The sequence below is a fragment of the Mugil cephalus genome, chromosome 18 (genome assembly GCF_022458985.1).
Source record: "Mugil cephalus isolate CIBA_MC_2020 chromosome 18, CIBA_Mcephalus_1.1, whole genome shotgun sequence".
Lineage (NCBI taxonomy): Eukaryota > Metazoa > Chordata > Actinopteri > Mugiliformes > Mugilidae > Mugil > Mugil cephalus.
Genome location: NC_061787.1, coordinates 8,583,279 through 8,695,838, shown reverse-complemented (window position 1 = coordinate 8,695,838; position 112,560 = coordinate 8,583,279). Strand labels below are relative to the sequence as shown.

General features: G+C 41.3%; 5 protein-coding genes and 1 long non-coding RNA gene across 6 annotated transcripts in view; 3 read left to right on the top strand and 3 right to left on the bottom strand.

Annotated features, from left to right (window-relative positions):
• Nucleotides 1-1,494: 1,494 nt before the first annotated feature.
• Nucleotides 1,495-29,005, bottom strand: ube3c (ubiquitin protein ligase E3C). The gene is made up of 24 exons (XM_047568600.1): nt 28,875-29,005; nt 28,160-28,270; nt 27,982-28,035; nt 27,799-27,873; nt 26,743-26,889; nt 26,523-26,638; nt 26,271-26,428; nt 25,515-25,668; nt 24,226-24,446; nt 23,962-24,113; nt 22,199-22,386; nt 19,448-19,534; nt 19,187-19,344; nt 18,804-19,030; nt 15,956-16,060; nt 15,736-15,823; nt 13,035-13,132; nt 12,673-12,805; nt 10,257-10,504; nt 7,676-7,888; nt 5,374-5,562; nt 5,214-5,280; nt 4,966-5,096; nt 1,495-2,636 (listed from the first exon to the last, which is right to left on the bottom strand). The coding sequence occupies exons 2-24, from the start codon at nt 28,223-28,225 to the stop codon at nt 2,466-2,468; spliced, it is 3,246 nt and encodes a 1,081-aa protein (XP_047424556.1). The 5' UTR covers nt 28,226-28,270; nt 28,875-29,005; the 3' UTR covers nt 1,495-2,465.
• Nucleotides 29,006-33,431: 4,426 nt separating this feature from the next.
• On the top strand, nt 33,432-38,181 carry mnx1 (motor neuron and pancreas homeobox 1). Its single transcript, XM_047568089.1, has 3 exons — nt 33,432-34,044; nt 34,779-34,939; nt 35,521-38,181. Exons 1-3 carry the CDS (start codon nt 33,549-33,551, stop codon nt 35,806-35,808), a joined length of 945 nt encoding a protein of 314 aa, XP_047424045.1. The 5' UTR covers nt 33,432-33,548; the 3' UTR covers nt 35,809-38,181.
• On the bottom strand, nt 37,699-45,798 carry nom1 (nucleolar protein with MIF4G domain 1). The gene is made up of 11 exons (XM_047568086.1): nt 44,470-45,798; nt 44,267-44,379; nt 43,505-43,700; nt 42,529-42,852; nt 42,336-42,446; nt 41,856-42,026; nt 41,265-41,386; nt 41,026-41,158; nt 40,420-40,551; nt 40,211-40,320; nt 37,699-38,463 (listed from the first exon to the last, which is right to left on the bottom strand). Exons 1-11 carry the CDS (start codon nt 45,406-45,408, stop codon nt 38,286-38,288), a joined length of 2,529 nt encoding a protein of 842 aa, XP_047424042.1. The 5' UTR covers nt 45,409-45,798; the 3' UTR covers nt 37,699-38,285.
• A 302-nt stretch (nt 45,799-46,100) lies between these two features.
• On the top strand, nt 46,101-81,498 carry lmbr1 (limb development membrane protein 1). Its single transcript, XM_047568087.1, has 17 exons — nt 46,101-46,344; nt 50,249-50,321; nt 53,985-54,024; nt 54,807-54,946; nt 56,380-56,483; nt 63,236-63,362; nt 63,590-63,658; nt 63,755-63,819; nt 64,136-64,208; nt 68,128-68,217; nt 69,294-69,370; nt 69,851-69,928; nt 73,436-73,509; nt 73,753-73,843; nt 74,513-74,579; nt 77,510-77,671; nt 78,766-81,498. Exons 1-17 carry the CDS (start codon nt 46,282-46,284, stop codon nt 78,849-78,851), a joined length of 1,479 nt encoding a protein of 492 aa, XP_047424043.1. The 5' UTR covers nt 46,101-46,281; the 3' UTR covers nt 78,852-81,498.
• A 300-nt stretch (nt 81,499-81,798) lies between these two features.
• Nucleotides 81,799-89,122, bottom strand: rnf32 (ring finger protein 32). The gene is made up of 7 exons (XM_047568088.1): nt 89,089-89,122; nt 88,298-88,538; nt 88,078-88,220; nt 86,616-86,773; nt 86,151-86,259; nt 83,019-83,186; nt 81,799-82,258 (listed from the first exon to the last, which is right to left on the bottom strand). The coding sequence occupies exons 1-7, from the start codon at nt 89,101-89,103 to the stop codon at nt 82,019-82,021; spliced, it is 1,074 nt and encodes a 357-aa protein (XP_047424044.1). The 5' UTR covers nt 89,104-89,122; the 3' UTR covers nt 81,799-82,018.
• An 18,634-nt stretch (nt 89,123-107,756) lies between these two features.
• LOC124995951 overlaps nt 107,757-112,560 on the top strand; it is a 16,137-nt gene continuing 11,333 nt past the window's right edge. Inside the window, exons 1-2 of the long non-coding RNA XR_007110780.1 lie at nt 107,757-107,868; nt 108,631-108,682. This is a non-coding gene — a long non-coding RNA (uncharacterized LOC124995951). The remainder of the gene's footprint in view (nt 107,869-108,630; nt 108,683-112,560) is intronic.

The window sequence follows — 112,560 nt, the reverse complement described above, 5'->3', positions numbered from 1 at the left end:
AGTGAAAATATTTTTCATTTATGCTCTTGATTAGTGTCCTCGCAAGGACGCTCTACCCTATTTCATTTATTAAGAATTTGCACTGGCAGATATACACCGATCAGCCACAACATTATGACCGGTCACTGATTAACTTGTTGTCATGGCTAACGTCAGTTTGTGAGGTATATCAGGCAGCAAGGCAACATCTTGTCCTGACAGCTGATGTGTCAGACAAATGGACAAGTGGAAGGACTTGAGTGACTTTGAAAAGGACTTTGATGGTGAGAGTGTCTCCAAAACTACAGCTTCCTGGTCCATATTGATCTGCACTGGTTAATAAAACTAGTGAATGGATGGAAAAGTTGTGACCTGTGAACATGCGGAGCCTGTGTGTCCATTTGTTCCTCGTTTGGGGGACACATAATGCTAGGACGCAAGGAATAATGCAATACTGTTCAAGATGTGGTAGTCATCAGGAAAAATGGCTGGACAGAGATTTCCCCACAAGAGCATTAGATTGTAATGAGATTATCTATGTTATTCACGTCACCGTTAAAGAAATGCTCATAATGATCCTCATGCAGAGTCACCTTTTAGGCACCAGATGGCAGTGTAGCACAACAAAAAGTGAGCCGAGATCGGTAACGTTTGATTCCTCCCGTGCATTGAATCCATCTTCTGATTCATTAAACTTCATTAAAGATATGATTAGTTCGGGAGATATGTTGATGAACCTCTTTGTCAGTCGCTGGGTTTAATGCTAACCTCGCAAGCCTGCTCACTTAGTAATGTAATCTTTTGGAAAGTGGGCCACAACCGCCAATCACCCTCGAGTGGTTTTTGATGTTTCCTTGCTCTGCAGAGAGATAAAAAAGCCTAAAAGCCTCAGCTAGCCCTTAAAAAATCGTTTGAGCAAGTATTTTATGCACTGGAGATGATTCACAACATCCTGCATTAACTTTGTCAGTTATAATCCATCACGAGGTAATAGTCTTAAATAAATCTCGTAGTAATTGAGATGAATCCCTCATTTCAATGACAAGTCTGGTTTTTAAGACCCAATTACCACTCTGGGTTCTCTGGCCCAGCGGATGCGCAGGGTTGTGGGCTGGAGATGAAAAGAGGGGGCAGCAAGTTGGCTGTTTTATCGGTCAAGAGAGGATGGAGAGATGGACTCGGTCCAAGGAGGGATGGATATCTTCCTGGGCCGCGAATGCATCACGGGGGCAGGTAGATTTATGACCAACGCACACAATCTTAATTTGCGCTCGGACCGATAATGCATCTCAAGGCCAGAATAGTTCTGCTCAGTGTTTCTTAACTGGATGTTTCTTTAATTATATGTCAGAGGCCGTAAAACCCCCCGGAGGAGATTTTCCCACAAAGCACTGTTTTATGTCTCGCTCATTACTGTAAATTACAAGCAACCAGAAAATGAGAAGACTTATGGAAGGAAAATGCAAAAAGAAAAGTGTGTTTATTCATTTCCAGACACTTTCCCCCCCCCCCCCCCCCCCACCCACCCTGTTGGTATACTGATGATCTGCGAGCCTTATCAACGTGACAAATGCCGTTGCTCCCAAAGAGCAAACTTTCAAGGTGGCGACCAGGGAAGAAGAGATTGTTCATGGAAACAGAGAGCCTCCAGTCATCACACAAAAAGGAAAGAAAAACAAACCTGTACAAATACAGAATAAATGAATAATAGAAGAGTAGTTGTAAACATATACATATTCACAAAACCATAATCATAGAATCCTTTCCCCCAATTTAAACCAGCAATAGAACTCACTCCTACACTTCAGATGGCGCTTGTGCACATTTAAGTCACCGGGTCATGACAGTTAATACCAGTCATAATACTAATTTGAGAAACGGAAAAAAAAAAAAAAAAAACTGGAGTTTCAATGACCTCTACATGAAAATACACAATGGCTGTACACAAAAGCTCCTCCGCCTCCGCAGCCCTTGGCACACCACAAGGTGGCTTTAGAGTTCTACAGTCTATCCCCCATGTTGTTATATTGCCTTTTTTCTTTACATGATGCCACGTAATCTTTGGTGAAAAAATAACCGTTCCGTTCATGCCAGATTACACAACAGAGCAGGTGCTAATCTCGTTTTTATTTCAGCACATGGTACTTCAAAATTCATTTGTACTTCTGAAGAGTTCTCACAAGTGATTAAACATTTAAATTATTTAAAAGCAACGAGGATTTAAAAAAAAAAAAAAAAAAAAAAAAAAAAAAGGCGTCCTACCCCCCCACTTCACCCTTTCACCCTCTTTTTCAGTCTGAAGGGTGAGTGTTTCCTCACCCTCGGCTTGGCACTCACACACACACATACACACACACACACACACGTACACAAAGAAGCACACGATAAACCAGGCAGCCCAGTGCATCATTTGCTTTCCCTCCTCTATTTTTAAGTCCTTTACTGCGAAGTCCGTGGATGCAGAGGCAGAGGAGCCGTCGCCCTGCTCAACTCAGCTCGAAGCCGGCGGACGACTCGATGGCGTACAGCAGCTTGTTCCTCATCAGGTGCTGGTCGCAGAACTCGGGGAGCTTGAGCAGGTTCATGCAGGTGCTGGCGGTCGGCAGGCGCTCCAGGTCGGTGCCTCCGTTGTGAATGCAGAAGGCCGGGTAAAGCTCCTGTTCCCACATACGAGTTGATGATTAGCACCTGACACGTCAGCAATTTCAAAATTCCACACTTTTTCCAGGCCCTAATTTGCAGACTTCTTGATAAAAAAAATCTAATTTATTATCATTTAGATAAATTGGGGAATTAATTGTTAAATAGTTTTAAAATTTTCTGAATTTACATGCGTTCGTGTCATCAAATAATTTCAAGAAGATCATAGCTAGGTACTGTAGCTCACACAAATAAGTTAAAGATAAACTCAAGTTGCACATGAACATCTGAAGTACCAGATTTTACAAAAAGATACTTTTTAACAAGTAATTAAAGTAAGTCAAATACAAAACTAAATGAATAAATCAGAAATTAAACAAATTATAACTTGAGTGAGCCAAGAATTTGTCTGAGAATTCACATTTCCCTATAGACCTCTTCGCTGTTTGTAAACAGTGTGATGTATTTTGAGGGGCGGAGCTTAGCTGGAGGCAAAACATCTCAAAACACTACAGCCTGTAAACGCCGGTTAGCATATTTCAACAAACTGTTTTGGAAAGAATGGATGAGGAAAACGCATATTTTAGAGAATGTAGTAATATACTCACTCCCTGAGAGTGTGAGTGTTACTTTAAAAAGTTGATGGACATCACGCCAATCTCCCCAAAAAGATTATTTTTTTGCCTACTGTGTGTTTTCACATAAACATTTTAGCTGTGCTACTAAGCGTCTTAAAAAAAACAACATTTTTTAGATTTTGAACAGTGGCAACAGTCTTGGAAACTTTTACTTTTCCATACTTTTCCAGACCTGGAATTCATAAAATCAAATTACAAACTTTCCATACTTGTGTAGATGCCCTGTCACAGAGAGAAACTTGAACCATCTTGAAGACGGATGAATAACGACAGGTGACTCAACACGTGGCACTAATGATCACAATTCCCAAAACCAATTCAGATTAAGCAATAAATGTCAATTTCCACCAGGGGATAAATGTTAAAAGAGAGACATTAAGCGCAAAGCTAATATAGTGGAAGGATAAATTTAGGAAATCAGCTTAGTGCTTGAAAGGTACTGAGCGGGGAAAAAGGCCCACGGTTTGACCTTTGGATGAGACGCGGGAGGAATGGTCATTTCATGTTGTCTATGTGGCATTTTTTTAAATCTAGCCCGGTGCTGATGAGGCCACCTCATCTACAGACCGTGACACCGAGCGTTTCCATCACGCGCCAGGCCGACGCACAGGCTGCTCCGCCCTCATTTCATCCCGCTATCTAAAGTTAGCGCACACGGCGCAGCGGCCCGGCCACACTCGCCCGATTAAATGGCTCTTCGGGGGCTTAGCCATAATGACCCCATTTTTCTGACAATTACCGTATTAAACTATCGTTGCTTATTGAGAAAGTGTCATTACCGCGGCTATCATTTCAGAAAAAAAGAGCGTTTCCATCATCTTTTTTAAATGGTTTCTCCTGACAGAGCTATTTCTCCTCTAATGAATCCTGGGCCGTTTCGAGACAGCTAATTAAGGCTTAGCTGGCTTGAGCGGAGGGCCGGGTCAGGGGCCGATCCCCCGCGAATTACCTCCCTTTACAGCCCGGGGAGAGGACGAGGTGGGAGGGGCAGAGTGTCCACCCACTAGCCAAAGTCAAATTTAGAGAGAAGGTACTTTGACACATTTAAGGTGAGTTCTGTTCCTTTGCTTTTACTGCAGAATATCAATAAAGGTTTCTTAACCAACGACAGTAACAAGGAGTACAATAACCAATCCGATCACCATTACAGCTTCTGGTTAGATGAAGTATGGGGATCTTTTCAGAAATTGGTTAGCCATAATAATTCAGCCCTTGTTGAAACAGTGTTCAGAAGTAGATGGGTATCATTTCTGTGTATATCCACCTAACATCCTTCTGCCATGTCTCACAAAAGGACAAAGTTGAAAAGTTCAACCTGCTACCAAGTTCAGAATGACAATATTTGTCCAGCCAAGGTCTGCAGCCAAGCCCACAAACACGGAGCTGCAGACAGAGTTCTTCAACAGAGGAAGGTCATGAACTATGAAACAACAGTTGACGCGGAGATAACAGTCCGCCCCGCCGCGCTGCCCTCGTCTTATCGCCCGCATAATTTGAAAATGATCATTTTGAGCGCCGTTATCAGTCTGGGTATTTTCATTACAAGCCCATTAAGAGGGGACACTCCCCTCTGTTGAGCTTAGAAAACCTCGCTGATAATGGCGAATGGCCGGTAGTATGCAAAGTCTGCGAAGTAAGTGCGGGGGAGAGTGGAGGAGAAAAGCTGGATCGAGTTGGAGGGGAGTTCACGTCCGGTTTGAACCCTCACCTTGAATCCAAGCAGCGGAGGTCTGGAACAGCTGGTGACGAACCTCAGCAGCTTGCGCTTTTCCTCATCTGTGAATCCTTCCACCACCTCCCAAAAGATCTGGATCACAGGGTGGGTAGCCGAGTACCCACCTGAGAGAGAGACGGTAATTTATTAACCCCCATACTGAAAAATACCCTCATTACAGCTACATGAACCGAGGAACCTCCGGAACTAGAGATGCCGATTAATGATGCAGCAGCACCTACCTGAATAGTTAGTGAAGTTTTTGAGATCATCGAGACAAATTGGCACATGAGCCCCGGATATCAGCACCTATCAACATGTAAACAGCAGATTGTAGTTTCTGTGTGTTATAGTAAATGCTTGCAGGGTTTTCGTTTTTTTGGCTCGCCACGTGCAGAATACCTGGATCTCCTGCTGGTCAAACATGCGCAACCACTCGAGGTTGACCACGTTGGCCAGGCCCTGTCTGAAGGCCAGACAGTGAGGCCGGATCTGCTTGTTCAGCCTGTAGTCGGCCACCAGATGGATGTAGGCTATCCGGTTTGCGGTGGTCACGGGGATGTCTTTGCCTCCCGTCTTCAGCTCAACCACCTGGATCAAAGAGGGCACGAGGCTTTTAAACGGTCCTATTTTAATATTCAATTATATTCGTTTAAATCTGATGCATTGCGTGGTTTCGGTCGCCATATTCATTATGCATATCGCTCCTGGCTTCAGGTGCCAGATGACAAACCAACAATGTGATTGGTTTAATTGTGCCAGGCGGATTTAATTCAATCACAGAAAGTTATTTAAAATGTTTTCCAATCACGCTCTGATTAAAGGTGAGGCTCTCTGCCCAGTTAAGTGCACTTCAGTGTTTCTAAATATAGCATGTCCACCGAACATCTGGTCCAATACAATTTGGCCCAGGGCTCTCTTTTCATTAGCTTTAGAGCAGTTAGCACTTGATAAGATGTGCTCATCTCTGTTCATAAAGCTGGATGTATGATGATACCATGGCTCCGAGGAGGAGGACAAAATAAAATGATCGTCTTTCTCCGATGCGGTTTTTCATATATGTGGGATGTTGTGTTTCAACTTATGATCCTGGAGTTTTATCTCAACCTTAAGGAGAAACTTCACAAATATTCATCAGGCTAATCTCCAACTTGCACATAAGATTTGAAAATGAAAACCACACACACTGGTGAATAATATTAGATATTGTGCCAGATCAGGGTTAAAAGAATGCACCACCACACATGATTCATACTAAACAAACGTTGAATCAAACCAAAAGGTGACAAAGAGACTGAAGAAGAAGAACTTGCTGTAACGTTTTGTGCCGATCATGGGAGCTGTGAACGTGGGGATAAATCGGTTGTAGCATTATTTGTAGAAATATTATTTTACTCACTTTTATTTTCCATTTATTTTGGAAACTCCTTATAAATCCCAGTGAAAAAAAAACATTTTTCTACATTTTTCTCTTTTTTTTAAGCATCTAGCAAATGTAAAAATTAAAAAAACAGTTACTGTCGAACTTAAACTACAAATATTTTAACACATTTAAGCATAATGTGGAAATAAATCAGGACGATCCGCACTAAAACTAGGCCTAATAAAAACTAAGAACTAGTATTTCATGAACTACTGTTCTCAATATTTTTTTATCGAGTATGTTGTCAGCCAAGTTCCTACAAACCTTTCTGTGCAATTATAGGAAAAGAAAGGTTTTCCCAAAAATCCCCTCGGAAACATGCGACTGCACCAACAATGAGTCACACGAGTGTCACAAAAACTGACTTAACAGGATATTTGTTTAGGAGCAAAACAAACTATGTCAAAAACTGCAACAGACATGAATCAGCACCCGTCTGACGCAGTCTCGACAAAAACTCATCGATAAGCTCCACGCAGGTATTCAGCGCAGTGATACTGAATTAGATTGTGCTATAATGTGAGGAGTTTCTGTTATTTCGCCCCGTGCTGCATGTGGCCTCGCTGACAGGTAATCATTTTCTGCCTTTTTCTGGCTCACAGCGGATTCTGATTATGTGCTAATGTAAGAGAATTACTGTTGTTATCTTGCTTGCTTTGGCTATCTCACGAGGGCAAATGCAGGGCAGACTGCTCCCGGGTGTGTGCCTAATCTTTCACAAATTGTTTTCCCTATCGTGTTTGCAATGCCCTATTTGCGACCAGGAGGGCTACATTGTAACTCAGCCATTTCAGGTGTTGTTTGAGAAGAGCTAATAAGACGCGTTAAGGCCTTGAGCAAACAGGGGGCTCCGTGTAGAGTGCAGGTCTGGGCCCAGGTTACTCGGAGTGGCGGCGGCGGCGGCGGGCGGCGGTGGCTCGTCTCCGCAGCCTTGAGCTTTGGAGGGGGGGCGTGCTTAAGAGCAGCTAGCTGCTTCTGTCAGGCGTGTTCTGAGATAATTTCTGGGGAAAAGGCAGGTGGAACGGTCAACAGAGCCGCTGTGTTCCCTGCGCCGCAGCAGGGGCTTAGTGCGACAGTGGCGACGTGCTTTATCTCTCCCAGAGCTGAAAAGTGGTACCATCATGAAGGAAATGAATTATTAACGGGACAAAGAGAAACCAAACAGGAGGAAGGAAGGACGGCTAATCGTGAGGTATTGACCGGGATTGAAACAAAGATGGAAAATAAGCACATGTGAATCATTTATCCTCTCCCCCCCCCCTGTCCCCGGCCCCCAGTCACCTGAGCTTCTCCCAGGTCGTTGTTGACCACGGTGAAGTTGAGGCCCAGCTCCTCCACGTCGCCTTCGTAGCTCTTGAGGAAGAGGAGGTTGCGATACATCTCTGGGTCCAGCGAGGCCAAATGGTGGATGTCCACGTCTGCGGTGGTTCCCAGGAGTTTTGACAGGAAGAAGCTGGCGAAGGGCAACTCCACTAGCATGTTCTCATACAAAGCCTGTGAAGAAATGTCAGTATTAACTACTATCAATAATAATTCAATGCACAAACACAAAACATTACAGTTGCCGTAGTCGATAAGGTCTGATCGCACCACACGCCTCCTGTTTCACTGGACTCAAACTTTATAAATGCCAATTCTCACCTTGACCTTAAACGCCATTAAGAACCACAGCCGGGCAGGTGACTCATAAAACCCAAAGCTAATGTACTGGAATAGTCAGAAAAAGAGCCCATTGAAGGCATTAAAATATACAGGTCTTTATAAATGATAGCGCTAAAAACCCTGACCGCATCAGCTAAATGGATTATAAATCTAGAGGATTTCCATAATGCATGCATCTTAAACACACACGCGCGCATAAATCACGGCTATTTTCTAAACACAGGTTAATTGCGCAACTTCAAACATTGTCTATTTTTTATGCAAAATAATCCACTTAGTATTTCTCCCGTGGCCGCCGCTCGTTTCAGACCATATGCGCCGCGTGGCCCCTTGAAACCTATCAATAACACTTGTGCCGGGAAGAGGCAGCAATAAGTATATGGAAAAAACCTGTAGCCTTATTTTTTCAGTGCCGCGTACTTTATTTATGGGCGTTTATTGCCAGAAATTGTGCCAAAATGACTTGGGCTGGAAAGAATTAATTATTATGGCCCGGGCCTTTTAATATAAGTGAGTGCAGTGGCAACGCAATTAAAGCAGATCGCGGCACCATCAGGTGGAATAAATGCCAACAACATTGCAGGTGCATTCTGTTAGCTGCCAAATAAATTCCTTAATTTACAACATTAAGAATCAATAAAATTATAATGCCTTTCAAACGCATCTCTATCAATCAGGGGTGCAGACTTCACACGCCTCCAAAGGAGGGGGGGGTTATCATCTGCAGAGGTTCTTGGTAGAAGTCTGGATTTAGAAACTGAGGAGGATCAATGAGTCCTCACCTTTTGCGGTTTATGAAGTGAAAAGGCCGCTGCTGATGAAGCTAATGAGAGACAAATGAAGCACAAAGAGCATCTCTCACAGGTTCCCGCCGCCTAACGAGAAATGTTATTTTCGCGGCTTCGACCGCGATTAAATTCGCTTTTTAATCCTTGACTCGAACGATCGGGACCACAGAAGCGAAGTAACCTGTTTTCATGTTTCCCTGTTTGTGGCTTAAATCTTTCAGCCTGTCAGCGCGGTGGACAAGTGAGGAAGAAGGATGATGACCGGCCTCTATTCTGATGTTCAATCCCATTTCAGTGAGTACCCTAGACAAGCCACTCCTGCCTGTAATACATCACCTCCACAACAATGGCACGCCTCGGACATTAATTAACAATATTAATCTCCCGTGTCCTTTGAGCCGCAATGTGCACTGTGCACACTGCGGCAGCGGTGATGCAATCCCAATCTATATAAACGGTTGCCTTTTATCCAGGCAATAACGGCACTAAACAAATATCAATACGCCTCTTAAATGGCCACTCAAACGTCCATTTTTATGGAGAAAGAAGAACTTAAGGTAGGGTTAATTGAAAGTCAAATTCAAATTAATTTCCCCCCCCCCCACCTAATTGCCTGAACCATTAGCTATGGAGAGCACAATACTGTAGGGGTGAGGCAAGGCATGAGGTGGGGGGGGGGAGGCTTGTAGCTGCTGATTGATCATTTCCTACTCGCATGGAATACAGAAGGAGAAGAGGAACAGGAGGAGGAGGAACAGGAGGAGGAGGAGGAGGAGGAGGAGCTGCGATGCTCTGATAAGTGGACCGGACCATCCAGGGCCGAGCAAGAGAGAAGAGACCTGGATGTTCCTGACTGTAAAACAGATCAAAATGCTATTACCACATGCTTTGAACGCTTATTTATGTCCTGTCTCTGAGGGCCTGCTGATTTAGTGCCAGCCAAATGCAATCACTACACAAACAAGAGGTAGGAATCATCGGCTAATGGAAGCCCTAATTGAGAGGCGACCGCTTGTCATGAGGTAATTCTTCTCCAGGTTGAGATGATAGCCCCCCCCACCCCACCCTCCCCTGCAACCCCCCCCCCAACAAGGAGGGCATCTTGACAAACAATCACTACCACGTGCATTAAGGATGATTTAGAAACATTAGGCTCTAATAAATAGTGCCATCGCAGGAAGGAAAGGTCAGAAAAACAACGGCGTCAACAAATTGCGCACGGGGGGGCTAATTAACAAAACTAGAGATTTGCATGGGTGCCAGGTTCAAGTTACGACCCCAACCCTGAAATCTTTTTAAGAAAGAAACGACGGCGCCAGCCGCCGCGGCGAACGCCAAAACAAGCCTCATATTTTCATTCAAAGAGAGACACGCGCTTCGGGTTTACACGAGGACGACTGTGAAGGGCTCACCTTTCCGAGGATCCTGCCCAGGAAGTAGTAGTGTCTCGTGAAGGAGTCGCCCACCAGCATCTCAGCAGTGGGGCTGGGATACAGCAGGCCCTCGTTGGTCGTCTTGAAGAAGCCCTGGTTGGGGTTGAAGCCCGACTTGAGGAGCTCGTTGAGGAACTCGCGGAAGATGCCGCCGCCGTCGATGCCCGCCTCATCCAGGCCGTGAGCGTTCAGCAGGTGGACTCTAATCCTTTTCTTCAGGTCCGGTTCTGATGTGAAAGAAGCGGGACATTAGGAAGAACTCATAAAAATATAAAATAAATGGTCAAGACGTTGTCCAATAATGGTCAGCATAAACACAATTTATCTCCACTCCATAAATGTCACCAAGACCCTCAGTGATTTTTCTTCGTTTTACGGTCATTACAGTCAACAGGAAAATCATTTCAGACTAACAGGATCTTCTGTTGAGAGTTGATGGTTATGTTCCCACTTAATAATGGTTATAAACCTATTTTCTTCTTAATAGGATTCAAAATTTTAACAAAACAGCTGCTTTTGACTCATTACATCATTGACTTATTATATACTTACGTTAAATAAATTTGAGCTGTTTTCATTAAAAGGGCATTTTTACCTTCGTCCAATGAGCCTCCTGTACATCTTTGGGTGATCAAGTGGATCAGTTTATTTACTGGCCTTTTTATGTCCATCTTACATTCTACCTCTTAATAGCCGGCCATAATATCCAGTATCGTATAAAATTATTTATAAATTCTTTACTTAAAAAGGATCAATAATCAGCTTTGACCTAACAAACATACTTTGGCTGGAGAATTAGTGGAGAGAGACGGGAATTAATGGGGTGAAAGGAAGAGGACAACACGATCGAAGCAGCACAGCAAAGAGCTACGTCTAATATTGTTTAGTTTTTTTTAAATAATGTTTTTTTTTTTCATCTAAGCAGGAAATCTACTCAATTTTGATCATTTTGTAAGTTTCGCAAATGGCATAAAACACAATTAAAATTTAAATTAATTAACTGTGCTGCCACACTTATCACAGAACTAAAAAGTTTGGACCATTGTCACAGACTGACAAAGCTTGAGGATTAATTGCATCTGTTATAACACAACTTCCCCTCATATATGTGAAGGTTCTCAGTCATCAAAGTCACGGTTTATCTAAAAACAAAAAAGCTAAAACAAAGGCAAGTGGACATTTCACCACTCAGCCAAAGTGTCTTCTTAGCTTCTAATTACTCAAAGTTTTTACTATTCTTTATTCATTATTCTTTATTTGGATCCCCATCAGCTTCCACCAAGCAATCGCTAGTCGTCCTGGTGTCCACACAATAAATTCAGCAATTAAAACAAACAAAAGTTGAAATTAAAACTATACAACTAAAACAGAGAACAATAACCAATATAGGCTCAAAAATACAGTGTATGAATTATAAATCCACACAGTTATTATCCATGTAATTGTCTATATAGGACTATAGTAATTTATGTTTAAGTAACTTTATAAAATAAAACCTACTACTGATGTGTCTGACATTACATGGGAGCATATTTCAAGTCAAAGAAGCTCTATAATGTACGGTCCTGTATACAGAGACATCAAAAAACAATACTTTAATGTATCCTCTACATTTAGCCGTTTTGTTTGTAAAACTGTCACGGGTTAAATTTCTAAGTAACTCTGCAGAGTGATCGTTTATTGTAATTTGTAAATGTATGTTCTCCAGCTTTCTTTTTACAAACACTGCTTCAGAGTTATTTATTTGTCTAATTCTACAAATAATAGCATGTTTTTACTTATTATCATTATTGTTAGTGTCCACCGTATTAACTTGTGCACTAAATAAATCACAAAACTCTCAGAAAAATAAAAAAAATTCCCAGGTCACGTTGTGCTGCGTTTTTTCCCGACAAACGTGTTTTGCAAGAAAGCACTTTCTTGACCTGCTGAATATTTCAAAACAAATTCTCAAAGAGGTCATCTTTCAGAATAATTAATGTACAGTGATAAATCAAGGCAGCTATAACTTATAGACACATAAATGACATAGATCATGTCTTCAGCTCAGGTCTCCTACTACTCTTTTTAATCAGATTGCCCCCACTGAAGTACCCTTTCAAATTCAAACACAAAAGAGGTGACTTAAAATAATTGATTCCGCTTTTATGTGATCCATTATAATAATCGGAACCACAATTATTCTTTGCTGAAATTCAATACTCTGCAAGCAGGAGAGGGCTAACCTTCATCTTTCATGCTAACCAGAAGCTTGAACCTCGATACTGAGATTTTATAGAGCATGACCAGAGTCTCAGGAGCCGTGTTTACCGCGGCCTGTGTCCTGAAATAAATGCAGTTTATACAGCGCTGCTGAATTTTCTCGCAAATAATGCACACATGAAGTGAAATGTACCGTTTTCTGGAGAGAGTTTATCGTAGGCGTCTTCATAGATGTAGTTGCGTCTGATGGTGACGTTGATGCCATCGGGGAACGGCCCGTCTCCCTGCACGTCCCGTTTGTCAGCGTAGATTAACCTCTGGAAGATCTACAGGACAGATGGAAGTAAAGCAGCAGGGTCAGAGACGGAGCCTTATGCATGCACGGTGTATGTCAATCATGATTATCTTTATTGCATAATACGTTAAACTATTTACGAATGCATGCAACACACACAGAAAACATATTGAAATTACACCGTCATGCCAGGAAGATCCTTAGACAGAATATACAAAATGCATCACGTTGGAGTCGAGCGTGAGGGAGCAGTGTGATACCTTCACTCGCTCCTCGAAGGGAACTACAAAGGGGAGCTCTGTGAGGATGGCCAGGTGTCTCTCTTCGGACACAGACAGCTGCGGAGGCTCTGAACCAACTGCACAAAGACACGAGACGTAGAACATTTTAGATTGTTCGGCACAATCACATACGTTTTCATCCAGAAACACATGAAGTTATTCTGAAAAGTCTGATTGCAGCAGAATAAACAACATAAACAATCATATAAATACATAACTTTAAAAGGCTGATCGTACTAGCATCTCATGGGACAAGGCAGCTGTAGTCTAGTCTGTGATTACTAGTTGACCTTCTCTCAGCCTTTTTCTAACAGTTCCTCAGTGAGTTTAATCTTTGATCTATTATAGTCTGAACAAATACTATAAATACTCACATCTACACATCTAACACTGTAGCCTATTCTTAGAAAAGTGAACAAACTGCAGTCACAGAAAAGCAAGAGGATCGTAACAACACACTGTAAAAGGTATTACTGTTGAGGATATATAAGTTTGTGCTGTAACCTGAGAGTAAAGTAAATAATATAGAGGAAATCAGCTGCTATAGATATATTTTACTCAAGGTAACTTAAAATGTAGCTGCTTGTAGTTCATGGTGAGAAAAAATAAAGGAAAGACCTACATGGATAAACTAAAAGTATATTTACTAACTAGCAGGTAAATGGGCAGCAATGACTTCATGATACGATACGTAACTCGATACTTGAGTCACGATACATTATTGCGATATATTACAATATTCTACATAGTTCACTGAGAAATTTTAAATTCAGCTTAAAATACAGATTGTATGTGCGTACATCAGATTACAGTAATAATTTATTGGACAAATTGAGTCAAAAAACAATATGAATCCAAATGATCCATTTCCAGTTTATCGTGGTCAAACCAAAGCACGACTTTTTCTTTTAAAATCGATATTTAATCAGAAGAAGAAATATTGCGATATATTGCCATATCGATATTTTGTTTCCCACCTCTACAAATGGGGGTTGTAGGTCAGGTTCAAGTATATTTTTTGCAGACTGGTTGGTATGGATTGAGTCTCAGAATGGATTGGGTGGATGCAGATATTAAAATAGCTGAAGCCGCGTATGCAGCAGTGCACACTGAACCTGTAAACATCTCAATCTGATCAAAACCGCCATAAGGACTTTAAAATGTCGACATTTGATTTAATTTACATTGTTAATATAAATTAAAATAAGACTCAGAAATGGTTGAAGATAGTTAATTATGTGATGACGTGTTTGGAGTCAGTGTTAGCTACAGGCGAATAGAGCCAACTCTGGTACCATTTCACAGCCCAGTGAGTTTACCCCGAGCCTCCGTGTGTAACATTATCATTCCTCACCGTGATTAAGACTCCGTCCACTGTTTACAGGGCAGCCATTACAGACGTTTCCATCCTACAGCCTTTTAATTACACACTTTTAATTAACCCAACTGTTAGCTGCTGGGCTTGATCCATCAAGCCGACGTTTGTTTTGTATTAAACTCGGGGTTTAGACTACATGGCAAACACAAAAACGCCACAATAGCTAAACCGCTCTCCCACCGCAGCTCAATTATTCTGCTCAATTAGTCAATCTGATCTGCATTTTCCCATCAGGTTTCCATCTTTGGGGAGAAATATGGCCTCGGAGTGGTCAATACGTTGCTCATTCATCAGCCACGGGCCCGTCCATTTAAGGAAATGAGAAAAGGCCAGACAAACACATGGACCAGATGTGGCCGAGTTCATCAGGTACTTTCACACTAATTGAATTTATCCCATACAGCCTCCGAGTGGCATTAGGTAGATCATACACACATTGTTATCAGCTTGTTTTCACACCATACTTCACAGAAACCGCGGACGCCTCAAAGTGAGCCTGATGAATCCCTGCCTGCGTCAGTGCATTTCCCTCTGAGTGCTTAATTGAGCCGATGAAGAGAAAACGTGGTTAAGTTGGAAACAGGGCAGGTTAATTACTTCGCGGAGGTTTTCAGCGCTCCCAGTGAAGTGAAGAGATCAGTGTAATTTTATCTCTTCTTGTGCCACAGAAGGAGGAGATAAGTGAAACAACTCCTAGTTTTTCTTACAGGACAAAATATAAATGCACATCTCTATAGAATATGAATAGCAAACACAGAGAAGGTGACTTTGGACAGCAATTACCATGATTTCTTGGGCCATGTATCACGCTGACACAAGCATTATACGATTCTAAATTTTCTTCCATTGCCAAATGCCACGGCACAGCTCTGTGTTGTACGTTTAATACAGCACTGTGGATAATAGGCTTGCATTCTAGTTGTTCTAGTTGATGACAAATTGTGACAACGCGATGCTGCACCGCCTGCACCACCACTGGCCTCGCAGCAGCAGCAGCGTTAAGTATCGAGTATTGGCTCGTGCACAGGTATAATAATTACCTGTGCACAAGATGTGGATGAAAGGCCTTAGAGACGCCCTTCTTCAGCCGCAGAAGGTCCTCAGGCCCCTTTTTTGTCACCTTACTGTGGTTTTAATTTGTATTTCTACAAATTAAGTCACGTTAGTTGTGATTATTATTATTATATTAGTTCTATTTTGTAGAACCATGCATTTTTAAATGAAGGAATTTAATGTTTGTTAAGCATTGGGACCATTTTGGCAAGCAGGTGGTCATCAATAAAAAAAAAAACAGATTCGTACCATCAAGTGTTGACTGAAGTGGACCGATACGACCCATCCTTCGAGTTCTCCACACGTGTCTTGCTGATGGGACATACAGCTGGGTGACCTGGAGAGAAAAGAGGCAGGTGATAAAAAAAACTAAAAGCTACACTTATCAGGAAAACAGCTCCAAATATCTTTTAAAAAAAAATGGTGCTTTATAAACTGCGCCGCTTCCACTTTTCTTGGTATTAAATACCTTATCAGCTCGGATGTTGACCTCCTCAGAGAGCCAGTGACCTGCTGGACAGAAGGGTCGCCTGATGTCCCGAGCTTTGACCATCTTCACCAAGTTAGTGATGACCTGGGTCGTAGTTCAAGCACAAACATCACATAAGCATCGTTTAAGTCTGGAAACTGTCTCCCCACAAACAAAATAAATTTCATGTAGAGGGGGGAAAAAAGGCAGATAAAGGACTGTACAACAGGATGCGATGTCTTCTGAAAAAAAAAAAGCAATTTGAGAATTTAGCCATTAGTGCGCCATTTACTAGGAGTATAAAAGAAAAACGACCCACGCCTTCCCTCAATGTCCAGCCCCGTTAATTACTGGTGAGGTCTGCTGACATCAGCCGTCGGACAGAGAATGCAACCGGCGAAGCAGCTTTGGTTCACAGAGCTGCAAGTAACAGCGCGGCTGTAGCCCAGGCTGCAGAAGGTTCACGGTTACAGAGATGTTTCTCCTTTAAAATGCTGCTGAAACTATCGGTTAAAACGCCGCTTTCCAGACAGAGAAAAGCTTTTGTATTCATACTGAAGCTGAAGATGAAAATCTAAATGAAATGAATAAGTTAAGGATTGGTGCTACTATTCTTTGCGCAAAAAGTTAAAATGGAAATCATATGAGCAACCTTCAATTTAATAGGCTCCTCTGTTGCTATGGCAAGTTACCTCCCCCGAGCAACCTCATGCATGTCATTGCACGCAGATGTCATAACTCTACCATAATAGCTCCAGTCAGTCAATTTTCATATAATGCGCGAGCTAGATTATTTCCATCGAAGAGTTCTTTTCTTAAGCACGTCATTTTCATAGAGCGACCATCAATCTCGGCCAATCACCGGTGGGCAACCAGAGTCCGCAATAATGGCAAGTGCAAAATGCTGTAAAAGGCACGTGGCGATGGGTTTGGAGCGGACCTACCCCCTGACTCTGGGAATGAATAAGCATTCCTTAATTAGCCCATCGGGTTAAGTGCAAACCTTAATGGGCCTTTCCCAAACTCCGGCGTGACATCGTTCTCCAAACATGGCCAAGAAGAAAGTTCCATTAGCAATATTAATACAAGCTTAGATGATCATTTTCATTCAATTAACTTCTTTCAATTAAATAGATAGCTCGACAATGGAGGTGATAAAAGATGGGGAGGGACGGCTGATGACACGAACCAAACATTAGCGTGTTAGGGGTCAGCGGCGTTAAACCGACTGTAAATCCCACTGTTCAATTTGGAAAATGCATTTTCCGTGCTCCCCACTTCTTTAATGGGTCGTTTTAGCTGACAAGAAGCCTTTGAGCAGATCTTTTATGAAAATTCCCAACGTGCTATTGGTGTATATTTGCCACCTTTCACAGAACGCCAGCGTTCACTTTTCAATCCTTCTAACAGCCAAGAGCAAAGTCTCTTAAGCGTCGTTTCCTTGACAGAGAAACGGGGGAAGAAGGGGCAGAAATCAACAGAGGATGTGGAATGAGAGGTGAATTCAGTTAATGCTGTTTTCTGCCTCATTTACTCTGGGTAAATAAGCAATGGGTGACCTCCAAGGTGCTCCATCTCGTCTTGGCCCGCTCATGCATAACATGCTCGACTTCCACTAACGCAGATGAGCATTAATCTGCCTCAACGCACAAGGAGACTACACAACAATTACACCTGACGCTAATGTGTTACGTATAACTGTTTACAACCTTAGTTATGGGTGTAAAAGGAAAACAGCATCTTAGCATTATTGTAGGACGGTAATTCAGTTGCTTAAATGACTTATTAGATGATTTAATGTGTCTGCTCTGCCTCGACTCGGTTGTTTTGTTTCCATTCTGTCCCAATTTGTTCCACCACCGATTCTACAACCTGCTGAATTGGCTGAAAATCCCGCAAGTGCAGTCCAAGTTTCTGACTACCCACATTACTCCCCGGCCGTGTATTGAACGATGGTGCGTTGCATTCACCGGTTAATAAGTTAATTTAAGTCGGCAACGGGAATGTCACACCGGAGTTATCGGCGTCTGCGAAAACTCTTGTCATGTCTGAATGTAACTTGGTGGAAACTGTTCAATATTTACAATTTTTGAGCCCAGAGTGAAATTAAAGTTTAAAAAAAAATAAAAAATCTTGATCTTAAAGACTATTATTGCTATAATGTTAAATTTAGGCTATTTAAGTTACAAAACTGTAATTTTTTTTACTAGAATTATTTGCAATCAAGACCACGTGAGGGAAATTTTTATAGAAATACTCAAAAGTTTTAAAAAATACACCATTAATCACAGTTTGTCACAATGGTGTTTTGCACCGTTTTGGTTTTACCAGGTTATTGTTTTAAACCGTTGTTAGTCGACTTTGGCTTGTAGTTCCCAAATAACACATGAAAAGCTTAAATTACACTGTAACAGCATTTCAACATGTGTATGTCGAGAAATCCTGCCTGTACGACCGATTCAATGCAACAAAAACTAATCAGAAGTGATAATAAGTGATAATACAGGATTCTACTGTTTACACACGGCTCAGACTACAAATTCCAACTTGTGAGTACAAATGGAACCAAGAAACCAAGAAACACAGCCCAACCCAGAGGAACAGTAAAGATTTTAAAGTTAAACTTTTTGTTGACTCCTCTAACTATCAAGGGAGTTTATCTCAGTTGCAACTTAAACATTCAGGCTTGATTAATTTAAATGTGGTTAAATGTGTTTTAAAAGAAAAATGAAGAAGAATGAAAAAATGGAAGAAAATAAATCCACGTGTAATGACAGTGCAGACATCAGTAGAGAAACAAACTGATGCAGACCCAGCAGTGATGCGTAGGCAGCACCGTGCACGTTACCTTGAAGAGCTGCACCCAGCGCTTCTGCTCGGCCTGGATGCGCTGCTGAACCTCGGTGTTCGTTTTGACACCAACGCTACGGAAGGCAGCCATGTACTCCTCTCTGTGCTCCGTCTTGGTCTCGGGATAGGCCAGCTTGATGATACCCAGGCAAGCGTCTCTCAGACAGCGAGACAGAGTCACCAGCTCTGACAGCGTGAAGGGCATCATGGAGGACTGTGCCTGACCTGTTTTAGAGGGAGAACGTATTCACCGCCTTTCACAGATATTGATCTTCACATTTTTTATTATTTTTATTTTGCAATGCTTAAGGGACGTAGGAGAAAATAAATACATGTGAAAATCAACTCTGATGTGTGTCTTGTCACACATATGATCACTACCTTCCATTTCATGTCCGAAAAACTCGCTGTCGTGCACGGAGATAAGAGAGTGGCTGAAGAGGGAGCTGAAGAGATAGAAGAGGGGAATGATGCGGTTGGAGTCCTCAAACGACATGGGAGACCCCCGTGAGATCAGCTGGAGCAGCGGCACCATGGAGCTGAGGGAGCGGACGCAGACAAGTTAGTATAAGGTATAAGGCTCAAACGAGAACAAGTTTGTGTAAACACAAATGCAGTGCGCTGATAATTAAAGTAGCTCACCCAGTGATCATTTTAGTCGTCATTGAAGTTATCAGGTGCCAGATGTGCCTCAGGAAACGTGCATTGAAAGCTAAACTGTACAGAAGTCTGCGGACAGAGACACATAAAAGTGAACCATTTGTTTTGATTAAGCGTACAGCTCTCGTCGACAAGACGACCCGAGTTAAAGCGGCATTTTCGATCAAATGACACAATCCGCGCGAGGGACAATAAAATAACTCTCCGCCGATCTGTCTGCTACGTCGGGATTGTTAACTTCGACTGTTAACCGAAAGGACGCGAGCAAGAAAAGAGAGGAGAAAAAAAATAAATGACGCTGTTAACCAACATTTCCCTCGCAGACATTTCTTGGCCTTTCTCTCCTTTTATACCTCGCGGGGGCCAAAAGGAGATTAAATGAGCCATTAAGCTTTATTTAGGCGAGGCACCTTCCATTAGTAAACTAGTTGCTGGTGAGGGTGCCCAGCTCGGGGTCATAAACAGCCCTCTGGCTTCCTGCTGGAGCCCCATTTAACTTAATGGCCAGGGGAGCAAGACAATGGAGGACGGAGGACGGAGGAGGAGGAGGGGACGCCTGGTCCTCGCTGTGACCCCGCAGCACCAGCATGCTTCCACACTCACGGGGAATTACATGATAACAGCGAGGAGGGCCCCGCATACCTCGCCCGAGTCGCTCCGCACTCAAGGGGGCTGTGGCACCAAGGTGTGAAGGTGCTCTTTGTTCAAGTGTGTGTGTGTGTACGCTCCTAAATTGTGTGGCTCTTCACACAGAGGGCGACAATAATGTGGTAAGTAAGCTAAAAGGCAAAATAAAGTGCCCCTGCATATAATAGGCCCCTGTCTAAGAGAAGAGTGACAGTAGTGACACCAATAGCGCTGCATCGCGTATTCACAGGACAGGAGAGGAATAAAGTTCAACACATCTAGGAGGGGGAACAAAAGAAATAGGTGCAAATGAAAAAGGGGAATGTTATGTTGGTCCATCATCCAATCTACCGAAAACCATTCAAAAATCCCCAAAATGGAAATGAACATCGTGAGCAGACTGTCAGACAGACCCTCGGTACGGCTTGAAAAATGGTTTCGTGCCGAGCGCAGACCATCTGTCAGCGCAACAAGGCTCAGGAGAGAAGCGAGTAGCGGTGCTGTGGGCTCATAACAAGAGATGCGGGTGTTTGATTGAAATGGGAAACAAAGCACTAAATGCCAGCTGACATGCTGATTTACAGCCTGAGAGAACCCAAACCCCCATTTCAATCATGGAATGAACCACTAATAAACAAAGTCAAGACATCAAAAGGGGTAACGTGTACATGTGTGTGTGTGTGTGTGTGTGTGTGTGTGTGAGAAAAGCAGCTGGATGAATAATGTCTGGATCATTTCATTTTGCGGTAATGAAAGAATCTCCGTTGAACAGCAAAAAATAAAAAATAACAATAATAATAATGATAATAAAAAAAAAGTAATACCGCAAGGCTTTAAAAGATTTGCCACCTCAATACAAATTTGTTTTGCAGTCTTGTGTATTAAGGCGATAATTATTTAGGGACAACACAAAAATCACAGCAACCATTCAAAAGTAAATGAAGGTCACTTTCATCAGAGCGACTCCCGTTAGCAACAGGGCGCTACACCCACGGGGGGGAAACCAAACCATCAAAGTGCGATTACACCAAATATCCAACACAAACAATTAGGAGAGAAATTAGAGGATACTCTCTAAAACCGAATCGGATCGATCAAATAATAATTTTGGTCTCAGCTATGTCACGCTTTTCGCATTTTACATATTTTATCAAAAAGGCAGCGTGCTGGACGAGTGGCCGGCATCTCTCCCTCTTTTCTTTTTTTGCTGTAAGAGCAGTAAATCAAGGCCGGGATGCAATTTGCTCCCCTTAGCCTCTTGTAAAGCTATCCCATCCACTCCTGCAGTGATTAATCTTTCTCGGTGAGCTAATTATTTTGTACAGATATCCAATAATGATGGAAGACGAAGGACAGGATTTATGGTAAAAGCGGGGAGAAGGAGGAAGCCGTAAAAATATAAGAGGAACGCAAAGTTATACGCTGAAAAAAAATCTCTGAGATTCTGGTCGAGCGCATGTGTGTAAGCAACCGTGTGAAATCACTAGTTGACAACTGGACTGCAGCTACACAGACCTCGTTTCTGTTATCGGAGACCGTGTGGTAGGGTTTCAAAAGTAATGACCACAAACTAGAGAGTAACAGTACAGTTGCTAACGCGATAAAAACACTTACACACGAACTCCTCCACCCTCACAATAAAATGACAGCAACCGGCTCCACTAATAATTAACCGGAGCAGGTTGATCGTCCATGAAGCTCAGTCTGGATCACCTCCTGCCAGTCAATGCACCATCCACCACCCACCACCCCTCCCCACACTACCTCTGACATCCCAGCCCTAATGTAATCAACCTGAGAAGGGGTAATTGCCCTCATCCAGAGCTGACAGCTTCCCTGACATCCCTGCTTCCTCTGCCGGTTGTAAATGCCAGTGGGCGCGGGCCACTGATAACCGCCCGCCTGCCTCGCTTCACCGTTACTTACATTACTGCTTACAGCGCGGAAACACATAAAGACACGATTTTCCTCTCAATCAGTCGGGTGTGTAAACAAGGTCTTTGGACGCAAAGCTGATATCGACAAGCCGTGTAAAATATTATGATACGAGATTGAAAAAAATAAATAAATAAATGTTGTACGTTAATGCGGACGGCGTCTTCGTACCTGACTTTGGGCACCATGAGGCGATGCTGCACCATGAGAGTGTGACAGATGGATGCCATCATGGTGAAAACCTCCTCGCTGGCTGAGTCCCGCCACACCAGGTTGAGCAGGGCATTGGTCTGCTGCTTGGTGTCCAGCTTGTGCACACACTCCTCTGTTATCAGCTGCACAGAAATCCGGCTGTCGTCCTGACCGAGAAGGAAATACGCGTTCGTAAGAAGGCTGGCCTTATTTATAAACCATAAAGTCTACTTCATCCCGTGCTATGTCTCTGTCTTCTATTCCAAGACGGACAGAGGACATAAGAGGGCTGACAGGAAATGAGAGGATGAAGGATTCAATAAACCTGAATTAATTCAAGTTCAGTGTCTTAAATTCAGGATGCACCACCAGATAAAGGTCAGTGAAATGATTTGTGCTTGTACTTATTTTGAACAAGTACACAATTTTATTTGCACGTTATCTGAATGGGGACAATATCAATATGGCAGACCGACTTATTCGGCATATTCTTATTTCACAATGAAGCCACAGACGAGTATTTCCCACTTTATTTACATAATGAAAAGGCTGTACCGTCTGCTCTGTATTTTGGTGAATGATAACATGTATGGTACATAAACCACAGGCCAAAAGTCTGGAAGAAACTTCCAAGTTTCTGTTCACAGCACCTTTCTTAAATCAGTTACATGCATTTTGGGATGTATTTACTGCATGATCAGACTTTGCTTTTATTGATGTGAACCACAGTTTACCTTTAAGTGTACGCTGATTTTACCAGAACATTGCTGAATAAATGTTAGCAAAAGAAAAGAAGGGCTTAGTTTTAGGGTCGAGAAGATTTGCAAGAGTCACAACTTCAGTTTAAAAGTTAAAGAAACAAAAAAACAAATCACAGTTTGCATTATTCACTTCAACGCTTTGGCTTTTCAGAGTCTGCATATAAATATCTATTGTGTGTGTCATGCTGTTGTTAAAGCCAGAGGAGCTTACTTTGAAGAAAGTAAAACTCTGATACTCTTTATATAATAATCATGTGTATTTTGATGCCACGTAGTGAAACTACGATCTATTATGTACAAATTTGATGTCGCTTCCAAACTTTTGGCCTGTAGTGTATTTGGGTCATTTAGAGGAAATTGTTGTGCCCATTATATTTGCTAATCCAGTTTCAAAAGGGATAAAAGGCAACTCTGTCTTCTTCTGGTATATTTTCAGCATATTTGCCCCCCTGAATGATTTGGTGCATGCATTACATTATGTTATCAGATCAAATCAAACCATATTTGTTCTCAGAACCTTTAAGTCATCCACACCAATCACACTGTGAGCACTGGGCAGCCACACATCCAGCACCCGGGGATCAGTCTTAAGGGTTGAGGACTGCATGGATGTAGAGAGAACCAGTCCGAGGTGCACTTCTTTAACCATACCACCGGGCTCTTTTCATTTAGTATCCACACACACATTTAAGATGGAATCTCTAATCTGAGTAACGTAATCTGCATGGGATTGTGTTTTGTAACACGGGTCCCACGCCTGAAGTTGCATTTATTTGGATATTGACGGAGAACAAAATCATAAAACTTGCATAACTCCAACTGTGACATTCACAATGTTAGAAGTGGCCTTTAACTACCGTGAGCGACACTGGAGATACCAATTCTGCTACGATTCTACTAACTTTACTTCAATTTTCTTTAATCCCATGACCCATTTTTTTGTGCATATATTTTAAGTCTTCGTGCACATGATCAGTTTACCTGCATGGGCAACGGGTGAATGCCACCATCATCGTCGTCCTCCGAGTCGCTGTTCACTTCTGGCCTGCTGCTGCTTTCCGACACCGGCAGCAGAGGCAGCAGAGTCCGAAGAGCACGAAGGTAGAGCAGGAGACCCTCCTCTGATAATGAGCCTGCCAACACATCATGACCGCACACGTTACCCCATCTTCCTCTCTATAAATCAGTCTCCTTTAACACACAAAGCAATATGCAGTACAAACAGCTCGAGGTCGTGCCACCCACCTAAGCAGTTCTCCCCTACAGAGAGGACAAAGTAAAACAGCCACGGCGCCTGACTCTGTGCTGCTGAGGAAGAGTCAATCGTGGCCTGGAGGGAGCTCAGGAAGGCCTCGAACGGGAATGAGAGACGAGAGTCGGACAGCGCCGGGATAAAGAAGTGAAAGATCTGGTCGGTAAATGGCGCAGAGATGAACTCCTCGGTAAAAGCCGCAAATACAAACTGCCTATAGGACAACAGACAAATCAGACGTTAACCCGCTGCAATGAAATGGTTAACATGATTTGAAAATAAAGATTAAAAAAAATAACTCAAAGTACAAGGCTGGTTTATTTTAACATCACTCTGGCCTTTCTGCTGTGTGAGTTCTCCAATATTGTCTCTCCAAACAGAGCTGCTTTGTGTGGCCCAGTCACACACATCTGGTGGGCCAAGTCAGATAATTAGCTGTTAGAATCTGTGTGTACACAAGTTTCTCTCACTCCCGCCTTGCTTTTCTTCAAAGAAGAAAAGAAGCCTTCTTGTCGTTTGTTATTAAGAATGTCCCAAACTGAGGGCAAACAGCCTAATATTCTGCACTCGAGTGAGCGAGCGAGTCTGGGAGACTTTTATGGCTCGTTGTAAATTGGTCTCCGAAGCAATTACTGCTTCAGCGCTGACTAGAAGGGACAAAAACTGCTGTAGTTTGTCTGATCACTTTAATGGATGATTTTAACAGAATTCCCTGCAGACAAAGGCCTTCCGCTCCTGCTATTTGGAAAGTTATCTTCTCGACTGTTGTTTTGTACGGAACAAGGAGTCTACAGACATGTGAAAGTGTTCCTTCTGTGACTGCTCATCTTATAAAGTTAGTTACCGTGCAGGTTTTGTATTTTTTCCACATACAATAGAAGAGATTCTCTTTACAATCAGCTGCTTCAAAGGAAGGCTCAGGACTTTGGCCAATAGTTCTGGTTACTTACACTTCTACAAAGCTGTATTTGCTTAAATTTTATAAAATAAAACTCTGAAAGGCTATTCTACGTATTTTTTTGTGTGTTGTGGAGAATTTGTTTTCTGCAGATTTCCTGTGAAATTATCTGCAAATTGGGGGAAATTATCTCACATTTGGTCTCGGGTGCCTGCAGACAAAAAGTTTGTCTAACAGCATGAAAAGCTCATTTTTATTTATTCACTAAATACTGAATTTGTAGGCTGAAAGGATTAATATAGGCAGGTAATCTTGGGGAGAACATTTAAAAGCAGCCAGCTCGATCTAAAATGGTTAATAATGATCATTTTTCATTTGCTGTACCTTGCGCCTATTGTGCAGGAGGAGTAGGTAAAGTGCAGAGGTTTGAGGATGTGCTCCAACAGTGTGCTTGCCAGAGGGATAGAGGGAGCATCGCTGTACTCCAGACTGGAAGGAAGTCTGTGATTCACTAGAATATACAGCGACCTGTAGTATCCTGGCAAGTGAATACAGAGAGGAATTAAGAATCAAAAACTCATTTTATAAAACATCTAATGCAATTAGACAAACATAAAAAGCAGTTTAAGTCCTACTTGCTGTGATTTTTGCCAGAAAATTAAAGGAAGTCAACACGCAGCAACACAATTCCTAGTAAAATAAGTTTCAAAACATTCAAAATACCAAAGACCAAACAAGACGTTTTGTTAACATGTATGTTATTGAAATGAGTCATATGTCTGGGAAACTACAAATGGTTTGAGATGTACTTGACCTGCACACAAGACTGTATGCACTCAGGTACTAGTCACAGCAAGAACTGACCATGTGCACATAAAAGTACTCAACACTTGAGACAAATTTATACTGACACACATTCAACATGCATGTACAACACTTACTGCTTTACAATGAGACCTGAGAAGGTTTTTATTTGCATCAGTGCTACAGTAAACTGTGGAACAAGATCAGTATTTGAGATACTGAAACTAAAAAAAAAATAAATCATGCACGCCCTTAATCATTGCAGGGACAGCAACATCAACGCTACTTCATCCAACATTTGAACAAATGTACAATAAGACAACGACACAAACTTACCTTTCTGTACCATATAGTGCAAAATCTGCTCGAGTAACGAAGCTACATAGTTAGCATCTGGAATAACAGGAAGATAGGTTCTCTCTGAAGAAAAGATTTCTAGCATGCGCATGGGAACTGCAACATTTAAAATGTCATCCGTGCAGTTCTGCAGGAGTCTGTGTGGAGGAGACAGACACATGAGATAATGGAAACTTTAGGTTCTTAAAATATCCAGCCAGCTTGCTCTCTATTTATGTGTTAGTACTGTACCTGCAGCAGAAGCCTAAGATCCTCTTGATCTGAAACATACATGTCTGCTTCTGTGGGCCCACCAACAGCTTCACAAACTGGCCGTTGTGTTTCACCAAGTTCTGGCACAACCAAATCTTGAAAACAAACACGGAACGTTTTCACACACCAGGCTTTGACTCATACATTTGTAAAATTACACTTTCAAGTTAAAAGGATCGAAAACATTTTGCATTCTTACCAATCTATGTGCATCCACACTTTGTCTGTAGAAAAATATGAGTTGTCTTGATAAGAGGCAGAGAGCGGCACCATCCAAGGCATGTTGACCTGCCCCTGGCTGTGTCTGGCTGACACCCTCATCAAATTTAGCCCTCTGAATGGCATACTGGAGGGGAAAGTTCAGGTCGCATTTTGTAAATATTTTTTGACTAGTGTCATAACAAAATATACAGTAAAATTAAATGTGCATACAATTATTCAGCATTCAGAATTTCATCAGATGTCTTGTTTGGGTGATGTCATGAACAAAAGGTGATATGTTCAATAAGCCAACCTGTCTAAAAACAGTATAATGACTTAACTGGATGCTGCTACCATTTAGCAGAATGCATGGGCTATAACTGTGATTCTGAAACATGACAATGTGTGTCTCCCACTTTTCTTTCCAACTAGTCAAGACAATACTTGGAGGTTCTGTAACTTATTTATTTTGCCAACAAACATGTGAACTGAATGTGTATCTGTATAAATGAGTCAACAATGACTGATGAATCCTTCCTGTAAATGTATTTAAAGGTAGGAAAGCAAAATAAAAATCATCTACAAAGGACATGAACGCTTATCAGCAGCCTTCCAGAAATAATGGTGGTTCAATCACAAATTTGCATCAGACAAATGCTCATTGGTTATTTCAGAGGCTAAATACCGGCCATCCTGTTGAAGTGATGGCAAAGTCTTCAAAAACACAATATTTACTGGACCAGCAAACACATCAGACAGGAAGCCCCATTCACAAACCACCAATGGTTATATAATGATACAACTCACATATTTGACCTTAAATTAGTCTCACAATACTCAGTGTCCAAATTTTCATAAGGTTCAGGTTCACTTGTCCCCAAAATAAACTCTGCATATAGACTGAGTTATTCTTTGTCCCTACTTTTATTTTATGTCTCTCATTTGAAAGATTTACTCAAAAACAGACCAAAGACACTGCAGGCAAACATCTATAACTTTGAAGGTAATAAAAAAAGTATAAAACTTACATGCGTTAGAAAATAAGCCAACATACCTGTTGTTTCAAATCCTGGTAGCCGCGTATGTAGGACTGGATGATAATGGCATTCTTCAGGCGTTTCCTTTCATCCTAAGTAATAAAAGAACAAATCTTAGACACAATAAAGTTGTGAAACCTAATTTGAACTGTATTTTGTTTTAGTGCTGCACCTTTGTCCTTTCACATTAAGCAACATACCTCTCTCTTTCGTCTTTCTTCTTGAGTGCGGTGCAACAGAGATGCTTTCTCCTCCTAAAAGTAATAAAAGTAACAGAAAAATGTGTATGCTTTAGGACTTTTGGAAGCATAAATATGTTTTATTTTCATGAACAACACAAGCATTATTTCCACTGATTTCATGTCAGATGACACTTACCTTCTTACTTGCTCCTCCAAGTGATACCTTGGGTCTCGTCTTGAAATCTCCCTCAAAGCTAAACATTGTTACACTTTTCCCATTGACTGATTTACGCGTTGCCACCAATTTCTGAAAGAGAAAATGAAACAAAATAAGTTCGCATGTCCAAAAAAGTCCCCAATGCTAGCAATACAGAAATTAAACTTGACGTTTGACTTATAAACAACTAGCTTCGGCTAACAGATTGCCCAGTCATTATGGTCCGTTGCTACGCATACCGTTTTCAATTTTTGCACCGAAATAAAACAGACATGACCGTCTTTGTGGATAACTGTTCAACATTTAGACCTAAGGTTAACTTCAGTTAGGTAACCGGCTGATACCTTCAGTTTTGTTGCAACAATAGTTAGCTAGCCGGTTACCTTCGCTAGCTAATGACTCAGCAGCTGTCAGGGGCTTCACAAGGATATTTACGGTTTTTTTACCCGATTTAGCAGACGAGACACGAAAATGCAACGCATTTATTGATGACATGTCCAAAAACACATTCACGTATGTACACTTCTAATGATTTTGTTGAAGTTAGCATTGCGGCTAACTAGCTGGGCTAGTCAGACAGGCTAACTTCACGGGGGGGAGTCTTCCCAACCATCAGCATGGCCCTTTTTGACATCGTCTCTTTTACAGGACACAGCTCCGAGAAGAACAAACCAACAACCTATTAATCGTTTACCTTTGACGTTTAAAGCAGACACAATAACACTGAGAATGCTGCTTAGGTTAATCCAAACGTCAAGTCTTCTTTTCCTTCTCTCTGGAAATCAACACAACACAGGGAACTTAACTTACTTCCGGTTACTGCCGATCCCGGCTTGTGATTGGCTGAAATTCCCGTCAGTAACGGCGGATGGGATCCGCCCACCAGCTAGATCCACTGAGAAGCTTCTGGGACCAGATAGATAGATAGATAGATAGATAGATAGATAGATAGATAGATAGATAGATAGATAGATAGATAGATAGATAGATAGATAGATAGATAGATAGATAGATAGATAGATAGATAGATAGATAGTGTCCCAGTGTTAATGACATTAAAGAGGAGCTGTGGAGTAGTGGTTAGAGGTGATTAGAGGTGGTTAGAGGTACAGCTTGCATCCATGGCTTCTTGTATGGAAAATGACTTGCTTACTAGTAATATATTTACATTTAAAGCTTTCTGTACTCTTCAATTACATTTTCTTCCTCTTTAACATCAATGCCAACAAGACGTGTAGCTCATTTTTGACCCTTTAACCAATTCTGACCATATGTAAGTATTATTAGTATTATTATAAATGAATTTAAACTACCAACATACACAGCAATGATCCACAGAGGATGCTAAATCCAAATCCCTGATAGGTTATTATATGTTAGATTTAATTTCAGGGGTCAACAGGCTTCTGGTGATCTAAGCACTGTTGGTATTGTTATGTTGTTCATCTAAGTTTTAGCATAACGTTGTGCATGCTGTGTTAGTGTGCTCTTCCCCTGAATGTCAGTGGAACAAGAATGTTATTAATGTCTCTTCATAGTCGATGCTTCGACAGCAAACAATTTAAATTATGGAAGTCCCAGTGAACCTCTCACTGTGCACAATGAAGGATGTAGATCCACTGAGCCACTATTAATAATTATATGTATGATTTTACTTGTTTGGAACAAGCGAACAATGTCTTATATGAAAGAAAAACGCAAATTAAATGTGGTGTACCTCAAGGCTCATTCTTTGAACAATTTATATTCACAATGTTGACAAAAACCTTACCTATATGTTTGTATCTTATATCTTGGACACATATTGTATAATCAATATATCTGTCTTGATTTTGTTGTTTTTGTCCCAAAATTATACAAAGGTTTGTTGGAGTTTCAGCAGAAGAGTTATTTGGTTTCCTACGGCTGTTTAAGCTGTTTCAGTGCCTGTTTAATCACTCACACTGTGTTTGAGATGAATATTTTTTAGATCAAAACTATCAATAGAATCAAAAGCTGCTTAAGTTTATTATCAGTCTATCAGAAAGACCACCATGATAATAATCGTTTTTGTTTTTTTTTTAATATAGTATCATTTTTGTACTTATAATTTTGTATATTATCATTTTTGGCTTGGAAATTTTTCAATAAACCCTTGAGTAATCTCACTCTAGGTACCTTGAAGTTACCTTCAAGGTGCCTATGAGGACATCAGAAAGAGCACAACAGAAAATGATGAGATTCAATGCACTCCAGCTTTACTGGCCAGTAAAGCTGGATGCTTTTTGATTGAACACCACAAAAAAAAAAAAAAAAAAGAAAGAAAAAAGAAGCACTTAGTGTCAAAAGCAGGCAAGGAATGCCTTGACTCATTTAGAGGATTAATTAATTTAATGATTAATTAACAAAACGAAAAACCTGCAGGAGTCCAGATCCAGTAAATAACAATGGTAAACCAGGAGTTTACAGATAGAAGAGGTAAGATAAATTACATTAATTTAAATATTACACAAAAAGTATAAAATATTCAAAAACAATAAAATTTTTGATTTGTAAAATCATTAATTTTCTCTATCTTGTTTGTATTTTAAATTTCCATTATACATTATTATTATTATTATTATTATTATTATTATTATTATTATTATTATTATTAGCTAAATTGGCTGTAAATACATAATTCTTAATTTTATCGATTGGGACTATATACTGTCGACTTATGTGTTCATTCATACTGCACTGAGAACACGTTTAAGACAAATTAACCATTGATATCGAACTTCATAAAGACTTGGAGATCTTTTCAGCAGTTCTCCAGCTGTAATTATGTCCCACTGATATTGACAATCATATTAAGGCTTTTCTTCTGACAGAGATTGGGCAGCCCCAGGGATGCCACATTGAAAAATCAAACCGAAAGAACGATTTGGAGCCGTAAATGTTTTTAAAAGCAGTTTTGCACATTTCGCTAGAGCAGCCATTTGTGCCAGCCGATGCGAAATGTGGGCTATTTATTGCATTAAAAGAGACAGAAGGTCCCTTTAAATTGCCTTCTCACAATGAACACATTTACAGAAGGTAATTAATATATAAACTATCCCGATTTGTCAATTTGATTTGTATTTCAGTTAATTGTGAAAGTAATTACGGAGCAAATTAACAGCTTTCAGGAAAGAAGAGAGGTTTAGGGTCCGGTTCCATCTTGGGCGCCTTATTAATTTTCTCTCTCCTAGATGTGATGAAAAGGAGCGATAAATCCTGGTGATCGGCGAAGGCCAATAGTAAATGGCGCCATATTTCACCGCAGCTTTAATAGAAATATTCATGTGGGTCCCTTAATGAAATTAAACCCTCGATGGGGACAAGGCGCAGCTCGGGTGTGGCGATCAAGAGTCCGGCTGTTAGAATAATCGTGAAAGAGGCTGAAAAAAAAACGTACCTTTAATTGATAGTGGAAATGCGAAAAAAGAGAAGTCTGTTTTCATTTCTGCTTAACGTCCAGGGTTGACTGTATTTATTTTGCAATATAATAATCATTTTTCTATGTCGCGGTCGCGCTCGCTTCCCTCATGGTTTGGGCCAAAACCTGTCCAAACTGGAAATGAGAGTTTTAACCACGTAATTTAAGAGAAATTACTAAAAAAAAATGAATGAATGAACAAAACTGAAATACTGAGGATAAATCATGAAGCGCTGGAGACCCTTGATCTTGAATTCAACCCCTATAAATCTTCTCATTATCGATATATTTGCACATTAAAAATAAGATTTCGTGCACATTTTTCTTTTTAAAAAGGCAATTCAGTGAGTTCACGCTTCCCCTCTTATTCTGCTTTTTTTCCTTTCACCCCAGTTTCCCTGCAGGCCCACACCCCCCACCCACATCAATCTCCCCGTTATCATTCTGTAATTGGTCATGATCATCAAGGTCCACAATTAAATGGCGATCCTTTACTTGAAAACTACCCGGTGACTTGTTGATTTCCCCCGAGCAAATAAACGTCCCAGGAGCGCGGTTAGCTGATGAATTGACAAAAACTAATCAGCTTTATTGGTAGACAGGTTAAGGGCAACGGGGTGTCAATAATTCTCATTTTGACCTCCTCTTCCATTAACTTTAAGTGGCTTATTAGACCGAAGTCACCCGGAGCAGCGGGCCTGTTACATCTCTCTCCCGTCATCACACTTTCAGGCTTTCATTTACAAATTTTTACTCACAGATTGCTCGGAAATTTGACGTATTTTGACAGCTGCGTGTAATTGTTCAGGGACATATTAGACTTTCTTTTAATTTAAGATAGGAACCCATCAATAATATTTCTCAGATATGGATGAAAATTTAGTTTGAGTGAAAATCGATAAAAGTGTTTGAGCCTGGTTTACAGGTAAGGTTGCGCAAGTGAGGGTGTAACCTAATTAATTTGGGCACACAGCTCAGTTATAGCAGGTCAGATGTGCGTGTGTCACCTTCTGGTCTGGGGAGCGACAGAAGGAGGGCTTTTACTTAAATTTCCCTGTTGGCCTCTTTGCGCATGCTGTCTTTTTTTCCCCCTGCATTCAATAAGGGAAGAAGACTCACGTTACGTCTGGAAACTGAGTTTTACATTAAGATTATTAAACGTGTCTTTTATGTCATTAAAGAAATATTTGTTTCAATTCTTTACGGCTTTTTCTTTTGTTCCTAAACCACCTCTTGTCCCGAGATGAACCGTGAAGCATGCAGGCCCAAGGCAGCAACTGAACTTGCTGTGGAAATTATTTCATTTTCATTTTTAAAAATATGAGTACAAACTGAAATATAAACTTTTACAGAAATGCCCTATTAATAATGTGGAGCTTCAAAGTTCACAAAAAATATTATCAGACCTGTGACCTTGTACAAACCGGTGATGTAAACAGTTAATCAGTCCCACAAACAGCATATTGCTGTAGTCATGAAACGAAAAAGGTCCTCTTTGATAATTAGTCACATAGAGAGCTGTCCTTAACCTCCTGCAAATGGTTGCTATTAAGGCAAAGTAATAATAAAAATAAAAATAATAATAACATCCAGTTATACCTGGCCCCCCCAAAAAAGAAGTTCTATTTCAAACGTTTGCGTCATTTTCCTGTAATAGCCATATTTTTTTATGAAAGCAATAACGCAGCCAACACCGTGCTTTACAGTGATTAGAGCAGAGAGGCGTTGTTGGGTCCGTTGTAACGCTTGGGACAGCCCACTACCAGACGCATGCACCAATCGCCTCCACCCGACGGGGATTAAGTGTCACACAGAGCTCCTCTCTCACACTCCGGATCACATCATAACTTTGAGAGGTGGGAAAACGGCGCCGATTTCTCCTCCAGTTTAACGACAACAGAGGCGACAAGGACGCGCACCGGGAGACCAATGGAGAAATCCAAAAACTTTCGCATTGACGCGCTCCTAGCAGTCGATACACCCAAGGTGCAGACCTCGCCGCTCTCGCTTGTAACTTCCCTGTCCTCCTCCTCCTCCATCCCGTCGTCTGGAAGCGTTGCGGCCCCGGACCTGACCACCAGCGCCGAGTCTTTACGCAATGAAACCCCGTCTCCGCCGAGGATTTCCACCTGCGGTCTGATACCTAAACCGGGCTTCCTCAACAGCCCGCACAGCATGGTTGGATTACATCCGCAGAGTACCGCAGGGATCCCGGCACAGGCTCTCTACGGTCACCCTATGTACACTTACTCCGCTGCTGCCCTCACAGGCCAACACCCTGCCCTGTCCTACTCCTATCCACACGGCTCCCATCACCACCACGCCAGCGATCCCATAAAACTGACAGCGAGCACCTTCCAGCTGGACCACTGGCTCCGGGTCTCCACGGCCGGGATGATGCTCCCCAAAATGTCTGACTTTAATTGTGAGTAGCAGTTTCATTTCAAAATATTCTGGCACTATCTCCTTTACACTCCAAACTCCAAAAATATTATGTAGCCCATTGGTTATATGTAGTACATTAAATAGTCTACTTTTATCACTAAAACATATGAAATAGTCTTAGAAATCACATAGACCCGCATGATGCAGCATGTCTCGCTACGTTAATGGCAAACACCGAATTCTTGTTTTTCTTAAAATAAAGTTAGTTGTGTGAGATTTCCTGTGCACATTCCCCTCCAGATATTTTCATCTCAATGAAGAGGCTGTGACAGACTGGTGTTTTTTCTGAAAGGAACTAAAATGGACAGATAATGGACAGTGGGAAAGTGGCGGAGGAGTGTGAAACCCACAGTCGACATGCTATTTGCTGACCAGATACTGCCTTTTTGTCTCTGCTCGTTTTAACAGATTTGTTCAAAACGAAGTGGCAAATAGCTTGTCTATGGACATATTCATATGAAGGGCTGTCTGAGCAGAAAACAGACACCTACGAAATGTATATTCTATTGTACCATGAGAAAGATGGCACATTGGTGAAGTTTTTAAGGATTGCTTCCATTACAACACAAATGTTCTCTGAATATTGTCATTATTTGTATCGTTTATTTTATTTTCCCCCTATAAAATTGCACTTTTTGTATTTTATTGCTGTAAAAAAAAAAAAAAAAAAAAAAAAAAAGCAATAAGGCTAAAATGCCTGGTTTATTCTTGCAGCCCAGGCGCAGTCCAACTTGCTTGGAAAATGCAGAAGACCAAGAACTGCATTCACAAGTCAGCAGCTGCTGGAACTGGAGCATCAGTTCAAACTGAATAAGTATCTGTCACGACCGAAGCGCTTTGAAGTGGCCACGTCCCTCATGCTGACAGAAACCCAAGTAAGTCATGTCTGCACCCATCACACTTATGTCATAACTCGAGCATTCAATTCATATTTTCTGATGAATTACAATACATAAGGCCCTTAGTTTTCAGTTTATAATGTAATTTGTATCGCATAGAAAACAGTCCAGGAATTACGCAGCATATTCCAGAGATCATTTTGCTTTCAAGGAAAAAATGCATCTTATTAATATTGTCTTCCTACTTGAGTTGACCTTGAAGCTCAGTGCTAGTTCAAATAATTTATTATTATTATTATTATTTTTTTTTTCACATGTTTGATTGAAAAGGTCAGCGACAGGTGGACTGGTGACCTTTACGCATATTTTACGCACAGTGATCCTCTTTCTTAGCTGCTGTTTTAAACATTTTAAATGGCATTTTATGACTTCAAATGAAAGTGCAAAGACGGAATAAGCTGAAGGGCTAAAGGAGGAAAAAATAATTTACACAAAAACAAAAAAGTTTTCCGGCCTAAACAAAACGGTGGAGACTGCCGCAGTGCTGCGCGTCTTAGCCGCCACCTGGCAAATTGGACGCGTCATTAATGAAAGCAAATCATTGTTTCATTTTCCAGGTGAAAATCTGGTTTCAGAACAGACGCATGAAGTGGAAGAGAAGTAAGAAGGCCAAAGAGCAGGCCGCCCAGGAGGCCGAGAAGCAGAAAGGTACCAAGAGCGGCCAGGAGAAAGGAGACGGACTCGAACAGTCGGATTATCACAGCAAGACAGACTCAAAAAATGGCAGGATAAGAGATTTCAGAGACAGTGACGACGACGAGGGCGACAATTTCCTGTACAACTCCTCAGACTGCTCTTCGGACGACGAGAGGAACCACAACAGCGACATAAGCCCACAACCTTGAAATCGAAACAAAGGCTTAAAGGTGGCGATCTCAGTTTCTAACGACTCTAGGGGGGATTTACGCTGTATTAAAATGCAGTTGCATGTAATCCGACCTCTAATCACCTACATGAAATTATTGAGATTTTTTTTAATGTTATGAAAAATATAAGACTTTAGGTCAAGAATAGACCCCGGTGTCGTAAACAAGCAATAAAGCAGGAGATTTAAATCAGCACTCGGCTATAGGTAAACTGTGACATATTGCATGATTATATGCAAACGCTGTAAACTGGCTCAGGATTTTGCAACCTTTACCTGTCACGTGGTTAGTTTATCAGCAATAATCTTTCAATAACATCCTATAGCCCACATACTAGTTAGATATTTTGTTCTTTGTGATGTTACTTCCGTGGTGTGTCATATCACGCTGAAAAAAAAATGTTCTGTTTATTTTTCTATACTGTATTTATAAAAGGGTCATAAAAGTGCATGCTAAATTATTGTTTAGCGTCTCTCTTGCTGCAATACACCGTGAAATAAAATGTTTTATATTAAAAAAAAAGAAGAAAGAAAAGTGTTTATATCGACCCCTTTTCCTTAAGAAATAGTCCCTTGATTTATGACTTGCTTGCAGTGCGTGGCCCTGGAAGCGGACAGAGGCGTGAGTTTTTCCTCCTTGCTCTGACAGCTCGGGTCATGGGAATTACTGTTAATAGCGCTGTCGGATCTGTGCAAACGTGCAGTGAGCGCAAACAGCAAGTAGGCAGTCAGACGCAGGAAACATTTCGCACCACACTAGCAATGGGCTCGCATTAATAAAGCATTTAAAAGGCGCGCTGAGCGACAACCTGGCTGCTCAGGCACTATTTTCAGGAGTGGGATCATTTTACAACTGAGCCTAACGAACAAAGAATGAAATATATTAGGTTGAAGTATATGGTTTATGTACTGTGACACAAATTTAAAGATTTTACAAAATGAATAAACCCCACGGAGCTTTTGTTAATACTGGCTGTTCTCGTGCGTATTTGGTGACGTTGGACACCAGGAGAATTTCCTCTTATCTGACGCTCATCAAAAACTATTTAAATTAAAACAATATAATTTGGTCACTTTAATCCGATTTCAAAAAACAACTATTAGTGACAAGTATATTTAATGATTTAGGTGGGTTGCTTTCTAATTTACTGATATCCAACATTTCATTTTACTTCATTATGACAAACATGGGTGACATCTACCAGTCAGACTGAGCTTAATTACTCACCTGTGATTGTATCATTTTTCCCATGAGTGGAGCCATGGCAGGGTCTGACAGATTATGTGTCATTAGTGACAGGATTACTGAAGGGTCTGTTGGTTATCTTCGCCTGTTTGCATTAGCTTTGGCAGCCTAAATCAAAGTTCAGCTGAGGGTCAGTCCCAACTAGAGTATACACCAGGTAAAGGTGTAAAGACTCATGGCTGCAGACTAGTGCATGGACTAAACAGTGAGCCCATTGATCCCATTGTCTTCCACCATCTACCGAGCCGTGTCTCATTTTCTCAGTGGATTTGTATCTTCGCGTAGATGATGCTCTCACCTCTGAATCCCCTTTGACGGGAGCCTACTGCGTAGTTTGAGCGCTAGTCACAGTCATTTCCTCTGGCTGACCTTGGTGGCCGATTCCCGACCTCAGGCCAGGCTCCAGCTTTAGATTGATACGGGCCATTGTTGCTAATTAACAGGAGCAAGTATCAAATGTAACAGAATGACTCTGCTATGCTAACCACGCGGAGAAGACACTGGTGTCAGCGAGCAAACAGAAATTCAAGGCACCGGGTCACTTCATCTGGGCGTGTAAACACTGAATGAACATGTTTACGTCAGTGGAAACACCAACAGGGGTTCAAGACTGAACAAAAGGGCTCGGGTGAAACGCGCTTTATTCTGCCTGAGGTGTAAATAGGTTCAGTTAAGCCCAGAAGAATGGTTCCAGGTGTCTGAACTGATCACCTCTTGTTGAACACTGCCTCCAAGAGGGCGGTCTCAGAAAAAAAAAAGAAAAAAACGTAACGGCATACTGAAAGAAATAAGAGAAAATGGTCTGAATTTAACTCTGTAATCTTAACATGGTATAGTACAAAATTTGTTAATGTTTTATTAACAAACATACAAATACCAGTATAGAAAATGTGTGTAGTAGATGAAAATGTGCAATATTTATGGTATTGCGAGGAAATCACTATGAAACTAAAGAAAACCTGCACTGAAATATAACACACCAGTCTGAGACAGGTGTGTTTTTGAAGGGATTAATATTGTCCACAGTTAAAAATCTCAATGTTAATAATTATGTACAAGCACATCCTATATCGCAAATGTTCATTAAATATCAAAAAAAAAAAAAAATGTAATTTCTTCTTTAAGCACGCTGTGTTTGGAGGCAGTCTTTCATCTGTCCCATCTTTTTTCTTCACAGTACTGGGTTTCTGGTGTTGCAGTGTGAGTGTGTTTTACAGTTTGAGCTTGGCCTCTTTGGCCTCCATGGCTTTGGTTGCGACCTGGGCGCGCTCTGACAGCAGTGCTGCTTGCTCAGCTGGTCCCTGTGACTGGACATTCTTCAGGAGGAAGTGGCTGATGAAAAGCTTCAAGCCTTCCCGCAGCATTCCTAGCTTGGGAACTCCTGAAATCCTGGAGGACGGGGAAACAATGAGGGACATTGATTTTCAGGTTTTCATGTAGCGTGAAGCATTAAAGAGGAGTGGTTTCAAAAAATAAGACTAACAGACGTTACAATTGCAATAGCCATTTTTTTGTTTTTTTAAATTTTGGTCAATCAACCACTTCCAGACTGAAATATATTAAGGTATGAACACACCCAGCCTCCAACAGGACATCACCACTAGTGGCAACAAAAGCTGACTATGATGTCTCTTCATGTTGTATGAGTGAAAAAGCTGCAGCTGAACACAAGGGGTTGACAATAGTAACTTTATAAATCAGCATATAGAATAGAATAGAATAGAATAGAATAGAATAGAACAGAATGCCCTTTATTTTCATTATATATGGTATAACAAGATTGGAGAGCTTCTCCTTTTCAGTGTAAAAACACAAGTGTAGTTTTTGTGTGTGTGGCAGGTTATCAGAGAAGACTGAAAGCTTTAGTCACTGCTCTTTCTTTTATCGTGCACTAAGCTGATCAGCAAAACTAGCTCGCCATCAGAAAAAAACATTGGCAAATGGTCTCAGATAGCTACGCAATTCTGCACACTCACTGTACAAATGTCCATAGTCCACCTCTAATCAGCCTGCTCTAAATCACTTCTATCAGTGCATGTACATGCACAGCTTAATGGAGCTATGCTCGGAATTTGACTTTCTGACTGCCAGTTTACATGCAACGGAGAAAATGGAATAACTGACAGGAACATGTCCTCCTCCTCCACACTAAGTGGCGATATGTGTCTTTTCAGCAGGTTAATGCCATGTTAATACTGCCCCCTTACTGACCTATTACGTCATATAATAAACAAGAGTTGTTCATGCGGCAGACCGGCATTTCAAACAACAACCAGATGGATAATAGTGCAGCTTTTTAAATCTTGTACATAATGTGTGCACTACTTATGATGCAGATAAGATGGCGCTATCCCTCAGGTGGTTCTTCTATCGGCTCTGTTAACCTTCTTCTTCTTGGATGTTTTTGTTCTCGGGTCATATGCCAGTGCAGCAGTTGTGGCGCATGCACTCGTGCGTTGTCCAGTTAAAGTCCAATTAAGTGTATACATGATGGAGGAAAAATGATTTCCATTATCTGGGTGTCTTAATCAGAACAAGGCGACCTCCCATTTTAACTGGAGTAACATTACATGTGCTTAAGTTGTCCAGTTAAGTTGGATTAAGGCAATAATTCATTTTTTGCACATGCACGTAAACGTACCGTTTGTTATTTAGAGAAGCAGCTGGATTCTCATGACAGCCCATCTTTGCCAGGATCCAAACTACGTACTTTTAGCTAATCCACCGAGTTGCAGATCAATCATGGTTTTTAGTGCACAAATTTTCTTTAAAAATGTGGCAAGATGTGTCACTGTGTAGCGAGCTAAACTTCCTTCTTGCTTTCAAAGCTTCTCAGACAGAGGATCATTGCCTCTTCCGTGCTCTCTGGTGATAAACAATTCATTCAATCATCCGCCAACCATTTGTTCATAAACTGCTTGTCCTTTTTCTAAATGGTTTCCATTTGGCACATAAGGTACAGCCTCGCTGGGCAGCTATCAAGGCTGTAGACTCTAAGACTGTCAGTCATATTTCATACACATTTAAATCTTAGATAGACTTTATTGATCATAAATGATAGGGCGCAATAACTTGGATAGAGGAGCATTAAAGCTCTAAACCTCTATCAACCAAGTGTATGAACAATGCAGCTCACCTTGCAAATATGCTGGCTAGCTCCTCGGGTTCAGTTTCTTTTAAAAGTCTGGTTAGCACCTGACGCAAGAATCGCACCGTGGGTTTATCCAGCTCCCCAAACTCTATCACCTACAAAGACAAACGCAGAGATAACCGTTTTCAGACTTGACTCATTTATAACATCAAATAAACATATACAGCATCATGAAAACCCTACACATGACTTACTTTAAGTATAGAGAGCGAGAGGCACTTCTTCTGAAGGAAGCGTGTGACCAGCAGGACCAGATTGTTAAACGTGGCGCTGGGAAGGTTGGACAGCTCCTTGAACTTGTCCCATAGACTGAACTGGAAAGTCATCTGAGAGAACAAAGAGAAGGTTTGATTCAAGATTTACATCATAAAACAGAGGGAGTATTAAGAAAAACGTTGAATAACAATGAGCATTCTCAAAAACCAGAAGCAGAGTTGACTTCTCCAGACAGGTAACCGTCTCTTCTAGAGAAAGCTTACATGTGAAACGCAAACATTCCCACCAGCTCTAGCTTCAAGCTCTTTGATGAGGACAATGGTCATCAGTTTCTGATATGAGCTGGTGATCTACACGGCAGCAAAGTAGGAAGTGTGGTCTCACCCCCTTTGTTTGCAGTCACAGTTAGAGACTAATCAGAAGTGAGAGGTGTTAGAGGCTCCCACACTGGAGAGGTGAACTGCAGGCCACACAGAGGTCGTACACAGTTTAAGAGACTGGGTGGCCACACACACACATTATCCAGGTAAGTGATTCCTACATTTAACCTTTTCCTGTGTTAACATTTCTATTTGAAAGAGCACCTGGAAGCGTCGGTCATGGGAGCAGAACTTCTCTCCCAGCACAGCGTAAAAGGCGTTGAAGGTTTTCTCCTGCAGACAGCAGTCCATCAGGACATGAACAATCTCCCTCTCCTGCTTGTCCTTTAGACCCATCCTTCACACGGGGCAAATAAAAATAAAAATCAACATTACAAGCGCTCCACTCCATCTTTGCTTAAGTAAATTATTGAAAATTGACGCGGATGTGGGCCAAAACAAACCTCAGCAGCTTCTCAAACGCGTCCAGATAATCTTCACTGGTCATGAGCACACAGAAGATGTTTCTCCTGACGTCAGTGTTCATCCTCTGTTTCTTCGCCAGCTCCAAGACTTTGCCACTAAACTGAAAGAAATAAAACAACGACGACAATTAAGGTAGACTGCATTTTCACATGTTAAACCCCTTACTTTCAGATATATAAAAGTGTTTTTCAATAAATGCCTTTTTTATGTTAGACATAGTGTTAACCCATTAGGGCTGAATGCTAGTTCTTGAGAAAATGCTCAAGTTTTACGAGGTTTCCAAACAATGTTTAAGTCTTAGTTTGCTCTTTGGTTTTTGTCCTCTGGCAAATTTTGGTTGGTCACCAAAAAATGTTTGAGGTTCAATATCCAGCCCTAATACCATGTTTATTTTTAAAGCATATGCTGCAGAGTAAGGATATTACACCGAAAAATGTCATTCAGTAATTACTGTCAATAATGTTTAAGCCTTTTACAACAGAAGCAGCTGCAGTTGCACAAACATTACCACAGTAAACACATGGTCTGCCGTCACAACATCTGCATCGTCTGTGTTCCCGGTAACGTACCTGTCCTTCAGCTGAACTCTCCTTTTTGTTCGCGTCGTCTTGCTTGCTGATCATGGGCGCTCCGCTCCACGAAGAGCCGACGATCCACCAGCGACCCACTTGATCCGCAGCCAGGAGATTCTCTAGAGAGACCCTCAGTTTCATGTCGCTGCCCCCTGCAGTCTGGTGGATCTGAGGATCACACATTCACCAAGAATTAGTCTAGATTACATTCAGGAGTCTAATGCCGGGTTCAAAACAGTAAAGAACTCCATATTAGAAATCCTGAAGCTGAAAACTGTGAGAAAAGCCATCTATAGAAGTGTAAAGGATGGACTCTGGGGCCACCTAGTGGTGCACATAAAGACTACTAATGAAGTAACATTATCTTGAAAGGCAATGGTACCCTTGTTAAGTATGATCAATAAAATCATTGCCATCTAGTCAAATTCAAAGCTATAATTTACTATTTTAGGCAAAGTAGTTCAAGCCATCACTCACCAGACTCCTCTGAAGCTTCCTCAGTTTCTCCACAGGCTCAGGATCATAGCCAGGGATCTTCCTCATGTCATTATTTTTTAAAGCCAGCATGGTTTCCAGCATGAACCTTACCTGAGGACAAGTTTACACATCTTAGATAAAGCAGACACATCAGCAGATGATGAAAGTAAAAAAGCAGTTCTGTTTGCCCTACCCTGGTCTGATCCTGGAACTTGGAGCCCAGGTCGCTGGCCTTGCGCTGGGCATCAGAGATGAGCTCCTTAAGAGCCAGAGCGTCGTCCTTCCTCAGGGCGAAGCCGACGTTCCTCAGCACAAACAGAACCAGCTCGATGTCCTTCTCCGTAAACGTTCCGACCAGCAATTTCAGGATGTCGAAGATGAGGACAGAATGCACCACTTGGAAGTTGTAGAGGTGAGCGACAATGGCGATCAGGTTGTCGCACTCTTTGCTTTCCCTTTGTTCCTTGTACACCTCGTCGAACTTGCGCACAACTGTTTCCAGGAAATGGGCTCCCACCTTGAAAAAGAGTGACAGATTATAGATGCTGCTGCTGGTTTGTATGATGTTGTATGATGTTGTTATTGTAAACAGCTGTTGTCAAAGCCCACTTTTAATGTATTTGGCTCAAACATCTGCTGCAAACCAAGTAGTTAACAATGGACTGAGAAGTAAAGTAAAATAACATTAGAAATCTAACTGATATAATTAAAATCTAAGTGGTTAAATTTTCTTTCAAACATCCTTCACACTGTGACTTGGAAGCTGCTGACAGAGAGTAATTTAACTGGTAATCCTGTTTTATGTTATTTACAGAATGGCTGCAGAGATAAACCTATTACACTTCAAAGGAAATCAAAGAGTTACGTATCACTGTTTAATTAACCTAAAGGGCATTAGCTCACAATTGAGACGTAAGGAAGAAGATAAGCCCTTTGAAGAAAAGCCTCCAATGAATAATGGAAGAGCCGTTGCCAATTTTCAGGTCAGGAATCGCACAAGTAAAAACATGCACGGCTCCTCTTTTCAGTGTATAATGCCTACGGAAACTAAAACATAAAAGCTCAATTTATACACATAGAGGGAAGAAAATAATCTCCTAACCAGTACTTACCTAACCAATGTTTTTGAACATTATAAACCTTGATATTAAACATAAAGGTTCTCTTACTTCCAGCCCCACAGCATGATGGAGGACGCTGACTAGCAGGACGTGCTCCATGAGTAGTCTGTCTGGCATCAGGGTCGGTGTCACACAGGCCGCCAGTAGCAACTCAGTCAGCGTGTCGTTCATGTCCTTCCTGCTGCTGCTCATGTACAGCTCCTCCAGCTGACCACTGATGGATGCCATGTTGGCCTCGCTCAGCCTGAAGATGGTGCATTAAGACGTGAGGGATTTGAACAGAACAAACACAGATCATTTAAAGAAGACACTGTCCTCAGATTCTGTGTCTATTCAACAGAAAGTATACGTTCTTTTATGACAACACACTTTGTTTCAGGACAATCTCTTTAAAATGCATTGTTTAAATCGTGCTATTCATGTTCTCAGTCCTTCATAGGTTGTTAATTTTGCTGGGTTTTGATAACACATATTTCTATTACCAATAAGAACCAAATAGTTTTAGGATTAGAACAAACAAACCTAATGTTTGTGTATATATTTGCTGAAAAGTGTAGCATTAAGATTTGGAGAGTGATGAGGAAATTAATTTACATGCAGGTAACTTGTTTGCGTTCTGACCTGAGTGATGACTACAGAAATGTGTGTATACCTTATAGGCAAGAAATGATAGGTTTGTGATATTAACATTAGCAATTGTATTGAACATATATTCCACAATATGCCCAATGAATCATGGTAATAATAAAAAAAACCTGATTTCTGAGGACTGTTACTGTTTTACTCATTGTATCGTAATGGGTCGGTTACCTGTTCATCAGGCCTTTCACATTCCTCTTCAGTTTTTCCAGCTCAGCTTTGCGTTTATCATCGCCAATGTTACGCAGGTGAGGTGGCACATACTTCCCGCTTGTAGAGCTGACCTTGAAATCAGAAGAAAAAAATTAATGATCAGATCCAAGATGCCGCTGCAATTGTTGTCTTAATTGTTTATCACATGTGCCTGAATTTACCTTGTCTAACTTTGTGTCTGGATTTTCTGCTTCCTCCTCTGCTTCTTCTTCATCGTCTGAGTCAGCTGCATCGCTCTCAACCTGTTCATCGTATTCATTGTCCATGTCATCGTCATCGTCGTCCTCCTCCTCCACGTCCTCTTCATCAGCCATTTCTTCATCATCCTCATCCTCATCCATTTCCTCTTCATTAACCTCATCGTCATTATCACTGCCTTCACTCACCATCTCATCTTCTTCCTCCCCGTCCTCATCTGATAGTTCGCTCTCGTCCAGCTTTTTAAAGTTGTCTTTGGCCATGTCCATGTCGTCATCATCGTCGTCATACATCGCTCCAGCAGTCGAGCCAGAGTCAAGCACGCCAAGGATGTAATCAAGCCCATCAACCGCGAAGGACTGTGGGAGACTTTGTTTGTTTTTCCTTTTATTTAATCCAAGACATTTCTCTAGTTTCTTTATTTCTTTGTCCTCTTGTTCATTGGCTTCCAAAAGTGCCAGTTTTCTTGACTCCTGAAGCTTATTTATTTTCTTGCCTTTTTTAGCTGATGCTTTTTTAGAGTTGTCAGATTTCTCAGCAGGGGCTTGTGCAGACTTGGTTGAGTTTGTTTTTGACACCTCCTTTTTTGTTTTGTCAGTTTTTGTCTTCTGCGTCTGTGGCTGTTTGCCAGCCTTTAGTCCTGAGGTTTTAGCATCAGCATTTGGTAAAGTGACTGCCTTTTTGCCCTCATAATGACTTTTCATTTTGGCTTTTTTCAATTTTCGCTTTTCCTTGCGTAATTCCTTTCTGCTTTTCTTTTTTACAAATTTCAACCCATGGTCGCTCTCTGCTTCCTCTGTGCCACCTTTGCTTTTGACGAACTCGCCCACTGCCACCATGTACTTCTGTAAAACTTCATTGCCCTTCTTCTTCTTGCTGTTCTGCTTCCATTTACCTTTCATTTCTACAAACTGAACCAGACAACGCGAGCTAGCGCTAGCTTTAACCAGCTAACCGGCTTTCAAAACGCACCACAAAATAAATTCGAAAAGTTTTTAAACGACCCAACGGGGTAGATGCAGGGGTTTAAAATAATTAAATATTTTAATCACGCAAATACCTTGAACTGCACATGTATCTCCATGAGGACAGTTTTGTTGCTATGACCCACGAACACGTGACCATTAGCTTCCGGGTTGCGTCGTGACGTCACCAATTGGATTCTAGAGGCGGAGCCCGCGGTCGCCATGTTGGAAGTGTTTTATGCATTACTCCTCCCATACGCGGATACCAAAGCAGACTGGACGTTGAGACCCGCCCACCAACTCTCCGCTACCTTTTATCTTAGACTACCGCCTGTCACTCAAAGCGGAAACGCCCTTAATTATGCAGAAATTTAAACCTTATTAAAAAAATAAACGAATGAGTTAGAAAAAAAATACCCCTCGGCTTTTCGAGACCAAAATCGTTTAATGTATCACGCTGTAAACGTGTTTAATATCGCTGTAAAGTTCTGCTTCTAACCATGTGGGTCTATGGGGATTTATATGTCTGTGGGATTTGCCGCCTGGATACGTCACAGGAATAGACGCAGAGTGATGACGTAGTTTATTTTGAGTTTTTTTTCTTTTCTTTTCTTTTTTTTTTTTTTTTTTTTTTTTTAGCACGGAGCGGTTTGTCGTCGATGTAAACTGTCTTTTAACCAGTCAGAGCAGTTTTGATGCAAACGAGGGTGGAGGCTGGAGTAGTTGCCGTTGTCGCCGCCGCCGCCGTCAGCTGCACGAACTAGGATGTAGAGAGTCTGTAGCTTTTTTTTGTATTTTGCAATATGAAGAATGGAAGAAGACGATGTTACTATAAGAGAGCAGAATTTCCACAGCCAAGTTCGAGAGTACATCGTAAGTAGCGGCTAGTCGAGGCTAGCTGGCTAACAACGTCCTCTAATGCACGGTAGCCAGCGTTAGCTTCGCCTGCCAGTCTGACTCGGCGGAATTTATCAAACATAATTTTAGTGATGCACTGAAACATGTCAGCGTCCATACGTAATTGCGCTACAGGAAATTGTATTAAAATTTAAAAAAACAGCGAATTAACGCGCCAATTAACACGGTCTCCGCTAACGTTAGCTGTCAGGTTAGTTGATCACAATAGTATAAGTTCGCTAAGGTAGGAGATGTTTGAGCAGACTTTTAAACACGCCTGCTGCTAATAGCAAATATCTGGGACATCTAACATACTGTCTTAGCCCTCATACAATCAAGGAGACCTTATTATATGTCCACATTTTTAAAATATGTTATTGCTTCTTAGTGCAAGTGGTCAGTGCAAATCAGATATTAGTTTCAACTTTATTGTCATTAAGCAGGTACAAAGCAATGAAATGCAGTTTAGCATCTAACCAGACGTGCAATAAGTAGCAAGTGCATAAATAGTGTGGTATATAAGTGGTATGGTACATATTGTTTTTATGACATATGGACGATATTTACAGACGAAAACCTATATACAGATGAGACTTTACATACACGTGAGTGAGCAGAATATACACAGTGACTGACTAAGGTGCTATGAACATATACAGATGGATTTATGCGTTAAATGTAAGTATACTATAAGTAGAAACTATAACATAATTCACACTAGAGGAAATGGCAGATGATAAATTAGACAATACCACATAGAGATAAAGTGAGCAGTAAACAGTGCACAAATAATAAGCAGTAGCTACCTAATGTTACTAAATTAGTGCAATATTAAGTACATAGTGCTGTGCCTTTTGGTTATTTTCCACAAAGCCCTACGAGAAAATAAATCCAATGCTTTTTTTATTAGGTTATTCTGAATTGCAAATTATATGACGATTTAAGGGCTATTTTAAAAGGATGTTCTCCATTTGATATATGCAGGGGATCTAGTTGGTATCAGTAGTTGTTGTAATATTACACACTTGTAGGTTTATTAGCTACACCAGTGAAAACAAATGGATTCTAATATAAAAGTTCTGTACTAAATCTAAGCTTCATGATAGCTGATTCAGCATTTTGTTTAAAATAAACAAATATATTCAGTTGTGTTTTGGAGGCTGTGGCTTGAGGCACTGCTGAATTGGGTTGTATCTTAATTTGTGGGCAAGACTGAATAACAGAAAAACTTTTTAGTCCAATACACTTTAACTCAAGCTACATCCTCCAAAATGATCACGCAGTTGAATTACCACCATTCTCTGAAGGGGAATGAGCCCCAGACTCCCGCTGCTAGGATGCCAGTGTACCTAATGAACTGGCACGTTGTGGATTTAAGGAGCATTGCTCTTGTTTCGCAATTGTTTCCAGAGTTGCAACTTTATTTTTAGTGTCTTAAAATGTTCCATGGCCAGGCCTCCTGAAAACACACACACACAATATATAATATGAAGTTGTACCTTGAAAATTGAAATTGGTTGTGACTTTCCTTTTCCAGAAACAGTATTATCTGTGGCCTCTTGATGTCACCATAGCTACAGGGTAAAAGAAACAACTTAAGTGATAGGAGATTATGTGGAGTAGGTCTTGTTTATTATTCCTGACACACACATTTGAAATATAGAAACTATCAAATGTCTTCACAAGCTCAACACCCCAGCTTTTGCTTGCGCAGTGTGTCCCAGGCGGATCCCTCTGCGTGATGCTGTATCAGAGTATCGTTTCATGTTTATGCCGAGGCTTATGGATGGATTTCTACAGGGATATTATCTGTTGTTGTGTGTACTTGAAGTCACTCTGGGTCAAGTTTAAAGTTAGTGTGCATGACTCCGTGATAAAACGGTGTGATCTCTTTAGACCTGAAGTGTGGGAAATAGTTTCTTCCACTGTAAACAGTGACTGAGGGAAGAACAGAGAAAATCAGGTTAGTGTGAGTAATCAAGTTACAGTATAATGTGTCACGAATTACATTTACCCACAGCAAATCTGAACAAGGCTCTAACATCATTATCATGCTTTCACGTTTTTTTGTTTTTTTTTTTTGTTAACAAAAGATATATTGAGTTTCTATTGTCATTTATGTCACTATGTCTGCAACTGTTGCGCAGTAGAAATCATTTTTACATAATGAAATTATTATTCTTACCCTTAGGTGAAAGTGCTTTTCCGCTGTTTTATAGGCGTTCAAACACTACACTCAGTTCCTTCTATGCAAATGATGCAGTTAAAATCCCCAGATAATAATATACACTTTACGCTCTTCCCATGCATGAATGGTTGTCAGGCTGTTTTCTTAAACTTGCAGAGGGGAACTCATGTGTCTGATTCTCGATTAAGCACTAAAGTGCATGGAAACGGACTGATTATCTGTTTGCAGGAATATGCAAAAAAAAAAAATGTTCTTGTCCCACAACACCAGCTTGAGTTCATACATCACAAGAGTGTGATGGTGTTGTTAACTGTTGGAACTGTTGGAAACTAGTCATCAACCTGCTGTGTATTATTGAGGGAACCAGGCCAGTAGTGGCGGCGTCAAGTGCCTTAAACTATCCGCTATCTCCCCTAAGACTCTTTCCTAGTTTATCAGCTCTGTGCACATGATTCTGTGTTCTGGGTTTTGTCCGCCTTGAGCAATGGTCACCGCCAAGGTTGTATCCTGAAATATAATAGGCAAGCTTTCATTTGGAATGGGAACGACATGTTTTAATAAAACAGCATTTATCATATTACGGCGTATATTATTGGGAGAGGCGGCTCAGTTTGTCCGTCTGCTGTCTGGCTGTGTCATCTTATAATCCCAGCTCAGCCACTATCAGTCGAGCAGCGTTGACAGAAAGTGCTGAAGTGTCAGCTTCTAACATTAGTTACGTCCTAATCGCTGTCACAGTAGAAGAGCGGAATGTGGAATGTGATCTTTCTGTGAGGCCGTCCTGCATATTTTGAGGCTGTGGTTACCTAATTTCATACCTAATTGCTGTGACAACTTTGCATTGGCCTAATTAATGTCATCGGAAAAAGAACCGCGATGATGCATTTTCTCATTTTCCTCCCTGTAATCACGTAAACTGGTCATATTCAACAGATTCGCGGCCTTTAACTGTGCAGTAAAAACTGGGTTGACATCTATTTATTTTTCTTATCCTGCGTGATCTTTATAACCGACATAAACCACATTCATTATTTAAGGGCGACACTGTCAAACATTTACAGGCGCACATTGTACACAGCGTTATTACCAGAGCAAATTGACACGGCCCCAGTTTTCAGAGAGACCAGACATCCAAACGCTCAGATAATTAGAATTTAAACTTTTAGAGCTCAACTATTATTTGTTGAGACTATTTGACTAACGAAATAATTGTTTTACCCCAATTTGCAGTTTTTCTACTTTTAATATTGGTGTTGGGCTGAATATAAAGAGCAATTTAAGCTAATTGCCGTCATTATGTAGACGTCACAATCGAGGAATGAATTTCACAAATATTTGGTAGATAAATGCTTCAACTTCTGTACTTTTACTTGTGTAATGTACATAGGCCACCACTCAAACCTGTGACTGTTGGTCATGTGCGGAGACTGAGGTGTTAATATTCACACGTGTGTAATGTCCACAAGTGTAGTGTAAGTGTGTGTGTAATATTTAAGTATTTTAAAGCATTTTGCAGTATATTCTGATTGCACATCACATTTCCAGAAATATCTTTATTGATAGTAACATCCGATCTGTAAAAAAGTCATTATATCAAACCCGTTCCACAGTTTCCACAGTCTGATGTGGAGAATAAGGGAACCACACAAGTTTAAAATGCGGTCGTTCTTATTACTTCTGTTGTTGTTTCAGATTTGCTTCCTCCTGTTTGCGGTCCTCTACATCGTGTCCTACTGCATCATTACCAGATACAAGAGGAAGAGTGGTAAGTTATCAGTAATATGTGAACTCTCCCTACGTGGGAACAGAAGTCGAACAGACTGTTCATCGGTGTTAAAGCATCTGCAACACTGAGGCAGCAGCAGCAACGTGTCTATGGTGGAACCAATTTCACAGCAAACACTGTTGGTTATCTCTTTGTTTACGCCGAGTTTGCTCATGGCATCAGAGGCGTTTCACCGTGTTTAGACTGAAAGGAGGTCACGGCCAAGAAGGCTTTAGCTGTAGACTTAAGAGACCACACCCGAACAATATGCTACAGTCACCTCTTTATCAGTATGAGCTGTATCCACCCCAAATTGTTTTTAGGGATGTGGCAACAAGAATACAATCGGTCATTGTAAGACTATTAGGTTAACGCTGACATGACCTGTCTTGTAGAATGATAACAAAACAATTACATCTCAATCCGTCTGAGCTTTCTGTTTTCTGATAGAGCATCACAGCTGCAGCATGTAAACGTTGATACTATTAAAAACCCACCTGGAGTAAGGGAGCAAAACAAAGACACGTTATGTACTGCATCCCAAATATAGTTTGTCCAGGTCACACAGAGGTTTTCTATGTCTCATTTTAAAAGTAGACCTCTGGAAATCCCCTCTGTAGATTTACTGTGTTAAGTGAGGATGGGTATCGTTTAGGTTTATCTGATACTGGTGCCAAACCGATACTTTTAAAACGGTGCCGGTGCTTAAAGAATGGAAAACATTGTCAAACTTTGTCCAGAAATGGTGCATTTTGTGACATGCAAGTTGAATAGAGTATTAATTTAAATAACATAAATACAACTAAGAAATAGATTAACCAATATAAGATAAAATTCACAACAAACTGCCATAATTATGATAATAAAAACAGTGGTGTGGGGTCTGGCAGGTTAGCAAAAACAGGTTAAAAAAAAAAAAACACTATGCGTCGTCAGATGTTTAATCAAATATGAGGTGTTCCCTCCCTTGCACAATATCGCCTTCAAACACTTGTTGCAGGTTGCCACGTCTGCATCATTTGAGGTGAAGTGCAATCAAACTTTCGACAGTTTTTAGTTATTTTGAAGGTTCATTTCCATCCATGCAGGTGAAAAACTGACGTGACGTCACGTTAAAGCGTCAACACAGCAATAGAGCTCAGGGGATTTTAATTAAAATTCAGTGGGACCGAAGTGAAGCCCCAAAATCAGCCTGGTTACTCCCGTCAGAATCAGCACCGGTGCCATGATGGTACCGTGTATCAGTACCTATCCCAAGTGATGAGTCTAGATTATTCAAATCATGTCTCCACTTTTTTTTTTTTTAAGATTTTTATCCACGACACTCAAACATATTTTTGTTTGCAGTAGGAGAATTAGAGAGGAATATTGTTCATCATTGTCCGTCATTAGTTCAAAATGAATTATAGTGAGAATAGTGTTTGACGTATTGTAAAAGTTGACACTACATTACATGCATTCTTAATACTGGACATAGGTGCTGCGTGTGATTTAGACCCAGGGTGGTGTCTGTCTCAAGAGGTGGACTTCAGCACACACTTGCCCACTCAGAACGCCTCTGTTCATGCTACCTGCCCTGTTCATACAGTGGGGGAAATAAGTATTTGATCCCCTGCTGAATTTGTAAGTTTGCCCACTTCCATAGAAATGATCAGACTCTGGTTTTTATGGTTGTTTACTGGTTATGGGTATAGACAGAATATCAGTCGAAAATGCATAAAAAACACACAATCTAAAAGTTATAAATTGTTATGTATTTTATTAAGGGAAATAAGTATTTGATCCCCAAGCACAACACAAGTCAGTACTTTGTAGAGAAACCTTTGTTGGCAAGCACAGCGATGAGACGTTTCTTGTAGTTGGTCACCAGGTTTGCACACAGCGCAGGAGGGATTTTGGCCCATTCATCTTTACAGACAGTCTCTAAATCCTTCAAGTTTCTTGGCTGCCTCTTGGAAACTCGGAGCTTCAGCTCCCTCCACAGGTTTTCGATCGGGTTAAGGTCTGGAGACTGACTAGGCCACTCCATGACCTTAATATGCTTCTTCTTGAGCCACTCCTTTGTTGTCCTGGCAGTATGTTTTGGGTCATTGTCATGTTGGAAAACCCACCCACGAGGCATCTTCAGTGTTCTTGCTGAGGAAAGAAGGTTTTTGTCCAAGATGTTACAGTACATGGCTGCATTCATTGGCCCCATAATGCGGTGAAGTTGCCCTGTACCCTTTGCTGAAAAACAGCCCCAAAACATGATGTTTCCACCTCCATGCTTAACCGTGGGTATGGTGTTCTTTGGGTCATACTCACGTTTTTTCATCCTCCAAACACGGCGGGTCGAGTTAATGCCAAATAGCTCAACTTTGGTTTCGTCAGACCACAGCACTTTCTCCCAAGCCTTCTCTGAGTCATTTAGATGTTCACTGGCAAACTTAAGGCGGGCCTGTACATGTGCCTTCTTGAGCAGGGGACCTTGCGGGCACTGCAAGAGTTCAATCCATAACGGCGCAGTGTGTTGCCAACTGTTTTCTTGGTGACGGAGGTCCCAACTGCTTCCAGATCATTAACAAGCTCCTGCCGTGTTGTTTTAGGCTGCTCCCTCACCTTTCTCATCATCATCCTCACTCCATGAGGCGAGATTTTGCGGGGAGCTCCAGACCGAGGACAGTTGATGGTCCTTTTATGGGTCTTCCACTTGCGAATAATGGCACCAATAGTTGTCACCTTCTCACCAAGCCTTTTGCTGATGGTTTTGTAACCTATACAGCCTTGTGCAGGTCTACAATCTTGTCCCTGACATCTTTTGACAGCTCTTTGGTCTTGCCCATGGTGCTGTAGAAGTTGGAATGTAAGAAACTGATTCTTAGAGCAGGTGTGCTTTATATACATGACGAGTTAAGATCAGGAGTATTGGTAATTAGTTGACTGAGCACAGCTGTGTGCCACATGCGCACCAGCCAATCTGTAGGAGCCTGAATTCTAAGTGAATTGTTGGGGATCAAATACTTATTTCCCTTAATAAAATACATAACAATTTATAACTTTTAGATTGTTTGTTTTTTATGCATTTTCGACTGATATTCTGTCTATACCCATAACCAGTAAACAACCATAAAAACCAGAGTCTGATCATTTCTATGGAAGTGGGCAAACTTACAAATTCAGCAGGGGATCAAATACTTATTTCCCCCACTGTATGTGGCTCAGTTGGTCATTACATGGACTTTATACTTGGGAAGAGTCAGGGTGAAGTCCAGCTGACTGTGACTCTTACGTTCATACAGGGTACATGTACGCACGGCTCTCTGGGTATCGTCAAGGAAAGTCCAGATTCAAGGATTTTTATTTGTCATTCACAACCATACAGAAGCATGAGATGGAACGAAATTATGCACTCGGGTCTCGGACTGTTACCCATAGCAACTAAAATATATAGATACTAAGTAACTGTAATATAGACACTAGTAAACAGTACATAGATACTAGTAACAGTGACTAAACAAGATAAATAAAATGAAAATGTTACTAATCTTAACACGCTCCGCTCTGTATTTGCACAACACTCAATAATGCGTTTTGATATCGGCTCATGTGGATGGATGGTTGCATGGATTAGCATTAGCATTAGCATTGCACCTTGTAGCTGAAATGATCTTGTTTCCTTTGTAGACGACCATGAGGATGAAGATGCCGTCGTCAACAGAATATCGTGAGTGATGCTGATTTCATACCTTTTCATTCAATGTATTGTTCTAAATAAAAATTAGACTCAGAAAAAACACATAAACAGCAAAAAATACTCCTAGTTAGTTGAGAGGAAGTGGTCAAATGTAATGCAGAAAAAAGCCGTAAAAAATAGCATTGATGAGCTTTTTGCACTCACAGTCTCTAATCAGTTCATTGGTTAATGAAGAAAATAATCAGTAGTTAGAGCTCTGTTAGAACCAGTTACATGATCCACTAATTTACACTCTGAGCGTGTTACAGATAGTGTCATTAGCCGGAGCATTGACAGCAGGTATCACATGTCAGTCCATCTAGGATTACTTCACGTCACTCTCAGAGGATGACCGCTGCAGCCACGTTCATCCCGCCTGTGTACTTCCAGCACTCAAGGGTCCTGCACAATGAAAGAAAGCCTTTCAGATTAACAAGCTTCTTTAGTGACTTGACTTTGTGCCGACCCACTGAGCAGATGGCCGTTCCCCTGGGCCCAGTCTGGCCAGCCAGTGTCTCTGAGTCTCTACGAATCAGAGGCTGCAGAAAACAAAGCCGGGCTACGTCTTTTGTTCTAGGACGCAGGCAGAGATGGATAAAGTGCAGAGTAGAATGGACTGGAAGTAAATATTGTCAATGAACCTGCTGCTGTCAGTTTAATGCCTTTTAAGAGATCGCCGACTTGTCCTAACACTTGTGTGTGTGTGTGTGTGTGTGTGTGTTTGTCTGTCTCCTGTTTTGTGTACGTGTTTGTGTGTGTGATTCCATTTGCAGATTGTACTTGTGCACCTTCACCCTGGCAGTGTCGGGTGGTGCCGTCTTCCTGCTGCCTTTCTCAATCATTAGTAATGAGATCCTCCTCTCCTTCCCCAAAAACTATTACATTCAGTGGCTCAATGGCTCCCTCATTCACGGTCAGTAGTTCACACCGTTCACGCGTCTGTTTCTTTCAAAAACTAATTCTCTCTCCATTTCTTATCTTTGACTTTTGAGTAAGAAATATATCTGCTTTTCCAAGAAAGCAGACGTCTTCTAACATGTAGTGCTTTAATGACATTGATTAGAATTAAATCAATGGATGTTCCTATTGTTAACGTTCTGTGCAAATTGACTTGTTTGTTTACAAGTGCATTTATAGTATTTTCCTGTTTTGGTGCAGAGATTCACTAAAGGACATTATACAGTTACATGGCATCATGATATTAAAGTCATTATATGGTGTTAGTATGATTTTTAAAAGATATTTTGAGTATTGAAATAACACATGTGGTGTTGCAACTTTAATACGCATCAACTGATGCACCAAAACAACAACAGAAAACATCTGTGAGATGAGCTGTCATGTTTCAAGCATCCCCACATTTGTTTTTTGTATTACAGTCACGCACTGGCTGTCACCTCTGCTGACCTCACTAAAAAAATCTCAACAGTGCCACCTAGAGGACTGATAGAGCAATTGATTTGATTCTAGTATCCTAAATTTTTATAACACTGTATTTGCAACTTAAATAAATATATAAAAGACCTTATATAAAAGGTTTAGTACTCTGTATCCATGTAACCCTTCCATGTACCAATGCAAAGTGTCGACATACTAGTATCAATTGTTTTTCTTCCCCAGCCTACAATGGGGAATAACTACTTAATTTAACTATCACAGATTAATATCATTCAACCAGGACATGTCTGTGGATAAAACCCTTTGTCACACTTTATATAATATTGGTGTATATTGTTGACATTGATAAATAGTGATCACACTGATGGTTATTTTGGAAAAGCAGCTGAAATTAGGTTAATAAATATAACTAGATGGATTTGTATATTTTATCTAACAAATCAAGTAATCCTGTTATGATTATGCAAAAATCATACTTGGAGCAGAGATAAAGAAAAACTAAATATTTACTTTCTAGAAAGTAAATATAACTAATCTAGAAGCCAGTTTTTCGTTACTTTGACATTTTGTATTAAAATATTCTTTTTCTTCTTTAACCATTAAAGCATTTTACCAGTAAATCACCAGCTGCAACTGCAGTAAAATAGTTTGTTTTCACGAATAAAACCTCACTCATGTTAGATTTAAAAGTCAGTCTGGGTCATTTTTAGTGTCACCACGAATTAGATCCTGTTGAGTTTTTCCAACAGCCACCAGGTGGCAGTACAGTCCATGACTTGGATAACACAGTTAAAACCCTGTGTTGGTACCTCACCTCACAACCACTTTATATCATGTCTGATATATAAGATGAAGCCTATTTGTGGACCATACACCTGAACAGAGGGTCATATTTTTGCTGTGTAATATATTTGTTTGTACTTAAGTCCATGTGTTTGGTTTCTGCAGGTCTGTGGAACCTGGTGTCGCTGTTCTCCAACCTCTGCCTCTTTGTCCTGATGCCCTTTGCCTATTTCTTCCTGGAGTCGGAGGGATTTGCAGGGTCGAAAAAGGTACAGATCGTCAGCACATTTATTCCTTGTGTCGTTAAGAGGATTTATATGAATGATGGTGAAATGGTAACATGACCAATTACTACTGAATAACATTAAAAATTTGGAAGACAGCTTTTAACTAGAATTACCGAAATGAGGTCACTAACATATATTTTTTGCAATAATCTGCTTTGACATTTTATTACATTAGTATGAGGGGGAAACACACAATCTTTAATCTCGCTACCATGCAAGATGTTTCTTCTGAACAACCAAAGCAGCAGCAGGTGCCTTCTCCTTGCCCTCTGCCTGACTCACGCCACCGACCGTAACTGCCACCGCGGAAAGCTCATTAACCATGTCTGAATCTGGTCTTCGCCCAGTGCCACATCCTGACAAACCCTTTCAATAAGGCCATGGGCTGCAAACGCTTCAACACTGCTGCATCGGCCCCTCTGATTTAAAGCCTGATTCCTTGTCACCCCCTCCCCAGCCCCCTAAAATAAAACTTCAAAAGGACAGGCTAATAATCGAGTTGTAAGGCTCAGCGAACTTCCTTGTTTAATTGATTACCCCCCCCCCCCCCCTCAAAAAAAAAAAGAGGCTGGGGGCTCGTGTTCCAAAAGTCCATAAAGTCGCAGCGACATGACAGCACAATAGAGCCTTGCAAAATGGAGGGGGAAAGATTTACTTTTAATACACCTCTATCCTGTGTCACAGTTTGAAACCTCTCTGGTTTATGTCCCTCCTGGCAAAGGCACATAAAAATTAGTCTGTACTGTAGTGTATAGCCAGTTCTTTTCTTCCCCGGGCCCACTAATTTGTTTCGGTTGGATTTCTTCTGCAGAGGGCAGGCCCTGATGTGTAGGAAGCAGGACGCGGGCCTCTTTCACATTTCTCCTTTTTGTTCTTTTTCATTTCGAGACTGTTTCTTGCTACGTAGCTTCAATAAATTTGCTCAGAGGAAGCACTGTTCAGTGTTGAGCTGCACTTCCACGTATATATACTGTGTGTTCGTGTGCGTGTGTGTGTGTGTGTGCACGCTAAGGAAGGAAAGGGGTGGAGGTGACACTCCTGCTGCACCCAAGAAAAGCTGGGCCGCCTGCGGAGTGAATCACACACCCCAACACAAGAAAGAATGTAAAACACAGATCCAAGTTTTTATAATGTGATATTATCCCTTTATCCAATAACAGCATTAGACCGCGATGTCATAAGGTTTTATGTGGCGTTTTAACCTCCCGGACTAATGTTATGGCACCGCGAGGTTCCTTCTGCGGAAATGAAGTGAATGATGAATTTCACTACTAACGCCGTAAGTCAGCCTTTTCATGTGGCCGTGTTTACTTTTGACGATGTACTAAAAGACGCCAACGGAATAAAGATGAAAATGTGGATGTTGTTTTTAAATGTTTTTTTTTTTCCTTTTTTTGTAGAGGCACTGCCACCCGAGTGATTAATAGTCTAACTAATTGTCCAAATTGTGGATGAATCCGTGTGACTTAGGGTCTTGATGTCAGATGTTATGATGTGGCTTTATTTGCTGCTGTAAAATGTCTCCCGCTTTACTGCCGTTTGCTCAAATCTTCACAGAAAAGCCACATCGCTGAGGCCTCTAACGGTTGTTGTGTAGTTGGTTTTTAGGTTCTGATCATATTTTATAGATCTCCGTACGGAGGTGCATGTATTTGTGCCATGTATTAGCGCTGCTCCTGCCAAATTCTGCTTGTAATTGTTGGTGTATAACACATACATGTCCTCTCTCGTGGGTTTTAAAGCCTAACGTAGCATTAATGCCACTGACTGGATTATAATTGTCTCCACACCACCAGTAGATGGCATTATAATGATGTCATCATTGAGATGATCGGCATGTCCTAACAGAGACGAGACATAAGCCTTTGTTCGGTCTGCTATTTATATCATAAATAGTGTTAATAATTAAGAACATCTTCTAAAAATGGTCAGATCAAAGTAAAAAAAACAAAAAAAACTTGACAGTGACAACTTTCTGGTCTATTTCTAGTGGAGTGCAGGAGCATTACCTTCAGATGTTTGTTTCCTTTTTAAATCTAAAAATGGCCGAGTTGAGTTTAGCACAACGTGCACGATTTCTAGGAAGCTTTGAAAAAAAAATGTTTCGGAGTATGCCTCGCAGTGAATAGTTCTTTCGCTCTTAGCAGCAGTATTGAAATGTGTTTGATCCCGAAACGAGTTGGAACGAGTCTGACCCCCCGACTGACCCAGCGAAGGGCCAACAGGTTTCATCTGGTAGTTAAAGAAACTCCTCATCAATCTCATCCTAAGCCCTAACCCGCCGATGATGAGAAGTGTGTTTATTGTGGAGGAGGAGGAGGAGGAGGAGGAGGAGAAGGGAAGAGAAAACGTCTCGCCGTGCAAAAACCCGTGTGGTGTTACTAAGATACTCCTCTTTGTTGGAGCTCCACAATAGGGGCCTGGATATTTATTTCAAATCTCCTGCACATGCAGACATTTTTCCCAGGCCTTCTTTCGGGGCAGGGCCAGCCGGGGAATATAAAGTGGTGTTTACATACCTTCCTTTAAGGTCACAATGTCTCCCTAAAGCTGCCTGTTACAACGCCCGTTACCATGGTGACATATTAGTTTGAGCTGGGAATTTTAAAAAGAACAAGTGAGATTTTCCCCTCCTCTCATGACTCAGTTTTTTTTTTTTTTTTAAACAAAGTGGAAAGTTGTGGAGCTGTTGTTGTTTTTTGTGGACTCGGTCACACCATTTAATTAGGTTTTTGCTTGTTAAAATCCAGAGTTTTGTCACTTATCATGTGAAGACTCATCAGTCTGTGATCGCTACAAGCTGTTGTCACTGTAGGACGGCAAATAAGACTTGGCAAAAGCGCCGAAGCTGCTTCCTTCATTTAAACTGGAATCTGATCGATAATGGAAACGCAATGGTCGCTCTCGGAGAGTCGACCTCGCTACAGCGATGCTACTTGATACCAATGATTTTCCATCCTCCGGTGTCATTTGGGGCTTTATTAAGGAGCCTTCAGAGTCTTTAGAAGTTCATTGTGCAGCTTTACAGGGGAGTGTCCCTCTCTTCTGCTTTCTGTCTTTGACACGGTCACTAGACTGCGGCTGACTGGATGAAGGATACGCTAATAAGGTCCCTGAGCATCTGGCATGTCTTTAGCAGAGAGGGCAGGCTTTTTTTTTTTTTTTTTCTGCTGGGGAGTGAAAAGGACCCTGCCCCCTTCCCTCGCCTATTACACTCTTGGCCCTGGTCGCACACGTCTCTGACAGTGAGCAGAAAGATCGTCTGTGGGATGATCTCTGCCACCACCTGCTGACCTGCTAAGGATTGATGACACCAGCTAGGAAGCTCTTGCGCCACCTCCTCTTTTCCCTTTTTTTTTTTTTACTTTTTTAATACAGCCACACAGACAAACACCGTCTCTAACACTCGTCCACCATTGCGTTCGGGCTTCCAGAGGTGATCTCTTTGCTGGATCCACCAGTCAAATCACTACATCAAAGACGGTGGCAGATTGTGCAGTAGTTTGTCTGCAGCAGTCGAAAAAGCTTGTGAACTGTTTCCAGGCGCTCTGTGGCTTCTTTGTGTAATTGGGTGGATTTGGAGGTTGATTTACTCGCCTGATGTGTGTGTGTGTGTGTGTGTGCACATGAGTTTGTGCATGTTTGTTTGCTGCTGCACATGAACCGGTTACTTCTCTCTCCGGCCACTCCAGGCGTTTCTTGGAAATCTCTCCAGCCTTGTACGAGCAAAAGCTCGAGTTAAGCAGCCCGTCGCTGGATGTCGGTGTGAGGATCGGGGGGATGCTGAATATTTCAGAGCTGCTATATTTAGAGGTAGTTACACATTTAGAATAGCAAGAATAGAAACTTTCAGCGGGCACTCTGGATGCCAAGGCACAGGTCTTTTTCTTTTTTCTTCTCTTCCTTCACCAGTTGACAGTCGTTGACCTGCAATGACGACTTTTCCTGCACTTGCACAACATTTTTTTGTTTTGCAATCAAGAACAAAGGTTTCGGTTTATCCCTTGTAGGAAGATGTAAAGACAACTTTCGAATGTCGTGCATTTAAATGGATCAATGAAACCAGTCGGGCCTTTCAGTGCAGCGTCCCTTGTTCAGTCGTATCACGTCTGACACAGTGGATCGGCCTTTCAGCGAGGCAGGAACCAAGGATGATAGTAAGGGAGGTGACAAGCATTGCCTTTGCCCTAAATGATCTGAATGGGTAATGATTTGAGCCTTATAAATGATTGAGAGGCCTATCTAAAGGGAATACACCTTCAGTATGGCATGGGCAGCTTGTTAAGGTGGACTGGTGCACTTGAGCGGACGCGTGTCCTGCCTGCGGGTCCTGCTCGTTCCGATTCGTCCTTAAGAGAGCGCGTGTGGGACAGGGCTGAAGTCCCTGAAAGCATTCCTCTCTCACCTCTCTTACCTCTGGGGAATGAGATGCGCTCAGACGTCGACTCCTCTCCTGCACCAGTCTTTCTCTGTTTTCCCTTCCCTTTATTTCTCTCACATCCTCGCCGCTCTCCTCCGTTCTCCCTCCCGCTGCGTAGACGACGCGAGATGGCAGATGCTTGATCGCAGCGTCCATCTAATGCACTCAAAAGTGTGTACAAAAGAGCACAAGGCAGTCAGCAGAATTCATTCCCCTTTAAGATATGTGGCAATATTTGTAGTGCGTAGAGTTTTGAATTTGTTGTTTGGGCATGGTATAATTTCTCTGACATTTAATGGGTTTACTCCATGCTGACTAAAGGTTATACACCATCTAATGCTACCTGTCAAGTGGCTGCAGTGTCCATCTCGGCCACACTGGGGCACTCCAGACCCTGCCCTCTTCCCTTCCTGTTATGCTAGAAAATTCTGTACTGAGGCATTTCCAGAATAAAGCTTTAAGAAGAGGGGAGAAGCGTTTGATTGCTCGGTAATAGCTAAAGGATGCTACGGGGGAGTTTTCATCAAGAACCATGAATGAAATCTGAGAATAAACTTTGACTGAGCAGGATAGTGATAATGTGTGGACAATAAACACATACAAATACTTACCTACAGCAGCACTGCAAAATATCTTAAAGGTGAGATGAAAGGTGTGAGAGATTTCGGCTTTAACGTTAACCCAGGTGGAAACGCAGAACCTGAAGGACAGGTGGTTTTCAAACAGCGTCGAGAAAACTCTGCTTCGGTTAATTTAATCCCAAAAATTAAACCCACTCCATAAAGTGCCTCCATGATTAACAGGGGTAACTTTCAAAGGGAGACCCCTTCATGTACCTGTTGGCGAATGCTGAACAGCAACCGCACGGCCATTATGTTAGCTGGTAACAAATTGCTCATGTGCACCCAATTTAAGCGGCGCTCCAAAAAAGCAGAGAGCCCTTGTTATCCCGTGCCTGGTAGCCGACCTACACGTGTACCAAAGCGCCTATCTATCTTACGGTGCTAGACAGCTCGGCTCTGACGGCGGAGGAGGGAGGTTGTGGAAAACTGTGTGAACAGGTAGGGGAGGACTTTATTAACCACTCAGAAGTTTGTGACCCGGAAAACCCAAATTACCCCAAAACCCTCTTGTCTGCACGGCCCGGGACGCGGCCGCGGTGCTAAGGGAGCTGCTAATCGGCCCCAGATGGGAGGTCTGCTCTTGATCGCAGACAGTAGCTGACCCAGCCAGGCTTCATGCTCCTTACAGCGCCCCCTCCTCCTCCTCCTCCACCTCCTCCTTTTTAATTTCACCTCTGCCACCATCAACCCCTGTTAGACCCGTTTTATAGACCGCAATATGTGTATGAGAGAGCTGTTTTACACAAGCATCTATGGGAGTGTTTATTTCACTTTCGTGTGCCGTGAGTGGAAATGATGGCCTTCACTACGAGAAAGGCCGGAGGTTTCTTGTAAAAAATCAATCTTGTCCTGCGTTTAAACGTTTGCTAAAAAATGTCGGGTGGATCACGTCGTAACCTCCTTATTATATTTAACTCTTTTTATTCTGTTTGATTTGAAATAATGAATGAGCGCTACATTGAAGTGCCGAGGCAATTTTAAGTTAAGTTTTTAAGTCAAACAACCATCACATTTAATATTCTATAAAAAAATAAATAAATTGCAGTCAATAACTGCCAGGAGTCTTGGACCCACAGACATCATCAGTTCCTCCTCGTCTTCCCTGGTGATGTTCTCTCAAGTCACCGCCGCAGCCATTCTTCATCTCTCCATGTTGTGGGACCTGTCCCACATTAGTCTCGTCTTCAGCGAATACATTTCATTAGGGTTGAGATCATGTAATTGCTTCTAGATGTCAAAGATATTCATCCCTCTCCACACTTAGAAGCTCTTTGGTTGTTTTGGCCTTACGTTTAGCATCATTAGGCTGCCAAACGACGAGATGCCGGCCAATGAGTTTTTATGCATTTGGCTGAAAACGAGCGCGCGGGGCTGCTACCGTGTCTACGCTTTCTGCATCATCATCATCGTCAGCAGGGAAATCATCAAGAAAAACTAGCGCTGGTGAAACCAACTACCTTTGGCATTTCTCTGACACATTTTATCATCCGGAGCATGTCTGACCTTTTTGTGCATGAGCTAACATTGCACCCACACTTGGCGATTGTCCACTTACTTTTGGACCCTTTCAGTTTTTGCACAGTGTTGATGTAAATCTATTCAAATTCAGCTTGGACTTTAAATAGAAATCCCTGTGCTTGTTGGGTTTATATATATTTTTTTGTGTGTGTGTGTGTTCTTTTGTTCATCAGGGCATTAGGGCTCGCATTTTGGAGACCTTTGTGATGCTCTTCTTGCTGGCATTACTTATTCTGGGTATTGTGTGGGTGGCGTCGGCCCTCATCGACAATGATGCAGCCAGTATGGAGTCGCTCTATGGTATGTTTTTTATTATTATATCCATCATTTGTGATTGTTCTTTGGTAAATACATCTACTTTTGTTTGAGTGTTGTGTTGGGGTATTAACCAGCTAGTTTGGCGTTTAAAATCATATGACATACTTAGTTTATTTAAACGTATTTGCAGTCAAAATGTAGCAAATTAATATTGTGTTTTGAGTAAAAAATGCTGAACCATACGTAAATGAGTGCATCTTTTTCTGTAGATCTGTGGGAGTTCTACCTACCGTACCTCTATTCCTGCATATCTCTGATGGGTGGACTGCTTTTACTCAGTAAGCAATTTAAATTCATCCCATATACAATGTGGCAGACATACAGTAGCTGTTGCCTTGGTTTGACACAAGCTCATCGTGCTGTTTTCTGTGTAGTGTGTACTCCTGTAGGACTGTCCAGGATGTTCACTGTCATGGGCCAGTTACTAGTGAAGCCAACCGTAAGTAATCAATCAATTAAGTATTTACATGGTTTGCAAACAACTTAGTCACTGGAAAAAAAATAAAAATGTTATTGAATAACCGTAATTCACATTTTATCAAACATCTCCTGAAGACCACACGCTTGAACTTTAACAGCGTCAGACTCGAAGCCACTTCTGCTCATGAAAGACGCCTCAGTCGGCCATTTAAATGCACGGCACAGGACTACAAATACATCACCAACTCATCCTCCCATCTGCCATCGCTCCAGTCCCACTTTGGGCCTAATTATAACCCATTTCATCTCTTCCTACTCTGCTCCCTCCCCTTCAGATCCTAGAGGACCTGGATGAGCAGATTTACTGCATCCATTTGCAGGAGGAAGCCCTTCAGAGGAGATTAAACGGTATGTCTGTGGGAGACGTGTTGGCACATTATAGGAGAGGGGAGGGGTTGACTGCCCTATTGGGTGTGATGGAGCAGGCCACACTGGAATCAATTAGCATTGAAAATTCAGTTAGGCGCACACACACACACACACACACACACACATACATATATATAGAGGCATTCACAAAAATCCACACATGCTCGACACAGGCTTTTCCCTAACCTCGTCTTAGTCTCATAACTTTCTGCTGAAGGACAAAGAAGCCAGGACGGCAAGAACCATATTTTATGTTTAGGAAGTTTTTTCCTAAGGATCTATTTAAGGCCGTCCAGTGCCACTGTCACTGCTGGTGAAGCGATTGCCTCATTTAACGTCAGGCTCAGAATGGTAGCCCGGTTAATAAGATGGAAATTAAATCTTTCACGAGAACTTTCGACTCGCCCGCCGCGGACGTTTGAGAGCGGCAACTTTTCAGCGGCTTCTGAATGCGAGGCCACGTTTCATTTATTTGGTCTGCGGCACAAAGCGAAAGTTTAAAGAGTTTAAGGATGTCGAAGGTGTTATTTTTTTGGCCTGCATTTCCTTTTCACGTCCAGTCTTCTGTGTTCCCAAATTCCTTGTTTGACGTTAAGTAATCTCAAAAAGCAGGAAGTATTTGGGCCGGATTCCAAAACCTACTTTAATATTAACTCAAGCACGCAACCAAGTGTACAGATGTGAGTAAATGAAGAGGATGAGCGTCCTTTCAAACCAGGGTGGTAAGCGAGATCGCTGCCTGATAACGCATGTTTTCGAATACTATGCCTGCCACCTCTATAGACTGCCACCAATGCGTACGGTTTCTTAGGACTCATTCCACACTGCCCTGCTTTGAACTAGCTGATAGAATAATTGTAATCTGTTCCTTATCATCTCCGGGGCCGTTTGATCTTTACAAGACGCTGTGAGGCAAAAAAATAACAGTGGTCAACATCTCGTGTTCTGAGACCAAGCTGCAGTTCATTGTGCTTGTTAAAGAGGTGGGAAAGGATGGGGAGGGAAGGATGTTGTTCGGTGGAAGTTAAACCTCGGGCTTATCGGACGCGAATGTTTTTACGCACATACTGTAGGCACATGCAAATACTCTCCGTTCTCGCTCGTACGTAGGCGAAACTGAAGGCTCGAGTGGCGTTCCTTTGATCTGCTGAGAGCATTAAGTAGAAAGCAGTTCAGGAACAGTTCACAGGACACACTCCAGAGACGAGCAATGCTGCCTTCTTGCTTCACCTGTGTCCGCTCTGCATCAGGCCTCTCTAATAGATTATCCTCTTGTGCAGTTTGTGTTTGTAGATGTGGACTGTTGAGCCTCATCAGTTGATGCATTCATGTTTATTTACATGTCTGGCCCTTTGTTGTTCCTCCCTCCACATGCAATTGCCCATTTGTAATGACATGCTGGTAATTTGAAATCTTGCAGATAAGGAGATTGTGCTTTAAGCCGGCTTGTTAGCCGTGTTTGTCTGCTTTCCCTCGTCAGGAGCATGATGATCCTAATGAGTGAAATATTTACAGGCACAGAATGGAAGAATGTTCAGATGCAACAACGTACAGTAAAGTGTTTATTTACACAGTGCTGCACCCGTTCTGTGCGGCTTTAAACGCATTTTCAAAGAAACGACTACATTTTTAAGTGCAGCAGACATTGTTTTTATCAACTGAATGAGATGAATTATCTTATAAAAAAAGTAATCCACAGATTTAACATTACGTCATCGTCTCATAAAATGATTATTGATGCAGCAGAAACAGCAATATTCGCTTCTTCCCATACAACCTCCTTTTTCTTCCTTCCTGTTTGTACAGATTTGTTTGATATTGAAATAGATTTATTACGTTTAACACATTAATAAATCGTAAGTGTACATTATAACTATAAGCTTGTTGATAGGCAGGAAAAAGTCACAAAAAAAGGACCTTTTTGGCCTTTCATTGCACAAACACAAATCCTAGCGGATCACTTTACAAATATTATGCATACTTTGTGTTTTTTAATTTTTACAATGCAAAACCTCGAGCCTAAACCTGGTGGGTCTCTGATCTGTAACCCGTTTCCAATCAGGTGCATCTATTTGTTGCCACTGCGTTGTTTCAGGAGAATAATGCAGAACATGGTTTTTAGTTCTGTCTCCTGTTTTACAGACAAATGAATCTCAGTCTGTGTTTGGTATCGACAGAGGTTAGTTATCAAAAAATAATTTAAAAAATCATGGCGCGAAAATCTTAGGCTTGTTTTATATGCTCTTATCTTAAACACTCCAAGTAGCAGGAGTACCTGTATATGCTGCGGTCCAGGCCAGTCCAGACCGCCCCTTCAAGACCCTGATCCGCTTGTCCAGATGCTATGCGGCACGATGACCTTGCCAGTGCCTCTGTTGTCTCAGCATGGTATTTAGCATATTTGCGGATGACGTAATTTTTTGACTGTGGAGAGGGTTGGAGAGGATATGTTGAATTACTCCAGGCTTTCCTGGCTGCCAGAAGCCTCACTCAGCATCTCTGCCTCACTGTAACTCAGTCTTTGACTTGACGCTGCCAGCAGAAAGAGAAGGAGGATATATTTAACTTCAGTTTGGAGTGATGTCATTGAAGATACTGCAGTTGAAATTCTCACAGTTTTCCCCTCAGCTTTTGAACAAGTGGTGATATTGTCCTTTGTTTTCAGTTTGATCTACTACTTTTTTGTGGCTGTTGACAACCTCGCTTTCATTCCAGCCGTGATTTATCTGTCCTGATGATGCGTGAGGCCATGTTTGGATATGCTATGCACATACAGTAGGTGATAGATTAGTTCATTTGCGGCTGAACATATTCGGCTCGCCCGGGGCAACGTGTTCAGTTCGTCTTCGGAGGAGAGACGCTATTGAACTATCCGTGACATTTCCTGTTGTGTTGTCACTGCATTTGCTCGGAGGGTTCAAAACTTTCCCCTGCTCAGATCCCGGGACAGGTACCTGCGAGGGCACAGACGCTTAACTCTTTCTCCCTCCGCTTATCTCGCCTCCTTCACCCACTAAAATCCATCCAGACAGGGCGTGTCATAATAACAGAGGGAAGAAAAGTGTCTGATCAAAGTGATTGGTCCTTCACTACCTGTAACAAAGATGAAAGATGGTATTTTTATTGCACGCTAGTAACGGTGTAACACTGAACTAATTGGTCTTGATCTGCCAGTCACCTCAGGGGATGCAAATGGATACTCTTCCACTTTGGCTCGGAGGGGCCTCTATGCTAGTGTGTCAAGCTGGAAGGAAAACAGAGTAAAATAGATAAATTAGCCTTAAATGAGCTGGCCTTGTGGTTTTCCTGGAGAATCCCTTGCTGTCTTATCCAGCCCACTCAACCAGTTGTGGCATGTGCTAGACAGCTCCTGACACAAGAGATTATTTTTTTACGTGTTTGAGATCACATTGTTATGTTCTGAGCAAGATTACCTGTTTTGATGGGATGTTTAATAAAGTCAAATACCACATGCTGAGGTAAGATGATTACGGTGGGAGGTTATCGCCCCCTTAATATATTTAGTCTTTGAGAAATGCCTGAAAAATGTTGTTTTTTTCCAAAGTTAATTAAAAGTTTCCCATGTGTTCTGGCAGATACGGGATTTCATATAAGGTGGCTAAAAGCTGAAATGTTTTCAGCAAAAGTATAGCTAATAAATTTAATTACTCATCCTTTTTATATATTCGTTATTTATGTTGTTTATTCAAGAAAAAAAAAAAAACAATTATATTCTGGTTCAAGCTTTTCACATGCCACAGTTCTCAGTGTTTTATAACCCTTTAATTTCGACCATTTAAAACTGAACTATTAGCGGATTATTAAATTTCTTTCTTTTCTTTTTTTTTACATAAATCAATTATCATACAGCACATTTATTTGACTTCTGTTTTCCCAGGATCCTCCTCATACACTTATACCCGAGGAAGTGTTTCTCACCAGCTCAAGAAAGAATTGGACAATATTAGAAATCAGAGGAATAAACTGGGTAAGTATTTGTATTAAGAGACAGGCCTGATGTATTTTGTCTTAAGACCTTGAATTGCCATGGAAATATATGCCAAAGGCATTAGCTTTTTACATATTGCTGACAGGCAGCCGCTTTCTCTTCATCTCCTTTAATTTCTTAATTTGGACTTGGACCAGAACTGCCTGATAATTTTCCATCCATTTTAGGATATTATAAATGAGGCCTGAGTCTTTTGGGGAGCAGGGTGGGGGAAGGAGAGCACAAAGGCACTTAGGATATTGGACAAGATGCAAACTTTATATTGTAGCAAGCCTTTTAGTGATGTCATTAATTTAGAAGGATGGTGCATATAAAGTGCACTTGGCAAACTTCTCGGGCAGGCAGGGTGGGTGCACTTTGAGAATAAGGAGGCCTAACAAGGTTGGAAATGGAGAAAGAAAGTCAATATGGCAAAAACTAAAGGGCAGTTACATACACATCGTAAGAGGACAGTGGATGTCTAGAAGACATAGTGCATGCGGTCCACGAGCTGTCAGCAGTGTCTACAGACATGACTGATGAGCTGTTGAAATACGAGGCAGGTATAAAATTGAAATGTTTCATCTGGCTCCGACGAATGAGACGCGTTAGCGGCACACACACACACACACACACACAAGCGCACACAAACACACAGAATTAATTTTGTTGCGCTTCTTTTTATCCAGGATTTATTATTGTTTCCACTAATTAAAGCCATGATGAGTGTGACTAATTAAAGAGGAAGAGCATCATTTTTAAAGGTTATGAAATGTATATTACCTGGAGGTGGTGGTGGTGTGGGGGGGTGGTTGTGATGAGAGGTGCGATTGTGTTTGATGTACACACACGATATGTTGTACCAAACCAAGAACTACAAACCCATCGAGTAAAGCCAGAGGGCGTGCGGTTCGTGTCGTTCACTTTGATGAACACATTAATTAACCAGTGGTGGAAAGTGGTTTGTAATGGAAGAGATTAGTTCATCACTGGATCTCGTTTCTAAAGACTCGGTTATACATATTCCTCTCAAAGCAAATAACCTCCCGCTTTGTCGGGCTCTTGTTTACCCTCAGAACGACGAAAGAAAGCATCGGGATGGGAGAAGAACTTGTTGTATCCCATAGTGATGCTGATCCTGCTCGCAGGAACGGTGAGTGCTGAGACTGACCTATCATTAAGCCCAAACTGTTTACTCGCGCGGCGCATGCAGCCTGGCTGGTGGCCACAGGGACTAACTCTGCACCTCAGAACTCATCTTTTTCCCACAGTCTGGGTGGGGAAACTACTTTTGTTTTAATGGCTGTTTAAGACAATGCTGAATAGCCACCTGCAAAAACGGTGATTTTCAATAAATTATAGTGTGGGAATACTATTTAGGTCGTCTGATACTGTGAGATAAGGCAGAAAGGCCATGTGAGAGGCACGGCACGTGCGTCAAACAGCCTCACATTGTTCGGGTTTTAAGAAGCTTGATGTTGGAACGGTTAACAATCACAAGATAGTTATTATGCATTACCATACTTGCAGATCAGCCCCTGCAATTCAGTTTGCATCACGGAGCTAGGTACTCTTTACTTTTTTATAATTATACCGTATGTAAACAAATCTTTGCCTTCCTCTGTGTCTGCAGACGATCTCAGTTCTCATGGTGGTGCTGAATATCCTGTACCTTCTAGTGGATGAGACCGCCATGCCCAAGGGATCCACAGTAAGCCTTCTGTCTAACTAAAGTGCATTTTTAGCTTGCACACACACACACACACACACGCACACACACAAACACACCCAGCCAGCCCGCCGCTCGCCTATCAGACCTGCCATGTCCCTGGCGGGGACATAAATCAAATTCCGGATATGCTCAGGTGCATGCTGGAAGAAAAGGCCCGACCAGATGTTAATCAGGCTCCAACCTTGTGCCTCTGGTTTTGTTTTGGAAGCTCATTCAAAGTCATTTCACAGCAGTGTGCAGATTCAATGAGCTTGCTACCTGTCTCATGTCCGCAGCGAGTGAATAAGCCGCTTTTCCTCCCCTCTGCAAAAAAAGCGAGGCAGGGCCAGGTGAAGGGCTCCGGCTGAGGAGCAGACTAACCGAGTGTGGAATGGATTCAGATTCTCATCTCCGCCTAACATGCGATGTGTTTTAAGCTCTGTGTATCTCATCTCATCTGCTTTTGACAGAGGTGTGTGTGTGCACGCACGCACGCACGCGGGCGCGTGTGTGTACTTTTGTGGTTGCATTCTTGTGTGAAAAGGGGCAACATAATGTATCCTATTTCTCCCTCATTTCATTTTGCGTCTCGCGGGCAACTGACAGAGCTGCCCTCGACATTCCAATTATTTTATTGAGCAGAGATGTTTTCTTTGGCTAGACGCGTCGCAGAAAATCCCCCAAATTACACTTGTCATGTTGCTTGAAGCTGTCCTCCCTGACAGTAAGGCCCCACTAAATGGTTTATGCGTTTGTTGAGCTGGATGGGTGCCACACCTCTGATCTCACAGAACTACGAGGCGGGGGTTTTGTCCTCTAAAACAATCAATACTGATATGATACCCATTTGTCCAATTCTTTATCCTTACAGTCTAGCTCGCAGCCTCTCTGCCCCTCTGGCAGAGAAATTCCCTGTGTCCGCTGTCTGGAAGCAGACAAGGAGAGTGGAGAAAATGTGATATAAGGACTAAGAGCGAGCGTGTGGTTTGATGTCTGGACAAGGTACTGCCAGAACAGAGAGACTCAGACTGTGGGAAAGTCAAATGAGGCCCTGATGCGCTGATTGTTATGGGAGGAGAGCACAATGGAAGTGCCGTGTCAATGTTTGTCTTCCCTTCCAGCTAAGCATCCTGCTGTAGTCTTTAGCATATTGAGCAGCGTCCCGCTCGGCTTTGCAGAGCGGAGGGCGAAAGATGTTAAGGAGGGAAGAGGAGGAAGAGTAGGTGAATGGAGATGAGGGGAAGATTTTACAGCTTTATGAACAAGCACTAAGGCAGACCAATAAAAGCGTTACTGCAGGCCCTTCTCTGGGTAGCCGGCACACTCGACGCTGTATTTTGTAAAATGGACAGTTATCAGTTAGATACTCGACTAATGTTGCCATTCTACAAACATACACACACGCTTATACGGCGCAGCTTAAAAGTATTTGCATGAAAATGACTCAAAGCTTCAGCGGATTTTCCTGCGGAAGTTCAACTGAAGTCCTGACAGTCGACCCAATCAAACAAATGAAAGAGAAATGTTATACTATGGTATGAGCAAATATTGCATATCTATCTGAGAGGTGCAAAAGTAAGTGCCCCTCTAGGATTACAAGTTCATTTCAAGGCCAAATTAAGACTCTTATATGTTCAGAAGTGTTTCCAGTTAATGTAAAGAGACTCTGAGAGACGTCGACCTTAAGGTTCAGTTCATAGGTCTGGTTCTACGGTTCAGTTCGGTTTGGGTCCCTTTGGGGACGGGGTCTCACCAATGCAAAGGTTAAAGTTTAATAATAAAAATGATAACAACAGCAGATTTGATTGACTTTGTAAGATTAATTTAATTTACCATAGCTAAACAAATAAATAAAAGTTCTTGATTCTGTCTGAATTTTGCCCTTTTTCCTTCATTCATTGCCAACAGATTTTCTTAGGCCTTATTCAATAGTGAGAATAAATGTAAACATTATTATTTGACTAGATGAGTAAATATTAGATGACATTTTCTTGTTGTTCTATATATTGTATTTTTGCGACTGTTTATTCTACTACTTGTTAGTTACAAGATATCAAAAGTGTGAAGGGCTCGCGAATATGTGCATTCAACCAGACAAATTGTTTAGGTCAACTTTAAAAGAGGCACCTTCACTGAGACCGAAGACTTTATTTCAGGTCAATAAATCTGCGTGGGAAAGAAAGACAGAAGCTGGCACAGATATTGCGACTGTGCTAACGCTGTTGACTGACCTGCAGCAGGCTGCAGAGACCCCCCCCCCCCCCTCCCCGTCTTTGATACACACAAACACACACTCCATCATTCTTCATGCCACCGAAATGAAAAGAAGTGCGCGCTGAAAGGAGGCGTACGGTGAAAGCGAGGTGTTCTGAGCGCGCACACACACTGCAAGCGCACACGTGTGCACACAGTCTTAATGCACGCCCGCCCTACCTCCATTAATAAATGACATCAGATGCCGTCTGCTAATTCTCGGTGTAACAGAAAAAAGAGCTCTGCACCACGGCTCTGCAGTAAGCTCCCAAAGATGACAGTTGCATAAAAAGGCATGAAAGAACCTGCAAGGTTTTCCTTTTCTCCGCAGGCACTTATACAAAGAAAATCAAGATAAGGACACTTAGATGAAATATATAATAATCTAAAACTATGACTGTTCTCCAAATATATACTGTGCAATTGTAATGCACTGTAAATCAGTGTTACAGGGATTACCAACAGCACTGTGTGTTTGCCAACTTCTCCAGAGGTTTGTGCACATAATATAGGGACATACACTATTGTAATACCCCATATTATAGGGTTAATGATTGCACGGTGCACTGCACTGCTGTATACTTTATAAATCCACATAGATATCAACTTGCATCATGCACTTTTGCAACTTGGATCCGTGACGTATTGTAGGTGCCCCATACAATGCACCGATCTTTTAGGGGATCAGGTCTGGTGCCAAGTCGAACATTTGCAAATATTTATCGTTTGACAACACAGATGCTCGGTATGTGCAGGGTATGTGGACGTATATCTTTTTCCTACTCCAGTATCAAAAGGCCTTAAGGGTTAGGGTGGCTGGGGGGTGGGGGGTGTGGGGGTGTGTGGGGGGGAGGGGGGGTCGGGCGTGTGTGTGCCTAGTGTATTTGCCGAAGTATTTGTTTTGTTGTTTTTATGTTTTTGGCGCGCTCTCAGCATGTACACTCGTCTTACCGTAAGCAATGTGCCGTTTTTGTTTGAACACCTGTTCACATATTGTATGATCGACAGTGATTTGCAAAGAGCCTCTTTCATCTTGTTCCATTCATTACTTAGCCAATTTGATTCTGTCTTTTCTCAAGTGGGGGAAATTCTTTGTGCACCGTGTACGCACTTTGCAGGATTTCTGTAATTGCACGTGTACAACATGGGCATGCGACAGCACACGGTGTTGCCGCTTCTTATTTTGCAACGTGTTGTTTGTGCGTAATGATGTTGAATAATATTTTTTATTTTTTTTTTCTCTCCATCCTCCAGGACCGAGGCATTGGGAACACCTCTTTGTCCACTTTCGGCGTGGCTCAGGCAGTGCTGGAGATCATCCTCATGTTGTATCCTTTGAGTGACCTCCCCTTTGTCTGTGGCCGGAGTAGCATGCTCCATGGCCAAGAGCAACATTGTCAAGGCAGCTTTGTTTACCCAGGACATAGTTAAGCCGGACACCTTCCGGAAAACGCGCTGCGCTGTTTCGTCACCTTTTATCGTAGCTGAAAGGGCGCAGCCTCGGGACACATAAAAAAGATGACTGAATGTTTTGCAAAGTGTTTTCGGTCCTTGATTGATTTGCCGAACAGCTACTTGATGGTGTCTTCCGTCGTTGGCTTCTACAGCCTGCGTGTCTTTGAAGGACTCACTCCCAGGAAGGATGACACAACCATGACAACGGTAAAGATGGGATGGAGGGAGGGGGGGTGGAAGGGGGGGGTGAAGTGGGGGCAAAGGGTGCTGAAACTGCTCCTGAGGACTGATGTGTTTGGGCCACCCTGTGTTTCATTTATTTCCGTTTTTTTTTCTCCTTTTCTTTTTTTTTTTAACCCCCTCCCTTCGCTCCCGCCCTCCTCTCTGCTCTGAACTCCTACTGCTCACTAATGTTTTCTTCAGGGCCCCTCAATGGCTTTAGTTGATCTGTTCAATATTTGTTTGTGGGTCGTGTAAACACTAGCAAGCTCCTTTCTTGTACATCAGAGGGAGAGGGTTTCTTGGAGGATGTGTGCTCTGCTCAGCCCACAGTGGCACCTATTCACTTGGTAATGAGTTTGGGAGTGGTGAGGCTTGTTAACTAGCCATGACGCTTCAGTGAAAGGACTTGAAAGGACAATAGAGGGAACCTGGTAATGAGCAACTTCAGAGGTACTAATTGTCTAATACGTGGAACCAATTTAACATCAAGTGGTGCGTGTATATGTGTGGGCACATCACGGCTAAAACCGCTGCAATTTGTGCTTCTTTTTTTTTTTTTTTTTTCTCTCACACTTCTCCTCGTGTTCTCTCTTAAAAATATCACGTTTTGTGCTCGAGAGATCTGAAATGTGACTGTTTGGTCTTTGTTTGTAGATCATTGGCTGCTGTGTGTCTATCCTGGTCCTGAGTTCAGCTCTACCGGTGATGTCCAGAACTCTGGGTGAGTATGTTTTGAGAGGTTGCGTACGTGTTTATTTCATAAATCACATTTAATGATTTGTGTAAAGATCAAATATTAATGCAGGAGTTTAGTGAATTTTCTGTCTTTTTAAGAGGGTGAGATGAAGATGAAGCTGTAGCTTGCGTTAGTATTACAACTGGAAACCGAATCCATCGCAAATGATTTTAGTTTTTGATTCAACCTGGTAAAGTTCACTGAGATAAAAGATTGCCATGGCCAGTACAAACAGATTTTTATCTCCTTTTGTTTTGTCCATGCAAACACCCAGAGCCAAATCTCTAAGGCAAGGAATGGTCCAGCACACCTGGGCGTAAACATGCATTTTTTGGATAAATCTAAGAAACAAGATACAACATGTTAATTAGTGAGGGTTACAGGAGCTGCTATCTGGAAATAACATAACCAGCTCAACATGAACAACCAGGAAGCCCAAATGTCCCTTCCCCACAGCCATTTTTCTACACCAACACCAACACCAACACCAGGCCATAGCAGTCGAATTCTCCTATAGTTTCCCATAGTGACGTTAGAAAGGAGCACGGGGAGAAAGGGTAAAAATGACAGGAGTAGCACCATCACAATGGCACTAATAAACATGCAGAGTGCAGAGCACAGCTGTTTAAATAGCGATATGTGTGTATGCGAGTACGTGTGTGTGAGACCAACAGAGTGGGAGAATGGGCCGGAGCGAGTATACAGTGACTCACTGGGAGCTTTACAAAATATCAACAGGTTCTGCTTTGTGACACTGAATAGATGAAAGGGAATAAATGCATGAGACAGAGTTGAAGAGAAAAGGCCTCCCAGCAAAAGATTTAAAAAAAAAAAAAAAAAAAAAAAGACGTGGAGAGTTGAGTGTGACGAAGTGAGATGTTAAGAGACAAGAAAGGGTTTTGTGTGTTGATGTGAGGCGTTGTTTTGTGTGTGTCAGTGGCGGAAACATCCCCCCCCCCCCCCCGCTTCCCCCACACACACACTGAAAAAGAAACTGTACCACCACGCAAAAGTGTGCTTATTGTGTCTATGTAGTAACAAATGTGTATTATGACAGGTAATGGTTGTTTGGAGACTCTCAACAGAAAAACCCATTTCATGTTGCTAAGAGGCTGAGCTTTATGCTTAGTGTTCAAGAAAAAAAGGTGTTTGCATGTGTCTTAAGAGCAGATTTGGAAAAAAAATATAAGACAAAATTAAGTTGGTTGAGCAATGTGTTTTGTTAGCGGCCATAAGCAGCCTCTTTAATAGAGCATAATCCTACTGTACCATATGACCCCGATGAACCAGGCCTGTCTCTTTGGTGAATGACCATCAGGATTTTAATGTCTACAACTGTACTGCCTCCACACTCCTGACATTTAAGACGGTGTTTTTTTTTCCCCCCTCCAATTAGATTTTCTCAAATTACTGAACCAAGATCAAAACCTTTGGCATTAGAAATGAATTTAGCCAGACCACAGTGGTTAGCCGTATCGACTGGGGTCTCCATCATCTCTCTGCCTGACTCTTTGCAGGCAATTTTGTTAAAGGTCCTCGATGCTTGCCAAACTGCTTACTGCGGCTGTAAATACATCTCTCCAGACACCGAATCGATTGCCCAATCTAATTGACGACAGAGGTTGTGAAGATGTTACGGAGAAGTCCAGAGGCTAAGGCTTCTTCGCTCCGACGCATCTGAATATGACTTCTGGACTCGGGATATCGATTCAGTAATTCCCTTGATCAATGCTAAAAATTAACGCAGCAGAAAAGACATCATTAATAACAGAAAATAGAAATGTACAGCGGTTTATTGAAAGCTCAATTATCTCCCTGCGTTATTTCATTGTCGGATGTCAGGGCCGGGCCATCCTAGAGAGCGGGGACAAATGGATTCGAGGGCCAGAAAGGATAAACAGAAAAACAACAGAGTGTTGAAGGTTTTCCAGGCAGCATGTGATCAGCTGGGGCAGATGGGTTGAAATTGGTGTAGTGGTGTGGAGCTCAGAGGGGCCCACAGGACAAACTGCTCCTCTGTCTTCCTTTATCTCGTCTGAAGGGGAGATGAAGTCCACCTGCAATCCACATATAGCCCCGCTCATCCTTTTATATTCCACCGGGAAAAAAAGTCCTTACACTTTTAGAAACCAAAACGTAGCCAGGTGACGAAAATAAACATAAACTTTGCCGCGCAGTGGATCAGTGGATGTTTGAGTAAGCCTGAGTGGATTTGCTTCTGTTTCTGTCAACGGGGAATATTTGGTGCTGCTTACCTTTTAAGAGGAGTATCTTTATATTTTGGGTTGCAATCTGCTAGGAATTGTGTGGCAAGATTGTGCTTGTCTGTTGTTTGAATTAGCTGAAGTCGTTAGCTTGGAAAGCTGACTCAGGTGGATGTGTGGACAGGTGACTGTGAATCTGTGGGAGTTGTGGGTGTGGCTTTAAGTTTTGTACGTTTACACAAAACGCTGTTATGTCCATCCGACTGATCGGGGGCCTGAAATGCACCACAGCCATTTAATATTTGGTCTTCATGATGAGATTATCCCTGTAACTCACGTGAAATAGTTTTTGTATGTTAGCCCTTCTTTCAGATTGGGTTTTTTACTTGTTGAAAGAGAGGGACCACTGGAGAAACACGCTTTCAAAAAGCCACAGAACAGACATTCCTAAATTTTTCAGTGTGCTGGGAAGAATTCTGCTTATGAACACAATACTTATCTTGTCAAACGGGGCCTTGGGAAAAAAACAGTGCCCTTTGTTTTTGTTTTTTTTTAAGAGTGTAGTTTATTTGTGGAGTTTGCAACAATTTCAACATTAGGAGAAATAATTTAGACCCTGTTGTCTGCCTCTGAAGAGCTATTACACTTTTTTTAGTGAATGTTGACTGGATTTCTAACCCAGGAATTTGTTTGTCTCCTTCTCTTTCACAGGCATCACCAGGTTTGACCTGTTGGGAGACTTTGGGAGATTTAATTGGCTGGGAAACTTTTACATTGTCCTCTCATACAACCTGCTGTTCGCAGTCGTGACAACACTTTGTCTTGTGAGGAAATTCACTTCAGCAGTACGGGAGGAGCTCCTCAAGGCTTTAGGTAAAACTATCTTTATGTTTCTCATACATACGTCACAGCAGGTGTATTCTTTGTCTGATAAATGGTCCGTTATTGGATATGAGAATGTAAAGAAGTCTGCAGATAACTTTTGACGTCTCAAAAAGCTGGGTTTACATGGAGACTTTTTCCTCATTGCAGTTGAAATCATTTCGTTTTACAGACGTGTGACATGCACAGATCGATGAAAACATCCCGTGACTGATCTCTCTTCTAATCGGCACAGTAGTTGCTATTGTCTTTACAGCTTGATTGGAAAGGTTTGTGGGGTCATGCCATTGTGTTAGCCTTGTAGTAGCCAGTCTTCAAGGTTTTCCAGCAAATTTCGTCTACGCTTTCGTCTATCCCGGCTTCGATGAATTTTTGATGGACCTTTTTAAACAGTTCTGTTTTTTCCGCGGCCTAAACGTGAGATAATGTCTAATTCTTTCAGAGTTGTTACAACAAGCAAACTTGCCACGGCGCCGCAGACCAGTTGACGAAACGTCACACAAACGTCACTGCGCATTTGCGTCAAGACAGAGCGTGCTCAGACAAAACAGAGCCTGATTCACCGATTCACCATTTACATGACTTTCGATCGGTTTGGGAAAAGTAATATGAAGCCATTTCATGAGGTTTGGGCCTGTTTGTTCCGATTGTGGCGTTTATACGGAGCATTTTCATTCAGTTTGGGCTTTTAAACCTATTGTAATGGGAATATATGGCTCCGTGTAAACCCAGCTAATTTCATCCAGATTTCCAACATTCGCTCCAACTCCAACCTACTCTCTTGCTTTTGTGGAAAGAAAGTTATTTCTCTCAGATGGCAAAAACCTGGGTGACAAACGAGAAGAAATTGCTTTAAGAGACAATGTGCTGCGAAACTGACAAAGTGACAGAGGACGGGGCTAGTCTCAAAGGCTCGTGGTGACAGGCCCTGGATGTTTGATACACAGGGTGGGATAGGTTTAGAGAACGTCAGACAGAGGCATTGAGGAGGAAAAAAAATAAAAAATCGCACATCAATACCTCTGTCTAAGTGAAAGTCTGAAGCTTTGTAATGAGATTTTTCTGCCTTATCTCTCACTGCCCAGGTCTGGATAAATTGCAACTGTCAAACAGCCCAACAGACCCTGAATCTGGGAAGCTCTCGGCCAACGGGCATCAGAAAACTCTGTAAAACGTCGATAGATCAACACACACACACACACACACACACTCGCGCGCACACACATACATGTTAGCACAGCCAAAGGGAGATTTCGATAGTACTGCCGGACTGCTGAAAGGTGAAAAGGATTGGAAGGAACTTAATAAACCCGGGCAGTGTCTGACGGATGCTGCAAATGGAGGCTGAGAGCAATTTAGCTTCGTGACATTCCATCCTCTGCGTCTCGGATGGAAGCTGGGACAGAGCCAGGGCTGAGACTGAGGAGTGAAATAGACTGGCATCACTGCAGTGACCTTCACGTTGACCTCAACCACGACTGTGACTTCAAACCACCCATCTCTTGCTTCAGGGGCATTCCCCTCCTTCCTCCTTCCTCCTCCTCCTCCTCCTCCTCCTCCTCCTCCCAGCTTTTGCTACCTGGTATTCTCCTACCACCTGTACACCGCTGCACTAGACAAAAGCAGATGAGATGATGCACCTTTTTTTTTTATATACATATATATCTATATCCGGCTCTGCTCGGTGAATAAACCTTCCACAATTCTTTTTTTTTTTGTTTTTTTTAAATGTCAGTAAGTATGTGCACTAGAAATGAATGGTCTTTAATTTTTGTTTTTTTGATTGTTACGTGAACATGAGGCATGATACGGTGTGAGTTTGTTATTTTTGGTCTCAAAAATGTGAAAATAACAAAATGTGCTTTGTGAAGCATGAAAATAAGTCATTCATTCATTACAGCCAGTACATAAACACAGCATCAGTACAGCGCTCATCATATGCATTGGCACTGTCATTCTTAATAGCGGGCGTCGCGATTTTCAGCACTCCTGCTGTCCTACGTCTTTTTATCTGGCTTTACTTAAGTGCGCTTTAACTTTATTGATGATGTCATTAGGTTGTATGAAGTAGGGTAAGAACTGTTTTTAGGTGCTCTAGATTTGACTGGAGCTACTCTACAAACGAGAAACTATGTGGGAGTTTTATCTGCTTCAGCTCCAAAGAGCAGGTTGATGTAGTGCATTTGAAGCTAATCCTAAGGTTAAAGTTTTATTATGCACATGATTTGTTTTGCTTAGTCCACTCTCCAGAAAGAAAGAAAAAATATAAATTGCAGGGCACAGAAATTTCTCATTATGTAAATGTTGTATTTAAATGTACATATTAAATTGTGTTTCATACCTCTTTTGCATTATTTGGATGTAAATACTGGGCACTGACCCGCTGAGGGTCTGACTCACTAGGTATTCTGTATTTTGTTGTAAATATATATATAAAAACAAAAACAAAACAAAAAAAAAAGGATCTAATGCAAACCTACAACAGTCTTCACCCACAGAACGCATGAGTGTAGCCGGGAGGAAAAACTGGGTGACTCAGGCCCCCTTTACATGTTGTTGTATCGCTGCATAATCTTCTGAACTGTGACGTCCTTTGTCTCCAGAACCACCTTAAATGCCTTACAAGCATCTCGCAGGCTTATTGTTAAGGTTGTTTCTCGTTCTGTGGAGTTTATGCTCATGTACCTACGTGTACATGTTCAGTGTGAGTCTTCAGACACTTCCACTGTGATTCCCTGTTTGCCACTGAGTAGTTTTTTGCCATGAATGTTGTCAATGCGGCTTCATTTTTAGACTCATTCATTACGGATGAAACTTGAGCTCTTGCTAGGGCAGAGTGGAGTGATCTGATGTTATTTTTTAATTTTATGTTACAGTAGATGTCATGTGTTTTCTCAGTAACTGAAGCGACATGAAGATAATAAGAAGAAAGGAATATTTAATATATATAATTTCAGGTGTTTGTTTCTTGGTACAGGCCATTTCTTACACTTTATTATAAAGACTGAATTTAAAGAAGAATTTACATCTTCAAGCCTAATAGTGATGAAGAGTGATGCCAACGTCTCCAATCGGACCTAAGAATGTTTTGTAAAGGCCGGTCTAAAACATATCATGGCTGAAACAAAAATGAATCCAAAGCAGTGTGATGTTTCTCATTTTCAAACATGCTATTTAAGCAGAGCAAGTTTACCAACATTTTATACGAGGAGAAAGAACTGGTAGATACTTGTTGTTTTGGTTGTCTGCCATTTCATGTGTTTCATGAGTGTGTGTACAGCTGTTTTATTAATAGATCAGACAACAATAATCTATGGATACTGTGAAAAATCAAAATGGCGTCTGAAAAGTGATGGCAAATCAGAAAGGATGATACTGTAACTTGGCAAAAGAGAACAGTAAAAAGTGTTTAATTTTTAATTTGGATGAGCTGCAGTTACAGGGTTTCAAGATGTTTCAAAGTTGTGCAACTGGACTCTGGGATAGTTGGCAGAGATATGTCACACACGCGATTACAAGAACTATAAATCATTATTATATTCCTCATAGTCGCCTCTGAAGAGAAAACTGACAGGGCCATTTTCTAGGTTGCCTTTACAGTACATCTGTGTGTTGTGTGGAAGTTCAAAAAGCTGAGATTTGGCCCGAGCGGTAAATGAAGCAGCTTTTATTTCTGTCCGTTTGTCAGTCGATCTCTGCATGTAATTTTTGGTACATGTTTTGTGAATGTATTTTTTTACGATTTCTCAGTTTGCTAAATGTTTCTGTTCCGTTATTTTTGATGTTTGTGTGTTTGCAAATAAAACAAAATGCTTTGACATCTTTTCACGTATCATTGTGAGACCTGGGACGTGAGGGTGGTGCTGTGGAAATGAAGAGAAACGCACTAGAAGGAGTTAGATAAGAGGTGCTGTCATAACTTCATCATCTTCTTATATCCTCATTTAGATTACGGTGAAATGTGTCAGGAAAAGATCCTTTGCTTTCTTGTAGAGTTAGACAACAAGCTCCAAAATCTCATGTATTAGCATTGAATATGAAGCTGGAGCTAGCACACAGTTAGCTTAGCATAAAGTCTACCTATCAACATATCCAGTTTTTACAATTTAAAGGTAACAGCTTGTGTTTTAATGTGGAGATGCATGCTATATTTACATCTTGTCAAACAACTGTCACGTGCAACTTATTGTTGCTAGAGACAGTTTGGCAATAATGTTTAAACTTCATATCTTGCAGATAGCTAGTTGCAGTCTCCTGTTAGCTTTAATGCTGTTTATTCCTGTGATTTTACCACTTTTAAAATTAAAGAAATACGACTAAATGGAATAAACTACCTGGTTAGATGAGTTTTTTGTGGTAGGCAGATCTGCACAGCGGACATGAAGGTCTGGTATGCGGAGTGAAGGCGGTGAAGGTCTCAAAGGCTTCCAAACAGAGCTGGTGGAAAAGGTGGGAACAGGACAGGAGGACGGTGCTTCTGTGCTGCTGGAGGCTGGAGCTGTTAGACTGTGGTGGGAACATGGGGTCACTCAGTGCAGTCAGGCAGATGGGACAGTCCCAGACACCTCTCTTAATAACCTGTCAAAAGTTTGAAACAACTGATGTTACACCTCTGGCTAATCATCTATTAGCAACGGTAACATGAAAAGATACACTATGTGTTATTGTGAGTGATTAAACACAAGGTGATAAAATGTTTACCAGTGATCCTTATAAAAACAAAGCATGCACAACTCCACACACAGCTTCCTCTATTTGGGGGCCAACATGCCTCGCTGTTAAATGTTTCATAACAAGATGCACTCCGCTTTATAGAGTTTGCACCCGTGAAAAAGGTGCAAGGTATGTGTTGAAAGCACATTCACTGTTTGATACTTCATGTCAAGGCTGAGCCACTCCTGCCTTGCGCTCAACCTTTTCACACCAGATAAAGAGAGGGAAAAAAAAAAAGAAGAAACAGACATCTTCTTTGCACACACCCCACCCCCTCTATGGAAAATGGTACCGACTGCAATGAAAGCCAACAATGGAGCCTTATGGAACAGCAAATCTTAATGTCTTTTCAGTTCCTCCGCAGCAGTCTGGGCGATGAAAAGCCTGCCGTGCATTATCAGACTTGTTCATGTTTTTTGTAAACACAAAGGATTATTAGCCTTCTCGTTCACATTCATTTGGTAAAGTGAATGATCACCTCTGGAGGATATTTACTTTCTATATAGCAGCTGTGATGCTGTCGTCCCCATGCAAGCGTTAACATGTCAAGGAAAAGGCAAGTCTGGAAGAATCAGACTGGGATTAGATATTTTTATGGTTCAGCAGAGTGTATCTTGTTCCTGACCTGGCTCTTTATTTGGTACCAGTCATTCTCCTGAGGTTCAGAGACGCTCTTTCTCTCCAGCTGCTGGAACACTCGTCTGCTTGATGACAGCGAGCGGTCGATATCACTCAGAAAAGCCTCCGTGTCGGTGTGACAGTATCGGACAAAGCTGTCATTCAACTCCTGCAACTAATTAGAAAAACCATTTTAGTGGCACAAAGGATGCGAACGTTTCGTTCAGACGCACAATAGAGTCGTGTTTTTCGGCGCGGGCTAATTGTGTGTGTGTATTGTAATGGCTGAGGCACGCTGACAGGGTGCAGTTGTTAAACAGCCAGATCAATACAGTCACATCTCCCACTAACATGGAGAATTAATGGAAACCAGTAAAAAAGGAAGACAGAGCCGGGAAACATGGCAAACACACACATCACTGACACTCACACAAGCATGTTCTCTCTTCAGTCTTGTTACACACTGTTAGCGTGTGCCAATTCAACACTAACAGCTCAAGATAATGTGTCATGGAATTACCGATCCGCCATATTTAGCCAGCAGGTCTACTTTCAGTCCTCTTTAAATATTAGATTTTAACAACCTGGTGAATTGAGTTTATATTGCGCACAATTTATAGCAGCTCCTTTAGATTTAACTACTTCAAGATACATAAAAGATTTTTTTTTTCTTGTGAGAATGTTACCTCATAGTGTGGAGACTTTTTGGTATCTGGCTAACTTCCTCCTGAGGAGGTATCTCAATAAGGGGCGTCTGGTTTTCTGAGTCTCCGTCTCTACGACCCTGATTCTCAAATTTTAAATTACACATCTCCATTCTCTGACGCACCCAATCAACTACTCCATTCTAGAACTGACCATTTTTAAAAGACTTCTTTCTGCCGTCTTTGTACCCAGAAACTCATCTGTCTTCTCTCATTTCCAGCGGCTGTTGCTAGGCAACAATTAAAAAAAAAAAAAACATGGTTAATGAAACAATGAGGAGCCAGTTACATATATATCGTAGACAGTATATAAAAAGAAGCATGCCGCTGACCATAGATTTATGCATGAAACAAAAGCAGTAATATCCTTGCAAATGATAACAAACCATCATTACAGAAAGATATGTATTAACATATATCTGTCACGTTGTTTCTCCAACATTCATTTTGTTTGATTAATAGTCCAAAACCTAAAAATATCACACCGACAGTCAGTGTCAACCAGCTGTGCAGCCATATGTCTCAGAAGAGTGACAATTAGTAATTATATCAACATGTTACTGAGATTACCCTCAGCACGTGCTTGCACATATGTGCTTGTTTTCTTCATGAAGCACACAAATACAAACTCCATCCCTTAGAATGTCGCGGTGACATCACAATTACTTTACAGCTAGGGTTTTATCACTAATTAAACAACTGTTAACCATTCGGATGGAGAGTTTTATGTGCTTGGCTGACTTTTCGAAAGTCAAGGCAAACAGTACAGCCTGTGGTGAACTTTGCCTTGCTCCGCAGTCATTGCGGACCAGAAAGGACACAGAGGGGGGAAGTTGAGGTGCACGCAGAGGCGTTATCTCACGGCAATCCATCTAGATGTCGGTACTGTCTCCCTTAATGTGTTGACTTAGGGTGAGACCCGCAGAAACTCAGCAAAAATTGAAAGCTGGGCATCGGGACTACGAGATAAGAATTCAGAAACTGAACTGATATCTGGATGTTTTTTACAGTGAACACCTGTGGCTTATGGTACCAAGATGTTTTATTGCCTTCTGCTATCATGAGGAAAACCGAAAGAATAGGTTTCTCCGTCTCATGCAGGTCCGAGCTTAGCACTAACACGCCTGTTTGCATTACAGTCAGCTAAGCAAATAAGTCTTCCACTTGAAAATCAAGTCAATCAGACCTGTCAGCGCTGTGCCGCGCAGCTCTTGAAGATCATCCGTGGTGTGACAAAAGATAGGAGACAATCTCATGACCACCCACAACCACTGAATCACACAACTTGAATGTAAAGCCTCTGACACAGTCTATGACTCCATCCTGAGAATGTGTGGCTGGACATGGCCTAATGTGTTGGAACAGAGTTAATTGGCTCAGTAAACGCTGTGTCTTTGTTTACGTGACATATTAAGGCTGGGTTTATTGGCAAGATGATGGAGACTGACAGGGGGATGGGTAGGACAGTCTGACCCTTGCAACACATGGGAAGTGTAAGTGTGACTTTAGCTTAATCAGCCTCTTTGAAGCCCAGGAGCACTCTGTATGATTGCAACACTCCACAAAGGAATAAACAGCACCTAGCAACACGGTGGACATACATGCGTTGGAGCTTGTTAGAAACAAGGGTCACTGGATTCGTTTCTACAGGATATTACTCAATACCACCAGAAAAACAATACTCCGTGAAGAGAAATGTTGACCGGAGTAGTCTTTGGTCATTCAAGGCCTCAACTGGGGCAGGTTCACTAGGTGGCAATGTTCCCTTTTCCTGAAAACCACCATGAAGGCAACACAGCGTCAGAGTCACACGACCCCATCCGCTGGCTGGACCAATGGTCGGACACTTCTGAATATTTCCCCCATCGAGTTTAGTCGTTGCATGATTCATAGCTGTGAAAGAGAACAAATCTTGAAATGACAACCTGTGTCAAGTATCTGAACAGCACGGTCGACTTCTTCACCCTCTTCGATCCATCTACGTAACAGGACAACATACACACGCCAGACATGTGTAGATGGATGAAGGACTCCCAAAAATGCACGGCAGACATTGTGCTGTTGTCGTGACCCTGGACTTTCCAGACTGTTTGACTAAAACACAAAACTCTCTCCACATCAGTGGACAAACACTGCATGATTCACAAAACATCAAAGGTGCTCAAGAGGGTGAGAGCAGGTGAAGGTGTGTGTGTGTGTGTGTGTGTGTGTGTGTGTGTGTAGGCTAGCGCTGGGGTCAGCGAGTCCCTGAAACCGACATCTCAACCCTCGAGATGTGATGTTCGTCACAGTCGTTATTTGACCAACAAAACAATCAAAGACTGTCAAAGAGGAAAATGTATGAGAGGGCGGCTGGAGGAATCCAAATGCTCTTCAATCAAAGTGATCTTAAGTAGGTTTGAAGTGATTTCCTCAGGATCTAAGACAAAACTCACCCTGGCTTCAAAATACTTGCGCCTCTGCTTTTTGTCTTTTGGACAGCTGGTTTTCTTGACGTGTCTGTACCATTTTCGAGCAACATAGCCTCGCCAGTGTGCTTGAATCCTACCGTGAAAACGTAAAAACAATAATCAGATAATCTACTTAAAAATGAAGGTTGTTATGAAAGAAATAATGTTTCTGTGAAGCCGTTAGCATCTTATTAGTACAACTGAGATGTTGCTGAACTCACACAAATTACAAGTCACTTTAAAACATAAGGTACAGAGTTCCATTGTAACAAAATGTGCAAGAAACATCCAATTACTTTCCTAGTTTTATTATTTTTCTAATTTGACCCCTGTGTGTGCTGTGTGCTAATATGCAAATACTGCTATAAATTTTGGACTACATTATATATGTTGTCTATTAATTTGAGTATTGAAGCATTAATATAATTATTTCTGGTTCAGCATCTGTACCTGGTGGCACACTGATGTCTGAAAAGTCGCGCTGCGTCATGGATCACACGCGTTTCATACTGCTCTCTTCTGCACACTGGGCAGCACTTCCTCCCAGAAAACCTCTCAAAGGCCTGAAGACATGCTCTGTGGAAAACGTGAGAGCAGGACAGCAGCACCTAAAAAGCAAAACACATACAACGCATCTAATAAAAGTCTCTAAACTAATCTTTGAGTTTAGATTTTATAGTTTAACTGACTATATGGGTAGCCACATCTCATGCCACGAGGATAGTGAATGTGTATTGGCTTTAAAGATATTTAAGTGCTTCAAACACATATAGAGTGTGTAAGGGAGGTCTTAGCCAGGCTAAATCTGTGTGTATTCGTGCACATATGTGAATGTCTGTATCTGCCTTTCAGTGTTATTTGCCAAGAGGATAGAAGGAGTCAGCGTGACCCCCAGTGGGCCAACTGGGACCTGGACTATAGTCTCCTTCTACCTGTGAGAGGGACTCTTTTATCGTCTGAATGGAGACGACCAAAGCTATGGGGCTTGGCACACAAACCAGTTTACTCAGATCTCAAGAGGGCAAGGGGGAGGCATATTGATTTCCCATTGTTTTTGGCCCGACCAACACACTCCATCACCAGTGAAAGGGCCCCCTACAGTGTACAATTTCCAGGAGCTTGACAAGCCATTAGACCGGAGAGAAATTTCACATCTCCCTCTGCTCTAAGGCTACAAGCTGCAGTCAGTCATACAATATAGAAATGAAAAAGTAACGGAAGGCAGGGAAACTTTTTTCTATTTTAAATCTTTTACAAACAATTTGCGGTTAGTATTAAATTCATCTGAGTTGGATAGAGAAGCAATATTTTAATCCACAAAACTCATTCAGTACAACTGCTGTTGTAAGCATTTTTACTGACATATTAATGCCTGAATGGGACACAAGATTGTAGCACAATTCCATTGTTACAATATGAAGGAAAATGCCAAATCAACAAAGATTCCGTCTTGTCACTTTCTCTTGTTAGCAGGCTCTAATTAACTTTTTTTTTCCCCCCCTGACTCAAACTAATATTTACACGTGCATCTATGGCAACTGTGCTTTGTGAGGCCGCCTATTCTAGTCCCGCATTCTTAAGGAGATTGGCATCTTAAAAGGGGATCGGAAAGGTGTAAAAGACTGAATGACCCTCACAGTAACACACTGATTGCTACATCATCACGTCACAGTTGAGTTCCAAGGCAGTATGAGTAAATTTGTACAGTTGTCTACACAGATTAGAATATACAGGAACTGCAGGGGAGAGGGAAGGCAAGGGGAGGGGGGGGGGGGGAGGTGGGTTGCTTTGTGTGTGTGTCAATGGATGTATACGGAAACAGAGGTTTCCCTGAGGACAGGCACAGAAAACACGTACGAAGAAAAGAGCTCTTTCGCAGAGAATTAACACTGGCTACCGTGTTGGGGAATACCTGAGGCTGGAGGCGAAACTCCTCCCTGCATATTGCACAAGGCTGAGCTGATTCCTCCTGCTGAACAGACCTCGCCTTGACCTGAGTCCACTCGTCTTCTGTCAGTCTCTCTCCGGGGGAGGTCACCAAACCCAACTTCTGAGCTAAAAAGAAAAATGCTGATTATATATTTATAAGTCACATGAGAAAGCCATTTCAAAATAGCCGGTGTTTGTTCTACCTAACGTTAAAGGAGGTGGAGCAGGATCAAGCACATATTCTCTGTCTTCGTGCCCATCTCGTCCCTGTAGACGCTTCCCGTCCACTCTCTCCCTCGCTTTTGGATCTTTGGAGGGTTTCCTGATGCGCCTCAGGAAAGGGTCAGACAGTGAGAAGTCTGGATGCAGCAGGGTCCGCGTTAAGTGGTCTTGGAAGGCAACTGAAGTGATCACCAATTTGTTGCCCGCTTTGAACTTCGAGTTCTGTAAAATATGTTCACCACTGCAGTTTTATTAAAAGATGCACAGCTACAACTTGGACAAAGCAGATTATTTATTTCAATGGGGGTGAGTAAAAAGCAATAAATAAAATAAATGTGTTCTGAACCATACTGTCTACACCAAATAACAGTAAAATGTGAGTATAAATCACAGCACGGCCAAATGGAAAATGCTTTAATTGCCAAAGATAATTCACTCGCGTAGCAATTATTGTGTCAAAGCAATGACTTTACTTACAAAGAGCTCATCTATTTTCTGGCTTTCCTAAAAGAGGGCTAACCTCCTTTTACACAGAAACTAATTAAAATACCGTTATTATTATTATTTTTTTACTGCTTCATTTTCAATACAACCGCACGAAGCTTAGATGACACAGGTGTTTTCTAACTACCTCATTAAAGTAACAAGTGCAAAGCACAGAACGGGGTAGCTTAATTTAATCCCTGTAATTAGTCTAAAGACTAAACGTACAGATAAGAAGAGAACTAAATGTTCAAAGTAGCACATTTTTTTCTATTAATGAAATCCAAACCTTCCGTATTTCCATCCTATCAACAGTGTTTGAGTGGTTGCCAGGTAACCAGACCTCGCGTAACAACCACCAAGGTTCATCGCTGCCTCTGATTGGCTGAGGCGAGACCGCAGTATCTCGCCATTTGATTGGTTAGTCTTGTATATTTAAAAATATCAGTTTAGTTATGTGAAGTATTTAATATATTTTTATTATTATTATTTTATTATAATTATTATTATTTCATCTTGACATCATGAATATTCCTGGAACATTTTTATAATATTTATAGTAACATACACACACAGTCAAAATGTAAAAATACACACAAGAAAGAAAAAAGGGGGGAAAAATTTACTACATAAAGAGAAAGGGGGTGACCACTAGTCGTCAATCTGTTTTTGCATTATGAAAGTCAGTCGCTGTCTTAATGAGGGATGCATGGTTTTGTTAACTCTGCAGAGATTTTGATGTGAGCCTTAATATGGTCAAGAGCACACATGTTTTATTATAATGTTTTGCTGATCTTTTCAATGAATATCTATTTCTTTTCAAGTTTCAGAAATTAAAGTGCGTCTATGACCCAATGTCTAAATGCGACCGTTTGCAGTCCTTCCACTTGAGCAGAATCAATCATCTAGTGATCAGCCGTCCCAGAAAGCCAAGTGTTTGACATTTTTATGTAATAATTATAAAATAGTGTAATAAGTTGAGAGCCTGTAAACGCCTCTTGATGTTACATATTAATATTAATAATTGTCCCATTTTCACAACAAGTGAGTGCTGTATTGTGGTTTAACTTTAAACATTTAAATCCATTTATCTGTCAGCTATAGTTATTAATTACCCAACAATAAACTTTATAAATAAACAGTATTAATAATAAAACTATAAAAAAAATTCCAATATAAATATGCAGGTTCCTTATTCAAATATATATATATATGATGTTGATTGTGTCTACATATTTTGGTACTACTGTTGTTTTTATTAAAGCTTAAGATCTATAAACCTCCTCACCGCTGATAACTTTACACTTACAAATTAATCTGTCAGTCGCCCTCTAACACCGTCCAAAGACTTACTACATGTCTCAATCTCACTAATGATTATTTTATTGTCAGGGAGTTGTCAGTGATTAGTTGGAACATGACCAAAGGAGGAACGTCTATGTGTCTAGGTGACTCACCGAGCTGTCGTCAGAATCGACACTCAACAAAGCTAAGCTGCTCATACCTGTGCTGTGAGCTAAGGGATCCCTCCCAGGTCAGCCTTACATGGAAAACCATGCACACAAACACACAGGTACGAGCCGTCTCTTTTTGTGAGCCCGATGAAAAGTTTGCTTTATTTCTCACACACGAGGCGGGGGTGAGCCGACTTTTAAAATGCTTTGCTGCCTTGATTGACTTTGATGTGCTCAGTCAGAATCGGTGAAAACAGATGGCCGAGGAGAGGGCTAACGGTGAGGCCTGTCAATCCAGGGAGTCCTCTAAGAAAACAAAGTGAAGACCTGGCTCTGGGAGAGGAGGAAACCCCTGAGCTTCTCAAGAGGCTGCCACATTCTTGAGATTAGGGCAAGAAAAACGTAGACCACTGCTGTTAATGCCCCAGACAAAGGCATGGAACAATTTATTAGTTAAGAATTCAAGCCCAGAGCTCAATCAAAGGCCTGTCGTCCACAATGCCAGACTTGGGGCTTTGGTTTGTTGTTTTAAGTAAATAATCATGCTTAAAAGATACGGCAAAGATGGGGCTCAAGTCCCCCATAAAGCCTGCATTCTTCCAACTGTCATCAGAATGGATTTCGGTGCGCGCTTCTATTTTCAGCGGGGTCGCTGTTTGTCTTTTTCTTTATGAATACCATTTTAAAGAGCTTTTTATTTAACTTTCTTCCCCCTGGACCTCTTTGCCTGATCTGTGGTATTTTTGAAAAGACAACTCACCTTGACGTGCAAAGAGCTGATGACTTAAGCGTGAGGTTAAAAAAAAGAAAAAGAAAAGAAAGAAAGAAAGAAAAAAGCTGTCCTAGCGACTACTTTGCAAATTTGCACGGACAACAGGTTGAAAAGGAAAATTATCTGTCAGCTCTTAGTGCTAAGTGAAGTAGAGCTGCCAAGATTTTCAACAAAATTGATTCATCTCGCCGACGCGATGCTATGATTAAATACATGTGAGTAAATGCACAACATTTTCCGGATATTGAGTCGGTTCATGCTCGTAAAACTGGTCCGTGTCCATACATCATACCCTGTGATATATTGCTTTGTTGTCAAATGAGTAATTGCTGCGAGATATAGATGAGAGAGGGCAGCCCATAATGGTTAATTAACAATTATGTCAGCCAGTGAGATGACCAGGAGACCAATCACTTTGATAGGAGACAGTGGAGGGGGACAGAAATCAAATTATTTTATGACTTGACCCATAATGCTTCTCTAACATGACTTTAATCACTCCGTGGTGCACAGGAGTCCCCCATGGCTGTCTGGGAGTGAACAAGTCGGGAGCGGAGGACAGCGAGGCTTCACTATTTGCCGTTATCTCCTGCGTCATTGCTGAGTAAGTAAGCTATAAAAGAACACAGCCATCATTACAGCCGTTTGGTTGCTTTTCAGGGAGATGGAGCTCCTAATGATTAGACATGTCCTTTGTAAATGAAATACAAATCACCCCAGGCTTTTGGTTTTACTTCATTTACTAAGTGCTACATTACCTCATACTTTGGACCTAACAATGGATTTACTATAAATCTCCCGGTAGTTGAAATGATGAAGGGGCTCACATATCACGAAATGTGCCAGTGCTTATTAGCACTTGAGAAGTTATTGATCGGGGATTTTGATTAATGTCTGCTGGGGGCTATGGTGGCATTCGGAGGCCGACGGAGGCCCCCCTGTGCAACTGGCTGGGACTTCTCTCAATTACCTCCAGTTTGTGCTGACTGCCAGCTTGAGCCTGGCAAGACGACAGCCACTGCAGCGCCCTTATTCCAGGAACAAGAAGAGCTCACCCTCTATTTCCCGATTCTTCTCCATTATTTAGATCCAAACATATTGAAAGTAGCAGGAAAGTTAACTTATTCAATAAAGTTTACTGGAAGGGAACAGAGTTTTTTATTTATTTATTTATTTATTTTACATAATTGGCAAATTAAAATCATGATACTGAGAGACAGGCCAAAGTTAGTTTGTCATATTTAGATTGATCAAATGCTGATGACCTGTCGCTGCTGATAAAGTTTATCATCAACAGGCGACTGCAACGGCGAACATGCAGCATTGTTCCTGCTTTATGGTTTTAAGTTAGGAAACCGTAATTATTGCAGCAAAATGATAATGTGTACACCATTGCATTTGTATATTGAGGTTACATGTTGAAGAAAATACTTAACAATGAACACCAATCAATATTTCTGGTGAACATAAATTATAATTTCTAGTTTGGCTTTGATTGTAGAGTTCAGCAAATATAGAGGAGCAGAACTAAGAGCTAATCGTGCTTCCAGACAAACTGTAAGAAAACAACTGTCTATAAGTAATGTCAAAGGGCTGAAAATTTTAGTTCTCTATCTTCATGTACAGTCAGTGTTTCAGGACTCATGCCACTGCTGTTAAATCCTACACCATAGGTTTCAAGGGGGTTCAGGGAGGTCGCAAAATCTTTGGTTGATTAGACATTTATTAGGTATTTAAAAAAAAAAAAAAAAAAAATTAAATACACATTAAAAAGAGTCCAACATATTTTAGTAAAGGGATAATGGAGGCAGAAGACGTCATCTTTCACTCAGCACTTCACTCAATCAACGACACAGGAGCTGTCTCAACAGCGCACTGTTTCTCACAGAGCGCCACACTACACCTGTCAATCTAAGCCTCCTGAGCGCGGTAGGCCCCGCCCCTATCGCTGCTGAGCCAATCACGAGGTCGCATCTTACTCTGTCAGGTTCCCTGCAATTGGCGAGAGTCTGTTCAACCTGCAGGTGAAATCCAGAAGCACGCTGCGATATTAGCATAAGGGAAGCTAACAGTGCAGCTCGCTCCTATCAACATCCATTCATCCAAGGTAAGATAAGTTGTGTGCTTTTCATCAGGGTCGGACGTCTCACTAAACATATCTCAGGTATGTTTAAAGCTGAAACTTGAATATGTCAATTGCACACACATCAGTTTGGTATGTTTATGTTTACGGCAGATGCACGGCCACCCTACCTTGATATTATTTGAATAGCTTAATCTTGAAAATTATAATAATGATGTATATTTATAAATAGCACTAGGCCAAGTTTAATATAGATCACATATAGTAGGTAGGGGGTCCCTACTTAATCTGTCCATTAGTTTAGGGGTCCTTGGTCTGAAAAACATTGATGACCCCTGTTCTACACCCTTTTTCGTAGTGTGAACATGGAAACTTTCAGTTCAGGCATCACAGTAAACTAGCTGGTCATGCATCACATCAGGTGTCACCAGATCATTACTAGTTAAGTCAACAATAGCAATTACCCCCCCAAAATATGAATGCATTTATTTGGGATTTTTCTCTTTACTGTTCTAATGAATCATACGTACATCCTTTCAGTCTTTCAGTGAAAAAACTAATAAAAAATATCCTTTCAGCAATCTCTTGTAAGGGGCAAATATGTATGGCTATTGAGGGATTGCAAGCCAAAAAGGAATTACTGCATTAATTAGTCACATAACAACGGAATTTGAGTTTAGGCTACTTTTGGCTGAGCTGAACCTGCAGAGATGATTTCAATCAAATGCGCTGCAGCGGGAACCAATCATTTCTGGCATGGTCTCGCGGCCATCTTTCTCCATAATGGACAATAATTGAGCAGAATCCATCACTATAGCTAGAAATAGACCGCCATAATGGCCATAAATTGTGCCCTGTGAAGGCACTGAAAATCCAGTCACCCCTGCTGTGTGTGAGAGGCATTGCAACTTCTGTGCATTTCCTTTCCTTTTCGACTCCATGCTGATTATATACAATGCACATCCAGTCGAGTTAAATAATACCTTTTAAGCCCAGAGCGCAGTCAGCTGACCTTTGCCGAGCTTCAAAGGGAAAGCGATTTTTCCATGAAAACATCAGATAAAATTTGTCCGATATAACATTCATATCCATTACTTCAAGATATGCATACATAATACAGTTTGATGATTTTCATTACATTAACACATTACAATATAAACTTCTTGGACCGAGAAGTCAAATCATCATTTTTCACCACCGTGGAAAATTTGAGCCGTATTAATCAACCTTCCCAAAGAGGATCGACTGTAAACGTAATTAACTTATTTGATTTTTTTGAAGCGCCACCTGAATTAAATAAGCAGGGCTGCCGGAGACTTTCTTCCAAACTCCACCATAAATCATCAGCAGCAGCTATTTCATCTGATTGAGCCGGTGCAGAGAGCCTGAAGTTTGCCTGTGCTGTGGGGAATGTGTTTGTGGTGAGTCTCATAAATGCCAAGTTCTTTGGGCAATAAGAATAAATATCACAACCACTCTCTAGATTTACCACATAATTGGGGACTTTCCCCGTCTGCACAGGACCCTGCTGTCTCCTCCTCCTCCTCCTCCTCCTCCTCCTCCTCCTCCTCCCAACCCACATGTACTACAAAAGATGAATCCATATTTAGGTGATGAGGTTAGAAACATGCGAAGAAGAGCAAGACTTCTAGAAACAACAAGCTCATCATTCATACTTATATCCAGCCATACTTCTTTATACTTTTATTTTGACTCAAATATTACTTTTCTTTCTAATTTTCCCAAATTACACTTTGTATACCAAACAGCGAAATGATTATAAAGTAATGATTGTGTGCGTTTTACACGGATAACTGATATAGTTTAGTTAAAATAGTTTGGCACTTAATAATTATAATAATAATAATAATAATAATTACTAAAGCTTAAAATGTAAAGCCTGCTTTTGGATAATTCAATTAATTAAATCTACCTGGTGGATAAAAAGTGGTCATTATATTATAAAAAAGAATTGTGCAATACTGCAGTGTGCAATTAGATGGATACGTATCATGTTATTAGTGATAAAGGAAAATATTTAGAAGTAATACAAATTATAGACACACATGGCACATGTATTTATAAAAGTTTATACAAGTTTTTGCACGTGAGTGTTGGCGTCCATTATTATATACACATATACTCTTGTATACAGACATGAATACGATTATACATATTTCACATGCAGAGCTCAGTGATATATAGTATATAGGGTTGCTATGGACACAGGGATAAACAGTAAAACAATAATAACATATTTTATTTAAAAAAACTAACGAGTTTAGGATTTTATTCTGTGGGTGGCACCTACAACCCAGTACTCACCTGAGTTAGAGGACGTCGCTCAGATGACACACATAAATCCGGTTGCATTGTTCTATGCCTGAGACAATCAGCTCTAGCTCAAAGCTGGACCCTGACTGGTTAACTCGGCTTTGTGAGGCGTTCAAGACCAAAGCTAGAGAAGAATGAAACTGATAACAGTGCAATATTTTGCACAGTGAAAGTCTTAAACCTCAAGGCAGGAACACACATTACATCACGTCAAACTGAGCCCAGAAATCTGCAGAGCATCATCCAGAAGCCCAAGTCCTTTACAAGTCACCTCACTCAGGATTGAAGGGGTCCAGAGGGTTTCTGTGTAGATCTCTGGAGAGTTGGGGGGAGTGTCCAGGAGGGTAAGGGTGTTGCAATAGAGGAGCTAAGTCAAAGATAGGACACATAGTGATAGAGTGACAGAGCAGTCTAGCCCTTATTAAGCGGGACTAATCAATTCTTCTTGATGTGACACAGCACGAGCTGGCCAGAGACAACGCACATGCATGTGGGCATTTCCCTAATTATGAGTGAGACCATGGATGCCAGAGCCCAGAGAACCACGACAATCACAGGGCACGCTACAACCCCAGACTGCCCAAGCAAAGGCAAACGTAGTGTAGGTGCCAGATCTGCTCGCCCTGAGTATCCAGTGCTTCCAAATGACGTCAATTATATGTTCGGCTCCATTCGGCTCCATTCGGCTCGGACCGGTTCGATTGGTTCGCAGTTAGTTTCATTTATTTTTCACAATATTTTTGATAGTTTGGGAAAGGTTTTTATTTATATATTTTTTTATTTCCCACAAAACACAAAAAATAAAATAAAGTAACAAAATGTCAAAATAAATGTCAAAATTCGAGTTCAATCCATTCATTTGTATAGTAGGCGCAAAAGGATTTAAGACGTTTTATCCTGAAAAAGATTAAATAAAAATTTATCAGCTTTTATCAATTTATCCAAAGAATAAAAGGGAAAAACAAAACCGATAAGTTGCTCTGTCTTGGTAACAACTGCTAACTTCTCTTCCGCTTCTTCCTTTCGTCCAGTCAATTATAAGACGCAACATCAACATCCCTACGTCGTGACGTCATCTGGAAGCGCCGGATACTCAAGGTGAGCACATCTGATAGGCCGAGTCTGGTACCGACACCGGAACAGGCCCCTTATTTTACTGTTAACGCCATTTGCCATATATGTATAAAGAGAGAGAGAGAGAGAAAAAAAACCTACAAAGTGTCACTTGGCATCCTTTTATGGAATTCAGTACCAAGCTGTCATTTGCTCCAGTAAAACAAACCAAAAAAATTTGATTGTCAAAAGAAAATCCAAATATTATGTATATATATATGTGTGTGTATCAAACCTTTTCCATCAAGATGACACATTTACCATTCAGAGGGCAACTCATTCGCCGTCACTCACCTACTTCAAAGTATGCTGAGATACTGCCAAACAGGCAGTCTCTTAGTTCCTTGTTGTAATTTTAGTGTGCGATGAAAGGTAAAGTAGCAACACTCATTTACGCGTTACTCAGTGTGCCAAAGGTAGCTGCAGCCACAGATGTTTTTCTTTCCATTATCTGTCTGATCAAGTGTCTTCCTCCGATCCTCTGATTAACGTTTATTTACGAATCTCAGCTTTAATGGCAGGAGAGAATGTGGCGACTAAATAGTAGCAACACACACTCAAAAAAAAAATTGCTAATGAGCTATTTACTTGTGTTTTCCTTCCAAGAATTAGAAGTGATAATGAATACAAGCATCTTTTTCAAACGTTCAAGTGTTCGCTTCGAGCGAAAACATCTGAACTGGCAGAAATTGGATGTCGGAAATTGGAAGAGTCACATATGCAGCCAAAGGATAAACAAATAGTAACACGGTGATAGTCATCTACTGTTCCATAATAGATGCTTATCGTAGTGACACAATCGCTTATTCCACATGAGTCTGATTTATGATCCTCCGGTTGCTCCAGCTGGGACTGATCCCGAAATGTTTCCCTGGCTTGTGCTTGTCATGTCAAGCGCGGTGCCAGGTAACATTTCCGCATGAACTGCATCAATTCACTCACATGTGAGGGGACACAACTAGGGGTTCCGCTGGGAGAAGTGACAAGCTACTGGCTGTTTGCCTGCTCAGTCTTCACCGCCAAAGTAAACAGGTGAGCTTCTTATCTTTTCACACCCCTGTCTGGTCCTGACAGAAGATCCACATCCTACAGAATCAAGACATCAGACAATATGGACAACAGTTTGTCCAACTTACAGGCAGGGAAGGTGTTTTGATAACCTGGATTGCCTCAAACTATTTCAGATATGTGACTGTAGCTTGGAATACGTACGAAACAGCTGCTAAGGTTTCAATCAGTCGTATTGGCTGCTAGGTTTTTCTTTAAAGGTAAAAAGTAAGACTCTATCCCGCTGAAAGAGCAGCAGAAGATCAAGGCTAGTAAAGCGCAGTGCTGACTTGTTTGCATTCCTCCATGATGTCCCCACTCAACATATGTCATTTGACACCGCAAATCAATTTTAGGGAAGATGAAGTGGAGAAGAACTCATGAAACTCAAACATTTCTGTGATGTATATTCCGATTCGCTTAACCTTTTTGACGAGGTCAACAGCGCCGCGTCACTCACAACGAGATGGCTTTTTGTTTACCCCCCCCCCCACACACACACACACACACACACACACACCCCAACATGTGTCACATACTTGTGCTGAAAAACAGGCCGCCGCAGCTGCCTGCTTGGGAACCCAAGATGTCATACAAGCAGCACAATACCTGGCCATCAGAAACTGACAACCTTTGAACTGTCAGTCCTCGAAATAGCTGAACCCGCTGAGGCTAAACAAGACGTGTCAGGCTAAACAAGCTGGCGTGTAAGCAGACATTTCATGCAAGATGGGAACCACAGACAAATTCTTTATCAAGAAGCTCTCTGACCATACAGAGATTTACTCTTCTACTGTACACACACACACGCACGCACGCACACATACACACCCTACAGTGTACACTCACATCTTACCCATGCAGCAGTTACTTCAAAAGGAACAAGGAGATAAAACAAAATGAATTGCAGACACATCAAGCCTCCCTTGCCCTTTAAAGCTTAATTATACCTGTTGGGGTGATGAGAGACACATCACAGAACCTAGTGATTAATAAACAAGCGGTGCATCCCATAAAGTGTCTGACAAGTCCCTGCTCATCGCCCCTCACACTCACAGTCTGGGCTCAGGTGGAGTGAACATATCAAAGTGTATCAAACAGGAATGAAGCTAGCGAAACTACGGCTAAGTCTTAATTGCCCGCCCTCCCTACCTTGCTCTCCCGGTCGGCCGTCTTTATTTTGCCTCCACCTGTCCATCTGAAAGGCTGATGAGAGCATCATCCAGACACGTGCTCCAGAGCCCCAGTCTCAGTCTGAGCTTTCATCTTTCACTGCCAAGCCCGGATCACTCGACTGGGGCTTTGTACCCGCCGACGTGGTAAGTGTCGCATTTGCCGGGGGTTTTGTAAACAGAAACACCTTTTGTGAAAGATGACGTGAACGAGATGAAGTTACTAACTGCTGGAGTTCTGCCGCTGAAGGAAGGGGCTGGGGGCATGTAAGACTGCCCCGTCTTGAAAGGGATACGTGTCGAGTGAAATTCAAAGTTGCAGCAGGCACAGTGAATAAATACATGGTGTGGTAAAAAGAAATCTTTTTTTTTTTCTACCAAACAAACAAAATGCCGCTTAAAATTCAACATTTGCAACATCTACAACGGGTATGTACGTGTATACATTTGGCCTGAAAACAATGAAGTAAATCCTCAGAAACGCTTTAATCCTAATCACTTTAAATGCAGGATAGCTTCTGCTAAAGATTTAAATCTGAACCTCACACTGATATTAATGAACAGTAACATAAGCACAGACATAAGGAGGGAATTGGACCCAACTGTTTGTTATTTTGTCAGACTTTTGGTATTTCTAAAGCCTTTTCAGTCACCGTGTTATTACGCTGCTTCTTGCTATAAGCTGCTTTAGCCAAACAAATGTGATTTAGCCTAATCATTTCACTCAGACAAGTTGGTATTGTTTGGGGTGTTTTTCCACTGGCCGTTTTGCTCTGTTTGCAACAAAGGCTGCTAACATCGACCTCTGCCAGCCCGACTTGTTCTGAAGTCTCAACCTTAAATCAGGAGAACGCGCAGGAGTGACGTTTCAGCTTCAGTTTTGACCATGCATAAAGATGATGGGGAGAACTCTGCGGCATTTCGTGGAAAACTAAATATGAAAGCTGCACTTCCTTAATTCGTTTTTTCACATTGACATTGTATGATGAAAAAGGTGTGGCGAAGAAAAGCAAAGAAGCAAACCTAAAGCACTCCAAAGCACTTTAGCGTCTTTCAGCTCGTTGTGTTGACTTTAAGGCCTGCAACATTGCTGCTTTGGTATGTTCTCTGTTATAAACTAACTGATAAACCGACTGCCAAGGAAAAAGGTTAGCAACTATCTTGTGAACATGGCAAAGTGTTTCTAAGCTTTATGGATATGTTAGCAGCCACTGCGGCTAAGCTAGCTGTTGAATGAACATAATACTTATTGATTTCTTTTGTTGTTGAGAAACTGATAAAGAAATTAAATTTCAACGTAATAGCAAAATATGGCCAAATGAAGCCATGTGCCCATTGTAATTGCCAGCTGAGGACATTTTTACACTGTATATTTCTGTGAGTTGCCAAATGTTTGTGAAATGGCTGTTTCTACAAGTTTCACAGATGCGTGATATAGTTTATAATATTATAATGATTATAGACTCTATGATCATTAAATAAAACATATGAAAAACTTTTGTAGTTTGTGCTTTAGACTGGGTTTAGATGGGGGTAACCCATCATTTAAGTAAACCATTTGCAGTTTACAATGTGCTCATATGGGTCCTTTACAAATTATAATTTAATAGAGAGATAAATGCTATCATGTGTCACACAGCAGCTACCGTCATAACTACTGTCTATTAGCAGAGCCTGTGTGTTGTACTCCTGGGGAATGGTGATAGACTTGGACCAAATGAAAGGGCTGACAGTGGCTCTAGAAGCGTGGTACAGTATAAATGATCATGCCTTACCATTGATTTGGCTAATGATGAGTGCTCCAAGTGCAACAATAGTAATTTTGTCATAAAGCTGTCAGCAGTTAATCAATCTGTTAAAGGGTTTCCTCCTTCAATGTAAGATTTATTAAACGTTCACGCAGACATGTCCGGGCACGCTCACGTATGTCTGCACAAAGCAAGTCTAAAATGTTTCACAAGAACTTTGATGTTCCCATTTGTCACAATCTCCATTCACAGAAGCTACTTAGTGATCAGCATAAGACTAAGGTGACATAATTGTGTATGTTTTTTTGTTTTTGTTTTTTTTGGACACATGAACTTCAAGACAATTTTCACATGTGTGATGACTTTTATTTTCGTATCTGGGGTTGGAATATTTTGTCTGAGCTCCTGAGGCTGTGTCTCATGAAGCTAAGACTTGCACAGTAGATGCCTAAAGGACTGTCAAGGCCTGCTGGTACATCTGCCAACAATAGGAATTTCCCCAGTTTACACATCTCTAATACAAAGCGCAGGCATCTGAAGATTCAGCGTCATTGTTTCATTTTTTAGGAGGGTTCGAGCCACTTAAGTGTTTGACTGATGTTACCTCAAAATCTTTTAACCGAGCCGACTTAATCATCAGCGATTAATGTAATGAATATTGCTCACAGGGTTGTTTTGTAAGTTCATCCTTTTTCTAATTAAAAAGTTATATTGTAACCCTGTGGTTTGGCTCCTGTAACCCTTTCGATGCTGCGACAGCAAACTTTGTTTTTTGAGAAATATTACATTAAAAACATTACTACTTTCAATTTTGTACATGAGACAGTGAGCAAAATACCGCTTGTGAAACTATAGTTGTTTTCTTGTTTAGAATCAGTCGAGGGGACTGATGCCACTCGCATAAAAATGAAGCAGCAGTAGATTAGCTTAGCTTAGTTTAGCATTAAGACAGGAGATAAGGGAAAGCTTTCTGGCTTCACCCCAAATGAAACAAATTACAGTCATTCATTTCAAATTTGACCTCTTTCAAGTGAGCAATTATGAAAAAAAAAACAGAAATGCAGCATTAAAAAACAGCGCTGTTTGAAGTTTTGCAAGTAACATGGACAAACAGAACAAAACATCAACTATGAAAAGAGAAGTAGTTCAACTTTCAGATTCAGTACATTAATTCTTGCTGAAAATAAGAAGAGAAAATTGATGCCCATGACAAAAATATGAAGCTACACCCTGCACTACCTTAGCTTAGCTTAGCTTAGCTTAGCTTAGCATAAGGACAAAGGATATGAATTAAACGCTTGTTTAATCTGTGCTGGTTTTAAGGCGGTCATTTCTTGGACAGTGCAGTGACTTAGCGATATCTTTGCGTTGTCAAAGGGCCCAGCTTTCCCACACAACCTCCTTTAAATTGAATAACAACATGTAACATTTTAATTAGAGAGCTTCAGAGCTGCTGGTTGGTGGATTTATTTGTTTACCTTTGCATGGGGTTTTCACCCTGTTCCCTGCCTTTATGCTAATCTAAGCTAACAAGAAAGCGCAAACCTTTGAATTCACTCCCAAACTAAATTAGAATTTTACCTCATATCTATAATGATGTGTAAAATTATTGTTTTTGCTGCCTGTGCATGTTCGTGTGTGCTGACTTTGAAGTCAAATATTAAAGTGCTGTTTAATGTGGTCGTGGGCTTCATATATTGCCTTCCGACTGTAGTCAGCTCCTCTTAAATACACAGCCAGGGCTGTTATTTTTTACAAGTTAAGGCAAAATGCACTCTAAATACAGTATCATAGTTTCAAATGACTGGGATAACCATCTCATTTTGTATACATCACCATTTGATATTCGCCCAGCCGTCCTTGCTCTCATCAAGCAGCACGGTGTGATTAAAACGTATAATCATAGATTTTGTGAATGAAACGACCCAAAATGGCAGGTGTGAAACATTTACTTAGAGTATTTTAATCTTGGCGAGGCTCCAGCTGGAAATGTGTCATTTTAAAAGCATGGAATCTTTTTTTTTTTTCAACACAAATTCACTTTATGAAACAAAGAAAAGAGAAACAGTGATAAACAAGAGGAGCTAATGGAAAACCTGCACTCTAATTGGGTCAAACACATTATATTTTGCTGCGGTACGCCAGTCTTAATAGTGATATTGTTAATATATCCATTGAAAAGGGAAGACAGAAAATGTGCAGACGTGCAGACACACACACACCGTTTCTTGGAATCCGTGTTGAACATTAACCGCCAGTCGATTTATCTTTATTTTTACCTTTGTCTTTTGTTTCTACACATAACATTTGTGTCAAATCTGTTCCTTAAAGTCTATGACTGTCACTGTTTTGACAGGAAACTTCTCAAAATAAACGTTCATAGAGAGCAGCATTAATGCTTTCATGTATTTCAGGCCCTCATCTGCTAAAAAAAAATAAAAAAATGCCTTAAAATCGTCAGACTCAAAGCTGAAAGCCCTCTTGAGTCAAAGCCCCTTTCTATCTCTTATAAGGTTTTGTCTGCAGGTCTCATCGGATGATGATGAATAGGAGTCGGGACGCCGCTGGTCGACGAGCGTAGACCACCACAAGCTCCCCTCTGTGTCCCCTTCCGCCAAAATGAAGCGCTGCGGTGTTATGAGAACAGGATAGCTCTTGAGACGCTTGCCTTTCACTCCTGAGATGGTGCGTAAACAGAGCAGGGGCCGACAGATGGGCCTCAGCAAACTGGTCCCGTTGACCTTTCAACCCCACTGTCCAGCACTCCCCTCATCTCTATAAGGAAATGCAGTGGAATTCCAAGGAGATTATCATCCTTTATGTCCCCTGGTTTGCTAGCCATTGCGGGTAGTGAATATACAGAATACGCCAGGAAACGAAGAGCACGTTCCCAGGATCCTGAAGTGGCAAGAACACCGTGTCCTGATACGTAGAAGCAGAAGTAGACAATTGAGCAAATTAACGTACGCTTGCATACATCCGTTATGACTCTAAAAATATGGAAGTTCTGGTTTCAGTGTCTGATATGAAGTGACATGTCAAAGATACTCACCAGAACGTCTAAACAAACAACTGCTTTTGAGATATTATTACACAGTGAAGATTACTTTAGACACTACAGCTACAGCTACTGTTTACCTGTTCACATCATATGTATGGAGAGAGCGGTAATGAGAGAGTCGTCTGTCTGAGTGAGGGATTTGAACTTGCACGGTGAGACAGAAGAAAGAGGAGACTAGCAATTTGGAAAATTATCACTTCAGATTGCCCGAAGCTATACTTTTGTGTATTCTTGTTCTTATTTTCAACCTGCTTCCTGGTATAAGCAGAACCTGGCCAAGGTTTTAAGGAGTTAGTAGCTCCTGTAGGATGTAGGCAGCTTCATTCATGATTCCCACTGCATAGTATTATTTTGGCTCCATTTTAAAGTGGCACCCTGTGCCCACGCTATATTTTCCCCCTCCTATCCTATGGCTGACTTCTCTTCTCTGATTCCAATTACACAGGTTCACGCAGATCAAGTTCTGGAAGTTGCATTTTGCTGTCTTCATTACAAGCAGTCCCCATCACAACATTTCTGCAGCGATTTTGCAAATTGTATTTTTCGGCGATGAGGAAAAACATTCAAGATGGAAAGTTTCTACAAAACTCTTGAGTTTGCGTGGGCAGGAAGTCATTTTCAAAAACAAGAGTTACTTCACTTCCATAATTGACCACAATTGGAAAATAAAAACATCTGCACTGATAATAAAGTCAACGGGGGTTTGTGGTTTTGCATCCTTTATTTAGCACCGGTTCAAGAAAAATAAAAATAAAAAAAAACAAGTGGTCTCAGCAGCCCACATTTTCTGCTTTTTACATGGGGTTCTCTACCCTCTCTGTATGCCCGTATTGTGCAGTAAATATTAGCGTAGTTTAGACTGATGCTGATCCATGCGGAGAGGAATTTTTTGCATTCCTTGTTGAATTTTAATCTGCTTTGCTTTTGTTTCATACTAGCAGAAGGAAACAAATCAGTATAAGCTGGTCAGGTCAGCATTGTGGTTTGTTTCTCCATGCCAACTGCAGGGACTTAAACTGCTGTGAGAAAACGACAATTTGATCCCGTAACACGCCACGCTTTCTGTTCATTTAAAACAGAAGAAGAAATTGACCGGACAAACGTATGCTGAGAAGCAGGCAGGTTTCCTCGCTTCCTCGTTTCCTTGTCCAACATCAGCATCCCTCACTATCAATATTTTTTATATTCAGAGCCTCGGGGCGAGCATTCAGTCACACAGTTTTGAAGGAAAGCACACTTACTTATATAACAATGCTGATTAACAGAACATTTCCCTTTTGTAGACGACCACAAAGAGCGACTCTTAGCGTCTCTGTGGCTGAGTCACCACACAGCTTGGGCCCCATTCATGTATTTCCCATGTTGCAATTTACTCACTGAATTAGGTTTCGGCCAAAAAAAGTGTTTCAGTCCCAATTATCATCTGGCAAGGAAGAGAGGCGGTCTGACAGGGGTGGGGGGTGAGATACTTAAGCCTTTTCACTGGTGCTGCCTTGTTTCCCCTGTTCCTCTCCTTGAGAGAGTAATGTGTTTCCTCACACAAAAGGAGGATCTTCAGAGATATGCCAAGAGTCTGGAGAGTGTGTTTGCTGGACCTGTGAAGAGACCTCTTTAGGAGGCTTTGGGGACAATGGAGCATGGGCACCGGCCGTGGTTTACTTTGTCCACGCCAAGCATTTCACACGCACCCGGGGCAACAGCCGGTCTGAGCAAAGGCACAACATTAGTCTGAGTTATTGAAAGGCCTTTTTCATCTTTGTCATCCAATCAGTGCAATGATCGCTCTAAGGGAGTTATGTTTGATCAACAGTTTTTTTTCCCCCCTCAAAACTCCACACATTCTTTAGCCACAAACTATTTCGCTGCTCAAAAGTTCCAGTTCTTATTGATTATATATGTAACGTATTATATTGTTGTGGATAAAACTACTAACTACTAGCAGGATGTCTCCAAACTCGATTTCACTGCGGAACTACCTATGAAAGATATGACTTGTTACTCATAAATACTGTATAACAATAAATCAGAGGATGTCATTTTAATACAGACTCACATTAACTGATTATGCACCATTTATATATATATTCACAGTTGTCCCAACCATGACAGCAATCAATGTGATGCAGGTTAATAAAAAAAAACAATTGCAACATTATTTTTAATAAAAATACATTAGTGGATTAGGATAGCACCGTTAGGCATATGTTTTTAGGCAGCATCTAAATTTTAATAACAAAAAATCCATGAGTTATTATTTAGTAAATGAAAAACAGCACTTTTTGAACATGTCATATTAAGAAGGCTGAAAGAATTGCAGTTTGAATAATCTACAGCTGAAATGGAGGAGACACCCCATACGTCTTCATTATGGCTGAAGTTTCCCATCTCTCCCGTGTCTCCAGTCTCAGCCTGCTCCATTTGCCCCGCCACATTGTTCATATCTCAATGGCTAGGCTGTTGTTGCTATAGCAATATGTGGATCTGACGAGGGCCCAGGTTTCTCCTGATTCAAGTAAATGGCACCTTGTCTTCAGCGGTGTTGGCAACATGTTATATAAGGAAGACAGGGGGAAAAATGTACAGTATCATTGTATGTTTATGTGTAGAAACTGCTCAGTGGTGGAAAACGCATTCATTTTATACAGATATGTATTAGTAAGATTTTTTTCCCTCACGAATCCACCTTCCGTGGATAAAATGTCTATGAGTGCTAAGTATTTCCTTTACCCTTAAACGTCACTGTGCACACTGAGACGACAACAGTACGCCCACCTGTGCATCAGTCACTTGACACAACCCATAAATACTTTGTTATGACCAAGAAGTTGATAACGGAGGCAGCCCGAGCTCTTGTGAAAACACAGCCATTCAAACACCCAGACTCCGAGCAGCATTTTCTACCAATGTTGTGTTAAATATTAATCTCACACACTTAGAGAGCAGCATTCCTGTGAGATCACAGTTGAGGCAACTTGTGGAATGCAACATTAAGCTCTGAAACTGTACTTCCTGGCTATGAACAGAGGCATGCTGGGAAGGCCTGCAGATTCTTTTTTACCCTCTGTCTCTCAACAGGTGGCTCTCCCTTCCTGATCCCTAAATTGCTGCTCTTCTGTGAGACCCTCCACAAGGGATGGGTTTGACAAATGTGATTGCCCTTGTTGTATTCTGCCTTTGATTTAAGTCAACAAAAGCGTCGTGACAGCTCGCACTGACATTTGGACTTTGGCTTTTGAAGACCATTGAGTTCATGAGGTGAAGGTGTGACTGTATCCCATACCCAAACAAATAATAGACTAATGGATCACATGGTACATGTTTTGAACAAGCATGTGCAGGCAGATCTGCGGCAGTCCTTGAGAAATTTCTTGATATAAGCCCCACTTGCCAGACCACGTAATTAGCTTTTGACCTACATTTCTCCCAATGCTTTTTGTGCATAAGCTGCAGGTCAGTTTTACCAGGAACTGTGACTTGACACTTCAAGGAAATCTTTATTCTATGACCGACGCTTAGAAAGGACAAGTCATTTACAAATGTTTGCCAAACAGAAATGTCACCTTCTTTTCACAAGTAACAGCTGTTTATGGTTGCGTTGCTTCAAAGCGAGTTGAAAGGCTGTTTGTGCATGACTCACTGCAATTGTAAATGCTAAAAGATAACTTCCTAAGATTCAAAATCCTCTTTTGATGATGTGATGATGTGGGTGGACAGGTCCTTGAATGATGTTCCACTGAATGTAGTTTGGCTTCTAATGGGGAGCCTATAAATACATTCCTTCTAAATCTGTGCACACGAAATCACAAAATGAAAGGGTAAAACACTACAACATGAGATAACGTGACATGATACGACAGGCCATTGTACATGACATTATGTACCATAACACTACACAACATGACATGAACATAGAGGGGCATTACATAATATGAAATGACTTGACATTAGATAATGTACCGTGACAATCCATGGCATGATACAGACAAAACATCCCATGGAAATATAATGTTACACTGCGTTTTAATCAAATCATACAGTGTCACATGACATTTCATGAAATGACAGAATGCGACATAATATTCAATGATATAATGTTGTGGCATTTAAGATCTGGCATTACATATATATATATATATATATATATATATATATATGCATGTGACGTCAGAGCAAGCGAAGTCTCCATGGTTACGGCCACTGGGTGGTAAATGGATCGCTGCACTGAGAAGAAACAAGTGGACTCCAGGCACCAAAACCTGGTGTTGTTGTTCACATTTCATGTCAGGTAATATTAATTTATGCTTTATTTTTTGATTAAGTCATACCTTAAGTTACTTTTTAAGTTTTCCTCTTAACGTCCGGTCGCTACAGTATTATATGGCTAACGTTACTTCTCAGTAAAGCTCTTTAGCGTTAGCATCTTTTATCTAGCTACATTTATCATAACTGAAATGACTTAAAAGTAACTGAAACTAACTGAGACTGAGCCTAATCCACTTTTTCAAACCCATACTAGTTCATATGGAGTTCAATTGTCCTCAAATTGATCTGATAAAAGTATTTACTGATACGTTTCACCGTGTTTTGCCACTCAGGGGGGCGTGGTCCCGGTCGTCAGTGACGTCAGTGCATACCCTCTATTGTGACACGATGATCTACGAGATAACGTTCCATCATTTCATTGTGTGGCAGAAGATAATACGACAATCTAAGATGTGACATAGTTCTATGACATCATGTAATGTGGCATGACCCTTCCTAACATGACATTGGATGAAATGACATAATGTGACATAAAATTTCTTGGCATGACACAAAGTGAACTGATGTTTTATGGAATGGTATAAAAAGAGATGTAACTCCATGATTACATCATAGAATTTGAAATTTCATAAAAGTGTCATGATGAGATAGACACCACATAGACATATATAGATAGACATGGACACACACCACAGATATCTGGCAAAGGTAGTCTGGTATCTTAGCCTTCTGAGGAAATAGAGACATCTCTGGACTTTATTTATTTATTTTTTTTGTATTCTAGGTTAGCCCACCAGTCCAGTTTGTGATCCAGATGTTGGCCCGGATACTTACAGGTTTGAACCACCTCTACACAGTTCCTGTTCATGGTTACGGGCACTTGCCATGACAAAATGTGAACGGACGTAATGCCGTATGGGACATGATATTCCATGATGTTACATGAAATCTTAGATATTATTATTATTATTATTATTATTATTATTATTATTATTATTACATCTTAGATTATTGTTATTTGACATGATCTGAGAAACCACTGAATGATGTGGTGAAAGGAAATCCACGAAAGGGAAGTGTAATGACATCGGACCGTATTTAACACGATATGTTTAAAACCATACATACATAAAAGTTTAAGACCCAATAGTATAGATATATATACAAAAACTTTCTATACACACCTTCCTCGTCGCTTTATTCACTGCAGTCATCATCTTTAAATGTCAAATGTTCACTACAGCTGATTTTTGACTTTTTATTTTATATAATACCATATTCCATAACAACTGTGCTTATAATTTACACCTAATAGTTTTATTGTGTAAGCTGCATAGGACCTTCCTGATTAACAAATGTGTTCTTAATTACGCTCAAAAAGTTCACTTACAACGATACCGCCACTAAGAGAAGTGGGGCAGAAATTAAGACCCACTTCATTGCGTCTCTATGATAATTTAGAAATTCATGATGACACTTGACAATTCACCATGGCACAGCCTAGTTTTTGTACCTCGTTGGTGCAATAATCTATTTATGCAGGATAGGCTGTGTAATCCCAGGGCGAATTCTTGTGGTGAAAGAAGATGCAGGCCTTACAGCAGATTAATGCCATGACGATGTGTTCCGCTGCTGATGAGAGTAGGCTAAGCAGTTTCTTTATGGATGGTCGAAATGTTGGGGTTCCCTGCACAGAGGGACGGGGGGCCACAGGGTGACATGCGCTGCAGAATTCATACTGTTCTTAATGTTCTCACCATAGAGAATAAAGGAAGTGAAAGAAGAAAAGACAAAGTAATTCGGCTCTCTTTTGTATAAAATCCTCCCAAGAGCTACTCAGTCCATGATTTCATTATCAGTCCGACTTACACTAATCCTCTCAGAGTGGAGTTGGCCGTTGTTAGACGGCTATACTTGGGTATCAAAACCCTGGGTGTCAATGGGTAAAAGGGATGGGAGGGTCCAATATCCTTAAAGTTTACATGTGTGTGTCTGTGGGGCTGTGTAATTGTCCGTGGTGGCAAATGAGTGTGGATGTCATGAGTTTGGGTGTGTGCGTGCATGCGGGGGAATGCTGGATGTTTGAGATCATCCCCAGACGCTCAAGACTGTTTTGATTTCCCACTTCACGGAGAACGTGAGAGTAATCCCCTCAGGATTCCCCCTCTAGAGGTCTTTAGCTGCCATAAGCCACCATTCAACAGGCAAAACCCAACATGGGCTCTATACAGCCTGCTGGTATTACTGGATGATTGGGGAGGGGAGAAAGCTTAATCTGCCCTTGTGGCTAACCTGTCGCTGAATAGAAACCTGCAGGGAAGCCAGCCATGAGACTGGGTTAGCTGACAAAGTATATTGTTCATCTTCTGGATACATAGAAGGAAATCTGGGAAGGATTTGTCAACTGGGGACTGAATGATAAATAACTTCTTATTAATCACCTTCATAGTTTTGGGGACATTTTTTTTTTTATAATTATTAGTTTATTGAAAGAAGGCAGCCATGACAATAATAAATCCACACACTACTACAAAACAATTATAGTAGAAAGGTAACACGTTTAGCTGCCTTTATTCTCCACTGTCTTTAACAAACACATGCAAACTTTATGCTTTTGTTGATATTTTTTTCATGCGTTACATATTTTAAAAAGTGTTCCATGCATCTTAATGAAACATTTCTTTATACCAAACACTTTGCATGTAAAAGACAGTATGATTAAATGATTTATAGCATAGGTCTTCAACAGGGGGTCTGTGACCCCTAGGGGGGTTCGCAAAATCTTTGGTTGATTAGCCATTTTTTATATATGTATAAATATTATTTTTTTTTAGTTTTTCCCCACAAATTCAAATATCTTTCAATACACATTAATATGAATATTTTAGTAAAGGGATAAGGGATAGCTTAATATTAAATGCAAAATGATAATAATACTGTATATTTATAAATAGCACTAGGCTGAGTTTAATATAGAACACATACACTAGGTAGGGGGTCCCTACTTAATCTCTATCAGTTTGGTTTGAAAAACATTGAAGACCCCTGGTTTATAGCATAGTCCAAAAGAGGAAAAAGACACAAAGCCACTTGATGTCTCTATGTACAGTTTATGTTAACCTATGTTATGAGTTACAACAGCTGACAACCGCACAAAGTAAAACACGACAACCAAACGGCTTATGGGAGTTGCTAGTACTACAGATCGCTCAACCCTCAAGATCTCACTTTTCCTGTATTATTTTCCAGACATACCCTCTCCACCCTCCTCTGCACGGTTTTGAGTTAGAATGAACAGAGACCACACATGTGCAATGCGAACGCTTTATTGCTGCGTACACATAATCCCAGATTTAATGGCAAATTAAAGTTCATTTTGTTCCTAAATTCAATAAAAGCTGCTACAAGTACAGGTGGATCGGAGCCTTAAGAGAAAATGTTAAGCAAATATTTCCGCCGGTGAACAACTTAAAGAGGCACATGTGCTTCATTGTTGATAAGATGTAGGAGCATGAAGGTACAAACTAGCAACTGGATCATTCTCCAAGTACTGAGAGAAATGCCACGCATCAACTGTCCCTTTGTCAACACATAATCTTTAAATTCAGTAGTAGCTGTATATGATGCAATGAACGAGAAAATTAAACGAGTCACGGTGAAAATATGTTTTTAGTTGTATCTGGCATTGCGTGTTGATGTGCGATTCTCCTGCCATTCAAGTAAATCCAGATGATACACTAACTCCCTTTTAAGTGCTTGATCTGAAAGCAAGTATTGTTAAGAATAATAACATGGATGTGGGATGGATAACGCTGACAAGGAATTAGGTGACCTGAATGCGATGCAGTAGCATGCCCTCCTTTCCAGCCAAAAGATTCATGTCACATTGCACATATTGGTGGATTACTGGCTAGTTTAAAGAGCTTAAGATGAGTTCCACTGGTGTGCGATCAAGTCTGAGCAGCGTGCCTTATAATGCACCACTAAGAAGAAAAGGCCCTGTCACACTGGCTCTCTGTCCGCGTTACTCTCAAGGTCTCTCGTCATTTGACTGTCTGAATGGCTTTGTGTGACAGCTGTAGCTATGCAGCGCTGATTGCAGCCAAGCCACATGGTGTTACCATGGAAATGGCACTCAGGTTACTCCTTTTGTGCTATGCTTTGTGGTAATGTATAGCAGTCATACCTGCAACAAAAGTATGTATTCGTAGCTGCAGGTTTAATACAAATTAAGCTTGTAAAAGGCCATTGTACACAAATTATAGGTTTTTTTTTTAATTATTATTATTTATTTGCTGCCAGTTTGCTTCAGACATTCAGCAAGGTTAGGCGAATTTAAAGAGAATTTGTAAAATACAATGTAACATAATTTAGTTTACATAAAAGACAGAGAAAATGAACTGGGGGCTTGATTACTGCATGTGCAAGTGGTATACTGCTACAGATATGCAACTTGTAGGGAAGTGAATAGTGTAAATCACAGGTCTTCAACAGGGGGTCCACGACCCCTAGGGGGTCCGTGGAGGTACTGAATGGGGGTCGCAAAATCTTTGGTTGATTAGCCATTTTTTATATATATATTTTAATTTTACCCCACAAATTTACATTTCTTTCAATACACATTGACATGAATATTTTGGTAAAGGGATACGGGATGGCTTAATATTAAATGCAAAATTATAATAATACTGTATTTATAAATAGTACTAGGCTG

Coding starts and splice junctions, on each gene's coding strand:
- ube3c (XM_047568600.1), bottom strand. CDS start 28,225: ATGTTTAGCTTTGAGGGAGATTTCAAGACGAGACCCAAGGTATCACTT. Junction 24,447..25,514: donor TCCTGCACAATAGGCGCAAG/GTACAGCAAATG, acceptor GTTGTCCTATAG/GCAGTTTGTATTTGCGGCTT. Junction 13,133..15,735: donor ACTTCAGTCAACACTTGATG/GTACGAATCTGT, acceptor GTCTTTGTGCAG/TTGGTTCAGAGCCTCCGCAG.
- mnx1 (XM_047568089.1), top strand. CDS start 33,549: ATGGAGAAATCCAAAAACTTTCGCATTGACGCGCTCCTAGCAGTCGAT. Junction 34,045..34,778: donor CAAAATGTCTGACTTTAATT/GTGAGTAGCAGT, acceptor TTATTCTTGCAG/CCCAGGCGCAGTCCAACTTG. Junction 34,940..35,520: donor TCATGCTGACAGAAACCCAA/GTAAGTCATGTC, acceptor TTCATTTTCCAG/GTGAAAATCTGGTTTCAGAA.
- nom1 (XM_047568086.1), bottom strand. CDS start 45,408: ATGAAAGGTAAATGGAAGCAGAACAGCAAGAAGAAGAAGGGCAATGAA. Junction 44,380..44,469: donor CAGACACAAAGTTAGACAAG/GTAAATTCAGGC, acceptor TCTGATTTCAAG/GTCAGCTCTACAAGCGGGAA. Junction 41,159..41,264: donor GCGTTTGAGAAGCTGCTGAG/GTTTGTTTTGGC, acceptor CCCCGTGTGAAG/GATGGGTCTAAAGGACAAGC.
- lmbr1 (XM_047568087.1), top strand. CDS start 46,282: ATGGAAGAAGACGATGTTACTATAAGAGAGCAGAATTTCCACAGCCAA. Junction 63,363..63,589: donor CAGTATGGAGTCGCTCTATG/GTATGTTTTTTA, acceptor CTTTTTCTGTAG/ATCTGTGGGAGTTCTACCTA. Junction 73,844..74,512: donor ATGACACAACCATGACAACG/GTAAAGATGGGA, acceptor CTTTGTTTGTAG/ATCATTGGCTGCTGTGTGTC.
- rnf32 (XM_047568088.1), bottom strand. Junction 88,221..88,297: donor TCCACCTCCTTTAACGTTAG/GTAGAACAAACA, acceptor TTTTCTTTTTAG/CTCAGAAGTTGGGTTTGGTG. Junction 83,187..86,150: donor GCAAGTATTTTGAAGCCAGG/GTGAGTTTTGTC, acceptor TTTTCTAATTAG/TTGCAGGAGTTGAATGACAG.